We start from the raw sequence: 106,352 nt of genomic DNA, 5'->3' as shown, positions 1-106,352 counted from the left end.
CTTGGTGCGGAGGACCAGGGTGTGTGATCCCCACCTGGCCGCGCCTGCCCCGCCCGGCGGTTCTTTCTCCATCCCGGCCGGCAACTCTGGGTTTCGGGCCACCTGCCCTGTTTGCAGCCTCTTCGCTGCCTCCCAGGGGCGGTGCAGAATTGCACTTACGGAGGGCGATGTGGGGGTGTGTGGGGTTGCGGTGTGTGCTGGGGGAACAGCAGGCAGCCGAGGATTAGACTTTTGCATCCTCTCGGAAAGATCATGAGAGAGGGCTCAGCGCTGCATGTCGGCTGGCACAGTGGGGAGCAGCGCACCTTGATGCGCTGCGTGACCGGCTCTGTTTTCTTTCCTTCCTCGTAGAAACTCGCCTTTTACTCCAAAATGCAAGAAGCCCCGGAGAGCGGCAGCAGCGCCAGCGCCAGCAGCTCCTTCTCCAGCCACCCCGCGGCCAGCATCAAGGAGGAGGACTGCAGCCCCGAGAAGGAGCGACCCCCCGAGGCCGAGTACATCAGCTCCCGCTGTGTCCTCTTCACCTACTTCCAGGGGGACATCAGCGCCGTGGTGGACGAGCACTTCAGCCGGGCGCTCAGCCAGCCCAGCAGCTTCTCCCTCGGCAGCTCGAAGGCGACTCGGAACGCCGGCTCCTGGCGGGGTGGCACCCAGCGCGCGGGGGAGCGCGGGGGGTGGCGGGGTCCCCCTCCGGGCAGGCACCTCGGTCCTCGACATCCCGTCTCCCTCCTTCCTCCCCTCGGCGGCTGGGGCTCGGCGGGCAGCCCCTGGGAGCCAATGTCCCGGGCCGAGAGCTGTCAGCTGCTTGGCCCCTTTAAGGGAAAAAAAAGAATAAAGCCCTTCAGTTCATGCCGGACCGCAGTGGACCAGGGGGAAGCAGCCTGGGAGGTGGAATGGGGAAATGAACTTTCTTTACACTGCAGGTGCTTTACCTGGAAGGGGCTACAGCCAAAACAGTTATGAAGTGACCCTTGCACTGTGACTGTGCAGGGGATGCCCTGTTGATGCTAGCTTTCAGTTCAGTGTGGTCATAATGATGGGAACAAAGCAAAAAGCAAATGTGGGACCCATCTCATCATCTTCCCACCTCTGAAAAACTAACTGTGTTTGTCCCCATATTTTGCCCTGCATGTATCACCACTCTGATTGCTGCTGGAGGAAGATCCCTAAATTTCTGAAAATGAAGGGTTCTAGACCTGCCTATGGCTGTGGCCATATGCAGTTAAGGTTAAGGCCAGGGCTTATGCACAGCTGATTCACTCTAGACAGGCCTAGAGGTACCCAGGGCAGAAGGGAGTAACCTTCCCCATCCTCTCTCCACCAGAGAGTTAGGGCTGGCACTTCTTTGTTGGCAGTTTTGGTAACTCTCCCTCACAGGGCCACCTGCTCACCCAAGGCTGGTTTCCCAGCCTCTGTATGAATTACTGTCAGTAATGTCTAAGAATGAAATAGTTTAAATAATTCCTGTGTGAAACATATTCAACTGATGGCAGGAAAAGAGTGGTTTTGCTCATCATCAACCTCTTCCCCTTCTACTGAGTAATGCCAGGGCTCAGAGCTAACATACTCCCTGGCAAATGTGTATCAGGAGCATGGTTTTATTTATTTCTTTTGGGAACCATGTACACTCTCAATTAATCATGCACAACATCTACCTATACTATTAATAATCACCAGTCCATCTTGTGTGTTGCTTACTGGGCTAAGAAAATGTAGGGTCCTTGTCCTTTGCCCTGCCTTCCAAATATCTCCAAAGGTCTACAGAGTGCTTCCCAAACATGTTGACTGTATACCTAAGAAACAGACATAAGTCTGGTATAATAGGTGGACAATTGCCCCCAGAAAATTAAGGAAATTCAAGCTGGCCTTTAGTCAGCTCTCACTGTTCCTGACCACTTTGAAACTGCACTGAGGCAGCAGCTGCTTTCCTGGAGGTGTTGGACATAAACGTTTATACAAGGAGATTATTACAAAAACAAACAAGAAAAGTCCAGCCCTGAAAATTTCAGTGGCGTATAATAGCTCTCACTCAGTTTCCACTATGGAAGTGATGTTTCCCTCACCTTAGATAACAGCCTTTTGCACACCTACATACTAAGAGAAACCTGGAGCAAATAGTTGCACCTTCAGGGATAAGCCATAGCCTAGGTGTGTTGGATGTTAAGCTGGAGAGGAATCTGTGTTTGTTTGCAGCAAGTTCTTGTGTTTGGTAGCTTTTCAGGGAATAAAGGGAATGCAAGGTTTGCTTTAGTTGGATCAGGGAGGGACAGAGGCCTAGGGAAAGGTGATCAAGGCTTGCTGGGTGTGCTCATTGCTGACTTTCTCTTCCGCTTCTTTCACCCAGATGGCTCCTTCCCAATGAGCCAGCGCATCTTCCCGCCGTCCTTCTGGAACAGCACGTACCAGCCCTCCTCAGTCCCAGCCAGCCTGAGCAGCCCCCTGGCAGCTGCTGCCCACAGCGAGCTGCCCTTCGCCGCCACCACCGACCCCTACGCACCGCCTCCCTGCATGGCCACCTGCACCAAGGGTGGCCCTGAGCCCTGCACCATAGCCCACCAACCAACACCACCACCACCGACACCCCTACATTGATGACACAGAGCACTGCCTACCCTCGCCCCGCCACCATGCACGAGGTCTACGCCCCCACTTGACCCCCGCTAGACGGCTTCCCTTCTGGTGCCCACTGCCTCCGTCCGCCCCCACCGCCTCACCCCCGCCTCCGTGTCCACTCCAGTCAGTCCCCCCTGTGAACTGGGCAAGAGCGAAGCGGGCGCTGCTGCAGCCTGGACGACACCGGGCCCTTTCCCCAATGCAGCAGGAGACATGGCACAGAGCATCAGCCTCAATGTTGACACAGGTAACGAGCTGCCCTTGGTGCCTACAAGTTCCCTGAGTCAGCTGCATCCCTGCTCCCTGACTCCACACCATCCATAGAAGTAGGGAAGGACCACCCTGGGGGGGGCTGGGATGCTGCTGTGGGAGAATAAATTGGGGGTGGAGGCCCCATATACAGCACCTGAGCTCTGTCCTGAGTGTTCTTCTTGGGGTTCTCAGGCCAGACGAGAGGATGGGGAGAGGGAGGATGGGACAGGCCAACATATCACATCCCCAAAACATCATTTGAATTTCTGATGCCATCAAACATACCCTGAGGGTACAGGTTGCTTTGAGGTACTCTTGTCTGGGCCCTGGTCCTGTTTCTGCATTGAGCAGCAAGAGCTGGGAGCAGGATGAAGCAGCCCTAAAGGTCACTGCTTGGCCCCCTTCACATGCTGCACTGAGGGCAGTAGTGTGGGCAGCCACAGCAGAGCAGGTCATTTTTAGACCCCACACAGGTTCATGAACTATCTCCTCTCCTTATTTACTTTTTCCCTCAAGTGTTTCAAATGAAAGCCCAATTGCATTTGCTGAGCAAAAAGGGCAATGGCATTCCCCCGGTAGTGCCTGGTGGGGTGTCTGGAACCAAGGCTGTGTGACTGTAGCAGTGATAAAATCAGGGATACAGGCAATTAGCAGTGGCAGATCCTGAATCAGTGGTTGTGAAGGCAAGGAAGCTTGCTCCATGCTGGTTTTGTTATCACAGCCCCAACGGATCCTTTCAGTGTCCTCATTTACAGCAGGAGGGACGTGTGCCAGGCTCCAGTCTGGCTTGGGCTCTTCTCCTTGCTTCATAGCCTTCTGGGGCTCTAGAGACCCCGTGCTTTAGACTGATCTCAGCTGGCAGAAATGCATTTTGTTTTCCTTTGTCCTTAAACGCCTGTACCTATTTTTCTTCTTCCCTTTTTTTTTCTTCTCTCCATTCTCAGGTTTGCAGACTCAGGATAAAAGCAAGGATCTGTACTGGTTTTAGAGCTGTCCTTCACTCTTCTTCCCCTGGCTATCCCCTGTAGCTCTCTGCCTGTTAGGCATGGTGGCATTCAGAGCTGAAATCGGGTCAGTTTGTAACAGCTTCTGATCTTGGTTTGCAGCTCGCCGTTACTCCTTCTGTGGTGGATCCCTTCTGAGCTGATGTGCTGACTCAAAGACTCTCAGATTCCCCCCTGCCCTTTTCCAAGCCCACCGTGGCCCCGCAGTTCTGGTAAAGACAACGGGATTTAAAAGGACCTGGCATTGCAAGGGTGATATTTTAGATTTGTTTCACAAAGGAAAATCCTTCTGATGCAAGAGGAGAGCCAAAGACATTGAACTTCCATTTAAGCAGACCCCACACCGAGACCTGAATTCAGACTACTCTAAAAGAGTCAAGTGACATCATGGATGGTGATGCAAAATGACTGGCCTTCATACAAGGAACAGAGAAAATTGTGGGGGTTCTTTTTAGTGGTGTGAATATTTTTTTATGGCAGCGAAAGTTATTTCTTGAGTGCAAACATGGGAAAGCTACTTAGCAGCTTTGAACTGGATTTTTACTTTCCTTTATAGAAAAGTAAAAGGAGAAGAAACTGGAATTCACAAACATTTTCAGACTGTCAAGGAACTGGTCAGATTTTTCAGCTTTGTGGTTGTGAGTGGCAAGTGTCTGGCTGGGGCCACCTGCCCTGGGCTTATAGATATGCAGCTGTTCTGCTCACAACTGCTCAAATCCCAGAAAGATGAAAACCAAGGTGGCACTTCTTAGAGTTTGGCACAACATTTGCATTGGATGTATAACAGTTGTTTGGCTGGGGGAGCGGGGTGGTGTTTGGTTTTTTTGTTTTTGTTTTTGGGGGGTTTTTTTGTGTTCTGTTTTTGGGTTTTTTTACAATAAACATTTTCTGGTGAAAGTAAAACCCCCTTAAAGCAGGGGGAGAATGGAGTCTGGAGAAGAACGCTCATCTTCAATCCAACAACCTTTAAAGGGAATACCAGAATGAAAAGCATGTGATGGACAATAGGTCCGAGTTGCTTCTAACACTTCTCTTTGTCCACTTGTTGCTGTCATTTTGTCACTTTAGTAGTTGTTTTGGTTTTTTTAAAAGAGGGAATAAGATAGCTATTTAACAGTAGAAAAGCTATATTAAAGGTATCTCCTTCTTTCACCCTGTGTACTTTTATGCAGAATTAAGCTAAATAAGAGAAATGAGGCAAACTGGAAACTTCAGGATGTAAAAGAAAAAGGATCTCTCACATGGATGAAGTGAGTTATTTTATTATTTTGTGTTAAAGATAAATAGAAATCCTAACAGTTGAAAATATTTTCTTAGTGAGTAAAATATACAGCGATAAATACAAAATACAAAAAATGCGAGACTATTGCAGTGCTACATTTTAGTGTGTGGTGTATCTGTAAGATCTGTAAGGGGCTCTCCATAGTAGCAGATATTTTTCCATGAAGCTGCTAGAAGAGGGGACTATAGCATTTAGTGTTGCTATTGCACTGGTTAATTAAAATGTTATAATCGAGTGATGAATAATTAATGAAACAGGGCAGAAATAGAGATTACCCTATACTTAAAAGCTGACTTTTTTACAGGCAAAACATCTGATTTGAACACTACTGTGTTGTGTTTTTTCTGTTTTTTTCCCTCAATGTAATGTCTTAGGAGGCTGACAAAGTTCAAAGCATAGAAGAGGAGAGTCCTAACACTACCCCTCTGACACTAGGAAAAGCAGTAAAAAATGGACTTTTATGCTGTGATGAGAGTTTTTGCCTTCCAACACTCTCACATAAGCTGACATAATGTTTGCTATGCGTCAGAAGTGGAGTTATGAATAACCCAAACTTGCCTCTCCTAGGTCTCAGCTTGAGGATAACTAAATTTCTGGAAAAGATTAGGAAGCCTAATAGAAAGAGTATGATAAAGCAGTGTGAGTACATACTGTGAGAAGCTGACAAGGAAGAATGTGTGCAGAGCATCCCTGGCCAGTGCTCAGCAAATAGCAGGAGGGGACTTGCTGTGATTTCCTCAGCCAGACATACCGCTGAGCATTTTGTCCCCACCTTCCAAATAGCCAGAGTCCAGAAAAGCTGCAAAGGGTAAGGGAAGAACCCCAGAAATTATATTACTGGTTAAAGCAAAAATATTCTGAAGTGTCTATCAAGGAAGAAAGCATCAGGACTTTGCAGGAGAAAAGTAACTAAAAATGGTGTTTAACTTTATTGCTGCAGAGACTTGAAGTAAACAGGATCATTCTATGAACATTTACCTGAGTGTTTTTTCAGGCTGTTTTTAAAGGGTTTTTTTTACAAAAAGATAAATCTGACTCTATCATTGGTTGCGCTTCACCATAATTGTTTCTTTTTTCTTTCCTTTCCCCCCTCTCTCCTCTGCAATTCTAAATGAGGAGGGCTGAGCAATGCAGCCCAATACATTTGGCAATACTCATGTAAGCATAAACCAGTCATTTACTACATTGGTATTTACAATACATTTTGACCCTGACCATATTCAAGCATGAAAATTTGTGCAATGAATACATTAATATCGGTTTTGACATTTGTTCTGTGGCTGCTCTTTTTTACTATTGTAGCATGAAAGCACCCAAACACCAAAGCCAAGATCGTGCCTCAAGGCGTTAGATGTGCAAACAACTTTTTAAAAATGCTCCTACTCTGGATGGACTGCAGTCTGAAAGCACACGTGTCCTGTTTTGGCTAATCCTTGCAGTTTTACTCATTCTGACTCCTGGAGGACTGCTCACAGCACCTACCTTTAAGGTTTGGACATGAGTCTGCAGGGCTGGAGCCACAGCTCCTAATGCAGTAACAGTGCAAATGACTTCTGTGCCATTTTGGAAGTCTGTTTTATTCCTCTTTGCATCATAGATTGTTACTTCCTTATTCAGGAATGCTTGCAGCAAATCTGGAAATACAAAAGAAACTCTTCTTATACATTACGTGTGTATTACATGTCACACGCTTGTCACACACTGAAGAACAGGGCTGTGAGTTCCCACCCCTGCAGCTTGAAGAGCAGATCCTCCTGCTGCCCTTTCTGAGTGTCATGCAGAGGTTAGCACCTGCTTGTGCTCCGTAGCTGCCCACCTGACAAACAGACTAGACGGTCTGGGACAGACAGACACAGATCCCAACCTGTTCATGCAGAATCCAGGGAAGGAGGCAGAGGGACAGGAACTGCTGCAGAGTATGGCAGTGCTGGGCATGATGAGAGTGTCTGCTGCTGCCCAGTTGCAAGAGTATCCTCTCTACAAGGAGTTTGCAAAACAAGCTCTGGACATAATTCACCACAGATACTTATTTCTCTTTCTGAAAATAACTGAAAATTAGCAAAGCATGAAGGAATACTCTTTTAATGAACACTTTGAAGGGTTAAAAGGGATCTGTCAAGGGAAGAATGGAAGTGAGATAGGACTTTGTGTATTTGTGGTTGCACTTTATTTCAGAGGTTTTTGCTTCGGTATAGCCACAGTTGCAAGAATGCAGCATAAAACTCTTAAACACATATATGTGCCCCTCTACTTACAGTTTAATGTTGTAGAGTTTTAGGGTGATGTTTCTTACTTCCCATCTCCTCTTCCAGTGTTTTTACCATAGAAGCCCCCAGCAGAGGAGGAGGAGGGGAGGAGACAGAGGGTGAAAGAGACTCTGAATAATCCCTTGCACCTCCCCCGTGTGTTGCCCGCCTCTGGGGAAATGTATCTGCCCTGTCTCCTCCTTGGGTCAGGAGCTGCTGATCCTTCTTGCTTTCCCTTTGAAGTCCTATTTAGGTTCACGACAAGCTCTAACTAGGGCTTAAAGGTTGGTCCCTTCTTGGAAGGGAGGAAAATGCTGCTGGTGGCTTTGAATGCACCCGTGTTCTCTAACTGGCAGTCACTGTGTGTCTTTTTCTGGGCAAGTGTTGTAATTAACGTGCCCTTTTGATTACAGAAGGATGAGCCAGCTCCCATTGGGGATTGTGGTGTCCTGGCTGTCTTCCTGGGCCTGCCACCCAGAGGAGCAGTTGCAGCAGGGAAAGGAGAGAGGCTTATGATTATTAGGAGGAGTGAGGTATTGATTTTGTAAGATAGGTGATTTTGCATAGGGAATTGTGAGTAGACATCACAAAAAAAAAAAAAAAGAACAAAAAGAAAAAAAGAAAAAGAAAAAATGGAAACAGAAAAATAGAAGAAGAAAAGGGAAAAAGAAAAAAGAAAAAGAGAAAAAAAGGCAAAGAAAAGCTAAAGCAAAGAAGGAAAGGAAAGGAAAGGAAAGGAAAGGAAAGGAAAGGAAAGGAAAGGAAAGGAAAGGAAAGGAAAGGAAAGGAAAGGAAAGGCAAGGAAAGGAAAGGAAAGGAAAGGAAAGGAAAGGAAAGGAAAGGAAAGGAAAGGAAAGGAAAGGAAAGGAAAGTAAAGGAAAGGAAAGGAAAGGAAAGGAAAGGAAAGGAAAGGAAAGGAAAGGAAAGGAAAGGAAAGGAAAGGAAAGGAAAGGAAAGGAAAGGAAAGGAAAGGAAAGGAAAGGAAAGGAAAGGAAAGGAAAGGAAAGGAAAGGAAAGGAAAGGAAAGGAAAGGAAAGGAAAGGAAAGGAAAGGAAAGGAAAAGAAAAGAAAAGAAAAGAAAAGAAAAGAAAAGAAAAGAAAAGAAAAGAAAAGAAAAGAAAAGAAAAGAAAAGAAAAGAAAAGAAAAGAAAAGAAAAGAAAAGAAAAGAAAAGAAAAGAAAAGAAAAGAAAAGAAAAGAAAAGAAAAGAAAAGAAAAGAAAAGAAAGAAAAAAGAAAAGAAAAGGCTTGGGACTATAGCTTTGGTAATCAGATTCTTAATTTAGTTCCCAGTATGGTAACACTTATCTAAACTGACTGTATTGACAAGTGGCTCAGTATGGACTGTTCATGTCCATCTCTAATCATAAAAGAGGAACTATCTTTGCAGTGCACCTTCTGCTGCCTCCTTAGCCAGGCATAACTGGTGAATAATGTGCATCAAGCCTATGAGTGCAATTTGTAGCAGAAAGGTACCAAGGTGCCATCCTCCTGCCTTTACCCTCTCTGTATCAAGTCCTACGAAAGAAAGGGAAGGTGCTGGACAAGCCTGTGCAGGAGTGCAGATATGCAGGAGTGCAAGGGTGCCGTGCAGGGTGCAGGGGTGCTGCGTGCAGGTGTGCATGCCCTTGGGACTGACTCTCATGCATATGCACTTCCATTTGCCATGCTCAGCTGCAGCCCACAAAAGTACAGTCTGGCCGAGGACTGGCGTGTTTGTTTAGGTATGTGTCAGTTGCTTATTCATTGATGTTAAAGACAGGATGAACACCCGACAGGAGTGCTGTCCCATTAGGAGATGTAATACCACACTGAACATTATTGAGTGTGCTCCATCTCCCCATCTCCCTGCTGCATGGCACATTTCCTTCTGCCCCATCTGGCCCGGGTACAGATGCAAGACGCCTTCCTCCTTCATCACACTTCTCCAACTTCTTAGCTTCTTCTCTCCTTGACTTCTGGCCCCAGCCCTGACTGTGCATCTCATCCTGCCTCTGTTCTCCTGCCTCACCCACTCTCTTATGTTCTGCACTTAGCACTCTGGCCCCACACTCCAGCAGCAAGGAGCAAAGAAACAGCATTAGGAGGGTCACAAACTTCCCAGTGTTATTTGCATGGAATTGGTCTTTGCATAATAAACAGAATTGGACAAACACAGACCTTTTCAGGAATAGCCAGCACATTGGTCTCAATCCTGCATCATTCCTCTGTGACAGGAACCAAGCCCTAACCTCTGATCCCTGATCCAGTGGAACAACCGCTTTTTCCAGAAGCTGAGTCTTAAAGAACTGCAACAGCCCCAGTTATACACAGACACAAATGATTATTTGCTCTTGACAGACCTGCACAGCTCCCTCCTTGTATTTAACTGCAGTCCAAGAGAGCTGGATCAGGAAAGAGACACTTGATAGCTGCTGTTTCCGTGGTTGAAATATTTGTGAAGTTAGCGCATAATCTGAAAGCAGAAGCTAATAAATTATAGGGTGCTAATTGGGGCCGGAGTGGAGCTGCCAATCATATTATCCTAAACATGCAGAGACCCTCATAACCTAAAAAGGCAAGAAAGCCTCTGGGAACAGCTCCCAGTTGTCACTAGCCATGACCTCCACTTCACTGAGAGCACTGAGAGTCAAGGTAGAAAGTTTATTCAGCTAAGAAAATGCAAACCCTGTGTTTAAGAGGGCACTTGTATTTGATTTTGTTTACCCTCTTTGGTTATGTATTTCCAAGGCCACTTTATTATTTTGCTTTGCCACTTAGCCTGCCAGTCTTGCAATTTAAAAAAAACCAACATGTAGATCAGAGAAGAATTTGCAATTTTTCTTCTACACAGTCCTTAGAGTAATTGTCAAAAGTTTTTATTTACAGTCCAACCTCCTTGCATATAGGCTTGTTTTTTTAAAGCCATCTTATTGCTCACATATAATTTATTGCTTCTCATTTCTCAGAAACATATATCCTACTTTGGGGCTGCAGGACTCTGTGATCTGAGCCAAAGCCCAACTGATCAAACATGGTGATAAAAGGACATTTGCAGCTCTAGTCACTTTGTCAACACTTTTTCTTATATTGCTTCCATCAAGATCAAATATTTTACTCATAATACAAAATTGAATAAAAAATTCTAGAGAGGTTTTAATGAAAATTTCCCTAGAAATTCATGTCTATATATAGAGAGGTAGGCATTCCAGAAAGCATGCCTTGAAGAAAAGATCTGAATGAAGCAGATCACCTTGAGTGCCATCACATGGCACGTGCAGGACAACCAGAGGATCAGGCTCAGGCAGCATGGGTTTACAAAAGGCAAGTCCTGCTTGACAACCTGATCTCCTTCTATGGCAATATGTCCCACTTAGTGGATAAGGGAAAGGCAGTAGCTGTTGTATGCCTGGACTTCAGTAAAGCCTTTGACACAGTTTTCCACAGCATTATCCTGTACAAACTGGCTTCTCACAGCTTGGATGGGTGCAGTGTTCACTAGGTAAAAAACTGGCTGGGTAGCTGGAACCACAGTGAGGCAGTGAATGGTGCCACATCAAACTGGCAGCCAGACACCAGTCAAGTTCCCCAGGCTTCAGCCTGGAGCCAGCCCTGTTTAACACCTTTATCAATGTGGATGAGAGGATCAAGCTCTTCCTCAGTCAGTTTGCAGACAACACCAAGTCGGGTGGGAGTGTTGATCTGCTGGAAGGCAGGAAGGCTCTGCAGAAAGATCCAGAAAGGCTGGATCAGTGAGCCAAGGTCAACGGTATGAGGCACTGGTTGACAGCATGTGTCCAATCTTAATGATTTTGTGATTTTGTGGAGGGCATCAGAGCTGGTGAAATATCTGGAGCAGAAGTCCTTTGAGTAGCAGCTGGGGGAACTCAGGTTGTTTAGCCTGGAGAAAAGGAGGCTCAAGATCACTCTCTACAACCACCTGAAAGGAAGTTGTAAGAATATGGGGGTCAAACCCTTCTCCCAAGTAACGAGTGACAGGATGAGAGGAAAAAGCCGCAAGTCGCACCAGAGGAGGTTTAGATTAGATTTTAGGGGAAATTTCTCTCAAAAAGGGCTGTCAAGCATTGGAACAGGCTTCCCAGGAAAGTGATGGAGTCACCATCCCTGGATGTATTTAAAAGATGTGTAGATGTGTGATTTAAGGACATGGTTTAGTGGTGGACTTGGCAGTGCTGGGTTAATGGTTGGACTCGATGATCTTAGAAGTCTTTTTTGACCTAAATGATTCTATTCTTTTCTATTCCAAAAAGAAAATACAGCTGCGCAACAGTGTTGCAAAGGGATTAATATCCAAACAGAGAGTGGCTATTTTACCATTCTTTTCTCGCTCTAAAAGATAGAAGGCAGTGATGAATGTCCTGCAAATAGAAGATGTCACACAAAGAAGTTAACACGTTATAACAAAGGTTTTTTTATTCAGCAATATCAGTCATGTCAGTAGTAATAATGACAATATTTTGGTATCTTCATTTGGCTTTGATAACCTGAATTTCTGGTTATTTTTTAGAGTTAAAACATAATGTCAGTTAGATTTGCCAAGTATCATTATAAATAGAGCCATGATCATTTGAAAAAGCCACCTGATATGGAAGCTCCTGCAACTCACTCCAGAGTGTGTGGGTAACAAAAATTTTCAAGAATTAATTAAAAGAAATGAAGGTGAATTAGAACTTTTCAATCATTAACAGACCTGCCAGGGCTATGTTACAGATATTCTTTTCTGTAACACCTATTTTTGGGTCTGTTATAGCTGAATTAATATCAGCTTTGTGTAGAAAGAGGTAAATTTGAATTTAGAACAAAGCTTGCCCTCACAGTTATTATTAAAATGCGTAGTCCTAAACCTGACTTACAGAGGATCAATTTCACCCAATTATGTTCAGTAAAGCCACAACTGAGGACTCAAACCATCACAGACAGCATGCCACAGATGTCAAGGAAAATTAAAGAAAGAGGAAATAATCTAGAGTCATTAGTTAAGTCAAAGAGATGGCAAAACTTTCCCTGCTGTAAAACAGCTGTGGAAAGCAAGAGTGCAGTGACACTGCTGTAAGGATCTTTGTGCCCTTCTATACAAGTGGTGAAGGAACCAAATTTTGAGGGCCCTTGTGATCTAGAAGACGTTACTAGTCTCTGTTATATAGGGTAATAGGAAATCTGAGGAAAACCAAGTTTAGGTTCAACCCTGGGCCCTGGCTTGAGGTTCTCAGATAAGTTAAGCTGAGGTGAACCTAGTTCTTGTCTTTCTTGTTCTCACTACTTAGTTTCTGCAGGTAACGAAGACTAATAGAAAAAACTTGTGTTAGCACAACCTTTTGCCCTTCTGATGGTCATTTTTAAGTTTCCCAAAGGTTGTGATCATGCCATTGAATGACTGACAATAATGTCTCCCAGAGAAGATGAGACCTGAATTTAAACATAAAAAGACCAAAAAATCATCTTGAACACTCAAATTTTTCAGTCCAATGTGATACAAGCAATCATGTCTTTTGCCTTTCGTATCTCAACAAATCATCTTTTCAAGCTGTATAAATTTCCCCTTCAGAGCTCTCAACAACCATGTTTCTACTGCTCGTGTTGAACTGCTGACCACTTCCTCTATGGCACATGGGGATGAGTGTATGAATCCCACTAAAGCCTGGCTTTTCTCTCAGCAGCAGATACACACACACACACTTTCTGTAATTTTATCCAGTAAGGACTCAATATTTTTGTCATAAAACATTTTTTTTCCTTTGTAGGATCTTGATCATGATCCCAAATGGAAAGCATGAGGTACACATGTTTTGGATAGATCTGCTCATCAGTATGTGACTGATGACCAGCTGAAAAGCCCCTGCAAGCGGCCCTGAAAAACAGAAGTGCACAGACTGTTGGGTGTTACCACCTGCTGTAGGGCAAGGGACTAGAATTGATGCCACTGAAAATGCTACCTTAATAAACAAGTAGCTTCTGCCCTCACATTTACAAAATAATTTGCAAATATTAATTGATCACCGCAGCACTTGTGTTAGATTGCAGTAAATAATAATCATAGGTAGAAGCAGAATATTTTTCATCTGTTCATATGAATGTCAAGTCTGTGGTTGCAGGACTAAATAATCCCATTAAAGACACGCAATATGTCCATGTCTGTCCAAGCACAGCTCAGAGCTCAGCCATAGTCATTTGAGAGCCCAGCAGTCATGGGTTGTGTGTGTGGTATCATGTGTGCACCATGCTCACCATTGCAGCTCAGTGATCTCCCCAATTGTCTGTGCTGGCATCAAGGAACATGGAAGAGCCTGAGACACTAACTGGCTGTGGTCCAGAGACTCACCTAGGGCATCCCCTGATCAGCGCTTGAGGGCACACATCTCCTCTTCCCTGGCAGTTTAGAGACTGTGCTGGATTGGAGTTTTTATTTTCTTCATAGCAGCTTGCCTTGTGTTGTGTTTTAAATTTGCAACCAAAACAATACTAATAACAGAGTAATATTTTAGTTCTTGCTGAAAAGTTCCTGTACAAAGTCAAAGCCGCCTCTGTTTCACACTGTGTCCCTTCCCCAGTGAATAGACTGAGTTTGGGAGGGGACACAACCAACCAAATACTTTGAATTAACTAAAGAGGTATTCCATGCCGTATAGTGTGGTGCTCAGCAATAAAATGAAGAGGAGAAGACTTAAGGAGATTAGCCATCTTTTGTTCAGGAACTGGCTGGGCATAGGTCTACCTGTCTCAGGCCAAATCTAAGCTAAAGACTTGGAGAGAGTTTCCCTACTGCTCTACATCAGCTTAGCTTAATGTATTTAACTGATTTACAGCAGCTGAAGATTAGGTTCATGTGCCTTATACTAGCCTGAGAATGATGCTTTTGTTCAGAATGTTTTGGAATGGCCGACCCTTGTTCATTTATGATTCAAAGTTCAGACATCACTTTCTGGTTACTGTAGCTCTTGCAGAGGGAATCTTCCTAGGACAGATATCTCCTCTTATTTAGGTGGCTTCCTCTGACTTACAAGGGAATCCAGAAAGATTTTCTCTTACTACATAGACATCACAACCTAGACTCAGTCTCACTGTACACCTTAAAGGAAGTAACTAAGAGTGCAAGTTATTGCCTTTATGCTTGAAGACGAGTTCTCTCAGAAGTGCGTCACATAAGTGTGATCACAAGAACTACTTGTACCCTTATCTCACATACAACCTTTCTGACGTGTCAGGATTCTTTTCTCCTCTAAACACATATTTCTTTTAAATGACATTATTACCCTTAAACCCATATATACTTATTTAAAACCTATTACCTTGAAAGTCAAGACACTTGAACTCAAGGATTTCTTGACTCTTTTTCTTGATCTGCCACAGGAGGAGGTACTAACAGTCAGAGACAAACACAGGCCAGGTATTATCCATTTCCCTGCTGTAGTGGGTTTCTGTGGTTGGGTTTTGGTAGCGATGGGGGAGCTACAGGGGGCGTTTCTGTTAAAAGCTGCTAGAAGCTTCACCTGTCTGGTGCAGCCAATGCTGGCTGGCTTCAGGATGGGCTTCCTGCTGCTGGCCAAGTCTGAGCCAAACAGGAGTGACAGTAACACCTCTGTGATAACATGTTTAAGAAAAGAAAGTTATTGTGCAGTGAAAAATTCCAGCCAGGGAAGAGCAGAGTGAGAATATGTGAACAACAATGTAGACACCAAGGTCAGTGCAGAAGGAGGAGGTGCTCCAGACACCAGAGCTGAGGCCCCTGCAGCCCATGGTGCAGACCATGGTGGAGCAGCTGTGCCCCTGCAGCCCATGGAGGACCATCAGGCTGCAGAGACCCACCTGCAGCCCATGGAGGAGCCCATGCTGGAGCAGGTGGATATCCAAAGGAGGCTGTGATCCTGTGGGAGGCTCAAGATGGAGCAGGGTCCTGCCAAGGACCTGCAGCCCATGGAGAAAGAAGCCCATGCTGGAGCAGGGTTTTCCCGGGTAGGACTTGTGGCCCCTGTGGGGGACCCATGCTGGTACAGCTCATTCATGAAGGACTGCACCCCATGGAGATGTGACCAGTGGGACAGCTGTTTGGGAAGAACTGTTGCCTGTGGGATGGACTCATGCCGGAGAGGTCTGTGAAGGACTGTCACCTGTGGAAAGGACCCCACAGGAGCAGGGGAAGGACTCCTCTTCCTGAGCAGCAGCAGAAATAACAGACCATAACCCCCATTCTCCATCTCCCTGTACCGCTGGGGGAGGAGGAGGTAGAGCTTGGAAGGAAAGGAGGAGGGGTAGGGGAAAGGTGTCTTTAAGATTATTTTACTTTTCACTCTTTTGCTCTGAACCTGTTAGTAATAAATTTAAGTAATATCCCCACTTTGAGTCTGTTTTGCCCATGATGGTGATCAGTAAGTGACCTCTCCCAACTCTTAATTCATGAATCCTTAGCTGCTTTTTTTTCTCTCCTCTGTCTAGTTGCAGAGGGGAGTGAGAGAGTGGCTTTAGTGGGTACCTTGTGTCCAGACAGGGTCAACCTACTACACTTGCCTAAGAAAGAATATGCTAAAGTGGTCTCTCATTAGCATCACCTCTTATATCTGTCCAAAAGCAGCTGCAAAAGGTGCCATCAGGCCATGGCTGCTTGAAGGTGAGATGTGACCTCCTGACAGTGAATAAATGTTGATGAGAAAAACGTGAATCATCAAGAAGAGTTTGAATGAAGAGAGGAAGCAACACCGCAATAAGATAGAGAAGGTGAAATGATTAAGATGTATAAAGAGAAGGGTGATACAAAAAACTGAGGGATTAAGAAACTCTCTTCAAGTAGCATCATGGGTGGATGCAAGTGAGGTTAAATTTGCATACATCAAATTCAGCCTTACTATAACTCAGTAGAAAAGTTGCATTTGCATACTTACTTCTTTAAGGCAGGAAAATGAGAGAGGGACAATGGAGTTATCACCAGTGTATGAGCAGGGCCGTGCTCATGGTCACACTGTATCACTGAGCATGACTCAGTTATGGGGAAGGTTAGGTATTGTGTCTTCCACTGAATTCAGCAACTTATAGATCAGGATCCTTAGATTTGGATTGATAAATTTGGTTTTTACCCAGTCCAATAAATTTTTCATGCTCTGCACCAAAGGCATAGGTCACTGGCCAGTACCCTTAGATTTCACTTATTAGCAGTGTATTATTAGACTTGACACTTTCTTTCTCATCATGATGTTGTAAATCCTTCACTAAAACTAGCCTTGTCTTGCAACACTTACAAGATGTGAACAAAACAAGAATTTTCTTTCTGTGCCAGTTTGGATATTTGTCACTACACCTGAAGGACATTACTCCTGACTGCTGTCTGTTACCAATGCTCACCTTGCCCACTAACCCAGTTTACATGTTAGTTAGGCTCTTCTGTGATCCTTTTCCAATGCAGACCTACACAAAACTGAATCCACCTGGGATGTCACACCACAGGCACTCGTGCAGACTGTGAAAGATGTTACCTAGACAAAATTTTAGCAGGATTGAAGGTTTCTCCTGCTAAAAAAAAAGATATCATTCGAAGTCCCACTGTTTTCCCAAACCTTTGTGTGTGGCTTGCTGACTGATCAGTCTTCGCTAGCTAAGTGGAATTACGCAAACATGTGAAGACATCCAGGTGTGGTGATAAGGAATTGGGATCCTCCTGGTTTCTGGCTCACACATGCTACAGCTTAGTAAACATCAGCAATTTTATATTATTGAAATGGAAGGAATGGCTGTAAAACAAATCAAGAAGCACTTGAAGAGGAAGAAAACATAATACAGTATTTATTTTTTTATCTCTTGCTCACAGTCTGGTGAGAATAGCAAAATGTTGCAATTGTTGTTATTAGCAAATCTATTTATATAATTACAAAATGCTTCAATAGGCTTTGTCAGGGACTTTGAAGAATCCTAATTCAAAATATCTTAATTTCTATTTCATTTGAGTAAAACAGTCAAAGTCCAAATTTCTTGTTTATTTGTGTTGAATCTCCATTTAAGAAATTTTTGAAGCTTGACTTCAGTGGAGTTGCATCTTGAAAATGTGTACATTCTGACATCAGATAGCACCATTACTACTCTCCAGTATGCCACATTATCAAATATTTGCATAAAATCATAACATGTTTCTAGCTTCCTGAAAGATGTCAGTGAACAGCTCTGCATAATTTGCTAACTACTGCTCATTATGAAAGGTTCCAAAAAGCTTATTCCTGTTTTTTATTCAGTAATGATTTAGATTTAATTTTATTATATACTTTGAGTTGATCTTGAAACACACCAAGGAAAAGTATCTCCCTTCACCCAGTCTCATAAAAAATAAGTGAGGATGATGAACATTAAAAAGGGAAAGTAAAAGAAATGTAAGAAAACAGAACTGTCCAGATTCACAGACTGTTTGCTGTGCAACTTAATATGCAAGATGATTGCAAGCATTTGTTTAAATTAAATAGTGAAGCAGACCATCTGCAGCAGTGGACAACCTTCATTGATAGGTTTCTGATTTGAAGCTCAGCATTTATGTTTTTTTTCAATTTTTAAAATCTTGCTTGTGCACAGTGAAGCTAGACTTCAACTTTTCGTTTTTTTTCATGAACAAGTTGGTCTGCTCTTTGAAACAATGTACCAGTGCTCCCTTTTTTTGAAGGACTGCCTGTACCTAAGGCATACGTGATTGCATAAGTTTAATCAATACCACAGTAAAATCAGTTATTGTCTATATTTTATTACCTTAAACTATCTCCTGTGTAAGCACCCAAACCATAACATGTAGAAAATCAAAGGATACATAATTGTTGTCTTATTCTGGTGCACATCATTCAGTATTTTATTATATTTTCTGGTAGCTTTATTAAAAAGTTGTTGGGGCTTTTTTAAAACACCTCTGTAAGTATGACGATGTGCAGAATATTTTCCTTTGCTTCTGTCTTCTCTGAAAGAGTTTTTCTCTTCTTTCTCTGGGAGAACCAGACTTAAGAAAGTTCAGTAGAATTGATGCTTCCTTGATCTTGTTTGCCTTCTTTGACTAATACCAAATAACTTAAGCCCTCTTGATTCCTTGTTTCCATTAATGTGGCTGAAAGAACACTATCTGAATCTGCATATGGAGCCTCATTATCTGCATTTAAAAAAAAAAAAAAGAAGAAAAAATACAACAGCTCAATAATATACATATAGTATTTGAAAGCAAACAAGATCAGATAGCTGTTGGAGAAAGCTGGTCTAGTGACTGCATAAGGAGTGACTGATGATTTAAATTCATGTTCTGCTAATGCCTGCGTGGATTAGAACTTTAAGCAAATCACTTGGGGAAGGTTGGTCATCAGCATTCATACCTCCAGAGGCAGCAATACAGTTATGAATACTTGACTTGCTTCCTTTCATTGTAAAGATAGACTGCATAAAGCCAAAGTGATTTCAATCTGTACCTCTGTAGTAAACCTGCTAATAATACTGCTAAAGAGTCCTGTAACATAGGCAGTTTTATATCTACTAAATCATTATATACTGTCTCTCTAGACGACTTGTAGTATTCCGTCTTTCTAGAAGATTAAACTTGTCAATCCATTGTGGCTTTCTCATTTTTAAAAACTTTCTATTTTTTCTTAATTTGATGCAGTTCATATATACATAGTTGCTTGAAATCTATTGCAGGGGATATATATTTTAAAAATATAAAAATGGTTAACTAAATGCTCAAGTTATAAATGTTGCTATTTTTTGCATTTACTACAACATGTACCTTCTTTTACTACACTCCCCCCTTATTTTACTTCATAACTGAAAAGTTAAGCATGTGACATTCAGGGCTATGTATTCAAAGGAATTGCAACTGTTGTGATGTTCCACCAGGCAACACACAATTTATTATGCCACTATAATCACACATTTCCCCCAGTTATACAGTGAGAAATACGTTCCACATGCTAGAGTCCATTAGGCAATATTATCAGGAAAAGTCTGAAAGAGAATTTTGGTTTTAGAAACCCGTGAGCAAGACAGGGTTGGGAACAAACTATAGCAAATTATGGTCACATACCACAGTGACTGACAGCAATGAAAAATAATTTGATACTCATTTCATCAGTTCAGGACTATTATGACAATATTTGGTAATTCAACCCCAACTAAGCCTTTACCAATCAGTTCAGCTCTTCTTTGTATTTGTTTTTTGTTTAATAAAATTTTTAATGGGAATCCCCAGGGGCAAGTTACTTTTAAAAAGGCACACAAGCAAATGCTGAGGGCACATTTACAGCAAACTCTTAAGAGGGAAACCTTAAAATACCCAAGTAAAACTGGGTATTTACAGACCAGACATATGCCGGCTGACCTGCCTAAGTATAGAACACTAGAGGAGCATTCAGATTTGTTTCCTGTATAAGTATCTGGAACTGATGAGGTGATGTTTACACAAATGTGAGTATGAGGTCACTGAGATATTTTTACCAGATATATAGATACATTACTAATTCTTTCCCCAACAGGTCTGAAGAACTACAGAATATATTAAATATTATAATCCTTTTTCAGCCTATGCACAACTGCGTTTCTCATTACAGAGAAAAAGATCTAAAAAAATCAAATACTTTGCCCTGGTTTTACTTCTTGAGCTTTGGGAACGAAATAATCAAGAAAGTCTATTTTTGCAGAATATTCTTATCATGTCCAAAGAGGGAGGAAGAATACAGTGTTCATGACTTTTCTCCTATGACATGACATGTATAAGATACACTGCCATTTTCACAATGAGATTTTTAACTGTAACTGCCTTTTCCTTCACTATTGATTACACAATGAGATTTTTAACTTTAACTGCCCTTTTCCTTCACTATTGAGTCATCTCTTAGCGCAGTATTCAGTGCCCATGAAAGTTTAGCACTGCTCTGTTGTACAAGCCGAAGAAGTTACACGAAGATCTCAAGCTATATAGTGCAATGCTGGACTGTTGTGTAAGTCAGCAAAGCAAGCAAATACTTTTTGCTGGTTTAGTTGGAGCAAAACGATGGATGGAGACAGAAAATACTGAAAATGAACAATTGAAGAAAAATATCATGATAAATGTGAAATTGCCCTAGAAATGTGAGGGCTAGAAGCACACCAGCACCTTGAGAAGCCATAAGTCAGAGAATTCTGAATAATCTTTGGAACCTCGTTTCAAAAAACATTAAGAAATTGAAGGAAGATAGAGAGAAACTGGAGTGGGGAGGCAGGCCAGTATATTTATGAGATATCATTATTTTCTCTTCAGTTTTAACATTGCTAAAATTAGTTGATTGATGTATAGTCATGCTGGATTATACGTGAGTAAATGCAGGATAAACCATGTGATGTGATCCCCTCAGATTTCACAAGCAAAGCCTGGCTGAGTCAACAAAACACCCCAAGAGGAGACATCCAAGAAACACCTTCACGGAATCTGAAGTCGTGCTGGGGAGTCAACTCCAAATGTTTAAATTCTGAGGGGTTGTCTACACGGTGAACTGCTGCATAGTGTAGAGTTACCCATGCTCACTTTAAACAACCTACTTCAGGGCACGAGACAGGCTAGCTCTGTCAGTCCAGAGCTTTGTACAGGCTGAGAAGCACTCTGTTGAGAAGCAGGTTCCCACTGAGCTCTGAGCTGTCTCACGTAGACTGCTTCCAACAGCTAAAATGGCAAGTTCAAAACTCAGCATTTTACTTGGACAGACACGTCTCAGGTCTTAAATTCATGTTGTTTTGACCTTTCTGGACACTTTTCCTGGTAGTGCTGTGCTTAAAGCTGATGTTTAAAGCTTGTGCATAAATCACAGCCTCTAAGCTAAACTGCAGGTAAATTAATTACAATACATCTCTTGAGGAGTAGGCAGAAGCTTACTCTAGAGAGCCATGCATTAATTGACACAAGAAACTATTATCGCCTGACTCATACATAATGAGGAATAGTTTGCTTGCTTAGCCTCCTCTGAGGAGACTGGTCCTAACCTGATAAAATCTGTGCTTCCCCCTTCCCAGTCTCAGCATCTCAGTTAGCTGCTTCCTGCCACAGAGTAGCCATGGTGCTGCCTCATGATTGCGGTGTCTTTCCTTGCCTGCTTAGTAGACTCTGAGGGCTCACAACATGTTTTGAAGTCCTGCCTGGAAGGGTGCAAATTTTTGTGATGTCTTGATAAGCAGAAGGGGTTTTTTGGTGTTTAAATTCAAGAAGGTGACAACACATAAGAAGAAAAATAATGTCGGTAGAAAAGTTGATTGGTAGAGACTGAACAAACTGATCTGGAGATGCTGATCTTCAATTACAGCTATTTCAGGACCAGATCCTCAGCTAGCATAAATTAACAAAGTCCATAGAAACCAGTGTGATACCACCAATTTACACCAGCTAAGTAGCCAGCCTGAGACATTACTGATTCTGGGTAACATAATCTCATGCAATGCTTAGCACCTTCACTGTGGTAAGGTATTTAGAAGTGCAGACACATTTGCTTTTTCTCATTAATACCTTCCTGTTTTTCTCATGCATACTCTGTCCTTTGTCACTGCCACACAAAATATGTGGCAGTAAACAAGAGACGGGCTGCCTTACTGGCATGGCCACTGTGACCACATTCAAGAGGAGCACATGATGACATGTCTTTGTCAAGTCTATTGAACCTAGACTTCTCTACCTCAGCTGTGTTGGTTATCCCAAGGAGATAGTTCCTGTGTAGAGAATATTTTCCTGGTACCTGATGGCCACCTGGAGCTGGAGGTGCTGTGTTTCAATTTCTGCACATTGCCAGTAAGAATATAAATAGAACAAATATATATCCGTTTTAATACTCCGCTCTGTATTATATATCAGTGGAGATATATCTGTGTTTCCTGTCTAATGAAGCATATGATCTTGCATGGTTTGAGGATGACTCACGGAGCTTCGCTATTCTGTCAGACACTGAATGTGTTAAAAGTGAGAATTTTGTTCATCCTGCATTTCCTCAGCTCTAATCTGCTTGGAGCATTGACTGCCTGCCTTTCTTTTTATTTTAATAGATTTTTTAGAGATCTGTGAACTGAAATCTCTGTGTGCAAGAAGCTGTCTGAGGAACTACAGATATAAACATGATTCTTTTCTAGTTTATTATAATTAATAATATAAAAGCAACAAAAAAGACCAATTCCACGTTTGTTGCAATGCAATAAGGCTATACAAATAGGAAAGCACTCTCCTTCTCCAGGTCACAAAGCAGGATTCGTTTTACCAAGTTTTGAGGACCCATATCTTATGTGTCAATTTAAGCTCCCTGCCTAGGCTGCTTTTGCAGTCAACAGAGAGAGAAAGGAGGAACGAATCGCTTTGTGGAGATGCTTATTTCGCATCCTTGCCTTAATGCATTAACATCCTCTGAATGTGTCTACAACTCTCTGCTGATTATCAAACAATCTAGACAGATAGTGTGAATGCAGTGCTTATGTTTTAGTTTTCCTTATACCTATCCACATCTGTCACACAGATGTCAGCTCTTATAACATTATATCACGTGATTTTTTTCCATCAGTTCAATGCAAAGTATTAGCATGACTTTACTTGCGGCATCATATGGCTCACATGCATCCTCTGGAATCAAACAGCATTTATCTAGAGTACAAATAAGATATCACACCATCAAGTCCCCCTTTTCCTGCAGTGTTGTAACTGCTCACTCTTTTAGAAGAAGCCTTTTCTCTGACCTTTGCTGGCTTTGGGTCAGCCACTCACTAAGCTAAGTGGGGAGAGGATTATTGAATTTCAGAAAAATACAAAGGAGACTAGATACAAGGTTTTAAAAATGTCTCTTATCAACACATCTGCTTTAGAGAAGCTTCCGTGATTACGGAAGCCCAAGTGATTACTTTAGGTTCAGAGAGTTGTGTGGAACAGTTTTTAAAAGGCAGTTGGGTTTAGGAAAATAAACTGATGACTCTTACATGAGGAACAGAAAACAGGAGCTACTCAGTCAGCAGAGAGTGCAACATATAATTAATGATGAAATCACTGATTCTATATTTTAATTATCAAATTATATCACGTGATTATCAAATCCCCTCAGTGCAAAGTTTTGTACAGAGATTTTAAAAAAGTACAAGTGACAGTTTTAGAAAGTACCTGAACTGCTGAAAGAATAAATACACTGAGTTACTGGCTTTGTAAAGAAAAACAAAAAAAAAAGGAAACATTACAAAATTCTAACTCTTTTATCTTCCCACATTTTTCAAGCAACATCTCCAGCTTAGGGATTTAAAAATCATTTAAAATTGTTTAAAAATCATTTTGAGGCCAAATGTGTTTCCTCTTAGTCTTTAGTCTTTTAGCCTGGATTTCATCCAACTGTCCTGCATCTTCTCTCACCAGAGGAGCTACTTTTTCTGAGCAATTAGACATTTTTTCCATTTAGGACCAAAAGGAATTATGGGGAGCAGCCCTGATAAGAATAGTCCTCCTGGGTCATAAAGGCAAGGAGTCGCTCCAGCTGCTTAATGCCCAGTTGTCTGATGTCGGCAAAAATGTTTGCCAAATCAAACAGGTGTTTCTGTCTGTAAAGAGGCACTCTTGGGACCTGAAAAAATACAGTGCTGTCTTATATGTGCAAATGTAAAAACTTATGTCTGAAAATAGATGGTCCAGTTATTTTTACAGCAATGCAGAGCCATCCTTCTAGCACACTGCACCTCTTGTAAATGGGGGAAGAACAGACTATCTTTCAGCAATGAATGGGGACTCTGGTGACAGGGCCTCTGCTCAGTAAAGTCCCATTGAATTCAAAACCCACTGGTGTCTCAGTACTCAGCTGGTTAGTGCTGCCCTCACTCAAATAAATATCATTACTGCTACTTTAAGCCCACAATTAATGTCCTGGGAAAGCCTGTAAGAGCTAGAATGAAAAACTCTAGACTGGCAGACCCTGGTCCTGCGTTTCCTTCCCTCCCTTCCAAAGCAGCAGTGCCAGGAGGTGCTGGTATTGCTCAGGCGTATTTATTGACACTTGACACCTGCTTTAGAAGGGTGACTCTTGCAATAGCACAGCATGTGTCTCTTTTGCCATCCCCATGCTATCCTGTTAGAGTACTGCCCAGACCACTAACATACTATCTGTATTAGTTCACCCACACTTGCCATCTGTGAGTCATATTGCACTGGCATTAAGACTATTGAGAAAATCAGCTCTTCCACCTATGAAAAGCACTGACAGCATGTATGGATCTGTTAAAGGTGTGGCTACCTACAAGCAGGAAAGACTCAAGACAGTTGGAAAGATGTATGATTCCATGTAAGGCTAAGTATCACAGTTATTTTGAGGCATGTTGTTTCACTTTGCTTGACATTTGTCTCTTTCTTTTGGAACCAGGTCACCTGGTGAGAGCAAACATTTCTTGGCAGGAGGCTCATAATAGGAGTTTCATTACACACAAAGGCCAACGACCGTGTAACATTTTTGGAAAATGTTGTCCAGGACAATCCATCATGGAATAGTCTTTTGGATTTGTTTTGCCTCTCATCTTTCTACTACTACTACAAACACAAGTACTTCACTTAGTTCCAGCTAAAAATTAGTGCAAATTTTTAAAATCACTTACTTATTATACAATATTTTACAAATTACAAACTAAGACATATTCCAAACCCTAAACTGTTTTCGACAGGGTCATAATGGAGCGTACATTTTAGTCTGGAAGCTTAGCTAAAATCTGAGTGGCCTTTTCTTGCTTAAATCAATCTTGCTTCTGGAGTCCACATTTCTCTGAACTCCACTGCATGAGATTTACACTGCAGGCAGAAAAACTGTTGAATTAATTTAAGGCTGGACAGCTACAGAAAACTGACATGCACGTCTCCCTGATCAGGTAATTCAACAACATTAAGACATCACCAGGACTCTAGACCTTCAGTCAAGTACACAGCAAAGGGAAGAATGGGGGAAAGCCAGAAGAAGAAACACAGCATCTAGTGGCTAAAAGTCTAAGGCTCAGGGAGGGAGTGTGCCAAGCATGAGCTCTGAGAGCCAAAGCTCTGCCTACACTGAATTACCCTGCTTACTGGAGTGGGCCTGATTTTACCAACTAAGTTACTGTAAACAGACTTAATGGAGTCTGATTTTAAAAGTGACCACCATCAACAGATTCCCTGAATACAACATACACTATGGAGTACTACTACTGTTAGGACAACCTTGAAAGTCCATTATACAACAACATTTTCTGCAGTAAACTAATTTTATCAATTTTTTGTCATTTAAAGTGAAACTTTTCATGGAAGCCTCAATCCATATTTCCCTTTGCAACAACTTGGTCATTTCTAAGAATACTACTTCTGTTCCTGGCAAACAAACAAAGCAATGGCTTTTTCTCTGTGATCTCTGCTGTGTGGTAGAACCTGAAATCTTGGCAAATTAATGTTTTTTACATTAAGAATATATATTTGTCATCCCATTGAAAGCAATTATTTACCAAGATTGAGCAAGTTAACAGCAAGGGAAAGATCATGCTTAGTTGACACATGTTAAACAGAGATTTGCAGAGACTGAAACTAAAATTCTTTCATGTTACATCTGTGCCACCTGCTTCACCAAAAGGACAGCAACCTATGTTCCAGCCCCTTTCCCCAATTCTAAGCAGCAAAAGGGTAGCCTTCTCTTTAGAATTTTCAGCCCTGCTAAAGATTTTAACAGATATGGATGTAATGCCACAAGAATTTCTTAACTCCCTTAGTTTTGATGTCTCTGACACCTGTGGAGCTACGGAACACAGCACAGGATGTCTTATCTAGAAACCACAGTAGCTCAAGAGTAGGTGTGAGCAGTTGAATCAGTACAGCCCCATACCCAGTGAATGTTGTGTTCCTGTAGCCATCCAAATATTAAACATCTAGACTGAGATACTGTATCTGAGATGTTGCATTTTGGACATGATCCTGAGTAAAGTGTTTAAGGGACCCTGGTTGAGCAGTGATGTTGGACTAGATGACTTCCAGTGGTCCCTTCCAATCTTACCCACCCTGTGACTCTTTGTATTCACTCCATGAATATAGCAAGTCACCTAGACACCAGTCATCATTAGTGAAGAATAAAGCAAAAGGTGACTCCTTTCATGCTAGGATACATGTCTAAAACATAGGAGTTATCACTTTCTGGAGATATCTGTTTCTACTTCTGACTACAGAGCTATTTAGAAGAGTATCTTAGATGAGACTTCTAGCTTGTAGACAGTTGCATTTAGGTGAGATAAAGTCTATTAGCTAAAGGCTATTAGCTTGGGCATAGCGCCTAATTGATTGGCTGTACTCCTTTCCTGACCTAATGCCAGGTTTAGATTTGTGCCAGACTAAGTATCTCTTTCCTGAATGCCACTATTCAGAACAAAGATACCCTTAAAGAAACTAAGGAATTCCAATGTATGCAAATAAATAAAGCTTTTCATTATAGCCTAAGGGTGAAAAATCAGCTGCTAAAAAAGCATGAAATGGTGGGTTATCAGTGTTGGCTTACTTTGGTCCCATCACGTCTTTATAAAGATTTTGAGTCTTGCAATGGCATGTAAACTTTGCTGTTTCCATTTTACAGGCAAAGAATTTGAGACAGTGTCAAATGCAATGAAAAGCACTGCTGAATTCCACTTTGCTCACAGGGAAGAGGCCATAAGAACAGGTGCTGGCCCAGACTCACCTTCAAAAGCTTGGTTGATGACTCCAGTTGATGCCTCTTTGTCTTCAAGGTAGTGGGTGAAGGACAGTGGACAGTATCTTATCTCTTGCAGTTTGGCATGAATATAAGAGAAAGTAGGTCTGTTGTGAGGCTCTTGGGACCAGCATCTTGTCACTAAATCACATCTGAAAAAGAAAAATTTACAATGCAAACGTTAACGATAATAGAATCATTCATCTCAACACTTACCATTAAACATCTGAGAAGCAAGCTTGGCCTGAAAACTTTCTATGTGGTACAAAGATTATCATCAGCTGCTGAGGAAAGGAAAAACAAATTAAAGATCAGATGTCAGGAATACTCACCTTAAAACCTTTTAATTTTTCAAAGATGGATATTTCTGAGATTGGGAGCAGCTATAACATAAAAACAACAAATAACCAACAACAACAACAAAACACAAAAAAACCCACCACCACTAAAAACCACACTTGCCATTAACATCTACTCTCACTGAAAAAGCCAGAAATATTTTCTAAGGAAGCAGAGAAGGAGGAAATTCTCTCACAGAAAAAAAAAAAAAGCGTAAATCCAGAAATGAACCTGAAGATTTTAACTTATTTAATCCTCCTTCAACTCATGTTACCTCAAATTTAGAGGAAGTTCAAGGCAAACCCTCCAGCACAGTGAGTGTTAATTTAGATTTCTACCTCCAGACTAAAACAAAGTGGAGTAAGTTTTCCCATCAAAGGCAAAAATGCTATAAATTTCCTCTGGGTGCAGGGATTCTAGCCCACGTTGTACAACACTATCTCTACCATTCAGCGAAAAACTTTACCTCCTGTTTGTATAAAGGATAGGGCTGGTTTTTATTCCTTAGTCAAGGAACCAAATCCTACAAAAGCCAGTGGGAGACAGGCTGAAAACCAAAACACAGACAACACCTGGACATGCTAAGTGTTGGGAGTGGAAAGAGGTCTTAGAGTCTCAAAACCAGAAAGCAGCCAGTGAAAGGCCTGTTCAGGAAGCTGCTCATGGAATGTGGAGCATTTACCTCTAAGCCCTAAGTTCAAACCCTCCCCTGACAAACACGCTCCCAAACCTACTGCTATGTGATACCGGGCATTACTCTGTTATGTGAAATGAATTGGCTTGCTCAGATCCTTGCTTATCCATCTTAAAAAGTAACTGCTGTCCTTCACCACAACTGGGTATTTTACAAAACCCTTAGTGACAGCTGGGAAAAATCTCTTGACTTCTGATTTTTCAATGATATTTCTCATTAAAATATTAGTGTTGGATGATAATGTGAGTAGAAAAATTGTTTCAGAACCATTTTTCATTGACCTGTATCTAGTGGTTTCCAAGCTGAACAGAGCAATTCTGTTTTTTGAAAATGATCCCATGAAATTTTGCAAATCCATTTTAAGAATCTAATAAATGGTAGTAGCTTCATAACACTCTGAATCACTTCATCTGCTTGCTTTCAGGTGTACTGGTTATTGATGACACTGGAAATATAGAATGAAAAGTACTGAATAGGACTCAAAATGAGGTTAAAGAATTGGTTTTCCTTCTGCTGTCTGCAAAATGTCTGTCACACTAAATTTCAGCCTTGGATGCTGGAAGCCAAACCATCTGCTTTCTGGTTGTGATTGTTGGTAGGATATCCAAGCAAAATACATGAATTCAGGTGCTGTGCTCCACCAGGTTAGCACCTGGGTTCTCATAAGCAGAGCCTTGTGGAAGGCGTAGCAATGAAGTAAAAGAGCTGATGGAGTACACTGCTCCTTCAACTGAAAGGAAGAAACAGCCAGCCATAAGCCAACAGAAGAAGAAAGAAACAGGAAATTATACATAAGTCATAGGCTCATAGAATGTTTTGGGTTAGAAGGGACCTTCAAGGATGATCTAGTCCAACCTGCCAGCCATGTGCAGGGACATCTTCCACTGGACCAGGTTGTTCAAAGTCCCATCCGACCTGGCCTTGAACAGCTCCAGGGATGGTATATCCACAACTTCTCTGGGCAACTTGTTTCAGTCTTTCACCACTCTTATCATAAAAAAATTCTTCCTTATATACAATCTAAATCTACCTTCTTTTAATTTATGAATCAGAACATCATGAGTGTGGATTCTGAATATTTTTGTATTCTTATGACAAATCACTGTCTTTATAAATAACTAATTTTTTATTGGACAATCTGCTTTATAAAGCAGTTCAGTTTTGCTATGGAGTGGGGATATTAATTGTTGCTGAAACATTCAGTACTGTAATTTTCTCTTTTTAATTATATTTCATATTTTTATTTACTGAATTAAATTACTTGTTAGTTGTCTTAAAATATCGATACCAGGTAGAACTGGTATTTTTCACCAAGTATTTAATTCAGGTAGGCCTTTGGTTTCTAATGACAAAAACTTCTTGTCTCAAAATATATCTGCAAATTTTGCATGTACAGCTATTTGTGGCACGATATTTAGCTTTCAAGTCATGCTATGATATTGAAAGCTTTAAGTCACACAACATAAACTTCCACTAGCTCAGAAATGCATCAGCACGAGGTCAATCAAGACGGTGAAAGCCAGGTAAATATACCAAGTTGCTTATAAACAATAGCTTTTATCCTGTACATATTCCTATATATTTGGGGATCCAAACATATGTTGGCAAACAGTGCATCATTTTAGCATAAGAAAGAGACTTGGAGGATTCCCCTACTTTATAGGGAAAGCCTTTCAGGAAAAAGTGCAAAATAACAGTTCCAAACACAGCATCAGCTAAAGGTTTATGTTAGGTTTAAGAACTAGCCTTTACACCTAGATGTAAACCTACACACCTACACTTCACACCTGTGTTTTATCTGGGTGCAACAACTGACAACCATATGTCCAATAGAGCTGCTTACATGGGGCAAATTAAATTTCAAGGGCCTGGAAAAAAAAAATAACTAATACTCAGTATCCAGTCCTGGAAGCTGAAAGTGAACAATTCCTGAAATGTGCTACAGAGCACAGAAGCTATAGGGCAGCATTACCAATTTTTTCTCCCATGAAATGGAAAATATAATCAATGTGGGATTTTCTTAGAAAAAGTTGTTACGATGAAGAAGAGTTTCTGCTTTCATCTGATGCATTCTGATCAAGGCCTTCTTCTCTCTCATTCTCTTAGTCCCTCCAGGGGGCCATTCCCAGAGACAAATAGCAAAAAGCTTTTAGTTACCAAACTAAAATTTCTTCATCGAAGTCAGTTGTGCAAATTTGCATGGGACTGAGCATTTTGTGAAACTGCAAAATCAGGTCAGCAAGTGGTATGGTGCTTGTACAAATTCTCTTGACTGTAATCCACAGACTTTGAGGATCTATGTTAGCTCGGATCAGTCCGAACCTTGGCATTCTCTTGCATGCAAGTCTCACACTCAAATGATTGTACCAGATGTGGATCTGACTGCAAATGTAGCTCCATTCATAGATCTAATTCATATTTCAATAAACGAGTATCATTTATAGGTCCCCAAGCCCCTTTTTCCAATTCATTACCACGCTTTACCTATCCACACTTCTTTGGGGAAGAGTAGATGATTAGTCCCTGGAGCAAAATCTTGTGGAGGTAAGGGAGAGAATTTCTCCCCTGCCAAAAAAAATCCCAATCCCACTTTCTTAGTGCTTTTTCACTCCAAAGTTTCTGTGCCAGCCCTACTTGCACTTGCAGTGTAAGCCTACCACAGATTCCTAAACACTTCTCAGCTGAAGTACTTTGGCCTTTGAACTCTTTTCCTGTCAGTGATGGTTTGTTTTGTCAAATGACAATGAGCAAGCCAAAGTGCCGAGGAGACAATTACTGACGGCTGGTGTCCTGATGCAGGTTCAAAACCTCAAGGAGGGAAACAGGAATGTCAAGAATCCCAGCATGCCATTAATGACCTAGGAAAGCAGCAAAAAGCTATTTATGCTACTGACAGAAGCTGCATGCAGGTGCTGAGTGTTCACCAAATGAGATAAAAGATGGTACAAGAGCCTAAGCTCATCAGCTCCTTGGCTTTCCCACTCTTAGGCATTGATCCTACAAGTTACAACAGGCAGACCAGTATTTAAGCCCTATGCTATGCTAAGTTCAAGATCTGGCACCTTAAAAATTACTTCAAGCAAAGTTTTCTTAAGATTTGGTCACTTGTTTTAAGGCAACTTATGAGCCTTTGCTTAAGCTTGAATGTCAGATTAGTACAGGGATATAGCTGCCTCCTATCCTTTTTTATTCGCAGGAGAGCTGTCAGAAACTTTTTGAGGAATCCTTTTTCAGAAGAAGATCTCAAAAATAAAATGGCTTTGGGCTCTCATTTGTTCTGTGACTTCCAGTTTTCCCTCTGTTCTTAAAATTCTAATCTCTTCAGTTTTCCAGTTCCTCCAAGTGCTAAAGCTTGGGGGGATTTGGTTTTATTTGGTTTGGTTTGGTGTTTTGATTGTTTTGGTTTGATTTGGGTTTTATTAATTGCTACTATGGTGTTTCAGCTATATCTACATAATAATAAATAATCATCTTTTTTGGAATTCAGAGTATGGTAATTGAAATCTGTGAAATCTATCAGAGAAATACTGGTTTTCCAATCACAGAATTATTCTCAAGCCTTTTCCTCAGCCCCAGGAGTAAGAATTGTTCAGTAGCCTCTTCTATTTGTAGGACCAGCTGTCACATGCATTGTTGGGACAGAGTGGGTAATAAAGAAATTGAGAAATGAAATTAGACAATATTGAGTGATTGTTGAGTTCACATTCAGCTTCCTCCTTTACACATTTCTCGTCAGTATGGGTTTGATCCACTAGATGTATTTATTTTATTATTTTAATTGCAAGAATTTTGCAATTAAACCTGAATTTTGTGCTCAAGAGACAAATAGAAATTCAAGGCTTTATTTATCCAGCCCAGCTAAAGACTAAGCAGAATTGCAGACTTCCCTTTTCCTGTACTGCTTCGGCTTTTCTTATTGGTTTTTGCAAGAGTTCTATCTATAAAGAGAGCACAGGTTATTTTTCACATATATTCTAATATTAGCCTAATTCCTGCATCTACCATTGAGAAAGCCAGTTATAACTACTGTTACTAGACCAGTAAATTCTTTTTTGAAGCCATCTTAACTTTTAACCAATACCGTCAGGTACTCCCAGGCAGTTCTCACATTACTACCGGATTCATGCCCAAGACTGACTTTATATTGTCCCTGAAACTCTATTTAAAAGACCAATATTCGCCATTCAACTTCAACACTTATATTCTTGTTCACAGGCTGCACTGCTGGATGAATTAACAGGAGGTTGGCAGCTACCAGAGCTAGCTGTTTTATTGGAAACAAAAAGGAACGATGTTGAGCTCTGCGTGGGTATGACTGGCAACAGGTCTCTTGCTTCTTATAAATATTATCAACAACATTTAAACAAAATTAACTTACAGGTCATCAGGACAATTGGTTGGAGATTCCAGCCTTCCTCCTGATCGTACATGGTGTAAAACTTCTGTATTGGACAAACCCGGATATGGCTGTTGACCCAAAGTTAATGTTTCCCACACTAGTATTCCAAAAGCCCTAAAAAGCCCACCAAGACATAAAAAAAAAAAAAGAAAGAAAAATTAATAGCCATAGTCATCATGAATAATCTCCTTATTAACAGCTAAAATATGCCTAACCTAAGAATAAGACTCAGAAAAATTAAGTTAGAAGTCTTAATTCATTGTTGTCCCTAAGCCAGTCTCTGAAACAGCTAAAATAGATGTGTAGAACCGACGCACTTTCCCATGCTCAGTGAGACGCAGCTCAGAAGACACTGAGTACCCACATCTTCCCTGGGCAACACTGCCTGACTGAGCATGTCCTCACTTAAACAAGTGTTTAGAAATCTCTAGAGGTGACGTTTTAAATGGAGGGAGACAAGTTCTCCTAAGCCCCACTCATGGAGCAATCAGCACCTCATTTGGTTTGGCACAGAGCACTAAACGACTTGCTTAGACAAGTGCAAGAGTGGCAGTCAAATGGATTGGTACAGGGGCTGAGGACTTGGACAAGATGGGTGGGTACAACCCACCTGAGTACCTGTGGCCACGAAATCTAAACTTGTGTGAATCTCAGGTTTTGTGGATCTGGTTTTATTTGGTTTTTTTTTTTTCATGTCTCTGACAGTGGGTCTCTGCTTCTTCACCATACACTCAAAGTTACTGAAATACACACTTTAGGTAAACCTCCACAGCAAAGTGCTTTGACCTTCCCCTGATGACACTGAGAAAGTTGATCTTCAAAATAAAGAAGTCACTTGAGGAGGGTAAAACGGTAAGGGTATTTGGCTGTAGGAATGAAGTGCCAATAAACCTAATGAAAACAAAATGGAACAGCATGCAGGTAGTCGATTCACTGTCCAATCAAGTAAAAACCACATTGTGGGCCTAGTACAAAATTGTTTAAGTGACATAAGTGACATTCATGACTTTGAATCCAGAATCCAAAGTTAGAACTCAAAGCATAAAGAAATATACCCATAATACATATATATCATATATTTGTGGTGTCAAACTTTTCATTAGCCCATTAAAATATCACTTAGGAGGAAATCTGTCTTAGCCTAAATATTATTAGAGATGGAAATATACAACCTTGTAATTCCTCCTACTAACTAATATTTTCTTGTTGTGGGATTTAATATTATTCCCACAATTGTGTAGCTGCTGTAACTCACCAGACATCAGAATGATTTGTAAAGACACCATCAATAAGGCTTTCAGGAGCCATCCATCTGACAGGGAGTAGGCCTTCTCCTCTTTTCCTGTAATAATCATTTTTGTAGACATCTCTGGCAAGCCCAAAATCACCAATCTTTACTATCCGGGAGGAGCTCTCATATTCCTTCTCAGACACAAGGCAGTTTCGAGCAGCCAGGTCCCTGATTTGTAAGGCAGAAAAAAGAGGATGGAATTTGCATTGCAGAATAACTCAGGTCTGTAAGTCACGTGGTTCAACCCTCTCTTCAGAGCCATGCCAACCTCAAGGTTGGATCATGGGACTTCAGACCTCAGTTAGTTCAGTTTGGCGTATCTTCAAGACTGGAGATGATGCAACCCCTCTGGACAATCTGTTTCAGTGGTTGATCTTGCATTGTGAACAACATTATCTAATATCCTTCACTGTAAGTTGTACCTGTTGCTTCTCATCTTTTCCCTGTACTTCTCTGAGAAAAGTCTGTGTCCTCTAAAGCTACCCATTAGGCAGATGAGGACAGTAAATTGGATCTCTCCACTTGCCCTTCTCTCTGTTGCACAGGGTATGATTCTTGCTAAGGGTTCAATAAGCCCTGGATTCAGATCTTAGAGTAGCCCAGCATTTTGAGAGAGAACTGCAGATGATATTTAGGAGAAAAGTGTAACATTAGATTTTACTCCAGTGCTCTCCCCTTTCCTGTTACATTGTGACATCTTTCAAGGCAGTTTTCCCAGTTAAGAGAATTAGTCCCGACTCTGTGGGTAAATCTATGAAGACTAACGTGAGTTCTGTACCTGTGTATAAAATGCATTTTCTCTAAATAGACACAGCCTTTGCAAACATCCAAACATATATCCAAGAGGTCAGTCATTGTCAGTAAAGGGTTCTGGAGCTACAAGAAAGAAAGACAGAGGTTAATCATGCCTTTCAGCTTTACCAACTCAGAATGACAACCTCCCTATGTAAAGATGGTATTGTTTCCTCATTTGAAATGTGTAGGATTTTTCCAAAAGAGTAGAAGCAGAGATGTAAAATCTCTATATGTCAATAGAGTGAATATTAATTAGGAGCAGGGTAAACTGCCAAATCACTACACTATAAGGAAGGTGAATGCATCCTGTTCTTTGATTTGGGACTAAAAATATCCTAGGACCTTCAGAGCTGTGGAAGAAATGGGATCCTGAAAATTTCCTCCCACTATCAGATCAGGTTTTCTTGTTGCTGTATTAATCAGTGTGATGTATGTCTAGTAGAGTACATGTATATACATTTCAGTACAGTTCAATACTGACTGTGGATTTGATCTGATCATGTTAATGAACTGTACAATTGCTATCATGATATAAAATTTCATTGTTGAGTCGTTTTGACCTACGGTCCTACCATCCACATTCTTAATCCGCATACTAACTATGAAAAAATTTGCTTCAAGTTGTTCATTCTTTATTCTTTTCTCTTTCCTTCTAAAGAATTTGAGGATATGGGGATAGTATCTTATATGTGTGGACTATACCTCACACCTTAATGATACTGCTATTATTTAAAGACAAAATACCCCTATGATGCCTAGTAGACCACATACATGACCACCATTATTTATGATCACTTTTCAAAGGACTGGTTATGATTTTGACAGAGAGAAATTCAGCAGACATCTCAACTGAAACTATGATTTTGGTCAGTAATCTAATGATATTCACTCTTCTTCACAGCACCACTGAATGCAAGCTTGGTACTCAATATTGAAGTCTCAGGGTGTTAAGGAAAAACCAATTCAGACTTTGCAGGTACAGAAACAGCTGAACGTCAGCATGGACTTTGAGAAAGGGCAGTTCCTTACCCTACCTTTTGTCTTCTGGCTCCTCGTAAATAGTTAAGTAGATCCCCTCCTTCCATCAGCTCCAGTATAAGATACTGAGGTTCATTTAACAGGCACACACCGAGTAACTTCAGAATGTGGGGATGATCGAATTTACTAAAGAGAGGGAAACAACTGTAAGACTACAGATGAGAAATCCAGTTGGTTGATAGCTAACAAAACGTATATAGCTGTAAGCAATGAATGAGCAGTTTGGCCTTTACAATCCTGCCTCTACGAACAACATGATTCAGTGCCTGGATTTGCTCAGTCATGGGGAGAATTCAGGGACAACCCTTCAAAACACAGGCTTACACTGCCTTTGTATATAGGCACTCTAATACATGTACCCATATTAAAAAGCACACTTCATTCTATTTCCAGGAAACAAAGAAAGGTAGCCAAATGGCATTTTCTCCTAGAAATAATGTGATTTGCCACCTGTACACTTAAAGTATCTATATTATTTTAATAAATTACTTTTACTACTATATTCATAGTAGAACTGATGATTCAGAAAAATGCACAGAGAAAGGTAAAAGCACAAGGTGCAATATATAATTTTCACAATTCAGAGGGGAACTGTTTTTCACAGTACATTTTCAACAGAAACAAAATACACATGACAAATACTTATAGGTATACAAGTAATTGTCTGTGTGTGTCTAAAAAGACAAAGATTACCACAAAGGAATTGGCACTCTCAGACCTAGCACTTTTTAAAAATGAAGAATATTTTTGCTTCTGTCAGTGCCTGTGTTTTTACAATCACATCTCTTGTTTTAGAAAATGGTTTTGCTTCTCACGACTGTGTGAAAGCACTTGCACCAGCAGTCAGAGAAATTTGACTCTACTGGGAGAAATGATGGTGTCCAAAATGCTGTCAAATGCACAAGTGTAAACAAATAAAGCAGAGGGACATTTTCCTTCTAACCTCTTTTAATTCATGTAGTCTCAGGTGTGGCCAAAACTTTAGCAAAAAGTGTGATTTAGAATTTGACAGTTGCCCCTGGCCCCTAGCACATACCTTTCAATCAGACAAATTTTGGCACTTTCAGGAACAAAAAGAGGGGAAGGAGCACCTGGCATTTTTCCTTACAACCAATACAGACCTTTCTCCACTGAGTTGTCATTCCTTACTTCCCAAGTGATGGGATAAGGATTTCCTACATATATCTGTACACAAATGACTCACCAATTACCAATAACAAATGACTTTCTGTAATAGAGACAACTCAATTTCCCCACTGCTGCATAGCAATAATAGAAGTACTAAATAGTCCTATATTCAGCTTAACTGTGCCAGCATGCATAGCATTACAATCCAAATTTAAATGAACATCCAAAAAGGCAAGCAAAATAAAAGTTACTCTTTTAAATCTTACATCAAGGTTTGTAAACAATCAGATCTACTTATTTTTCCTTTCCATGCTTGATTTCGTTTATGAGACCTTACAGATGAACATAAAGAAAAATCATTAAGTTCTCCATGTCTGAACTGTTATTTTTCATATTAAAAAATAAATAATAAAAATATATCTTTTTTATTGTTATTGTTTAATGACTACTCGAAATATATAATACTTAAACTTTTCTATTATTTTAATTTCTCTGACTCATTTTATTGGTGTACATATTAATGTTTACATTTAAATGTAATAATTTTCAATTATATATTCTTCCAGGATTTCTGGGTTTGGATTATAACGTGCAACAAGAAAGTAGAATTGGGGAAGTTTCAGAGACTTCAACTATGGGTCCATATAATTTCCATACTACACAGAAAAGAGACCTTAACTGGGTTTATGACTGCTAGATAGACTGAAGAGAGATTATAAGACATTTACACACAACTGCTACTGTTTATAATTAATTTTTGCTTTAATGACATGGTTACATTTCGGTTTTCACAAGCCTTTTACCCCATTCAGGTACAGTATGTGGAAAAAGTTAGGCAAAAAATGCAAGATTTTTTTAAATATGTAACCAAAAGTAGAATGCTGTGAAAACCAATTTCAAATTTAAAACCACAATATTTTCTGTGCATTATATAAAATCCTTCATTTTTTTAAAATGCTTCTAATTCTGCATTCATGAAATAAAAGTCAAAGTGCAGAGGTGTGTCTGAAAATTAAACTACACTCTTAGTCCAATGTTACCAGCTGAAAACTTCAGTTGTATTTCTGCTTGTTTCTGTGGAGACTCTGGAAAACCAGATTTTCAGCTGAAACACAAACCTTTCTATGTGACGTTCTTGCATTGGTGACAGATGCATTTCTACCTCAATAGAAAAGGTATGTGGCAGCCTCTAGTGGTAAATATGAACATTTTTTAGAAACAATTTCCACAGTAAGTTAAAACTTGAAGGCATCAGCTGGTTCTGATCTGTTTTGGTAAAACAGGATTAGCCAAATGTTGTTTGACTGCCTTTAGCAACTAACTTAGTCTTAGATGAGCAAGGATACCAAAATACACCAGTCCAAACCCAAATAAATTCATGTTATGAGCATACTGAACTTGCAATATATATATTAAATTTTGCTAATCTGTTTTATAGCTTTAGTTTTGTAAGATTCATCAGTAGTGATTTACTTTGTTAGCAAAAACAGGAGAACACCCTAAAAGTGCCACAATACTTTGTTTAGAGGAAAGTGCTGCTTTCATTCCTCTGGAAGGCCACCATCTTCACATGATGCTGGCTTTGAAGGGTGCCCAGTGGCAGAGCTGTCCCTACCTCATTAAGTGTGCCTCCTTCAAGAATTCACTCTTCTCGTGGTCTGTCGCACCCTTCTTCAAAGTCTACTCAAGAGAAAGCAAAAGTGTAGTTACACTTTGGTCATCACCATCATCATCACATAGCACTTACGTAAAGCAATCATACATAGACATGGCCTTAAATATACATTATTTTCCAGAAATCATTACAAGGAGATAGGCATAGCTTTAAGTGACTTGCAAGAAATGCTGCAAGGAAGTACCCACATTTGTCAACACCCATGTCTCAGGTAAAACCTCTAAGACAAACCTATCTGCCCATCCCATTCCATTGCCAGAGAAATATACAGATACAATTACCTTGACTGCTACTTTGGATTCTCCATTTCCACCTGCCAGGATATCTACTGCAGTCCCTTCATACACTTCTCCAAATGCTCCACTTCCTAACAATTTGTGTAAGTTCAGTTTGTCCCGAGGGAAAGCTGGCAATGATTCAATCTCTGCCTGAGAAGGAAGAGTACTACAAAACAGCAATACTAATCACTTGTTCATACCTAAAAATGTTTGAAATTTTATTAAAATTCTTCTTCAAATGAAGGTGGTATTATTTCTATCATCAGATACATTTAAGGGAAGCTTAGTTGAGGCCAGGATGTTTTGGAAGCTATTGGAAAACACCAGAACTTCTTCCTTCCTCATGCACTTACTTCTCTTGCCAGGGTGAGCATGAAGGGTGGGCTAGGGGCAATCCAGGCCAGGCTCCATGCCAGGGAGACCACATGTCAGCAGGCCCTTCAGAGCAGACCTGCCCTGCAGCACAGATGCAGCCCTTAACTCTACCTTGAGGTGTCAGGAATGAGTGCCCTGATGAAAACTGGTACAGGGAAGCCCTCTTACATGTTTTTGTCCTGAAAATACATCTGCCCTGAGGACATACCGTATAGCATAACAGGCATTGGCTATTCCCACTGTCTCAGACATCCCTCTGAGTTGAGCTAGTTCCTTATCTTCCTTGATATACACTATCCGTCCAGGCAAGGCTTGTTTTCTGGATTTCCCTCTTTGGTGCCATACTGGAACAGAAAAACAGATGATCAGGTATTTCGCTCTGAGAGCATCCCAACGTTCAAACAGGCTGAAAGGCTACAGACTTTTTGATATTCAGTTCAACATGGCCCCCAAGCATCTCATGGGTGCAAGTCATTTCCAACCAGCCATCCGGCCAACTTTTTACCACAAAACACATACTAAGCTCATTGTGCTGAGAAACCAGTCAAGCATCCATTTCTGTATGTGGCAAGCCTGAAGGGCAGCTGATGCATCCCAGGGAAAGGAAGAGGAGTGAGAGGACAGGACCATCAGATGTGGACATGTACATCTCAGGGTAATCATTGCATCCTTTCTTCAGGAACAAATCTTAAGAGAAAGATAATGGGACTCTTGCATGAATAAATGCAGTTCCAAACTTGAGAATTGTAAGGTACAAGTTTTTATAAGGATACATATGAACATCAGAGCTCCCTCTGCATTCCTGTGCTCTCCCTGCAGGTAATCAACAGCAAGAAATGCCTGAGGATGGAGAGAATTTGCATCCTATTCTTGATACTGAAAATATAAACAGTTATCTTTAGGGCTTCAAAGAATGAGAATATGTAAATTCCTTCCAGCTCCCATCCTAGGAATAGCTCAGCATTTCCTTAAACCTGGAGGACAGTCATCTCCCAACACCTGGACTGCCTTTTACTGAAGCCTGGCAAAACAAGCATATGCAAAAAATTTAGCCACATACCAAAAACGAATAGCAAGACCACAGCCAAACTCAGCACAACTCCAATCACAGAAGCAATGGCAGTGATGGTGTCTGTGGTGCCCATGCCTTCTGTTAAATAGAAGAGGAAAATTGGTTAATGATTGTGTATACAAACAGTATCAATCCTATGGAGCTGACCTGAGAGAACCCTTAATCAGCCTGCTTTGTGAATGTCTTCCTCTGCACAAAGCTCTCTTGTAGACTGTATGTGGATGTCTGCATTTGGTCAGACTAATCCTTCTCCCCCAGACCTGGGCCATTTCTGTGGTGATGACCTACAGTGTATGCAGAAAGAGAAAATACTGAACTGTTTAACCACTCAAGGTGGGATTTCCAAAAGCACCCACAGAGTGTAGGTCTAACATTCTGGCCAAAGGAAAGAAGTAATCCTCACATCTTTGCCCAGTGTGGGAGCTTGCCTTTTTTCAAGAATCATATCATAAAGCAGTGGCAGGGCCACAGAAACAAACTAGTATAAATGAGCAGAAGTACATTTCAGGCCCACTGTTCTGTGCAAAAGAGCCTACATGAGCACTAGCAGCTGGGGTCCATCATATAAACGTCACCAGTTATTACCTACAAGACACATTACCTTTGCAGCAACATCATTATTAAAATAGCAAGTCTCTGTTCATTAATTGGTGTGATTACTTAGAAATAAAAAAAAAAAAAAATAAAAGAATACTAAAGTATGAGACATACCTTTACCCAGAACTATATTCTTGCTTGTGTCACTGTATTCACCAACTCCCAGTGCATTTGCAGCTGCTGCTCTGAACTGGAAAGTTCCTTCTAAGTTCTTGGCCTTCCATGTGCAAATACTGCCACAGGAGCCATTGTAAACCACCTCCCACAAGAACTTCAGTTTGCTAGTGTTGCCAGACTGCTTCCTGAAACATGCACAGCACAACACCACAGATAAGTCATTAATGCCACGAGGGCAGTTTACTGCTCCCCCCCACCCTGTTCTTCGCTTCAGTTCCATGGTTTTCACAGCATCTCTCTGCCTGCATGAAAGCTCAATCCGGTTGTGAGATTCTGGCTACAGAGTAAAAAATTGTGTCGTGCCGTTTCAGCAATGCTAAGAATCACACGTCTTTATCTTCACATTGGAAATTAAATACTAGAACATTTTAGACATAAAAAGCTACAGCACACTTTCACTTGTTTCAGTGTATGCCTCACAGCCACAATTTCAAAATTTTCTTATTTAGCTTTCAGAAAAAAGTAATCATTTTTTTCCTATCCTTTTTGATTGCCCAGGCCCAGAGTAATTCAGTGGCTCAGGTTTCAAAAGCTAAACAGGAAGTAAGTAATTGGCAGCAAAGACACAATTCTTTAGTTATCCACCTTCCCATTGGACTGAGATTGACTGCTCACAATAAATTCAGAGCTGATTATTCACAAAGCAAAAGAAGACCATGTATTAAAACTTGAAAGGCCATATCTGAAACATCATTTCATGTCATGCAAGACCATGATATATCATGTGAAATGACCTTCATGAGCATGTCAATCATTCTCCCAACACACCTTAATGCAGAAAAAAGTTCAAATGCTTCTAAACCAAACAGACAGGGGAAAACTATATTTTCATGTCCTTGGTGTACAAATATCCCTATTAGAGCTGTATGATAAAAAGTGGTTGTTTCAAAGGGCTATGCAAATATTTTCTAGAATGCTGTGCAAATGATCTAACATTTTTCTACCTAATGAAAAAGGGCCACGAGGCTCAAAGTGAAATTCAGTCAAAAACATCAGCATGTGCACATTCAGACTGAAGGAGAAAAGCTTATTTAATTGAAAGACCACCTCAGCGATGCTTCATAACTCCAGAGACGAGTAAGAAGCTGGAGTCTGGAGAACACAGCAGCTAATGCACAGCCTTGACACAGGCCAAGAGACTGACTTTTCTTTACCCATCCACAGTAAGTCAGATACGGACTGGCTGCTGGTATATCAAAATTATTGTTGACTCATAGCACGTGGGTCAGTGCTCCCATATGCTCGCAGAGCTGTACGGAGGAAGCTTACAGCACCAGGAAAATATGTCTGGGTGAAAACTTATATAGGTAAGGTGTGCCCAGCTCCAGAGTGCTGTCAGTCCTTAGGTTTCATAAGCAGAGAGTTGACTGAGAAGAAAGAAATAATAGCTGAGTTTAGCAAACTACTTCCTTCCATCAGTAGTGATTTCAAACAATGACATGGCTGACATCTCAGAAGATGGACTCTTCTCATTTTTAAATAATGGTTAATTAAACTTTGCTCTGACTGCTTTAAACAGATCTCTCCAGAGTCATGGTTAAAAAATTAGAAATTTCAGAGTCACTGCCCACAGCAATATACTCTAACCTGCCCACCCAGCCCTTCCAATGTCAAGGCAGGAATAAGCATGAACTGGCACTCTAGTGTGACATGTATTTGATGACAGAGCAGTCTGTATTTGATGACAGAGCATTTTAAAAATTATATAGTTATCAGAGACTGAAACAGTTAATGACTTACTCATTATAAGATCACCAAAAGACTTTTGCAATCTGCAAAGAAACAACTGCTCACCCAGCAAAGCCTACCCCTCCCTCAACATGCCTACTGTGAAAGGACCTTCAAATCAGATGAGTGGGTGCTGTTGTCCAACTATCCCAGGTGCAGGCATACCTGAAGCTACAAACTGGATTTCCACATAAGGAAAGAGACTAAGAAGAGACAAATTCTGCAAGGTGGGATAAATTCTTCTTATCATGCCAAGGTCCTCCCTTTTACATGATGACTCTGCTGTGAAAACCTCTCTGGAGGAGCATGGAAAACTTGTGATGTCCTGTGACATGATCCATGGTAAAACTCCCTGCCTCAGGGAGGTACAGAGTGTTCCCACCTGAGCTGGAAGTGTACATTTATTCATGAAATATTGGAGTTTTGGGGGGGGCTTCCCCCAGCCCCAGCTGACCAAGACCACCACATCAACCAACTGACATGGAAGCTGTAACTACCAAGTTTCACCGCGGGATCCAGTGGGCTGGGATTATATATATATTTCCAACTTTATCCTTTCTTCCCCTTTCTCTCCCTTATGCATTTCTTTAAGTGTTATCTTTATGCTTTAATATTGCTATATTGCTATAGATGCTTTAATACTTCTATATTGCTATAGATGACAGCACCCAAAATGGCAATATACCTGTTTACCTTTGAAACAAAATTGTTCCAAAATAAACTCTACATACATATGTTTGCAAACACTGATAATTCAATGTCATTTCACTCTAATACACCTCAAGGGATTCATTAATAAGAACTTGGGTTACCCTCCCCTTCTGAGACAGGTTGTAACAATAGTCATCCCGTGTTAGTGGGAATACTCTACTTCTGGCAACGCTATAAGACCTTTTCACGAGTCCTCTGAACACTAAGATATTTATACATATATTTTAGCCAAAAATACATACTACATACTTGAAATCTGTGATTTGAAATTATCTCTGAATCTTCTAATTCACTGACAAAGATCCAAATATATCACCATATTTCAAAGTTGGTCTGAAAATATTGCTAGTGTATATTTTCTTCTAAGTTTTCCAGGAATTTCTGGAAATTATGGCTACCTGGTTTATCTAAGAAAGGGATCCCAATGAGAAGGGCCTTCTGCATCATAGATACTTCACTCTTCCCATCACAGCCAACCTGGAAATTCCTGCACACCGGATTTTTTTCTGGGCTGCTACCTATGGGAAGGGTACCTGTATGCATAGCTTACCTGCTTTCTAAGATATAGTAGGTCAGGTTGCTTCCATTATCATCAGCCTTTTCCCACTGTATGGAGTTTTTAGAGTCTTCTGCTCTTTTTGGTACTCCCGGCTTACTAGGAACACCAGCTTAAGCCAAACAGGGAAAGAAACAGAACCTTTAGAATGTGTTTATAGCAAGACAAAGGGCCAACGGGTACAGAAAAAAATTAGATGTGCACATGGGTGTTTAGACACACAAAAGGATGGAGGATCTACAGCAATAATCCCCATCTGGAATGTATCTTTGGCCTTCTCTTTGCAATGGATAAATTTCAAAATTTTTATTCACATGTAGCCTTTCACCAGTAATGAGTTCATATCCATACAGGCATTTCATTTCAGTTTCCATCACTCTTTTCCTCTGCTCCACTTGGAAATAAACCTCATTTCTTTCGCCCTATTACTTTCAAAGTTATGATATTGTATTATTCTTTCTCAAACACGCAGAACTATTGGCTCTTAGTATAAGAAAATTGCCTGCTAAATTTTAGAAAATATTATGTTTAATATTCGCATCTTGAAAATAGTCTTAAAATCTTGTTATCCTGCACTGAGTGCTTACCTGTAGTTTTAAAGCTTGTTGAAGAGGAAGTGCTTTTCAGTCCTGTAACATAAACTACTGTTACTCTTACAAAATAGTTGGTTGAAGGAAGAGTTCCTGTCAGGTTGCATGTGTAAACCAGATCTGCTGTGCACGTAGTGCTTGCAGGAGAAAACCAGTCACTCTTTGTTGGCCACTAGAAAAAAGAAATCATCATAGTCAACATTATTGCTCTTCTGAAGCATGTCACAGTTCTATTCCTGGGTAGAATTACTACTTTTCCACCTCTTAATAATGTAGTGGGGATATGACACATGTGCTGTTTCAATCATGGGACTTTGTCCTCTTAGAGACCAAGGTCACAAACCCTAATTTTTTTCTTTGTTTTCAGAAGACCTACAAGTCTTGTTGGTAATAACGATCAATAGATTAAGTGACTGCTTTACACAGCCAAGAGGAGCCTTCTCCTTGTATTTCTGGATCACCATGATGTGCCCATGAGTTCAGCTTGCCATGACACAATTGAAAGGAGGTGGTTTAGAGGAATTGTACTATGACATTTGTTTTAGGGCAGGGAAATCTTTGGTGTAAGTTTAATGAATCTGATTTTATATATTAAAGAATCTATGTGATTCAGCTTAGCACATGACTTTTTCAGTGTTCATTGGTTCAAGTGCTAAAATCTGAAGTTTTCATCCATGTTGCTGTCACTCTAGCGCTTACTTCTACAGTTTGCACTTCTGGATCTGTCTTTGTCTCTAGCATTTTCTCCTAGCCTCTATCACAGGAAAATAAAATTCAGATACTAGGTTGTAGTTAATATTTATTGCTGAAAACCCTTTTCTTCTTTTTCTTGTGCAGAGTAAACATAGGATTTATAGCTGCAAGCCAGGTTGGAGCAGGGCAGTGAGGAAACAGGGAGAGGACTCTGCTGAAACCGGAGACCCAGGAGTAATTCTGATGGGGTCATCCAGGATGTCCTTTGGCACTATGGAGTACTAAATGCTCCAGCTGCATTCCTCCTTGTTCCTGGCAAATGCTGACTCCATCCTGCCCCTTCTGAGACATTAAGACTGACATCATCATGCCCAAATTATTCACTGAGACTCTTCATGTACATCCTGCCACCCACCCTGTCCTGCTCATCGGGAGAGAGTAGCTTAAATTCACTCTAATATGAACGAAAACCGTAAGTGGATTTTTACCTTACACAGCTCAAACCAGAAGCTGGATTCTTTGATGTGCAGAGGAGCTCTCCATTCTAGCTGGAAACTTGTATTTCTGGGAACTATGTTGACAGGTGCAGGTGGAGTCTCAAAAGTTTTTGCGATGACAGGGACACTTTCAGAAAACCAATTCTCATCAGGATGAAAAGCAAGAATCTAGTAAGGAAATGAACGAACTATACAATACCAGACCACTCGGAAAGGCAGCTTTGCTTTAGCAACTCAAAATGTTTAGAAGACTAGCTGTTTTCAAACAAGACAGTGTTCAGGCAATACAGATACAGGTGTAGAAAGATTTTAAACCTCATAGCTGCAGTGTTACACACCTTCAGGCTGGAAGTCCATGGCCTGGAGGCCATGGAGTACCCTTCCCTTCCTCAGAGATTCTTCTTAGTTTCTTATCTCAGCTTTCTTACCAAGACTTTTCTCTTTCTAGACCTTTCTTAAATGCCACATGGTCTTACACAGACATGCAGATGTCACATCACATTAGGCAGGGCTTTAGAACCACAAAAACACAAAGTGAGGAGGTGCCTTAGGATGTTGTCTTTCACTAAGCCACAGTCCAATATGACCTATGTTTGGGTATGCATACTTGCATAAACTCATACAGGTATTTAGGTAGGTGCATGTATACATACATACATATATATATATATATGTATATATATGTATATACACATATGTATACACACATATATATATTCCTCATTGTAACATCCAAGCTTTTAACAAAAGCACAAAATCAAATTAAGACCAGAACAGATCCCCTCCTACCATCATCTGAATGTTCTCCCAACTGTGAAAACCACACTGACTATTTGTGATGTACCCAGAGCACATTCTGCAGACAACATGTTTACTTGTTTGCTTTTGAAAATGTCACTCTGCTGACAGCCCTGCTGTCAAGACACATCATTTATTGTTTTTCTTTTAAGTCTTCATCTGTAAAGGGAGAAGCAGTACATTTTGTTATGAATCCACACTGGACACTTTTATTTGTCTGCTTTACAGAAGAGCAGTCAAAATATTTGCAGTTTAGTGAACAAACCAATAAAACTACTTGCAACTATACCTTGAATGAATTGCTTATTCCAGGTTGGAGCCCACTGACAGACCAGGTAAGCATCCCATTTGAAAATTCACTTTTTCGCAAGGGTGTCACTGGAACAGGAGGTAATGAATTGACAGTGATTTGATAGCGGATAGATTCAAGAGGTCCATTTGGCTTCAGAGGTTCACTCCAAGATATATTGATGGTGGTGTCAGACAAAACTAATGTTTTAATTGTATCAACTGCCTCTGGTACTATAATAGAAAGAAAAATGAATCTTCTTTTAGGTACAGATCTCACAAGAGGTTTTTTTGTCTGTTTTATTTTTAAAGAAGTCAAGAAATGTCACCAGGGAAGGAGAATAAGGTTAGATGTATATGAATATGATTAATTTACAGGACTGACACTTTACACGTGTAAAACTCATATTCTTGTGTAGTCAGTCAGCTGCAGACAAGTTCGAAATATTTTGATGGATTTTTTAGTATCTTCTTAGCTATCCTACAATGAAAGCAGACAAAAAAATACCAAAAAATCTGGTGTCCTGTACCACTACATTTATAGTCGTATCACTGAATTCCTGCTCTCTCTTGGTTTCCTAATCGGGGTCTCTGATGTGAGTTTAATATGATGCCTGGACACACACACAAAAAAATACCTGTGCACTATTCCAATTGGAAAGTCTGTTCTTGAACAGAAACTTCTGATGGAAGAAAACCCAAAACTAAGCACTGTTTGCCATCATTTGCAATTTTACTCAGAAAAACATGATCTGGCTGAGCTGTGTAAGGAACAAACTGGGTTGCTGGTCTGATGTTCATACCAGCTGGTTACTCACTAATTGTTCTGGAGGAAACAACCTTTCCTTTGAAGCTTTAAGGTCACAGACTTTGAAATAGTATATGACATACCCCACCTCTGCATTGAAAAGTTCATTTGCTATTGAACTGTCCAGATAGGTAAAAAGTTCACTTATTTTCCCAACATATCAGAATGATGAGTCCCTATGCTATCATTTATGTCCTAGTAGCAAGACTGTGGATTATTTAATGAAATATGCAGAAATTAGACAAATAAAGAAGACAAACTTCTCATTTTTCTAGCTTAGACATATGTGGAGTAAGAGTGACACTCAGTGGCAAGAGCAGTGCATTATTTTTTCTAAGTTGTCTTCCTCTTTTTTCATTCCCTCTATCTTGCTATTTGATGGAAAGCACAGATTAATCCGAGCTTCTTTTACTTCATTACAGAATTGAGAGAAAGGCAGAAGGAATTCACACAGCTTCAGAGGTGTAAAATAGTGTACACACTTCAAGAGGCTCTAGCAGCATCTGATTACAATTTAAACTAGCAGTTACATTCATGAAATTGAGAACATAATTGTCAGGACACATATACCTTCTATTTACAGCTGGTTGGAAATTTTTCAACAAATTGTGAAAAGCATTCTGAATGTTGATACAAATACATATTAAAAACGCTCAGAGTTTGTGGGCTGGGATATTGGGGGGAGGGTTGCTTGGTTGTTTGATTTGGTTTGGCTTTTGTCTAGGACTTTATTTTGATCCGGATGTTTTGTTTTGCCCCAGCTAGAGAGGCCTATTCTGAGTTTCATGTTTCATTTTAACTTGAGACTGAAAAATTCCATTTCAGTGGAGCAATTCAGTCTCCCATTTCATTGCTACCCTCATGTTTCACCCCTGAAAGGGCGCACATTGCTGCAGGATGGATTGGTTTACCATACAAAGAAGTAATGGTGTGAATTCTTGCGGCATCCCAATAGTATTCAATGTTATTCAATCAACGTGTCACACTAATTTTATACTATATATATGGATTCTCATGCAAAGAATTGAAATCTACTTTTTTTTACCCATACATTCCTTAGAATACAGAAAATATAGAATCATAGGGTCATCGAGGTTGGAAGAGACCTTTAAGATCATCCAGTCCAACCATCCACCCAGCACTGTATCCCTTAAACCACTAAGCCAAACCACCCAGCACCAGATTCAGACGCTTTTTAAATACCTCCAGGGATGATGACTCCACCATCTCCCTGGGCAACCTATTCCAATGCCTGATCACCCTAACAGTGAAAAAAAAATTTTCTAATATCTAATCTGAATCTCCTCTGTCTCAGCTTAAGGCCATTTCCTCTAGTCTTGTCACTGAAGACATGGTAGAAGACACTGGCTCATAATATTCAGAGATCCACATAGGATGAGAGCCTATTTGCTTGATGCTGCAGATGCTAAGAGATCTGACTGTTGAGAGGGAAAAAAAGTAGCATAGTTGCAAGAGAACTTCCAAAGTATAATATGTCTGGATTTCAAAAAAAGAGTGGCAATATGCCTGCACCTCTTGTTCCACTTTCATTTGAAAGATGAAAAGAGGTTCCTCTTAAACAGAGGGGGAAAATGTGACTGCTCCCAGGACAAAAACCAGAGAATGATCTGTGCATAAGAGAAGCCACTGGCAGTCCACAGGTGATGCTCTCCCGTGGACAATGGTGGCAGAAAGAGAGGTTACTTATTCTATAAATGAACCTTTAAAGAAATCACAGAGTACGTCCCCAAGGGAAGAAGAAAAGGAAACAGGACCCCTGGCATGTACTTGTTGCCAGGTATTTTGAATAAAGTGTTTCCTTGGACATAGTTGATCACTAGGGAGAGAGACATTGAGGCAAGCAAGAAAAACATAGCGGTGGCTGTCCTTATTTCAATTCTACTTACTTTAGCACCTTCTGAAGCAGCCAAAAGCCAAGGAGAGGTAAAGAAAGAGGGAGGGAAACCTTAGAAATCCTGCTGTGGCACCCTAACTGCATGTCACAATATCTGCATAGCTGCCCAGCCTGCACAGCTGTATGTAGCTATAGCCATCCCTGCTGTACCTGGGCCAAGTGAGCCAATGCCCAGGGACCAGGTGGACTGTGACTCTCAGTTTTACTCCTTTCTCAAAGAAAAACTGCTCCAATTCTTCAGGACAAGAGCCAGGCAGGAAAACTAGTGAAGATGAGGTCCATAGCATTTCCATATCCCTGTGAATTCAACAGCAAGCATCGTTAGGTACAATCTCCCCAGTGTTTCCTGCAGAGCACAGACTTGCTGCCACGTAGACTTATATATAATTCTGCCTTGTTGTCTTAGGTATTATCAGAGGTGCCTGATGCAAGTGATGACTTTATGTGGATCAAGCTGACACTGGCTGATGACACCCGCCACAATAAATGGGCGACAGCTTCAGAGCAAATCTGATACAACAGAAGAGCAAGCACTATGTATACTACAGGGAATAGCTACCTCTTATAATAGTTTTCCATATTTTCAGAGAGTTCAGCAGGTGCACTCCAATTATGAGAAAATAATCTGAAGAGAAGCATAAAGGCAACTCCTCTGGAAGACAGGTACGCGTGTGCATGAGTACACACACATGCGAAACAAGAAAAAGTGCTGAGCAAGGTACTTCTATTGGGTTGGGTTGCAATGTAAGACAGTATGTGCAAAAGTATTACATGCATCTTTAGATGATCCTTTTCTTTCTGGAAGACAACAAGGGCTTCAGGGAATTTACCCAGTAGCTGCCCCACAGCTGCAAACAAGTGGAGTGAAGCAGGGAGTGAGCTGAAGTATCTTCCTGCCCTCACTTAGGTGTTTCCAAGCACAGAAGGCATCTAGCTCAGACTAGTAGTATTCTCAAAGAATAAGGACACCTTGGACTTGAGCTGCATGTGAATCTCAATTCCTCTTCTAGTAATTGATGAAAGTTTCCAGGTCACGTTGGTTTCAAGGACAGAGGGGATACATGGCTCTGTACTAAAGTGGCAGAGAGTTGGTTTTCCTTACTATTATATGCCCCAAGTTTCATCAAATATGACAAGCTGAACTCCCCCTGAGTTTCTTCTGTGTTCAACGGAGTCAATGCTAGGTGGCTCCAAGATGGACCCAAGGCCAAGACCACCTTGGCCAAAGCCATTACCATTAGCAGTGGTGGTAGCACCTGTAGAATATTTAAGAAAAGAAAAAAGAAAAATGTGCAATTGCAGTTGGAGAGAGGAATGAGAATATGTAAGAGGAACAACTCTGCAGACACTCAAGTCAGTGAAGAAGGAAGGACGGGAGATGCTTCAGGCATCAGGGCAGAGATTCTCCTGCAGTCCATGGTGAAGAACATAGAACATCAGGCTGTGCCTCTGCAGCCCAAGGAGGTCCATGGTGGAGCACCTGCAGCCCCTAGAGAACCCCCAACAAAAAGAGGTGGATGCCTGAAGGAGGCTCTGACCCCATGGGAAGCCTGTGCTGGAGCAGGCTCCTGGCAGGACCTGTGGAGAGAGGATCCCATGCTGTAGAGGGCTTGCTGGCAGGACTTGTGACTTTTTTCCACAGGTGACCTGCGCTGGAGCAGCCTGTTCCTGAAGGACTGCAGCCCATAGAAGGGACTCATGCTGAAGCAGTTTGTGAAGAACTGGAGCCTGTGGGAAGGACTCATGTTGAAGTTCATGGAGGACTGTCTCCCATGGGAGGGACTCCATGCTGGAGCAGGGAAAGGATGTGAAGAGCCCTCCTTCTGAGAAGGAAGGAGTGGCAGAGACAACATGTGATGAATTGACTACGACCCTCCCTCCGCACCTCCCCTGCACCACTGCACAAGAGGAGGTAGACAAAACTAGAAGTAAAGCCTCAGAAAAAGGGAGGGCTGGGATTAAGGTGTTTTAAGGTTTTGTTTTATTTCTCATGATCCTACTCTGATTTTATTGGTAATAAATTAAATTAATCTCCCCAAATTGAGCCTGTTTTGCCCATGATAATAACTGGTGACTGATCTCACCCCCATGAGCCTCCTACCTGTCCACCTGAGGAGGGGAGTGATAGATTGGATTTGGTGGGCACTTGGCATCCAGTCAGGGTCAACCCAACACACTTAACATCTTATCTTGCCTTCACTAAAAGGCACCTCTCTCACCTATCCACTCACACACAGATTTCTTAGTTTCCCTCTGCCATAATTAGATAAGTTTACCAATGTGTTTATTTATTTTTAGTTAACCTCTAACCAGTCCACTCCTGAATGACACAGTGAACATTCATGCGCAAAGCACTACTCCTAGCTTTTTCTTCCTATCTGGAAAGGACTGAAAGGGTGCACCAAAATTCTTGAAGCCAACTGAAAACAGGCTGTTGTCATTCAGGCCAAAAGTAAAAACAAAGCATTGTCTTTTCAGTCTGGTTCACAACAAAACAAATCTGCATGACCTTAAGAAACAGTAATTATGAGAATGATGTCAAGCCAAGGGGAAAAAATCTTAATGCTGAATGAACATGTAACACGCATATTTAAACATACATAACCACATATACATTCAAATACAACCTGTTAAAAGATGTGGTCCAAGGCAGAAACTGCAACTGTTTACCCAATTTTAACCATAGTTTATCTTTCCTCAGGAAGCCAATGAGCCAAAACATTAAAGAATACATATGTGTCTTATGAATCTTACAAATTCATCAAGTCTGGTTGCCAAAACCTCGTAAAGATCTACACAGGTTAAATTTTAAGCAGACAATTTGTCTGCTTCCTGATTTACAAACCAAACTTACATATACCTTTCTTTAACTGAGATGAGAATTCTGTTCAAAATCAGAATAAAATGTGAAACAAACCTCCACACAGAGTTGTGCCAACTATGTTTTTACCCATAGGCTGCACTTCCTCTTCTGAATAGTAGTTTTTCACTGCTACCTGTATGGCATAACTTGAAAATGGCTGTAGGTTGTCTAGGACAGCAATAGGATCCTGAAATTCCTGTAATTAAAAATCAGATAATAAACATGCATTCTCAGAAAAGAGAGTCATATGTCAACCCAAACATCTGTCAGTGAAATGCATGTTAAAAAAAATACTACAGTAGTTCTTTTGTATTGTACTACACTTTGGTGTTTAAAAAAAGAATGTTAAATTCATAGTTTTGGTAATAGGTCACCACAGAAAAGAAAGCACATACCCAAAAACAAGCTAAAGTATAGTACCACACTCTTCAATGGCAATTCCAGAAAAGGCAAAGTTAAAAAAAATGTAAGAAGAAAAAATTATGAATAGAAGTACAACTACCACAAAGAACATAAAGGCAAACTATTTGGTTGCTGGATGGCTTCAAGAGTTATTTCAACAGATTAATATCAACCACAACCACTCATTTTACAAGTAGAAACTGAAGACCTATTTCAGCAGGATTTTAGCAAAGGCGTGTTGAAAAGTAGAGGAGTGCTTGCACAAAGGAAAGCTAAGAAATCTACCACTTACCAAATACCAGACAGAAAGGTAAATTGCTGTTGGAACAGAGAAATGGAAAAACTCACTGATAGAAAGTTACAGAATGGTTTATAAAATTACTACAAGTGATATCATATTCCCTGTTTATATGTGATATCACATGCATTTCTGTTCTGAAATAACCATACCAATGTTTTCTGCTGTAGACCAGTCAAACAGTATCTTGGGTTCCTGCAGTTGTCAGTCATTTCTCTGAAAAATACCAGGTATGTCGGTGTAGGCAGTGTTATGCCAGGGCATAGCTGCTGTGGTGTGACAGATGGTAACCTTAATGTAACACTGGTGTTCGTCGTAGCAAGGATAGTAGGTTTATCGGTGTCTGGCAACACCATCAGGCATCTTTTATCTAGGAAAGAGATAAAATTAAAAAAAAAAGTTAATTATGGCTGGATCAACCCAAGCTTGCATGGGATCTTGCCACTGTTCTTAGCAGAAAGCATAACTACAAAGTATTCTCTCCGCTTTTACAAACCAAAACAGAAGAAAAACCCACCTGAATGTACTTTATTTGATGACTTTCATGGACACAAAAATAATGGTCACCAAAGGAAGTCTCATTTATGCTTGATAAGATACAGCTTTAATAAAGAATTTATGTTCTTCTTTAAGAAGAAAATGGAAATTGAAGTTTGTAGTTACTGTGTTATCAAGGGCAGTAAACATTGATAAGCCCAAACTTGCTTGTCAGAGGAAATAGAGAATATTTCCTGTGTCAAGGAATAGAGAGTACCTTTCTCTAGCAATTAAATGGTTTTGGTTTGGTTTTTTTTCCAAGCATCTTTCCACGTGCAAAGCAACAACAGGGAAGGAGAGACAAATTTTGGAACTAATAAAGGAGTCTGTAAGGAGAAAGCAATATGAAACTACATTCTGACAGTTAACAAAAAGTAGCAAAAAAAAATCCCTCATCACTTGATATACTTTTAAAAACAAAATAAAGATATATTGAATGGATTTCCTGCTAAGAAGGAAAATATTAACGCTTGTGCATAGGGAAGAAGGTACAAGGACCAATGCTTGCCCTTAGGCCAGAACAACTGACCTCATAGTCAAGATCTTTTCTTCCTAAGTGAGCAACCCTGACATTCCTATCAAAGTCAGGTTCATGCATAGAAGGGAAAGCAACTAAAAAAGTCTTATTTAACAGAGGAAAATGTAAAGTTAAATCTTTGTCAATTTTATATCTACCTAGAGTAGTAAAACTCCCATGGGAAAAGTCCCAGATGGAATAAAGAATTGAGTCACTTTCAGTGTTAAAGTTTCTGTCAGGCAGTTCCATAGAAATATGTTTACCCTGACAAGAAAATCCTTCACTACATATTCAGTCCCCTTCCTTCTAACTCTGAAGAGAAATCATTCTCTCGGAGAATCGGTGACAAGACAATAATTTTCACCGAGTACTTCTAATGTGTCAAATGATCAACTGACATCACATCTCTGGATGGCAATTAAATAGGTTAGAATGAAAGGAAACTCTTGCAGTACTCCTTGCTCACATCACTAAACCAATAAAAAGCATATCAGTCAACCCAGATGTTCTTTACAAACACCAGTTTTCCACATATACACCATTTGCTTTCAGTACTGAGAACTTTCTTTTTCTTATTTTAGCACGTTCACTTACTTTTATTTTAAACTTGTGTGAATAATTCTCTTTATTGCCCTCCTCCCCAGATGCCAAGGTTGTATATTCCTCCAAATATATTTGCAGCAATGTACATAAGAAGAGCTCTGTAGGAATCTCTGGATATAAATAGTCCGTTTGGACTGAGATTTGGTTCTTCCATTTCTAAGCCAGCTAAGCCTGGGGCTCTTGTGGGAAACCCTATCCCCTGGGGACAGGGAATGGCACATTTTGTGTCAGGGCCAAACCAGGTTCCTGCACCGATGCCAAACCCACACAGGTCTCATGAAAACAACCATGCCCAAAGTGCTGGTAAGAATAGCCTGGGCATTGGTAAAAGCAGCTGCAGGCAGGAGTAACACTACTGGCTACCCAAAAGAATGTGACATTGTTTTATTCCAATGAATTCTATCTTGTTAAAACATTCTCTTGTGTACTTGTCAGGTTTTTTATACAGAACCGGAATTAAATAATTATTTTGAATATATTCTCACCCTCTGCATTTACAAAGATAATCCCTCTAGGTACCATGAATCTTAATTTTCTATTAAAACTAATTTTTTTATTTCTTTCATTATTCTACAATGATTTGTTTAAAATACTAGGCATTCTATCTGAAGCTTGGGTCTACTATAATGTAACCTATAATTGTCTCAGGTACTTCTTTATAAACAATTTTAATAATCAGAGTCTTACCTCTTTGTCTTTAGAAGGGCAGACCTTTTTATTTCAGTTTTATATACTTGTGAACAAAACCAGAAATAAGTGTCACAACAGGGGTCATTATCAAACTCTTGCTGCAACACTCTGCGGAACACATTTGCTCTTTTTCTGTGCTTTAATGTGCACCACCTTTTCTAAATCTCCAAGTTTGACACAACTTTGAAAATAGGCATGGTTTGGCATTAACAAACATGGGTAATGCTCATCATCATGACTTTTCATACGATCTAACATAAAGCCAGTCCTTATATTCATCCTTTTAAAAAATATGCAAATTGTTTCCCTGTAGAAGGTACCTGAATCCATGAAGCATACTTTGCATGAATACACATAGCACCATCAGCAACTTAAATACATGCTTCTGAAATAAGTTGGTTACATTTACAAAAGAACCCAAATCCCCTCTACCTGGATACAACTGTGCCGCTGAGCTGTAAGCTAAGATTTTTAGCTTATGATTTTGTCTCTTGTGAAGAAAGTATCTTGTGCTTTCTTTATTTGCTAGCCAAATTTCAGTGTATTCCTTTGTTTCTGCACTCCAGTATATAAATTTCTTATCTGCAGTCAAGCTGCCGATTTTCTTACCTGTAGGAAAACATTGCATAGTTAAGTTTTTTAATCACAGAATCACAGAATATGCTGAGTTAGAAGCGACCCACAAGGATCATTGAGTCCAACCCTGAGCAAAGAATTTTACAAGAGCAGATGGGTGTTTGTATTCACAGTGTGTCAACATGGGTTGAGTCAACATAGCCATAGTGTATCTTCAAAGACCACTCCTTGAAAAGAGATTTCTGATATTTTCAAGTAGGTCTCATGAAGGTGAGACACTGTTATTTCAGTTTACAGGTGTAGATTCGAAGGGGTTTTATTATCCATAATTATGAGAACTGTAATTCTATCACCAAACACAAAAAATGAAACATGAAAGCGAGAGTTGTCTACAGAAATTTTCATCTTTTTTCCAAGATGTAAACCACTGTGATCTGCCATCTCCCAGGAACAATTAAGACAGCTCCTCTGGTAACAGAACAGCTTTACCAGCACTCATCCAGAACTGAGCTGAAAACCAAGCAACCAAGATTAGGTGTTATTACAAGAATTGAAATATAGATAAGTTGTCATACAAGACCGTACCTTAATGAAGTACCCTCCCCACATATTGAAGTCTCCAATGCCATTTTCAAGCATGACTTAATATGTTCCTGTATTTTGTCATTGAGATAAACTCTAATAGGTGTAGATAATATGAAACCCTAGCAAAATAAAGTGTTAATACTTTAAGTGAAATCTGTTGACAGTTAGCATTTGAGGCTGTAGCATCTCATTTGATTTACATCTTACTAGAATACATACTTCCATCACACTGCTCTTCCTCCCAGTTTGTATCAACAGGGTACACAACTGGAAACGTAGAACAAACATTTTGTCCATATTGACTAAAGATGAATAAGTTTTATAAATAACGTGCTCCATGACTGCTATTTTCAGAAATGAATATTGTTTGATGTAAGAGACAGCAAGAATCACAAACTACCTAGAAAAATGACAGAGCACTCAGACCTTGAAAACCTGGTATTTTGGTAATTCTCCAACAGTGGCAACCATCCACATCTGAGGCCCAAATTTCATCTCTTCCTCTGATGAAGAGAAGCTGGGAATTCTTGGAGTCAGACACATCTATAGTCATCGGTCTTCCTAGTTCTGCTTCTGTCACATTACAGGTGCAGTAGTTCCTCATCTGTTCTTCTACTGATATGTATCCCAAAATGTGGTGCACCGTGTTATTCGGAATATCATAATAGAACATGTGGCTTCCGTAATCAAGTTCTTCCATCCAGTACAAGCGGCTATCAAATAAAATGCAATTCTTACAGTAGAAAAACTTCAATCTGAGCAATCTGCCCCAAGACCAGTCCTGTGAGTTATTAGCCAAAAACCTCCCAAATCTCTAAAATGAGGTAACTAGAGCAGTGTACTTGAAAAGTTATTCCAAGGGCTTACTGATTATTTTTGTATGGAAGATCACAATAACTGATTATTCTGAATAAAGTGGTTACTGTAAAAAATTGTTGTCTGGTGCTGACTTTCATTTACATTACTTAGATGGAAAAACCTGTCAGTATTTAAGTATGATTTGAAATCTTTACTCAAACACAGACATCTTTTGAAATTAGATATGACCAAGCTCAACTAGCTGTATAAAAGTAGAACTACACCCAAAAATTTCTGAGATTTACATAATGCCAAAAACTCATGTACTATAAAAAGTCCTTTTTGGTCCTTAAACAGTTGAAGATTTAATGAAAATAATGTTTAAAATATGTCTTAAAAAGTTATTAGTAATATATGCCTTACCTTAAGAAAGGATATGACAACAGAGATGATATAGTTGAATTACTTTTGCCCAACTGCATGTTCAAGGCTTTTAGAGATTTTTTCTTGAGCTCAAGATAAATAACAAATATTTGAGTTTCATTCCGTGGTGTTTTCGAGGCAAGAAAGAGATGTCTTGCAATCCAGTCAACTGTTATGGCTGTGACATTGTGAAGATATGCATCTTTGAAAAACTTAAGGAAAAAATAAAAACATTACTAAAGCTGCTTAAGAGCAGAAATTTCCAACCTTATGCTAGAACGTTATGAAATTAGATTTGTTTCTGAAAGAAATGTCTACTTGGGAAGTAGAAGTCAAAATATAAAGAGGCACCATGGATTGAAGATTGCAATATTTTTATACAATTATTATATATTTATACAATATAAAATATATAATATTATATATTTATACAAACTATTGTTTAAAAATATCAATTATTGCTTCCATATTGCTCGTGTATTCTTGAAATCAGAATGAAATGAAATTATATAAATTTGTTACAAAAATAAAATTCTTGTATTTAATAGTGTGAATTTTAAATTAAATATCTGATTAAATATCAACAAAGCAGATGTCAGTAAAGCTATTTGTGATTAATAGGATAACTTCATCAATGGTATACTCCACCCATTTTACTTTTGAAAAAACACAGTTGGCCACAAAATAATGACACATACTTTCCTAGATTCTCTCAAGTAAGGGAAGAACATAGGAATACCTGAAACTTTGAAGCATTCTGCATATTCAGAATAAAAAGAGAATCTTGTATTATATAGTATGCTTTGTCATCATTAGCAGTAAAACAGATGTCCTTTATATTTGTCTTTGTTGAAAGTTCCCACATGGTATGATTACTGTCTATGTCAGCAAGAAACAAGTTGTTGGCAGTAATAGTTATAAGAGTTGGGACAGGGAAAAGATCTGGAAGGAAAAGGACACAGCAGAATTTATGAAAAATATTCTGGATAATCACAGTAATTCATAAGGAAAGTACAAGATATAAGTAAATGATGGCCCTGCTCTCAGTAAATAAATAAAATAATGAGACGCCTTCTTGTCATCACAATCAATTCCTCAGATATTTTCAACGGCATTGTGGATGTTTATCTAACAAATTTAAGCATGATAAAACAGATTTGCTCATTTAATTAACTTTAACAGCCCAACTAGAAATAACCTATGATCTCTAGTAGATCTCTAACTCTCCTGGTTACTATTCACAGCCTAATTAGAAATATTTTACGATCTCTAGCACTATGCAGATTACAGATCAAAAGCCACCATGACATATTTCCTGGACTTGACTAGATAAGTTAATTTAGCATAGTTTTGAGGAAAGGCTTGAAATTCCTGAAATTTAGTCTAATGATAAGTGATGTGTTCATCATTTCATGTCAGAAACTGTAACTATCTTCTCTGTAGTGTCTGCTGTAAGGTGGAACAAATGTCACATGAAGTGCTGGAGAATATTTATCAAATTGCCAGATTCTTCTACTATTGATTTCACCAGCTATTGCACACGAACTATGAGAGGGCAACTAAATCATCCATACCTGATGTATTCCTCTCTGCCATTTCAGACAAAGGTCCTGGACCTACAGAGGTGAAGGTTTGCACCTGTGGGACAGGACATTGTTCCATATGTTAAGGAAGAGCATAAATGATTGCACTTGAAAGTCTGTAAAGTCATAGTTAATGACAAAACCAGTAGATCCACTGTCTGCTCACCAAGGAATATACGTGTGTGCTTCTGTTTGACATAAGTGCTGGTCAGTTCAAAGGCAACATTCGGGTTTGGACCGTGGCTATGAAGACAATTTTAAGCAGTGGGCTAGAGAGTGACAATCCATGCTTCGTCTAACAATTAGAGCTCAAAGGACTCCAGACAGTCCTGCCTTTTTCCCCAGCCTGGAGCAATTCCTACTGTTGGTTGATGGTTCAACCAACACGGTGTTCTCCCCATCAATACCTGGTCTATTACATGGTCTCATGCTTTTAACTTGTCTTTCAAGCACACATTCTGTGTGTTCCAAAGCTTTTATCACAATGAGACTATGACTTCTTGACAAGTTTTAATCTTTTTTATGGAAGCTGTGTGAGTCCTCGCAGAAACCACAAGCTCTTGCCCTAAGCCCAGTACCATCTCCTAGGCAAACACATCAGACTGCACTACTATCTAGCATGACATAAGCTTAATTTTTCATACCTGAAACCTTACTGTGAGGCTGGGAAGCACATTCTTGAGAGAAAAACGCATCAGGGTGGTTTTAACATTGCTTGCATTCCACTCTGTAAAAGTGTCAGCAGTGCCACTCTGATTCAGTAATTGATAGTAAATCCTGAACTGCGTTAATACTCCATTGTCCCTTTCAGGTCTGTCCCACCTGAACTCCACAAGGACTTTCTCATCACTTTCTTGTAGGTTATGTCGTAATACATATATTCTAGGGTTTGTAGGTGCTGAAGGAACTGTATCAAACAAAAAAAAAAGATAAAAACCACAGAAGCAATACTTCTATTAACACACAAACTCTACCTCATAGTTAACTCTTTTAGTTTTGGGCTAGAGCTTTACAGCCCGAATGCTGACAGAGACAAATAGCAATTTGTGAGGTGTAAACTACAGAAGATTATATAAAACTTCATGGTAATTCCTTTCTCTTTTTCATTGGTGTGTTGGTATCTGAATTTAACTTGCCTAGCAAAAAAAAGAGTTGTATAAACAGAAAAAAAAATGCACTCCTGCACTGAGATGGGACATATCTATTTACCCAAGTCCTGTAGGTAACTATGGGGCAGCAAGAATTTTCACAATACAGAGTGTACTCTACCTCCTCTTCTATCCACTTCAAAATCTATTGTATCTCATAAGCTTTCTCAATGCTCCCTCAACACTATATTTTAGTTAACTTAACTTTGACATGCACAAGAGAAAAAATAAAAACTGAATGAAAAGTAAAAAGTGCATAATATTTACTAAAAATCTAATAAGTAGTTAAGATACTGCATGCAGCCTTTAATATTCATTGTGATGGATCCCAGTTCCTCTTCTTTGCTCGTGGTCATAAGCACATGGCGGATATGTTGTCATGCATTTTCTGTTCTGATTTCTATTACTGCAATTGTGTGCTTCTGTGTGTGCAATAGATAATTGCCAAAGATGCTCAGAAACATGTCCTTGCAACTCTGCCTACAGCTGGCTAGGTCTAAAAGCTGCTTATCCTTCTCCAGGGTTTCACTTGCTGACATAGACCTGGCTCCAGCACCCATTACAAGTGAGGAATGGGATTCAAAATTTTAGTACCTCCTTCAGGGGCTCGAAGAGATACAGATGTTGTTGGTGCCTTGCCCCAGTATGTGTATGGAGTGACAGTAAAATCAAAGAGTGCAAATGGTTCCAGCCAATCTACTCGGTAGGATGGCATTGTCAGGTTATGGGGATGGAGGCACTGCTCACTCTTCAGAGACTGTGAATGAAATAAAACAGAACAAAGTAAAGCAAGACTTTTTTCCCACTCAGAAAGGCCTTAAGTTTTCCAAAATTCCCTCAGCAAGCTGGTCAACTAAATCAAAACAGAGTGATCATTGTTTCACCAACTCCTGTGGTATTGTAGTGATGTGTAGCAATGTGTTAGCAATATGCCCCCTGAATTTAAAGAAAAACTTGCCAAATGCACTAAAATTAAGTGTGGGTGAGGGCTAGATTTCACATTCAGGCAAAGGCTGTCCACTGTCAGCTCAGAGGACAGTTCTCTCTCTGAGTTACCGTGAAAGGCTTTCTCACACATCTTTGAGCACTGTGAACTCCTTGCTTGGCTCTTCACACCCCAGCTGCTAGCCCAGAGCTACTGCTAAGCCCGTGTTCCTCCTGTGATGACTGCAGTGATGGAGAACCTGGACAACTTGCATTCCATTTACAGTTTAGTTTTGTTCTTGACCGATTTGTAAATGCTGGAGAAGAAACAAACTGAATTTCTGTTTAAAAAAGAGATATATCGGCAAGTAGATGCAGTAATATATGCAGATAGTAGGGAAGGATTGCATGAATATCCTCACCTGTAGAGCTTTTGATCCCACGCAGTAAAAGACAGTTCCCCATTCCACCTTGGTGGAGGGACTCCAAGTGATGTGAAAACTTGAAGAATTTCCTTTAATCTTGAAGGAAGACTCTGGCACTGCATCTGGAATCACTTTTGGTGTAAAAGACAAATTTCCTGTCCATAAACAAAAGAAATAATAATAACCTAAAGAATGTGAAGAATACGTAGACTTTTCAAACCTGACGTAAAACATTAAAGTACTATGGAAAATCCTATAAACTGTCTTAAATAGAAACAATTAATAACACCATCATTGGTATGGGTATTCTTTTTATCCATACCCATACCACCAGCTTTTATAATTGCACAATAACTAGGAATATCCTGATATATTTATTAGAAGTTGCACTTGTCCTTATCCTCTGTCAAATAACTAAAAAATTTCAAGAATGAAGAACTGGAGGCTGGCAGTGAGGAGTTATTGAGGAGTTTAGAAAAAAGAAAATAATGTACCTGGCAAAGGTTTAAGTGATGTATGAACAAGGGTAAAGGCTGTAAACTGTGCTGGTTGTGAGAAGGGAATGCTAAGGCTCTCATTTACTTCCTGGGTTGTAATGAACTGAAGCCTATTAATCCAGAACAGACGACCACTGTAGTATTCCAGTGCACTCTGAGATATTTCTGAAGTACTCCATGCTGCAAATTCTGTGACTATGGCATTGCCACAACTGTGAAAACGTGTATGAAATTAGCAAACTGAAAGCACACATGTAGAGAGAACAGATTTATGCAATGTTTGACACATTTATAAGTTTCTCATAATTCAAATTCTTAATACTCATGTAGGAGACAGGAAAACAAAAAGTTTTCTTTAAGCTCTTTAAATCAGAACACTTTTCAGTATATGAAACACTGCAGAAACACCTGCAAGAAAATCTAAACAAACAAACAAAAAAGCCTTTTTCATTCCCTTGATTTCATTGGAAAACAATTATAAAATGGTTTAATATTCTGATGCAGAAAAGTGAATATTTTGAACAATCAGCTCATCTTCTTTCAGCAATTTCACTGAAACAGAGTCTACTTTGCAGAATAAGATTCATTCCACTTGATTATATCAGAAACCCAGATGAATTTGACCCTGCTAGTTTCCTTCTTTTATTAAATTCTATTAACATTTTCCTCCACTGGGATCACTGATGATTTAGTCTGCCTTGTATATTGTATGTCAAAACTAAAAAGGCCTTTTTAGGTTCCAATTTATCTTCTGTGTAAGAGATTATATATTTCGTTAGAGGCACCGTTTTGCCATCTCAGAAATGTCTTTAAGCTTAGACGCATGTTATCCAAAACAAATTTGGAAAAGCTTTGACGCACCAGCAGGTCCATTAGGATGGATTACTTCTGATCTCTGTATTCTGGCATGTCAGGCCTAATGATTTACGGTGGCCAATTGGTTCACAATGGGGTTGCATATTCCAGCTAAAACTAATCAAGGTATTTTGATTCTTTAAGTATTTTCTGTTAATCATAGCAAGTCTAAAATGAGTCAGAAAATTCAACTGATTCCACACAAAGCCATCCTGCAACATTATAAGCACATGTAAATACAGATGCTGTTCAGGTAAGTTTAAGAAGTTTATTCGGATGCTTGAAAAAAAAAATAGTGGCATTCTCCACATGGAAAGGAGCAAAAGATTAGTTTCACAAACTACCACTCATCACACACTTGGCACTTAGAGAACAAATTACCACTTTTCTCAAGGTCTTAGTAAGTATTCAAGCTAACCCATAAACATGGTTTTGTTATGTTTTGTCTTTTTAAACTTTACCATTTAGGAATAATGCAGCCATTTCATGTTCAGGATGATCAAGAGGAAAGCCTGCTGAGTACTGATTGCTCAGATGAGAAAGTAGTGTCAGTTTGAGTCCTGAGCTTCATGCAAGATGAACAAGTTACAGAGCTCTAGGCACTTGGAAACTGTCAGATGTTGTAAATGCCAAGATAAAATAGACAATAAATGGTGACTATTTCCCAAAGCTAAGTCTAAACATTAATGAGCATTATCTCAGTGAAGCTGAGCTTCCACATTGTGTTTCTCTCACTGTAGGACTGTTACCATCTCAACATGTAGTTTGCAATCAGCCAGTTGTGATCATTAGCTCTTCCTTTTGTTCATTGTTAAATTAGTAAATAGTGTGTCCAGCATTGCATAATTTCTTTTTTTCTCAAAGAATATCACAAAAGCTAGAAAATACAGACTTTCTTAACTCTGCTATACATTTACTTACTGTTCTTTGCAGAGAGAAGCTCTGTATAGGTTTAGACATAGACTATCTTGCACAAGCCAGTAAAGAAAACCTTGGGTGAGATCCAAAGTTAAACCAACCACCTAGGAAAAAAACAGTCCAAATGGCAATTTGAACACATCTTCACTTCTGAGATAAAAGCCCTTAGGCATAACTGTTGTCTAGACAACTTCATGCATGGGTATTTATTGGCAAAAATAACATTACTACCATGAATGTTTATTCTAACACAAAAAGAGACAGCTCTAGAAAATAATCAGGTGCTTGGTGGACACCTATTTATAGCAGCTGGTTATTTTCTAGATAGGATTTTATTAACACCTGTCACAGTGTTCATCCCCGGAGTATCTGAGTACTTCAGATAGGATGGCAATAGTGGATAAAGTAATTAATGGAACTACCTATCAAAATCTCTAGAATACCTCCAGTATTTTAACAATCTTTGTCTGAAACAGGTGGTTGATATCCAATCTGAACATCAGAATCACCTTTTAAAAGAAGTATTTCAGATCTTTTGTCTTTGTTTTCTGCTTTGATTCTATACATAGAATATATAATGTGTTGCATTACTTATGAAAAATAGGTGCAAAATTTTTACTGATTTATTTCATTAAGTGGGAAATTTAAATATTTACATTTTAGTAAATAATTCATTATTTTAAAAAGAGGAGATGTGCAGGAAATTAAACAATCTTTCTGTTCATTACTTCAATGTTTTACCCTTATTTAAGTAAAGTGAAAGATTGTTTTGTTAATTTTTCATAGGATCTAATATACAAAATAGAACTTTCTTGCTTTTGCAGTAAACAACAGATTCAATACCATATGCAACAGTAATAGAAATCAGACATCTAATAATCTGTTCTACAAATGAAAAAGAATTTGCTTCCACAAGTTAGTCTGCTAAATGTTATCAAGTTTAGTCTATGTTATATCATTAGCACAGCTTACAAGTTGTTAGGGGCCTCTCTGAACATGTTTTCCAGCAGCTCTCAAACTTCTCATCCAAACACTAGCTGTAGCTATTCTTTTATAAGCTTAAATTTCCATTATGGATGTAAGTGGAACAGCCTTTTTTTTCCCCCTAACTCTTCATTAATAAACTGCAGAAGATGATGACAGGAAAGCAAATGCTATATCACTTAGTTGTCTGTTGCTCCTTATGTAATCACATTCTTGACATATTTCTGTTGACACTGTATGTCAGAAAATTAAGGTTTGAATGATTGCTCCCGTAGGTTGTCCTGTTAAAAATATCTCAGAGCATGTACGTGTCTGAGTGTATATTTAGTTAACCATGTTATATTTTATCCTGTTTACCTATTGTCCCTCCTATGCTCAACAACAAATGACATCTTCGGGAATTTATCTTGCTTTCTTTAAACATTTGGGCTTTTGGTCCTTGCCCCATTTTTTTTCTACAACTATTATATTTTCCCATAGGTGTGTCCATTTTCTTTCTCCTAATCCCTGGTATCACCATTAATAAAAGGCAAATAAATAATTCTACTATTCATCTTCAGGAGTCAGGCAGTAATTTAACATCTCCCCTTCTCTTGTGCTTCAAAAACAGAAAAAGTTTTTCCAGCTCATGAGAGGTACTAGTTTCTGGACACATCATGTAGTTGTGATGATGCAACGATGCAGTATAAATTTAGCTATTTGAAATACCCTTTTACTAGAAATATTAAGAGACAACACCTAGAGGATCCTGGGCCCCTTCCATATAGTGCACTTTGCTGTTCCCTTACAAATAACTTTTGTTCCAGCCATTGTACAGCCTAAATGGCTTACTAAGCGCTTTGAAAGTTCTATGCCGGGTTCTAAGTTGGTATAAACCAGAATAGCTCTGCTAAAATCAATCAGGCTATGCCAATAGACACTAGCTAAGTTAAAGAGCTGATTGAAAAATAAAATAATTGTAATAAAGGGATCTAGTTCCTGCCAAAGAAATTAGACTTTCAAAGCTCTATATTGGTTTAGGAAAGCTGTCGTTTTCACAGTAGTCTCTTCAATTCCTATTCCTAGCACTCAAGCTAAAAGTAACACCAGTAAGGAGCAGTTATGTGGAAAGCATGCTTTAACTGTTGAATAACAACAATTAATGATTACATCTGTGTTTTAATACTGAGGTAAGACGTACTCTTTCCAGGATAAAGAACTCCATTATGCAAGGAAGATACGTTAGTACTTGTGCAAACATATATTTACATCTTTATATTGAAACAATATGACCAGCTCAATAATTCTGCCATTACAGAATGCTGTGCTGCCCTTTTTTTTTCTGATGGGTTTATTTTGGGGTTTATTTTAATAAACACCTGTAAGCTATAACTGGTAACTTCTCAATCTCGGTATTTTTAGTTGGCTTTTTTCCTGTATGCATCACAGCAGGAGGTTGAGTTCAGGAAGTCAGTGCATAGATTAGGGCAGCAGAGAATCAGGAGAGGAGATGCTTGTAGGAGGTGTGAATAAGTGGATGGTTGAAGGCTGATATCACTGACATAGAGAAAGGTGCAGAAAAAAAATGACAGGAGCAGACAAGAAGTCTCATTGCTGCCAAGGTTCTCGAAAAGAGGAACAAGAAATCTGAGGTTAGCATAAAGCAATTAAGAGAAGCAGGTAGTGAATCAAAAGAGAAGGACAAGGAAGGTAGTGTTCGCCTCTTAGAATAAACTGCAAGTTTTGGATCCTTTGAAACAGATCATTCAGAATATATGTGATAAGTCTAAGTGTGCCTTTGGGCTTGTACAGCACATATTTTCCCATGAAGACAGTCCACACCAGCCACCTTCAAAAGAGAGGTGGGAGGCTAATACTGGAAGATATTTGACCTTTTGCAGCACAGACATTTCTGTCATGTACAAAAGTTCTCCATTTCTGCTGTATTAAGGTTTACAAGTAGAGTAGGTACCACACCAGAAAGAGCTTTCCTTCTTCCCAAGCCCTCAGGAATGTAACAGACCTGTGAGATTAGCTGGTCTTTCTGAATGTTAATTCCCTTTCATGGGCTAAACCAGGCCTGGCTTTTTTTTATAATTGGAGAAACACTATCTTCTTTTCCTTTGGGAAAGAAAATTGAAATGCTCTGGGGAACGATACAAAGCTAACCAAGAAAGATAGATCTCTAAAATTGTAATGGGTCTTTAACAGAGAATCTGGTATCAGGTAAGATGGGAACACAAATTGTATAATAGATGGAATAAAAACAAAGGCTTCTTTATCATGAGCTGTGTTTTAAAGAAAGCTGTTGCAGCAAATAATATATCTATGCTGACCAGTTCTGTGGCAGTCAAACTCCAGCACTCAGGACAGAATGTACAAGCCCACACAGGCTGTGGTTTATGCTGAGGAGCATTCAGCTCTCCCTCAAGAGAGACTCCATAGAGTAAAAGCAGTGCAGTAGATGGAACAGTCCCTCAGTCTGACCTGCTCAGGACACAACCTGGAAAAGGTTCAAAGCTACCACTGGGTCTACAGTCCCAATTACACTGATTCCTAAAGTTCTCAAGTCCCTTTTAAGAGAGTAAGGGATTCACTTGCCAGGGAATTGGGTCATCGATCAGTTTTCTTCCAGGTACATGGGAGGGAGGGAAGAACTAAAAACAGGAGGGAGGGATATGCAGCTGCTAAGACCTTGGTAAATCTTTCATGAGGTAAATATTCAGTCTCAGAGATCCTTCATTACATAGGCAACACTGAATCCTGCCTAGCAAAAATGAAGACAAATCCCATGTGGAGGCAGAGGCAGGATGGTTTTGGAGAAGACAACAATAATCTATGAGGAGCCAGCAGTGAACCAAAGTTTTAAGAGACTTGATAGGACTTCAGAGAGGGTGAAGGAAAAGAAAAGGCGTGGAGAGATCAGCAGAGATACAGAGGTTGTCTGTGCAGGCTTCAGAGCACATCAAAATGTCTTCAGGTAGGGAAGAGGAGTTAATGAACACTCACAAACTGCAGGGTCTTTGATGATCCATAGGTGGAAATGGCATCTCTATTTGCCCTCTACCAGCCTACTCCTGCATGTAGGAGGAGTATTCCACCCTCATACAGCTAAAATGATAATCCCTCATCCCCTTTTTCCCCCTATACTGTCCACTGTCTTTACTCACTCTTATAAGAAGCCCCCTTTCCTTCTCCCTGAGGAGCTGCTCTGCTCTTCAAGCCTTCTGGAGTTCCCCATGAGCCTGGAGCAAAGAAAGAGGCACCAAGCTGGGGCCAGGCTTGCGTCTGACTTGGCAAAGGATAAAGAGAAAATGGAGTAGGGAAGAGGTGAGCTGGGAGAGGAGACCCTTGACAATTCTCAAAGTATGGGACTTGCTGTTCCTGGCACCACAGGAGGGACAGGATGAGGTAGAATGGAGACTGTCAGTGGCACCCTCATCAGCACTGTGGCAGAAGCAGCAGCGAGCTGTGCCAGGCCTCAGCAGGGACCAGCTGTGCTGAGTGCAAGTATGGCACCAGCTGCCATTCCCCCTCTCTCATCACCACAGGTAAAGCCTGTCTCTACAGCAGCACCTCTGTGGCCTGAAGCACAAATCTGATGTCCCTGGCAAGTGTCTAGCCCCAAAACTGGCCCTGTCAGGACCCGCAAGCTGGGCAACATCACAAAATAGGCAGGATGCTATGGAGCTCTGCCTACTTATTTTGATGTGAAAGATCGAAGTGACCATCAGACTTAAATCATTTGGGGAAAAGCAAGTACCTTTCACATATGGGAAGGAGCAGCATTACAACCACAAAGAGATCTCTAATGTCACATTTTATTGCAAACGTCTGATTTCAGAATTGTGAGCCACAGTTTTAGTACAGCTACTAGATCAATTAATTCTTACCCTATTCTCAGAATGATACAAAACTATTGCAAGTAAGGCATGTTATTCTTCTGGTAGTAAAATGTCAATTTTGGCAGTCATGAACACTGACTATATTCAAGAGATCTAAATACTAAAACACACACCAACCCACACCCCTGTGACTCAAAAAAACCCCAAACAAATAAACAAAAAAAACCCAGTCACCTGTTTATCAGAAAACTGTAGCTGCTCTTGTAACATCAGATACTCCTCTCCATTCAATCTTGTGCTCTCCACTGAATACATTGTGGCCCAGTACAAATAGCCATTTACTGAATCCACTACTAGATCCTTCACTGGGAGCATGACATGAGCCACAACATCCTTATGGCCCCCCCACAGTGATTTTCTGTATATCTAGGGACAAAAGAATTGCTTTTAACATCACACCTAAATCATCAGCCATGCTCAATTGAGTATAGAGTGGCGACTTTTCCACAGCTGTTTATCAGAAGCCTATGCAATCCTTAGACTTTCAAAGCCTAAACCTTTTACATTCAAAGTATAAGGATGAAGAATAGCTCAAAAATTATTAGTTCATTTTTGCCAGAAAGTAACAAAAGAAAAAAGCTGAAATAGCTTTTCCTTTTAATTTTCCCAGTTTTGGCAGCCTTCTGTCTGACAGAGTTTCTCACCCACTTCATATTCACTATTCACAAGTGTAAATGAGGGTGCAAGGCAGTGTGAAATCTGGCCTTCTAGCTCCAGTTTTTAAAACAGCTTCTGACTTTGCACTTACAAGAAATGAAAGCATAATTTGACAGCACTGCATAAATTAGCACTACAATTTTGAAGTCAGATACCTTTTAAATAATTCACATGTCAGTGTTCCTGATATGAGTGTACAAAGTGCATTTGTAATTATTTTTTAACTGCAGTGATCTGCAAAATATCACAGTACAGAGGTCAATCTTGAAAATCTCAGTGTAAACAAATAGTGTCAAATTTGATTAAAATAAAGTCCATCTACTTCTTAGACAAGACCAATTTGGTGGTCTCCATTTTCACTATCTTCTCTCATTTTTAAAATGTGGAATCCACCAAAACTGTTGATAGTATGTTTGATTTGCCTTTTTTGCACCCGGTAAATTCACTATCCCGGATTAGTGAATGTTAGTGAACATTTTACCCCAAACTTTTGTGTAACTCTGGAAAATCACATAAAGAAAGAAAGACCCCCTTGTTCTACTCTGTCATAAGCAGAGGTCCAAATGCATCTCAGATTGCAAGAAGTAGGGATTTCTAAATTCTGCCTTACAGTCTTTTATTGTTGACTTAATGGAGGTTTTTCCTCTTAAGAAGTGCAACTATACCTACCGTATTTGCTTTGCCAGCCCAATACAAGCATTGACCCAACCAATCCAATGCCAACATCCTTGCATCTCTGACATCAGGTATATAAGTATTCTCAGTGGTACCCTTTCTTGTGTTAAATGACCAGGTCTGAACTTCCCCCATGGAATTAATCCAATAAAGAGTGTTATTATACCAATCGAGGTCTTGAAGAAAAAAAAAAAAGGAAGATATTAAGCATTTCGCAAACACGCAAATAAAACCCTCATGTTTTTTAAAGAATAAAATGTAGCCAGACACTTCAGCTTTTTAAAAATCAATACAAATCCACAGTTAGGCTCAGCTAACATGAAGATAGATGTTTCTCTATAGGAATACAATGTATATGATGACTATAAATGTATGACAAGCATATACTGGGATGCTGGAGACATAACTATTTAGGTCAGAGAGTTGATTTTAGCTCTGCTGTAACTGGGGGGATGTCAGTAGGGTTTCACTAGGGATTCATTTGACTCATAAAATAGAAGAGAATGAGGACAAAAGCTTGGCTCAGTGAAGCTGTTGCACTGCACTGCACTGCACTATATTCAAGTCTAGACTGCTGCAATAGGAACTCTTGTCTTTCAATTCTGCTGCTGAAATTTATGGAAACCTAATAAATTCCAGTAAGTCTGTAGCAGTAGCATGCAATTTGTTTAGTATTCACCTGAAATGTTTCCTATATGAGGATAGAGGAGTTCTCCTGGTCCATAGCTATCCAACCGCTGCTTCCAGAGACCTTCAGGCCCCACTGCCAACATACATGGATCTTCTTCAGCTGATAAAGAATGAAAACAGTGGTTTTGCACACTAAGAAGCAATTTTTATATAATATTTGTATTTCAGTAACAGGGTTCTTATTTCTGGAAAGCTACAAAATCACCCTTAACACTTTTTCCTAAGGAATAGTGGACAAAGAAATGCATGAAAATATCATAATTTGACAAACTCAGAGGTTAAGGGCAGGTTTAGACACAGAACAATAAGGCATTTTGAAATCCTATTAGGTGCTTACAAACCACTGTGTGTTTTGACCTGGTCTTACCAAAGTCAGGCAAAAGTCACCCCTAATCTTAAAAGCCAGTCCAGCACTTTAAGCTGAAAGGTATTTTCCCCTCAGACATAGGTTATTATGGGTGAACTAGCTTTCAAACCACATTCCAAAGACCTACAAATCTCAGACATCTCACACACATCCATTTCCTCTCATTATTTATGCTCAAACCAAGGATTTTCAGCATTCAGTGAGCTGCACTTTTCCATGAACTGTCATTAACCCCTGTCATGGTTTGAGTGTGCAAACCACTTCAATGTAGAAAGTTCTTTACAGAGCATAGGAAAGGAATAACAGGTCTCATACTGTTAATTTGATAATGTATCAAATAATGTGTTTGATAGCATATTAGCATTAGAAAAATGTAGATAAGTAGCAATATTAAATGCATAAATAATATTTAATAGCATTATATTATTTTAAGAATCTCACTACTTTGACTAAAAGCAAATTTATTTATCCCGTGTTCCTTAATGTTTCTAAGACAAACCATTCCATGTCCCTTATTTTACAGTCTTTGCCCAAGGTCTAGGCCTCACCAGGTGGAGATCTGCATATAAAACTTGTTCTTCATTTTTCCTATGAGACAAAGCAATTCTCACCTTCTTCTAAAGTTGTGCCTCTAAATGACTCTGACCATGGCCCTGCACCAGCAGGAGACACAGCTCTAACTGACACTTCATACACTCTGAAGCTGGCCAGACCCTTCACTGTAAGCCTCGTGTTACTAATATTTGAGACAATCCATTTCTCCTCAAATGGGTGTTGAGATGACACTTTCACATCATAGGTCCATTTCTGCCAAGCAGATGAACCTGTGAGAAGCAAATCATCATGTTATTACAGAAGAGATGGTTGCAACAGATGATACATATTCTTTGAGAAAACTGTATATTGGAGACTCCTTTCAAAAATGCCAGTATCAGGGGAATTGGGAGAGGGATAAATTAAAAATGTACACTCTTCATCTCTGGGACCAACCAAGAGCAGTGGTTCAATCCCCCATGAAGAATGAAGTTGGAAGAACCAAAATTTTCCCCAACCAGGTAATTTTCTGCTGGTCAAAGGCTCATACACAGAGGATAGAGACTGTAACACAGTCACTGATCAAAAGTCATTACATCTCTGGCATGCATGTTCTGTGTGATATCAGCAACCAATATTACTGCTACACCACTCTTAAGATGAAGCCTTGCTTAAAATCCTTGGAGGGGACAGATGAGTTACCAATATACACTTGTATTACTTCAGACAGACAATTTGGCTATTTTACTGGCAAATTATGGCTTACATTTTTCAAACTGAGGTAATTCCACAACTTCTATGAGGACCTGCTATTGAAGTCACTAAAGCCCAAATCAAGAAAAGGGAAACCAGAAAGTTACTCTTCTAGAAAGAAAAGGAGTAGACTTTCAGGGAGAAACAACTGAACTTACTGGTTCCAATACTGTGTTCAGGTGGTCTCCAGCTGATCACAGCTTGGTCCAATCCAAACAGCACCGTGACAAGATGAGGAGTAGTTGGTAAAGGAAAAGGCTGAGCTGATGCCCCATAGAAAATCAAGTTGCCAAAGCCAAAGTATTCTGGATACACCAAATTGCAATCCACAGTATACTCATTGAAGCTAGAACTTCCTGGAGAGACCTCCTCGTGAAAAACTGCAGAGCCATCTGTGACTGTAAATGTGTCATCCTCATAAACAAAGCTCTCCACATCATTAAATGGCACGTGTGATCGCAGCATGCGAAATTCTGAACCATCAAGAAAACCTGACACAAAGGCGTGTTCTGTTTTGTTGAAGAAAATGAGTCTCTTAGATTGGAAGTTGATCATGAAGGCTCTCAGAGCACTGGATCTCACTACTGGTGAAGCTATGGAGGCAGTGCCAGGAAAGAGTGGAAGGTTTGCTCTGTATATGCCATCCTCCAGGAGACAGAAAATATAACTGGTCATGGAGCAAAATAAACCCAAATAACTACAGTGCAAGCACTCTGTAAGTGACACACAAATATTTTAACAGCTCAGAGATGTGCCTGTGTTTGTGCATAACAGGAAAATGCTTTTGGCAGTATTAATATATATATACTTCAAGAAGTAACCACATAAATTTTTACTTTCTGGGACTTTTGATAGCAGATTATTGGAGAATATTCTTCCATAATATTTCAAGTGTTAAGCATGAACATTTAAAATGCATAGAGATTCATATTCATAAAGCACGAAATTTCTGAAACTCAAATTTCTGTGCTGGAAATGCTTTATCTCCTCTACTAACACCTTAAGAAATAAAGTGCAGAAAACAACATTGCATGGCACCACTCTTGTTCCAATTGTTTTGTAGTTTGCTATTTGTTACCAATTGCACTTCTGTTTAGCTAATGCAAGTGCTTGAAACAGGAACCCAGATGACTAATGAAGTGGAGAAATTTAGAGAGGAGCTTTATAGCACCTTTGACATCAAGTGCTCAAAGGAGGACACTTACCCATTATAGGGATCAGCTATAACCTTCCTAGGAGACGTCACATAAAGAGGAGTGATGTCTTCAACTACCGTGCAGTTCTCCAAATGGCAGACATGTATCTGGCAAATGAGAAGAAAAACTGGTCATGCATTCACAGGGTGTTTGCTAAAGAGCAAACAAGCTGACCCAAGATTCCTTTGAGGGAATCAGGCAATGAAACAGCTCTCTCAAAATCCTAGGTCCTTCTGGGCTCCTGAGTTGTCAGTCAGCCAAATATAACACTTGTACACAAGCACAAATGCAGCCATGACAGCTTACCCTGAAAGATCTCTGTCAGTCATCTTCTCTTCCTACCTCTAAGCTACAGGGAAAAGCCCAGTTTTGATGGTCTACGCAAACTATACTTGGAAAATGATCTGGCAGGGAAGGGAAGTGCTTTTCTGATTCTGGAACCAATAGCTTGGGATTCAGAACTCTCTGCCATCAGTCTGTTCATGTACAGCTCAGTTGTGTCTTTTTATCACTACTGCTTTTCCTCCTCCCTGTTCCCTGATCAGTAAGCAAAAAATCAGACATGGCAAGAGGATTACAAAAAAAAAATTGCCCCACTAACCATTTAGGGCAAGTTTCTAGTCTTTAGTACAGCAGGAGACTACATAAGTACATTCAGAGTCTTACCATTAACGTAATTGATGTTTTATGAGTAGGAAATCAAGTGCAGGATTGCCATCTCCATTTTTACTTCAGATTGAAGTCATTGTAATCAGAGCTGTCATCATTGTATGAAACACTTTCCCTCTTAAACATCTTTTGTCAATTATGAAGGGCATTATAATCACTAACTAGTTATCTGACCATCTTCCTGAGGCAGAGCAGGAACCAAACAGATTAGATGGGAACCAAGTGGATAAACAAAGTGCCTATACTGGGTATGAGGAAGGCATGAAGTCAGTCTCAAAAACAAAGCAGTTAAAACTAAAAGACTTATGTCCGAAGGGGAAAATAAGACAAGGAACCAGAGTTCCACATAGGGGAGTTACTTTAAATATGATCTGATACTCAGGTCTTCCTTATTTTTTAAATTACGAAATATGTGGATATTACTGAAGTTAAAAATATATTTCTGTAAGTATATTTTGTGCATACATATCTACATATAAACTGTATTTTCTCATGTAAAATGAATCACAGTAATGGTTCAACTTTAGTAAAAAATTAAGTAAGCCCTAGAGCATTACCTTTTCATTCATGACAAAGTATATTCTATGGTAGAGCCAGTCTACTGAGATGGACGTAATATTACCCCAGCCAGCATAAAAGAGTGTTAGGTCAGATATATCAGACATATTTGCAACTCCTTTCACCCAGATGGAATTCCCCTCAGAAAAATAGACAACTTGCTGAAAAATATTCACAGAAATTCCTAAAAATAGAAAGATAAGTGCACACAGATAATATAACAAATAATTTTCAGTTTTTCAGTTAATATTTCTATTTGCCTTAAAAATATGTATTTTTCAATCTGCAACTCATCATCATAGGAGAAAAGTTAACTGGTTTTTCTCCTCCGCTTCTTTTCTTCTTTAAAGCAATAAGGAAACTTTCCCATTTGCTATGTAAATGACGTTATTATAGACAATTGTCCTTCAGAAAGGTAATCAGACAAAGAGGAGATATGTAATATGCAAACTGACACTGATTGCCCCTCTATAGGGCAAACAGATGCAATTGGCATCACCTCACAAAGTACCATTCACTTTAACAGTCAAGCTTGACATAATCTGTGCCACCCCTGCACTGTCAAAGGCTATTTAGTCAGGGGCGGCATTCTTTCTCTGGAGCCTTTGCCTCTGTGAAATTTGGTAAACTCGGATTTCCACACTGTCACCAAGGAGCAGTGTAGATAAGAAACATTAGAGTTGTGAGGAATTTGAGATAACAAGGTTGTCTGGTGACTTTGACTACTAAATCTCTCATTAGTATGCTAACACATCAGCCAGTACCTTTAGCATTAGGTATTATTTTATTCTGAAGTTTGAAGCACATCCCCATATTCATGTTGAGAAAATATAGACATTAATCATAGGGAAACATGCATTCATGTTACCTCAATTTAGATACCTACAGTGTAGAAGTCTCTCTCTGAAGCAGCTGCCTAAATACAGTGAAGAAAAAGTTGCACTGGGGAGAACAATTCATCTCTTCCCAATGCCTGTCACTTCAAATAGGTCTAATCATATCCTGAAAGTTCCTATTTCTCTTGATTGACTATAAAAGGAGGCTAGACACTGTCTCAGGCTATGTGAGGTGCATTCTGCCCTTGGTGAACACCAAGGTCTTAGACACACTTGACAGAAAAGGAGAGAGCCCAATTAGATTTTACCTGTAATGTGGTGGTGTATAATATCATCTGGCAGGCACTGAGCAGCTGCAAGGAAATATTCTGTGTATCTCTTCCTTAAAGACTCTTTCCTAGATAGGAAGAACCATGATGCTTTTTCCTTAACTAAAAAACAGTGAAATTCAAAATTTAGATGACTGCAGCACAGAGAATAATGTTGTTAGCTCAGATACATCATTAATAGACATGTACATACATATGTATACATATGTACATGTATGAATATATTCTTACACCGGAATGACAGACTAAAACCTAAACTCTTTGAGTGTTGAAAGTGTACGGAGTCATTATACAGTGCCTTCTGGCTCCTCACACAGGATGAGAATGCACCACATGAATTTCACACCATCATTTCCTGCAACAATAGTGAGTCCCTAGTGAGGAAAAGTAAGCTGGAGCAAATGAAGCTCTACTGACTCCCGAGGAAATGAAGGCACTAAGACATCCATATGATGCCAGGATCCAGTAGAAGTGGGATATTTAACCCCTCTGGACCTCTTTGAAAACCTCAGTGAAACTAGAATATTATCCCACAGAGGTGAGGAAGAGCAAGGTAATTATGTTTATTTCATATGTTTCATCCTGTTGACAAGTGATTTATTCAAGAAACAAGTAGTTTTCATCTTTCATAAAGATGACAATTGTATAATATCATCTACTTCAAAGTGATGAATTTAATAATGGTTTTTTTCTAATAAAGTCACAGAATTTAAAGTCAAGGAGAGATTTGGTCACATAAGCTGACTTTATGCTTCGGGCCCAAGTAACTTATATCAAAACATCTGCAGTAAATCCACACCTTCTGTCTGGGCTATGTATAACTGAGAAAGACAGATTACCTTGTTTCTGAATCTCAGATCCTTGAAAATCTATCACACACCCTGTGAAATTGATCCATGAGGTAGTAACCTTCATTTCAAAAAGTGGTGTATTATTTCAAGTGTGAATTTGGCTGATTTCCATTGCCAAACCATCGTTCCTTTTTTTTCCTCCAGTGTAAACAGCTGTCTGCTATCAGATATCATTTCCTCATATGAGTATCACAAAACTGTCATTAAACACTGTCTTAATTTATTCCCAGATAATCTGCATAGATTGAGCTGCATGTATTTCTCACATGATGCACACACTGTAATTTTGATAATGATGCCTCCAGAGCAGAGTACAACAGGGCAATATTACATCCTCATCTCTTTTCAAGTAACATTTCTTGCAATCTACAACAGCAATCAAATTCTTTTGCTGACTCTTCTTGGGGCTCAGATCTACACAGCTCAGTATCTCATGCAGTAACACCATTTCTGAACACAATATATGAGGAAGGGTTGCTCCTGTTCAACATTAGCACAGGGAGAAAGCACGTGCCCATGCAATTCAGTGGGAAACAACTGAAATTTTATGTGATGACTGGTAAGGGGAAGTGGGGTGGTTCCCCATCCCCATTAAGTTTTTTTGGGGGGAAAGGGTTGTTTGTTTGTTTTCTACCTTAAATTAATTGCTTGGTAGTCGTATTGACATAATGAATGAACATGGCCTGGACTTCTCACAAATGACACAAATGTTTATGGTTCAGGGTCAGCCAACCCTAGAGCAAAACTCCACAGAGTCACCAAGTAAGGACATATCAGAGTCTGAACTATTATTAAAAAAAAAAAAAAAGCACTAGAGAAGTAAGTTCAATTTCTCTAACCAATAGCAAAAGACTGGCGATTCAGAGACAGTTTTGAAGTGTTTTCATAGAGTTGAAGTATTTCCAGGTGTTTGACAACTGAATTTCTTCAGGAGAAGGGGAGTATCCTTTGTTTTCTTTTGGTAACATTGATTTCATTCTTGTGCTCTATCTCAACGTGTACCTTTCTCTGACAATTAATTAATTTTTCTGCAGACTATCATTACTTTCAGTATTAATTAGTTCATATAGCAAAATAAATACCTTCTTGAAAGCGTAACAAAAATTGATATGGTCTCACATACTTGGCTTGAGACAACTGGGAAGTTTTAACAAAAGAGTTTTATGTTAAGTATTTGATATTATTAGAAGAAATATATTTGTTTGTCAGCTCTTAAAATCTCATCTAGAAAACAGAATCATGTTTTTTCAGTCGCCACCCCAGACCACTGAGGTGGTCTGTTTGGGCCTGCCAGCTTCACAGGTCATTACCGTGGTGTGTAGCCTAATAATGTCTACAGCTAAAGAACAGGACTCTCTCTGAAATGTTATTGACTCGTCAGTATACAACTCCTTGACATACATTGTTTACAGTCTAAATATTAGTCTCTTCTCCCAGGTACACAGCAGGCCAATGAACATGAGTTTTGTCCTCACGAACAGACAGTGATAAGGACTCTTGTACCTTTGGATGCTGGGGTTGTGATGTTGGCTTCAGCAGGGGGTCCAGCACCAATCTCATTAACTGCCACAATACTGAACCTATGGTAAACCAAAGAGACAGGTTTTGGTTTGCAGCTTTCTTTTGAAAGATTGCCTGAGAAACGTTATATCGAATAGGGAAGCTGCTACAGAAGTGTTTGCCTTTTAGAAAATATAATGCTCTGGGAAATGTATAATAAAAACAAAACCAACCAAAATCTGAATTGCCCAAAGGTGGAACAACAACAGAATATTCTAAATTTAAAGTCAAAATAAATTTGCAGACTGAGAAGAACAACTCAATTTCATTTCAAAGGAAGATTTGTATTTACCAGTGCCATCAGAATGCAGGCTTTCATGTTTAATAAAAACAAAGGAATTTTTCCAGATTCTTAAAGGACTAAAGAGTACTGCTATATCATTTCCTGAATATACTAAAAACATGTCACACAAACGTAAAAAAATTAAAAACAACAGCTAAGAAAATGCAGCCTCCTGGTGCTATATCAAGTTGCTTTTCCTTCCTACCCATCTGACTTTTGCATAAGCAGCCAACATACTTGGAATAACTCTGTTACCTCAAGGAAAGCACCCCTCATTTTGGCAAGAACATAAGTAAATAGCATAATTGTGCAGAAGTGGTATTAAGGCATACTCTGGGCTATGTGGGCAAGAAGTGTGACAGCACACTTGGCCACGTCAGTTATCTTTTATTTTTGTACCTGTAAGTGGTGTTTGGGAAGGTGGAGTAGAACTGGAAGCTATGGCCCCTTGAGGCTCTCAACAATTCATGATTTGCACTGGTCAGGAGCAAGTTGTATCCAATAATCAATCCATTTGGGAAAAGTGGTGGAGACCAACTAACTTCAACAGTGTTTGGACTTGAACTCTGAATATCTTTAATGACAGGAGCTGTTGCAGGAGCTGCAAGAGACAGAAATATCTGACTGGTATGGTGTTTAAGACATTAATGGTTTTTCTTTTTTTTAAGTACATTTTTAGGTTTCATACCTCTTAATCCATTTATACACCAATAAACATTATTAGGGACAGCATAAAATTTCAACAACAGTTAACTTTTTTAATGTCCAGGAAAACAGGTGTGTGTTTCAGTCAAGAATTTAGCATGCATAATTATACACAGAAGTGTCCAATGTGTCCTCACAGTTTTGACCATGTAATTTTCTGTGCTTGCTTTTAAAACCAAAAGGAGGAAGGAGCCCTACTTCAAAAAAAAAAGAACCTGTGATATTTTAGTTTGGTCTTCTGCAGCTACCCAATAGACAACACACACATCATTTTGAAGATTAGACATCAATGTTTTCTGTAAAAGAAACAGCAATGAAACCTAAATGTTCCTGTTAAAGTCCTGAAAGATGTAATTAACAGCACAATTCATTACCTCCAAAAGCATGTGTCCGGTAGCTGGGACTAGATGGAGAATGGAGCTGCAGCTGAGACGTAATGATCCAAACTACTCGAAACATATATTCTGTGTAGGCTTGAAGGTCTTTGACTGTATATGAAGTTTCAGATATTACCTAGATTAATGCACAGACACAAGTGGGTTTTTTGCCTTCCTCCATCTGCAGCTAATATGTAGGATGGTATCAGGGCAAAAGAGGTCTCATACAAAAACGTACATATTTCAGGATAAAAAAGTTCAGCATCCAAAGTTTAAATAAGAGGAAATTCCGGGAATTATTTTCCTCATAAACTTTAATTTTCCATCTTTTCAGAACTTTTTCTCTTCTCTTTTCTTTAGAACATGTGACCAAATCTAAATAATGAGCAGATGGAGAGAAGGATGGATGCAATATAATAGTAAATTTTAAGAAGGTAGTTAAAAAAAACGAAAATAATAACTTATTATGAGCCATGTATTTTAAACTGCTGATACATACACTACAGTTGTGAGATCCAAAGGCTCCTAGCTACACTGAAATATTTATTATCTGAAGTAATTGTTCCCTATTATTTCATTAATGATTCATTCAGAAGAACTTCCTGGTTAGCCAATTACCTTTACCTTTGATTTGCAGCAGTAACTTGTCATATTCTGTAAATTGGTCCAATAGAGATGATGGCAAGATAACAAGTGTATAGTTGACGCAAAAGGACATAGTATGAGAATAACAGTAGTGAGTCAGCAAAAAGGTCTTTCTAGCCAAGTATTGTGTTTTGACAAGAACCAAATAAATTTCCCTAGGGAAAGGCATTTAAAAAAAAAGAAAGAAAGCAAACAGCCATATTTCTCTTGAATACTCTCAGTCTTGGCATTTCATAAGCATGGCTCAACAGGAAACTATGGGAATGCTTACATTTAGTAGAATTCAATATTTTTGTCCCTAAGTTTTCCAGTCACTTTTCCAACCCTATTTAGTAATTTTAGCAATTTCAATATTAAGGAGTTTATAGTAATTTAACATCCACGTGGGCTAGGAATCAGCTGAACATTTTAGCTACACATTCTGCGAGGAGATACCTTCATTTGATAGTTTTGAACCTGCTACCTGCTAGTTTACATCAAATTCCCTAGTTCCTATGTTGAAGGAAATGGGCAATAATCGACCACGCCTCAGCTTCTCCATGCTACTCATGATTTTGCTAACTTCTTTTATGTACCTAACAATATTTTTTTAAAAAAGGACAGAAAAGAGCCTATTTCCTTGCAAAGTAAAAGGAAGTGTCCTTCTTTACCTCTGTGTACCTCCAGTCTCCAGGGAGCTGATTGTACTTCCACTGGATAATATATTTCACCCCAGAGATATTAGCTGGCTTCCACCCTAATGTGACACTATGGCTTCCAATGGCAGATGCAAACGGTGCTCTAGGCTTGTTCAAGTAGTCTGAGGGGAAAATAAAATGCAACTGTAAGGAAAAAATCTTTCAAGGTAATCTCTGTGTCTCAAAGGTAAAAGCCTATTACCCCATACACCTGAAAGTGGTGAAGCCAATAAAAACACACAAAAGAATATATTGAAAATGCTGCTAAATAAATCCATAACATTTCAAAGACAGTTTGATAAGTAAGCCTGAAATGGGCCAAGTTCAACATGAACAAATGTAACTACAACTCTGCACTTTTATAAAAGCACTTTTAGTTACAGATGCTTAGTAAAATTTTACTGAATAGAAACCTAGAGAAGGTGTAGGAGGCCTCTGAAGAGACTTTCAAGGGAATTATTTCATTAGCCCTACATCAGCCCAAGGTATCATCTTAAAGAGTTGAGACTGGATTCAAAAATCTCACGTCCATGAAAGGGAGGGAAAGAAGTTTTACTCTAAGATAAACTTCAGTGTATTTGTTAAAGGAAAAAAGAAGAGTGGTAATATTCTGATTAATGAAAATACTCAAGTCATTCCTATTTTTTAAAGAAATCCAGATCGCAGAACAAGACTATAATCTTAAAAATGAATTTATCACTGTCAGTTGGACACAGGACTCTATTCAGACTTACTTTGTGCTTCAGCTCCATATGCATCCTCTGCACGGCTACAGCCAAACTTACAGGAAACTGTCTGTGTAGGGTACAGAAGTCACTGGTTAGCTTTGTGTAGAGGCAAACTTCTTTCCAGAACCATGCAGACACATTTTGAATACATACAAATTCTGTGGACATTTTGCATATACACAAACCCTGTGAAAATAATCATATTCATTTTGAAAGATATTGGTATCATAAACTCACTCCAGTGATTTTACTGAGAGCCTTTTTGTCAATTCACTAGGCACTGAATTAAGGGTTACCTACTTACACATTGTCCCTTTGTGGAAAGCACGAATATGGGGCTATATTAAAGTTGGAAACAGACTTCAGAGATAACCATGGAGTTTAACCAAGGTTTTTGACTTGTTAGTGATGTATTCCACGTGTTGGATTTCACCCTTTCCCACTTCAAGTATTCCTTATGAATGAGGCTCATTCTTACAGATGTACTTCCAGTGAATTTTCAAAACAGTCTGAAATCAGCAATTTGTAAGAGCAGTCATGCCTAATTCACACTTCCTTTTCAGTAGTTACTCCTTCTGGTACAGTGGTGTCTACAAGCTACAAACATAACAAATATCCCAGGGCAGTGAGCTCCACATTCATGTCCAAAGAACAGAAAATTCCTGACTTTTCAGTTTAGGTAGGAAACATAGATATAGTATTACCATGCATTATAGGTAGAGAACAGGTTGAAACATGTTCCAGGTGGGTTTCAGTAGCTTTAAAATTACATTCTAGAGTCTCCTGGAAATCGAAAACTTTTGAGAAGTGGTGGTTTGAGCTTTGCTAGACAGGTGTTTCATTTGGGCTAATTTTATTCTTCAAGTTCACTTGGCCTATAAAATCTTGAAGTTTCCTTTATACAGCAGCCACCTTTCAAGCGATAATTAACCTTTAGATCACTAAGCAATTCATTATGGTAAGTGAGGAAATTTTTTTAACTGCTCTTCCTATGATTTGAGGATACACACTTCTGGCACCCTCTGGAAACTGATAAGACATATTATTCCAGACAACACAGTTGCAGCCGAGACAGATTTGAAAACTTGCCTAGCAGTATCCTCCTATATACAGTATCTCATGCGTAGACATTCAATGCTGAGTGCAAGCACTTAAAAAATTTTATCCAATGTTTTCATATTCAGAGAAATGAAATACTTCCAAGTGAATCATCATGACTGTTAGTGGGCAAAGATCTGGGTATTAGCAGATATCAGTTATCAGCTGTACACTGGAGCTTTGACTTACAGCCAATATTTGTTTAGTTGAAGAGGATAGTGTCCCCAGATTACATACTGATTCATAGTGCCTTCCGCTTCATTTAACACAGACATTTCTGAGCATTTGTTTTTTGTTGTGTTATTCTTTCTTCTGATTTTTGTCTGAACCTGAACCATAAACCAAATTTTTGCTTGAGGATTGCAAAAGCTCCTAGCCTTACAAATTTAGAGGAAAATTTGTCATCTGTTCTACCTGAAAACAATAAATCTTCATATATTCTCCATCCATCAGAAATGCCCTTGTATGAGCCAGAGTATACCGTCCTTTCTTGTGAATATTCCCACCAAATTCAGTGGCATTCCCCTGCTCCCAGGTGAAAGGAGAAATACTACCAGATTTCAGTCCCAAGGTGTAGTCACACAACAGAACTGAGCTAATGTCAAAGGAAAAGTCTTACTCTTACTCCCACTCCTTTGCTCTGCAGACTGCAATGACCTGATCCTCTTTGTGCAGTGACATGATGCATGCCTGACCAGGTGGGCAGTGAAGTCAATCAACCAATCCAGTGGAAAGATAATCCCAAAAAAAGCCCTTCCAGTGACAGTGAATTTAAGTGACATATTGCATGACCAGACAAACAACAAAAAAAACCAACTCAAAACCAAAAGCAACAACCCCCCCCCACTAATCTTGTGTCTTTACAAAAGTAAGTTGGTTACTTCTTGGACAGTTCCTAGATTCCAAAACCACTGTTTAGTGCATTAGTAAAACTTTTTTGTAGTAAGATTTTGATAGATTAAAAAGCATTAAAAAAATAAAAATGATCCTTTCAATCAAATTTCCAGGTTGCCAATATGTTTGTATTCTACTCAGGACTCTCTCCAACTCCTCCGTCACCTGCTTGAAGTGTGTTGCCCCCAGCTGAGAACAAGTTTCATCCTGAGGTCTCATCCTTATCATCTCATCTTTATCCTATCCCATTTTACACTCTGTGTTCATGATAAAAGGGCCCCAGAAAGGCATTGTCTCTTTAAAAGCACTTTGTTAACCCACTTATCTTTTGTCTTCTAGCTCTCACTCCTTGTTTCCACTTCTTACCAAGCTAGTATCAGACCAATCTTAACAAGCATTCTCTCTGGATAGTCTTTGATGTCATTAATGAAAAACTGGATGAACAAGACTCTGGTGAGAGCCTAGAACATAGTTTAAATAGGTCTGAGATTAGTCTGCTTTCATTACAGCAATGCTCTTTGCCGTACAGCAGCGTTTAACACAAACATGACCTTAGCCACCATGCTGAAAAGAAAGGATTCAGGTACTTCACTCATCTTCAGAAGTATAAAAAATTAGACCTGAATTGACAAGTTTGTGTATCTACATTTTTTTTCTTAGCACTATGTGGACACAGTAATCACTGAAATTGTGATTTTTATTTTTTTTTTTTTACTGCTCTGATAGCATTTAACTTACCTCACATGCTTTGGTGTATGTCTCATTCTGCCAAGAAACAAATTAATAAAATATGGGATTAGTATAAATATAATCACAGAGTATTTCAAACAGATAATGCCTATTAATAAGAAGTTTCTTACAGTGAAAGTACACTACAAAACCTTTGGCAAATAATGAAAGACGAAAAACACACACTTGAAAAAACAGAAAGTCAACACTATAACGATGGATGCTGACGAAAGTCAGCACTAAGGATGAATGAGATTTAGGTGTTCAAGAGGTCCAGGAAAAAAAGAGCATTTTAAAAATTATCATGGCAGTTGTCCCAGACCAGTGCTAGTTCTCATCCATCTGTTTTAGTAAAATCAAGAAATCAATCTAATAAAGACCATGTGCTTCATTTACATCTACATGCAACTCTGAGACAGTCCTTGGTAGAGTAAAATCCTGAAAAGCACTAGTTCTTTCTCACTGTTTGAAAATCTGAGTGGTTGAGCGGTTGAGCTTAATGAACCGCAAAATGCCCACGCATTTTGTCAAACATAATGAAAACTTTTGATATTACAGGCAACTTGCATAGCAAGAATTAGTAGCTTCCCAAAACAGAATTTATAAACAAACTGAGAAAAGATATGGACATTGCATCTTTTCATAGAAACACTACTCTGAGTAGATTTCAAATGTCTGTCATTGGATACGCCATCTGATGGACTGGAGACAAGCGCTATAGAGCTAAGGTTAAGGCAATACTCACACATTTCAGTGGACAATTGATTTGCACCGTTTCATTCCAAAACTGACATCCCTGTATGCACTGCAAAGACAGAGGGTGGCTTTAAAAATGACTTTGAAAGTACATTTTTTAAGAGAAGAGATACTCCAGCTCTAATGGTAAGGACATTGGTTCAATTTTCAGCTGCAGTATAACATTCTGCATGACCAAGTCACTTATCTCCTTCATGAGCTGGTTCTTCAGCAATAAAATAGATATTTATAGCACTTAGACTCTGTAAAAAATATATTAAATATACCAAACATTATAGGTACTCAGATCTTACAGTAAGAGAATTATGTTGTATAGTACCCTTCTCAATGTAAAACCAAGTACAGTGAAACAAAAAAGAAATCATTCTTAGAGATTGGTTTGTGAAAAACTGGAGATGTTCAATTGCCTGTTCAGCTCTGGTAAAGACTGTGACACTGTTGCTTGTATTGAGAGCACTTAAAGGATAGCAGGACACTTGAGTAGACTGTGACTATCACTTCAGGAGGGTGCTCAGCTTTACACACGCCTTGGGAAAGGGCTGATATGCAGCTCCAGGGGTAGAAGGAGCCCTGGCCAAGACAGTCCACATTCAGTATTGCTCTGGGAATGAGTTTATTCAGCCAGCTATGATGCGTGTGGCCAGTGCTCCAACCATCCCAGGTTTATTTTAGCATCTGTTCTCTGTGGAGAAGTAACAGATATGCAGTATGCAGCACAGCCAAGCACAGTGGAAAGCTGTTCAACACAAGTGTCATCCCCCCCCCCGCTCTCCAACAGGCAAGCCACCGGCTTTAAAACCCTGAGTTTTCAAAGATGTAATAAATATTACATAGTTCAGTTTTGATGTTGGACCTTTCTTGTTTCTACCGTCCCACTTCTTAATGATCATGAAGGTTTTTCTCTTAAAAGGGAAGCCGGAACAACTTTAGAAGCAGAAGACTCTGATATTGAATATTGCAAAGCCACATGAAAAAACAAATTATTTTATAACACTGAGCAAAGATAATTGTAACCTAAACAGGAGAGTCAACCTTGCTATGTATTGTCATGACAACACAGACTTTTATGGTCCCACCATCATAAATGACCCAGCCTCACTAGATATCAGGTGCTGAGAGGCTGCTTCCCACCAGTCTCTGCAGAAAATATTGATGACTGAATTCTCCAGCACTCTTCAAGGAATATGTGTAACCACCAGCTTGAATTGCATTTGAAATCTGAACTAAGAAAACATCAGCTGAAGTCCTCCAAGAATGCTCCTATGGAAAGCTCATGTTAAGCTGAAGATTTCCCATGATAGAGACAACCATTTGAAGTCCTAGAAACTATAAATGTTCAATAATTGTAATTATAAGTTTTCTACCATTGAATCATTGAGAAAGTAAAATACTTAACTGCACAAAGGAAAATGAATGACAGTCTTACTGATATGCATTTTGCAGGTAACACTCATTTTGACTTCTTGTCTCAAAAATGAGAGACTATGAACTTTGTAGATCACAAATGTGAACATGACTCACATTAGAGATCCACACCCTTTACACATTTTCTTTAAACAAAAAAGATAACCATGTCTCTAGGAATGCAAGCCAAGTCTAACCACACAACCTAGTGACTTGTGCTAGACAAGCAACTGTGCACATTTACTTTGACAATATGATCACTGTACCCGTTATACTCAAACAGCAGTAATACAAAATGCCTTTAAACAACAAAGTGAATCATTACTCACTGCTCTAGTGATGTCACTAACATAACAAAGGTTAGTAATTCCAAGTTCTCCTTCCTGTAAGAGAAATACAGACATTTTTAAAAAGAGCCAGAATATTTCCCCAAAATTCTTTGATTAAGATGTAATAAAGCATTGGTTCCTTGTAAAACAAATTTTCTTTGACCAATGTTTCCTCACCTGGAGAAATTTATTGTTGACACACCAGTAGCTTCTCACTCGAGACTAATGTCAGAGTACCATCAGAGACATTGGAAGAATCGGTTGGTGTTAATTAAATTATCTCAGGTAGGAATTTGGCTCTTGTCTCCTGATTCTGGTTCACTGAGTCAATAACAAATGCTTCACAAATATGTTGGGCCAAGTGGCTTTGACCTCTGTGAGCAGAAAGACCTTCCTTCAAGCTAAATGCCTTTTGTCTGGCTGCCTGTTGAAGGGTTTTACCCGGCCATATGGTGACCTCCACCATCCTTCCTCTCCTGCCAAAAATGCTCTCCAGCTAATGTGCCTGGGTTTTTTATGTAATTCAAAGTGTGCAAAACCAATCGCTGTCTGTGAAATGTAAATGATTTGAGGATGTATGCAACAACCTTAGAGAAGCTTAGCTCTTAAGTTTTGACCTGAAAACAGGTAGGGCCAGCCTTAGTAAAACAACTCTCAGAAAGAAATTTTCTGCAAAACTAGGCACATTGTGACAATAGTCAGAATCAAAGTTTCACAAAGTAAATTTGAACACAACAAGTAGACTGGAGGAGTAAAATAAGATTTACATCTCTCAGACTCCAAAATTACATTTTCCTCATCTGAATGCCTTACACAATACATTCACTGAACATGAATGTGATTTTCCTGTCTTTCAAAGCTGAAAGGAAGAGCAACTTACTTCTTATTCTGAATTAATTTAAGCTTAAATCAAAGGATCCTCATTAAAGTTATCATTGCATGATAGGCTTCCATCAGGGAAGACAATTAACTCTTTCACTGATGCAAGAGTTAGAACTAGTTTTAAAGGAACTGTCAGAAAATGTATGAAATAAAATGGAGCAGATGATAGTGATAGTCCTCTGCAGCAGGTTTCCACAGTTAGTTAGCACCAAGGCACAAAATGTCTTTTTTACAAAGCAAAGATACATGGTCCTCTAAATCACATCAACATTTCAGGTAAATAGAAGCAAGGAGGCAATTCCTGAAAGCAGAATAATTGTTTGGAGGTTTTGCTAATCTTTGTTCTGCATTTGTAGAAGGAAATGTAATGAATTCCACACCACTATTCAAAGGAACATTAAGAAAGTATAAGACTAAGGATCTGACCACTAATTTTAATACTTATAGAAACACCTACAGTTTAAGCCAGTTAACTTGAAAATTAAGCTGCAACCAGTTCAGTATAGTTGTACAAGTCACAGATTCCCAGACCATTTCTTGTGAATTTACAGTTTTCCTAAGTTTATAAAAAAAAGTCCTGCATTAGACAGAAGCTAATTAATAAAGTGAATAAATAAAGCAAAAATGTTTATCTCCCCCACCTTCCAGGGTCTTTAGCATTCATAGTAATTTCATTCAATCGAATCAGTAGGATTTCTTCTTTATCAGTTTCCAAAAATTCAAATGTCAAACATTGGCTCTCAAACTCTGCTTTTACTAGAATACATTCTTTAAAATCATTTTGGAAGAGCTGATATGTAGTATAAAGTGATAAAAACCATCTGTGTTTCAAAAGATTAGGTGCAGTTTTTGAAAACTTACCAGGTTACTTGTACATAAGTTTTGGCAATTCCTGGAGAAAGTACAGTACACTGCAGAAATCCATAGACTGTAAAAAAAGACAAGTCTGTTTAGCGGGAAAACCCACAGGCAAGCGTTTCTCATAACTCAAACTTAATTTTGTCTGTCAGCCTGATTCTTTCCTCCACTTGGCCATACAAACTCCTTTTAGTCTGGGTGACAGAGACACAACTGTGAAATTTCTGCATGTCAGGCTATTAGAATATTCTTTAAATCCTTGTTTGCACTCTGTTCCTTCAACAGCTTCTCAGCTTCCTGGAGCACTTGTCTCAAACTTACGCAACATCTCTTTCATAGTTTCTTATTAAACCACTGAAACAAAAGAGTTGACCAATGAAAGTCAGTGTATCTACTTACACAAATATCATTAACGTAAAACGGAAACTAAGTGCAATATTTTTAATCAGGTGCTCCAAGCAACACGGAAACAGGGAAAGAATGGGAAATAAAGGCCTAAAGTTAATTTTTACAGTGATTAGGCTACCTCTAAATGCAACTAAGAAAATCTGCTTGTGATGATGAACAACCTTGTTAAAACTCACCTGGCCATATCAGGCATGACAAAAATTTTAATTAATTTTCTGTTTTAATGACTGTTTCCAAATGTTCCATTTCCACACCAAAATACCACTCAAAACAGCCTCCTGTCTGCCCTCTGATGCAATCTAGACACAAACAAAATAAGCAGAGCCAAACTGCTAGGGGCTTTCTACATGAGTAGGAATAATTGTGGTAGCAAATGTGTACCCAAATCATGGAAGAAAATTGAAGCTGATAAATAAATCACATATCTGATTTAAAGAGTGGTGAAGAGTTGGAGACTCACATTAAAGAGGTCAATGGAAATTCAAGCTTAAGACACATCCAGTCCTGGTCCATGGCATATCTGTGCTGTGTTGGCAGAGCTATTCACAGAGTCATTCTGCAGCAGAAAATCAATCCAGCTTACATATATATATCATGGCTAGGCTTTGCGAACAAAGATTTGGGAAGGCTCTATCCACATTTGCCACAGGCACGCTGGTGGCTTATGAGGCCAATACGTGACAGACATATCCGATTACATAAGGCACAGCAGAAAGACTCCTTAGATGGTGTATTCTGCAATACACGGTTCTTTCTGCGTTGCCTTTTTTTCTCGAGAGTGATCCTGCGTGTGTTCTCAAAGGAGACAGCTGCATTATAGATGACGTGTCTCCAGGTCTCCCGATTTGAGGCCAGAGTAGACCAGTTATGGTGATCAATATGGCCAAGGCTGAGATGTTGTTTCAGGGAGTCCTTTTATCTTTTCTTCGGGGCTCCTCTCTTGTGGCATCCAGTGGCAAGTTCACCATAAAGCAAGATCTTAGGGAGGCGGTGGTCCTTCATCCTTGAGACGTGCCCTGCCCATCGCAGCTGTGTTCTCAGTAACATGGTCTCAATACTTGTGACAGCTGCTTGCTCTAGAACAGATGTATTGGTCACATAATCTGACCAGAGGATGTTTAGGATTGTACGGAGGCAGCGTTGATGGAAGCGTTCTAGGAGACGCAGGTGGTGGCGGTAGACGACCCATGATTCGGAACCATATATATATATACAAAAACAAATGCTATAACATTTTGTGCATGTATATTACTCATTATAAATAAAATTTGCTATTTTATAAATAATATAGCATTTTGATGATCAGTTGAAGCTGGCACATCCTGTCATTGCTGCTTAACCTGCTTTTCCACCATATCTTTCCAAGCCCCTTTCACTTACCAAGCAAGCGTTTCTACAGTCATGCAACAAAACAGGCTAAGAATCTGGTTAACACTAACCCAGCAACTGCAGGAGTGAACTGCTCAGCATTAACCTGATGCTGTTTTCTCTGGTTCAGGCTCTAGAACAATCCTCTGTGCTGCTCTGTCCTTGCAGTGAAAGGAGTAAAAGCACCAAGGCAGGAGGAAAGGGTAAGCCAGGCTGGAGACAGTCAATGAACGCTGCGAAACACGGGGCTCAAAGGTGGTCCGAGGAAGGAAAGGCTTTGTGGAGAGGGTTCCTTCCTTTTCTGCCAGTTGCTCTAAGAAGCATTTGGGGGGTTCCTTTTGCATTATCTCAGTGTCCTCACCACTACTCAAGGGAACTCCTGGATGAGAGTGAGACTTATCTAGGGTGAGCTTAGCTTCAGCTAAGGGCTTCCAGCTACACAGGTGAGGGGGAATGACTGCCCCATTTGCTTGTCACTTCTCCGCTCCGAAAGATGCTGCCCCCGCTCCAGCCCATGAGCAAAACTGCTCAAGGGGGAACTCCTTAGTTCCAGCCAAAATAAGTCAGTTTAGTCTTACTGCCTAAACAGTAGCTCTCTGCTAATCCAGCTCATCTTGGTTGAAGAACCTTCATCAGAGCTCATGTGATCAGCAAAACTGAAGAGGAAGCTGGTGACAGGCAGATGTAGGCTGCTTTGGATAGTTAGGACATTTAGGACCCTCAGTATTTGGTTTCCAGGACTAGCAGGTCTATACCAATAAATAAATGTACCAACACCCATGCCCTAGCAAGTGGCACAGGATAACCCACATCCACATTTTAAAAACCAGTCATACCCCAAAGGAGGAGAGATGCAACTGAAATACCCATGGATTACAGTTCTTAGCTTTTACTATATGCCAGACTGTTTCTGGTTGGGCTAGTGCTGATGTGAATCAAAATCAGACAGAGTTCAATGATTGATCTATGTGGTCACTTAGGATTAAGAATGCTGGCTGGCATGGATTTAAGTTACTATCTTAGATGTAGCGCAGGTAAACAAATATGACTAAGTTCAAACTTTTTTAAAAAATCTTTTAATTGCATTTAATTATTCAGCACTTTTTTTGTTTTGGCTTGTTGTGGTTTTTTTTTTTTTTAGAAATTTGTTGATTGTTAGGATGTCTTGGGTCTTTTTTTGTCATGTATAGGGAGGAGTAGTAGGAGATGAGAAACACATAATCATAGAATCATTATAGTTAGGAAAGACTTCCAAGATCATTGAGTCCAACCTTGGACTGAACACCACCATGTCAACTAAACCATAGCACTTAGTGCCATGTCCAGTGGTTTCTTGAATATTTTCAGGGATGGTGACTCTACCAGGTTAAGAATCTGGTGAGGAATACAATCAAGGTGCATCTTAAAGTCTGAAGAAAAAGTCCGCAGCGCCATAAAAATGTTGGCATTTGGCTTTTAGGACAAGGAAATTTGGTTACTATGAAATACACATAACTAACCCTTTCTTTATCACTGGAAAGCTTGGCTATTACTGATGTCAATAATTCTTGTCAGTGAGCATTTGCACACTCATATATGGATAGTACATGCATACTTTGCACAAATGAGTTCTAAACACTATCGATAGTTAATAAAATAAAAACATTAAAGACACTATTCAAACGAACAACTAGTCGAATGATGCAGAATTTTTTCTTAGACTTTCAACACTGTCTTCCACCAGGTGTCACTGTAACATCCCATAAACCACGACCTTCAAAGAAAAAAAACCCACTGAAATATCTCCTTTCTTTTTTATGTTCCTTTGAATACGCTGATCGAACAAATACTAACAGTCAACAGAGTCTTCGGATTTTTCACCTGAATTTCAGAAATTCTTCAGAAATAGAATACTTATGGGCTTTAGAAGCCAAACTTTAAAAGGAGGGTTTGCAACATCTGTAAATGACCGAGCATTAAGTGTAATTTTTAAATGCATCCCTGTTGTAACACTGACATGGAGTTGTGGATCCAAATTTTATGATATATCATTAATAACCTTGTCCTTTATATTATAGATCTGCTTACAAAACATCATTTCCTTCATTCCAAAGACCAGCACAAGGAGAGGATATGCAAGGGAGAAGACCCTGAACGAGGACAAAAATTGAGAAAACTCCATTACAGTTCCCTACCTGAACAGCAGCATATATCAGAACACTTTGCAAACTATGGACTCATCTTTCAAACCCTTTCGAGATAAATAGAACTATGTACAGACAAATAATCAGCCCTCATATCTTGAGGAGAAACATGCACATTATTACTGCCAGAAAAACAAGTAACTCTTATTTTCTTTATACATGAAATTTTCATTATCCACAAAGACAAACCTTTCCTCTGTGTGAACATGCACATGACTGTGTATATGTATACATGAATGGTACAATATAAGCAGACTGATGATCTAAGACACAGAGCTTTAGGGCCTTGCTGCACTGAAATTATCAGTTCAAAGTGAGTTGGCAGCCTCCTCTACCACACACCCCAGTGCACAGACACAGGTTGTTGCACTTACAGCCAGAAAGATCAGCTGGGAAACATCTTCTGGGCTGCCAAAGGTTACAGCCCAGCACATTAACACCAACTGATGGCAACTTTTTTTTAATACTACAGGACAAAAGTTCTCAAATTCCAGGGCAGCTCCTAGCTGACCCAGTCCTGGAGCCAAGTCATCATCCCTGCCCCTGTGGCGGCAAACTCCATCATAAAGGTGGTCTGAGCAGCTCAAGGCAACACCCACTCCAGCAATTTAATTTTGATCTGCTCCCACATGTGAGTCCAGCATCTGAAATCTCTTCAAATGAAACCCTTGTCTATGTGCTGCCACTTAAACACGTCTGTACAGAGTTTCACAAAACAGCAGCACACAGCAGCAATTGGAAGGAGAACAAAAATGGAAGAGGGAATGGCAGAGGAGGCAAGGAGGGGGACACCCAAAGCCCACAGATGTCCGTGTCTAATCTGGGCTGGTTTTGTCCAGTTACATAGCACTACAAACATCTTGAAGATGGACCACACTTGTGAGTCCTTGGTGGGGATGAAAGTTGGGAGAGGTGAGACAGGAGAGACTATCAATCCCTCAGCCAGCCTATAGGGCAGAGCAATGAAAAGAAAAATCTCAGCTTTAACTTATCAGTTTCTAACTCCTTTGTCTTGGGGAGGTCATCTTGAAAAAATATGCTGATGTGAAGCACTCACTAGGGGTGATGGATTTTTACTCTTTTCCAAAGATCACAGATTATTCTTGTTTTCCCTTCAGCAATGGGCCCCTATTATATTCTGAATTTCTCACTAAAGTAAGTGAACAAGGACCCCAAGGGCAAAAACCTTCCCTTCACTGCCCAGGCCTTCCTTCTGCCCCTTTTATTTGTTAGTGCAACTGCTAAGACAGCTGTTTGTCTGGCAATAGCAGCCAGTCAGTCAGGGAGTGTTGTGCACAAACAGAGGGAAGGCCATACAAGAGAAACCCCCTGGAGTCTGGCTGAGATTTATATCTATCTCTGCAGATTAGAGAAGTGGGGTTGGGGGGGAGGGAGAAGCAGACTGTTAAACTGGATCAAATTGGAAAGACAGTCATGCATGAGATACTTAGCTAAACCAGTCAGGAGACAGGGATTTGTTTCTATCGATCTGCAGTAATGACGACTGGAGAAATGCCTCATGAAATGATGGATGTACAATGATGGATTTCAGACTAGGCAAATTTGAGCTGTGGAGATTAACAATACTAAGAGACGTGAAAGCTAGGCCAGGATAGAAAATACATGGAATGCTAAAGGGTAACATGGATCTATATGTATGTCGCTGAAAGATTCAAATCTGAAAGGAAAAGAATATATTAAGGCTTACTAAACTATGTTTGTGTAATCATCCTACATGACACCAGGGGAGAAAGAGAGCAAGCACAAAGTGATAACAAAAACCTTGCTGTTAAGTAGGTAAAGCTTGCACTGCTTTTTGTATTGCTTTAAAGAGGATAGGTTAGCATAGTATTTGCAAAGCTTTTTAGTGATTTGTTCAACCGTATTGTCTATTAGATATATCCAGATTTTTACTAATCAAATGTGCAGTCTGAAATTTGAAGAAAACTAGATTTCAACATACACAGGTATCAGGCAGTGCAACAGTGTAAGTATAAAATGGCCTGTTGCAGCATTTCTGAAAAGGATTGCATGGAAAAGGCGTGTAAAGATTTTTAGAGAGGAACAGAAGGAAAGAAGATTGCATACTACAGAGCAAGTGACCTATTGCTCTGAGCATGTAGATCAGTGTATAAGCAGATATAAAGCCGAGATTAGGAGAAAAAGACAAAAGCTGCAGAAGCAATAGTGTAGATTACAGGATCTTTGTAGAGATCTTCAGAACAATCAGATGTTCAGCTTGCATAAACATCTCCCACAGAAGTCTTTATCTCTAACACCCCCTGGTTTCCATGGCATTCCCAAATACCTGAACATTTTATCTCCCAGTAGTTCCATAAAAAGAAATTGCTTATGCAGCAATCCAAAAGAGAGCCCACCTGCATAGAGTTTCTTACAGATAAAGAAGCAACAGTGTCCACTAAGGAGATGGGATTTAACAGGGGCTGTTTTGACCATTTCAGTCACCTGCCTGTGTGTGTTGCTGGAGTGTTTGGATGTACTGCTTAATAACCTTTTGGTACATATCTAGAGTTTCGGCCTTTCTCTCCAAAACTTCCTGTCTCCTCTCCTTAGTTGAGGAATACCCCTGGGTACAGGCACTGACACTGGTCCACAGGAATGAGTAGATCCCTTTCTCTACACAAGCAAAAGCAAAGTTCCTCATAGTAGGGGAAAAAATTAAACAATTCTCTAAAATGTTTTTGAGCCTCAAACAAAAAAACACAAACTTGTAACAAACAGGTGAAGATATGTCTGATCTCTTCTTGTTTGAGGGACAAGGAAACATCCCCTGGGAAAACCATGGTTAGCTGGGACCATCATGAGAAATCCCGGGGATGGCAGTCCAGCACATCATTTCCACCTGCATTAACAGGCAAAGAGATAAATTTTGTCTTCACTCACTAACATGTGCCAACACCTCAGGCAGTCCAGCCAAACTCAGGTTTCATCCTCTGAGGGTTTCAAACCCTTCTGGAATACTAGCAGCAGCCACGATTTCAGACATGGCCATTCCTTGCCCCTCTGGATGGGGGGGAAGGCCTGAGCACACCTCCACAGGCCCCATATTCAAATCAAACTGCTGAGGGGCAGCCCATGCTGAGCTCCTCAACTATGCACCTGCTCCTCTCCTCTAGGGAACACAAGGCTTGGTCCCAGTCCCTAAATACAGGTCACTATTTCAGGGTACCCCAGATACTAACCCAGGGCTGTCAATGTCTAGGCACCCTAGGAGGGGCATCCCAGGGCAGCATCTATCCCATTCCTACCCAGGAGCAGGGCAGTCAGGGTAACCATCAGGCACCTCCCTGGGGACAGAGACAGGCCAAGGCCAGACTGGGATGTGGGCCCATGGCTGGGCAGGGTGAAGGGCTGGAGACTGGTCCTGCCTGTGGCATCACTGGGGCAGAAACTGACGGCCTCAGGGGCTGACATGGGGTCCTGGTCCCTGGGTAGAGCAGAGGTGGGGGGTGGAGGGAACCCTGTGGGGTGGGGCAGGGAATGCTGATCCCAGGGGTACCCTCAGGCCCCAGGCTGGCAGATGTCACCCAGAGCAATGGAGCCCCTGTCCTTCTGAACCAGTAGCTGAGAGCCAGAGGGATCATCCAAAAACCTCAAAAGGCCACTGAATTGAGCCTGCCGTCTCCATCGACTGCTGCAGCAGTCATTTGAATTTAGATGTATTGATTTTAAATTAATTACAGTGCTTTTAAACATCCTAAGTATTATCTGCCCACAGCCATGTGTGTGCCTCTAGAGCTGGACTGACGTGTTGTCGGACTCACAAAAAGGTGGTGGTTTGGGTGCTGAACAAGTTTTTTATTTTCTTTTGCTGAGGAAATTTCCTTCCAGCTGAGGAAGCTTTCTTCACTGAGAAGTCAAGCAGACTTGCCAGAGCAAGAAGGGGGCAGACACACAGAGCTACACCTGCACACTGCCAGTGAGGGTGCACACCAATGCTGAGAGGAGTTATCGCTCTGTGAAAGACATTAGCCCTGGCATTCCCTACCACGTTCCCAGACCTCAGTTTCCCTGCTCTGCCCCAGCAGAGTGGTCGCTTCCCGGTGCACCAACTCTTGTGCTGTTTTGATCCTCTACTGAGTTAATTCAGGTCCCCAACACAGCAGAAGGCCATTCACCTTGTTGTCAAGAAAATGTTCTGCTAGCTCAGCAAACTGAATTAGCTCAACACAACATCAGGTGAACACCAGGAAGCAGGGAAGTAAGGCCAAGAAAGGAACCCTTTGACCCAGCTGGTTTGAACCTTCACTCTAACAGCTGCTATTGTTAACTAAATTTAGGTCTGATGCATCATTGTCCCTTAATAGAGAGAAGCCTGGGGTGCAGGGTCTGCTGCTCGTGACATGTTTGAATGTGATCTTGCACAACAGAGCTGTGACCTCTTTCTGCATTATGACAACACAAATAGTAAGAGTTGGCCCTTAATTGTGCGTACATCTGGACTCCTAAAAGATTTGCAAAACAATAACATGCTTAAGCTGTAACGACAAACACAACCTCAAGGTAAAGCAGGCTAAGACCAGAGAAACATTAAAAAAGGGATGTCATATTGATTCATATGTTTATGCTCCCAAGATTAAAGATATAAATTGGTTTATGAAAAGTACATTATTTTTCCAGTTTTACTTACATGCACAAACATAAGCACACATATACCTGAAAGGACACATAGGCTGAAAGGACTCAGTGGAGTTCAAAGAAGAAAGGAATACATTATAAAGAGTAAACCTCTATATAGAACTTATTACTTATTTTAAAACAATAACTACAGTAATTATTTCTGAGAAAATTCTTCTAATTTGGTTAGGGGTTTTTGTTTTGAGGGTTTTTTTAATTTATTTTAGAGTGAAGTTTGGGATTTGTACTAAATTATAAACCAGAGAAAGACTAACTACTCTGAAAAAAGGGTAATGTGCCCTTTGGCAGTAATCCACAGCAGCAACTACAGTAGAGACCATATCCTTCAGCTTTGCCGGGCATTTGTGTTCACTGTCCAGTGTACCGGTGGATGCCCATCCTAATAGAATTTAAGTGAAGGCTGAACAGCAGAGCTGCAGACAAATGCTTTCTTCCATTGCTTTGCAAACTGCGGAAGTTGAGTAGAATGAAGAGCTGTGGATACAGCAGTATCTTGAAACACTACAGCATCAACATCTAGAAAGCATGGGCTCAAAGGAGCACTTGGCACTGCTGTCAACACAAGCTCCCCCAGTCACTTCAGTGTGCTTTAGATTAGGTCCAAGAACTAATCTGAAGGAAGACACTCTGCACAAGCAGGACTACTAAGCAGTAATGTTTCCTTTAGTAGAGTTTCCAGGTGCACAAAGTTCCAGGTGCCCAGGTACATATACAATATCTGTATACCAATCAAAATAGTTCACCGCTTTTTCACACAAGTTTTTCAGATAAATATAATACATATGAGAAATTGTCTGTAAGTGTATTTTTATAAGACTAGTAAAATAGAACAGCTATAAATATTTCCTTTGTGTAGCAAAAAGTTAGCCTTCACTTGGTAGAACAGCCGTCTGCAAATGTTATCATTATTTTCTGACTGTGGTATCTCGGTCATGCTGGTTTCGTTTCCTTTGCTTCAGTGTTTGCTATTGTATCACATTAGTGTAATTCCACCAATTGAAACAACAACAAAATTCCTGGGACACTAACACAGAACAAGGAACATCAAGAAAAAAAATACTGATTTTAAGTTTTAAGATGCAAGGAAGTAAGTGAAGGTTCATGGTCCACCAAATCCAAACTCTGTAACCAGCAGAAACCAACGTAAAATCGCCTACATGTGCTCCAACAGTGGTTTGTAACTGATAGAGGGCTGAAGAGCAGCCAAGCTTCCTGCTCCTGCTCATTTAGAGGATAGGATTTGCCTCTCTAGATCCCTAGTAATGAGGGCATGTTGGTGGGAGTGTGGGAGAAGAATCACGTAATGAGAATGAATCAAAATCCATTTGATCTCTCTCTTTTCCAAGTAAAAGCTATGAAGTCAGCTAGAAGACAGTTCAACAGTGCCAACATGAATCCAGGTGATTGATTATTATAACATGCTCATCTTTATTAAAACAGTAGGTCAAATACCTGTAAATGTCTAAATGGTACTGTATTCAAATGTAGACAGCAGAAGTCTGAGCCTAAAAGATTATGGTGACCCCTGAAGTGGTGCTGAGTCCTGGTAATTACCTGATGAGCAGGGAGGTGCATGAGAAAGTCAGAAACCACAGGGACTCGGGTCTTCTTTTGAGAAAAAAAAAGTATATGTTTCCACTGCAAGACTAGGCCTGGTAATTACTATAAGGGTTAGTTTTGCCCTACTTGGAGCAGTCAATAACACAGCCTTAGCTGTGATTAGCTGCAGCAACACTGTGCTCAACAGTTGGCATCTCTTCAGTGAAGCTGCCTGTTTCTCTTGACACATGAGGAACTGTGGCTGGATAGTGGGGACTATTGCAGGGACTTTGGCCACAAACAGTAGCTCTGTTTGTGGCCAAACAGAGCTGCTGCTCTGTCAGAAGCTCTGACTCCGTCTACCAGGCTTGGTCATGCCAGCTGAAGGTTTTCTTATACCTAGATGTTCAGAGCTGTTGACCCACTGGAGGAATGTCTTCACATGAAGCCACGAAGGGTTCACTCAAACATTTTAAGGTGTGGACAAACGTGCATGAAACAGATAAGAAAACACATCTACTGCAGAGCCTTTAGAGTGGGAACTCAGCATGCCCAGGCAACAGGAGCTAGAAATTTAGATTAGGCAGCAGAGCTACTCACACGGTGAATTCCTGGCCCTGGCCCTAACATCTGTCATCTGTGCAGGCAAGCAGCCCACAGGAGATGAATTTGTGGGCTGAATCCACATGGGCAATCAGCCCAACCCCGCCATTCTACACCAAAACCACCATCATGCTCAAGAGAAAGAGGATAAAGAACATCTGATTTTGGTGGACAAATGCCATACTGGATATAGGGGAAAAAATTTAAATACAGGCTCAATTTAAATCTAAGAGGTAGATCTGGGGCTAAACTACATATAGCATATTTTGAAAAAGGCCTTTAGGACCATTTGTGAACCCTGGCCAAGAACAACGACCACTATGCATGTCTTAGCATAACTAAGTATACAATACCTTTAATGAAAAGAAGTAGGCAGAGGATGCCAAACGGAATATTTGAAAAATTATACTGCCCAAATAAACCTAACTTTCAGGGATAAAAATTTCGATTATTGGTCATTTATTATCTTATGAGGAATGAAAGTTTAAAATTGATTTGGATGTTCACCAACATACAATATTTACCTTCTGTTGAGCAGTTATCTTTGACAAGGAACCTAAGGCAGGCTCTAACCTTTTGTATTTTGTAAACAGCCACAAAAATACATTGAATACTGTAAGTAAAACATGAGAAAATATTCACTCTAGCCCACATTTTTTTTTGAAATTATTTTCAAAAAAGGCAAAAAGGTCTTTATAAAACAGATAACATTAGACCAGGTTTTTACATTTGACAAATAGCCTGGCCTTAAAAGCTATTGACAGTGAACCCTTAAACTCTATATACAGTTGTAACCCACAGCTGTGATAGTTATGAATTACAAGAATTTGACCTTGTGATTCCATGGTGTGATGACGCAATGCTATGTAGAAAAGCTGCACAAGAATCTTTTTCTCCGTACATAATGATTATTGCAGATTTATGAGCTATGCTTCCACTACGCATAACTGGCTTACTTCCGTGAAGCTCACGAGGACTGCAGACTTCCACAGGGCCTGAACAGAGCACAGGGAGAAGGGATGGAGCACACCACTAATTGCTAAATGAATAAGCATGATTCCCAACCCTCTCTCTTGAAACAAATCAGCTGAAGGGAAAGAAGGCCATCTCTGGTCTTACTTTTCAACTCCTGAGGCTTTCAGCCTAAGTTCATATCACACCGTGCAAAAAAACTGCAACATGGCATGAACAGTCGAAATGAGGAAGAAGAGTTAGATCTGGTGTAAACAGGATGATTTCTATTAAATCAAGCAGTCACTCAGCTTGTACTTGCTTTCAGCTTTTAAGCTGTTACTTATATAGCCAGGTGTATAATATAATGATCAATAAAACAACATGTAAACTACCCTCTCCAGTATAAAAAAGTGCTACAGTCTTTATATCAGAAATGGTCAAACTACTTAATTTCATTCACTTTCCATTACTCCACACCTTTTGGAGGAAGAATATAATTAGACCAATTGCTCTCTTTATTTAAGTCGTGATTCAAACACAGTTGGTTATTCCTGCAAGTGACCAGGGGATTGCTTCACAGTTTGCACAAGTTATTTTTTAGCTCCTACTTGGATGCAGACTCATAAACATGAGTAATGATTAAGACCACTTGTTTCTCACAGAAAAAAAATGCAGACTATGCAAATTCAGCTGTGAACTCCCTCTTGAAAATCCCAAACATGCTACACTTAAAAATTATATACTATCTATGCATTAAGGGACAAAATTTGATATTTTTAAAAAGTATGTGGACTAATACCTTACAGAAACAGGAGAACTCTTTAAAACACCTCTAAAAAACAATGAGAGCTTTGTCACTGACAAATTGATCAATGATGCTGCCAACTAGTAAGTTAAAAAATAGTAGGCTCTGTTTTGACAAAGAGTGTCATGAATCTCTAGATCATAATATTTTTCAAGGCAACACTAAAACAATATGTTTAAATGAAAAGGAACATTCTGCCCCATATTTCTTGACAGCAGCATAGCATATTTTGTTGATTATCTTCAAAATCCAGATGATTAGCAACTTTATTTCTTCTTGCTTGAAACTAAGAAAAATTATGACCTAAGACTACTGAGCAGCTGTGAGAAACTGCAAAATATGTGGCAGTGGGACAAACGATTAGTCTTCAACTTGATCTCATAATTACATCATAATAGGTGACATGATTGGATAGGTTACAGCAATTAAAGTGATGAAAAGTGAACATTCATCCCCTTTATGACTCTCATTAGAGTTACACCCAACTGCTGCTGTTGTAGTGAATGAGACTGCCTATCTCTTAGCATCCAATTATCCCATGGACATTTCCTGCCAGTGCTTGTAAGAGCCCTGCTATCACTCCCACCCAGACAAGACCTATAGTTCTCATCTCCTGAAAAGACAAAGTCTTCAAGCCTACTGCATTTTAGTTTTCTCTCCTAGTATTTATTGCCTGTAATTTCTTCTTCCATATTCTTAAGGTCTAAGAATACTTATGGTCTCTACCCCCTGGGGATTTCTGTTACCAGTGTAATTGCATAACGCCACTCTAAGGTTCTAACTCATCCGTATGGGTGTGGGCAGTGACCTATGCTAGCGCAAGTCAAACTGTTTCTTCTATCAGGATTTTTTTTCTGTCTGATTCTTACCTCGTGTTTGCCTTAAAGTACTAATGAAGCACTTGGTCAGGATATCCTCTTAGCTACTTGCTCAGAACCACTTAAAAAGTGGAAAGGTTATTTTACTAACTCCGTCACTCCTGTGCATTTTCACACCTGGAGAGGGATGCTTACATTAAGCAAGAATGGAAGTTGCTAACATGAACGTCACCAGAACCAAGGCTGGCTCTGAGAAGGAGAACTCAGTCCCACAGTTTACTACAAATGGGTAAGACCTTTTTTGCAACAGTAGTTAGATAAATATCCAGAAGCCCAGAGGAGTCCTAGAGGTCAGTCCATCTCCTGCTGGTTTAATGGTATGCAGACCTTAATAGAGGGTGATGTTATACAGGCTGAAATGTTCTTGCTGCTTCATGGGCATGGCATTAGCCTTTCTATGGAAAAAACACAGCACAGTGTACTGTGTCCGTTAAATACTCTAAGTATACAGAATAATTCATGTGTGTCTCAAGAAACTTGCCAAACTTTCTAAGCCATGCCACAGCATAGCAGCAGCTCTGACTTTGCTGTAGCCTAACCATTTTTAACAGAGAGGGCTCCTTGCGTATGATATACAAATGTTGAATCTAGACACATCTCAGGCTGCTACTTTATATGTTTTATTTTCTGGCTTTTTTATACAACTACCACATACACTTCTGGCAGAACACAGTATCTGAATACACAGAGATCAGCAACCAGAGCACTTTGATCTCAGCTTTATCCTGTAAATTCATTATACCATTTGTTTTGCCCCAGTGAAAATGCAAAGCCTGGCCCATGTATAAAGACTGCTATAAGGCCTCTCAATCTGCAAGCTATCCTTCTGCTAATGAAGAGATTAGCATACCTCTCAATGTCTAGAATTGCTCTTGGGCTTTGCAATTTGTAACCTCGGGTCCTTTCCATCTCATTGTGCTTTCCATTCCTCCCCCTTCTTTTATAAAGTCAGCAAAGAAAATGCTTTCCACTTACTAACAGGAACTTTCCTGTTAGCCACACAAAAGCAAGGCTGCTCCAAGAAGGTGAAACTTGAATGTCTTTGTATATATTATGTTTTTGGCTTCTATTTTTTTTTTCCTAGAAGATGTACAGAATAAGATGCTTTTGAAAGAAAGCATTTTGAAAGAAAGTGTCATGTTTGCAAGATAAGCTTAGGTGAACTTTTCAGTGTGTTTTTTCTTCCTCCCCTGCCCCTTGCCCCAGACAAACTACCAGTTTAACAACACACGAGGCACTCAAGGACTCATCGGATTATTTAGGTCTGTTTAGAAGCAGCTTTTCAACCCACGTTACATACAAGTATGCAACAGTATATAAAAAGTATAGGTTAAGAAGGTAAATCTGTGAAGCTAGAAACTGTATAAGTCTATAAATGAAACCTGCGTATGTCCCTGCCATACTGACCAACCACCTTCTAAAGTGTTCTGAGCTGATTTTGTCCTGAAGTCTCTTCTCTTGCTCTTCACCCCGAGGCCAGAGAGCTGTGAAGTAAAAACTGAATTTCTCGTTTGCAGGTGGCTGCACAGTAAAAGTATCTATATAATGAACACGAGATGATACATATTATCTAGTTGTAGTACCCTCAGTTAATACCAATTTCATCAAACACACAAAATACTCCTAAATCGTATGTTTGGAAAACTACCTGTAAATGAAGGGCACATGCTCATGCTAAAAAGTAGCCCATCCGTGTCCTTGGGTGAATTATGGCTCTTCCAAATTAAGTCAGTTTTAGTGACCAAAATAAGCTTCATTAAGCTGCCAGAAGTGGTCTGCCAGGGAACTTTTATATTGTGAAGCTCCCATTGTGTGAAAACTTTAATTAGTCAGGCTCCATGTATGCCTTCTTTCTGAACTAATCTTTTGCCTTGACTCCAAGTCCTTGCCTTTAAAACTGTATTTATTTAAAAGCTCATTTTAACTCTCCTCCTTACAAAAGGAAATTGGGAAAAGTACATATGAAGCAATGTAGCAATGTGAGGGGTTACACAAGTCCTTGAATAAGAGCTTTGAGAGCTATAGACTACTTCATTCGTCTTAATGATTATTTAATCTTGGAAGATGACAGTAAGTTCTTTGCCTACAGCATATTGAAAACTGACAGGGAGATGGTATGGTAATGTGAATTTAATAGCAAAATAAATAATACAGAAGCTACTGCACTGATTACATTGTTATTATTATCCTACTGAAGTCAATACGAAAGCTGTGCTTCCAACACCTGCAAGAGGTGTAGAGTTTCCACGGGAGCATTATATACATTTGCAGTAGGAAACATGTAGCCTTGGGCAAGCAACCAGCTCTGGATGAGACCTGGGTGGTGAGAAGTTTGAAAAGACAGCCTGCATGCCCTTCCTTTGACCAGTGCTCTCCTGTACCAACAATGAACAAAAAAAAAATACCACTCCCAGACATTTTACATCTCCAGTCTCAAGGGCACAACTTACCATTTTACTAAAAATCATTGAAATAAAAATAACTGTGAATGAAATTATTCTCTGTATATCTGTTCCAGAGGGCACTGCCAAGCCTCCAGCACCCAGGAGAAGGAGAAAGCTTCCTCCTCACTCTGAGCCTCCTAAACATGTGTGACAGGCAAAAACCATTTTGGATTTCCAAAGCTGCTAACTTGCCTCCAACAATTACCAGCCACCCAAGTTCTGTGGAGAGCTCAACATTAGTGACATTATCTGCAAGCTCCATGGCAAATTTAATGTTTTGCACATTAAATTGCTCAAGCTCACTAAAACCAGTTTATTGCATCACTGCTTGGCCAAGATTACTTGGGATCGACCCACAGGACTGTTCTCTCAATATTTACGATAACCCTTAACAAATACAACTAGAACCTGGCTCTGTTTTTAGAGAACACATTTTAGATCTCAGTTGATGGAACACAAATCAGTACAATTCCCAGTACCAACCCGTGTGTGACTGACTGGTTTTGATTGCCTGCTCAGACTGACATGAAACAATGCACTCTTGTGTTGTTATATTGCTTTTAAATAACTGCAACTCTTTCAAGGATGATATATGTTTTGCAACATATATATTGTCCTGTTCATTTATCTCCCTCGTGTTTTTATTTATGTTGGGTCTCATTTGTACATTCTGAACCAGTATTTGGTATTGGAAAAACTATTTTCTATGACTACAATATTTTCATCAATTCTGTGAGGTTTTCAAATCCAATCTTGAGGATGTCACAGAATTTTACTTTTTGGTCCCTTCCCCTTCATAATCACCTTCATTTGTATGGATTTGTTCCTGAGGATCTGTGAGACAAGTACAAGTACAGGCCACTTTTATTCACATGGACACACTCTTCTTTAAAAGCCTCTCAGCCTTCAGAATCTTGAAGTAAGTAGCCCATCCCAGCCTCCTTCAACCAGAAGGATGCTGCCATTTGTTGGCAAAATTCAGCAAGGCTTAGTCTGACCACCAAACTGCTTCATTAACAAACATACTTTCTGCCTTACATCTTAGACCATTTTAGTCTAGATTTCAAACTCTCCTTTGTAAAGAAGGGTAAGTCTCAAATACTAACAACGTGTGTTAAATACATATACCAAGAATATAATGTACTGAGTACGTGGTAAAAAATATGCCTGATCACATATGGTGTCTGAAAAGTTAAAAAACAGACATTAACACTTATAAAACAAGAACTCAATTAAAATAAAGGTTTACTAAACTTCACTTTTTTCTAACATAATATAAAACCTAATCATTTTATCTCTATGACATACAAGTTAATTCTGTACTTCATTTTAGCATAGCAGTACAGTGTTTCTGACCTGCCAGCAGTGTGAATCCACCTGCCTCACAGCAACTCACCCCTGAAAAGCCTGTATAGAGTCAGACAGGCTACCTTCAATACTCCAGAATACTTTTAAAAGGCCAACCGCTG

At 39.7% G+C, this 106,352-nt stretch overlaps 2 protein-coding genes across 2 annotated transcripts in view; one reads left to right on the top strand and one right to left on the bottom strand.

Moving 5' to 3' along the window:
* Positions 1-7,923, top strand: part of VGLL2 (vestigial like family member 2) — a 10,050-nt gene extending 2,127 nt beyond the window's left edge. Inside the window, 7 exon segments of the mRNA XM_018078269.3 lie at positions 352-643; positions 2,345-2,497; positions 2,500-2,550; positions 2,553-2,593; positions 2,595-2,647; positions 2,649-2,860; positions 3,810-7,923. Coding sequence (XP_017933758.3) covers positions 352-643; positions 2,345-2,497; positions 2,500-2,550; positions 2,553-2,593; positions 2,595-2,647; positions 2,649-2,860; positions 3,810-3,853 — 846 coding nt within the window. The 3' untranslated portion in view covers positions 3,854-7,923.
* Positions 7,924-18,166: 10,243 nt separating this feature from the next.
* Positions 18,167-89,263, bottom strand: ROS1 (ROS proto-oncogene 1, receptor tyrosine kinase). The gene is made up of 44 exons (XM_018078396.2): positions 89,046-89,263; positions 87,303-87,356; positions 85,559-85,618; positions 84,823-84,849; positions 82,099-82,159; positions 81,338-81,486; positions 80,040-80,178; positions 79,360-79,561; positions 78,621-78,697; positions 76,246-76,368; positions 75,101-75,285; positions 73,884-73,981; positions 72,837-73,345; positions 72,003-72,215; positions 71,014-71,124; positions 70,329-70,510; positions 69,177-69,368; positions 64,138-64,238; positions 62,359-62,573; positions 61,862-62,019; positions 61,110-61,272; positions 60,012-60,274; positions 59,359-59,422; positions 58,524-58,726; positions 57,785-57,996; positions 56,990-57,276; positions 55,835-56,011; positions 53,208-53,425; positions 52,410-52,551; positions 46,771-47,003; positions 45,675-45,851; positions 44,491-44,665; positions 43,898-44,015; positions 40,846-41,033; positions 40,123-40,212; positions 39,271-39,406; positions 38,691-38,853; positions 38,350-38,414; positions 35,603-35,732; positions 34,552-34,649; positions 33,738-33,941; positions 32,462-32,596; positions 27,039-27,202; positions 18,167-18,496 (listed from the first exon to the last, which is right to left on the bottom strand). Exons 1-44 carry the CDS (start codon positions 89,166-89,168, stop codon positions 18,351-18,353), a joined length of 6,930 nt encoding a protein of 2,309 aa, XP_017933885.2. The 5' UTR covers positions 89,169-89,263; the 3' UTR covers positions 18,167-18,350.
* Positions 89,264-106,352: the final 17,089 nt, after the last annotated feature.

Source organism: Manacus vitellinus, unplaced genomic scaffold (assembly GCF_001715985.3).
Source record: "Manacus vitellinus isolate BGI_N305 unplaced genomic scaffold, ASM171598v3 scaffold_4_pilon, whole genome shotgun sequence".
In the NCBI taxonomy this organism is placed as follows: domain Eukaryota; kingdom Metazoa; phylum Chordata; class Aves; order Passeriformes; family Pipridae; genus Manacus; species Manacus vitellinus.
Note: the sequence above shows the minus strand (reverse complement) of the source record. Positions and strands in the feature narration are given on the sequence as shown.

Excerpts from the sequence above, each read along its gene's own strand:
- ROS1 (XM_018078396.2), bottom strand. The coding sequence starts at position 89,168 with ATGAGAAACGCTTGCCTGTGGGTTTTCCCGCTAAACAGACTTGTCTTT. Across the intron at positions 76,369-78,620 it reads CACAACCCCAGCATCCAAAG|TTAAGGAAAAAGCATCATGG; the intron begins GTACAAGAGTCC and ends ACTGTTTTTTAG. Across the intron at positions 57,277-57,784 it reads TTGTCATATCCTTTCTTAAG|CCGCTTGTACTGGATGGAAG; the intron begins GTAAGGCATATA and ends TTTATTTGATAG.